Below are 144,179 nucleotides of genomic sequence, written 5' to 3'. Positions count from 1 at the left end.
CGGGTAGGCCATCATGGAGGGAGAATCCAAACGCACTCCAAGAAAAGTGGTTGTCTGCGATGGAATCAGACAGCTCTTCTCCAAGTTCACCCGGAGGCCCAACCGGGACACATGAGCGAGCAGGCGACTCGTATCGTGAGAAGCCTGCTCTCGAGACGGGGCGCAAAGAAGCCAATCGTCGAGGTATGGCATAACCTTCATGCCACGGGCCTGCAGAGGAGAGAGGGCTGCCTTCACGCATCGAGTGAACACCCTCGGGGAAAGGGAGAGGCCGAACGGGAGCACACGGAACTGCCAGTGGCGACCCCGATAGGCAAACCTCAGAAAACGACGATGATCTGCCGCAACAGGTACATGAAAGTAGGCGTCCGTAAGGTCGATTGAGGTAAACCAGTCCCCCTTCGTCACGGCGCGAAGAACCTCTGCCGTCGTGAGCATGTGGAACGGCAGGACCTTTAAACACTGATTGAGACCCCTGAGGTCCAAATGGGACGAAATCCACCAGTCTTTTTCGGCACGAGGAAGTAGGTCGAATAGTAGCCTCTGGGTTGCCGCAGAGGATCCACCGCCTCGAGTGCACCCTTGGCCAGGAGGGCGGAAAGCTCCTGGTCCAAGGCCTGAGCTTTCACCGGGTCGGTGATGACGGTCTCCCTGACCCGGCGTGAGATGTGAGGCCGCCGTCGGAACTGTAGCCGGTATCCATGGGTCAGAGTGGCAACCACCCACGGATCCACAGCAAGAGCAGCCCAGTAACTGAGCTGCCGATGAGAAAAACGTCCGACGGCCGGCCCGGTGGAGTCACTTTCTCTCCCCAAGGCCCCTAGGGGCTCTGTGGGTGGGGCGGCCAAAGTCTGCGGCCCGGGAGTGCCTGGCTGGTTGACGGACCGGCCCACGAAAATCCCTCCTGGACCTCTGCTGCACCGCATGAGGCCGAAATCCACCAGGCCGATCACACCCCTGAGGCGGCGGCCGAATGCTGGGGCCAGCCGACGGGCGCCTCGGACCATGAGGAGGAGGGGGCATCCCCCTGCTGAGGCCTGAAAGCTGCTGCCTAGTCTGCCGCGCCTGAACAGAACGTTGCAGTGCATCCAAGGCAGCAGAACCGAATAACTCCCCTGGCACCACAGGAACATCACGGAGGGTCCTACGGCATGGTTCAGTCAACGTGGACTGAGCCAGCCAGACCTGTCGACGAGCCTGGACTAGAAAAGACATCACACGCCCAAGCTCCCTGGTCATCAACGCAAAGGCCTGAAGCGCTGCATCGCTAAAGCCAACAGCTGCATCAGCCCCACTGGCATCCTGAAGGGACCCAGAAAGGGCAAACATGAGGTGCGCCAAGGAATTGCCAAGGCGGCCAGCACGCGCTCCGGCATTATATGCTTTACAGAGGAAGCCATCCGTAATACGACATTGAGCCCGCGGGCACCGAACATCATCACGCAGGGCCTCGTCAGGGGACACGATGAGCGAGGCAACAGCAGGTTCGACTGCCGGCATGCGATCCAAGCCTGCCGTAACCGACTCGTGCATAGCTGCCAACACCCGACCATCGGCGGAGAGACGTGAAAAGGCCCTAGGGTCCCGCCAACAAGCATGCAACTCCCTGAGGTACTCCTCCGATGGAGGGACAGAAAAGGGGGTAGGGGCACGTCCGCGCCTGAAAAAAGCACTGCCAGGAGCGGACTCCGTCATCTGCGGGACATCCAGCTGCAACTGCCCCAAGGCCATACGCATGACGTCCTGCATGGAACTGCCACCAGAGCCACTAGCCGCACTCTGAGACGAAGAGCGTGAGCCGGTCTCCGAAGCGCGGGATGACTGTGCTTCTTCCTCCTCATGCCGAAAGTGAGAGGCAGAGGCAGCCAAAGACAGTACATCCTCCTCCACGGCCAACTCCGGCATAGGCGGGGAAGAGAACCCATCCATGGAAACATCCACCTTCTGAGGTGCCTGAAGAAGGGACTTCATCTCTGCCAATTCCGCAGACAAACGCTCAACCATCGTGGAAAGACCCTGGTCAGACTTAGCTCGCCTCTTCTTAGGAGGAGCTACGGAGGCTGCAGCCTCGGTCCTGCGCTTAGAGCGCCTAGCCGTGGCAACCTGCCCAGAAGGTGGAAGGTCACCGTCACGCTCTGGGCGTAACTGGGCCAGACGAGCAACCCTCACAGCATGGGGCATGTAGCTGCAGTTCATGCAGGGATCGCCCGACAGGGCCTCAGCCAGGTGATCATGCCCGAGGCAGGCAGGGCACCGGTCGTGCCCATCATCCGCCTGAAGCACAGCCCCGCAATCCGCACAACAGTGGGAGCTATCCATAGCGCCGCTGTCCCACCACAGGCAGACAGAAACCGACCACGATTGGGAGAGGGGGCGGAGAACGCAACCGTCACCAATCACAAGAAAAGCAACAAAGGAGCTGACACCGTCAGCTATGCCCAGAACAAAGGGCAAGGAAAAATCAAATCGGGAGAGGGGGCGAAAACGCAGCCGTCACCAACCAAACCCGGAGGGGCAACACGCAGCCCAATCCAGAACAGGAGGCTTGCTAAGATCGGGAGAGGGGGCGAAAACGCAGCCGTCACCAATCAAAGCAGCAAACGAAGTCAGGTGAATCCCACACAAAACTACAAACACAAGATCGGCTGAAACTGGGAGAGGGAGCGAGACGCTACCGTCACCAGTCACAGAGAGATGTTTTAATAACACAGACCAAGAATGGGCGAGGGGGCGTGAACGCCGCCGCGGACCAAATCCAAAAACTCGGAGAGGGGGCAAAAAAGGGCACCCGTCACCAATCAAAGCAAAAAACAAACCGGCCGAAAGGTTCGGCTAAAATTGGGAGAGGGGCGAGACGCAACCGTCACCAATTAAAGCCAAACGGCAAACTGAGAAAAGGCTAACACCGTTAGCGTAGCTCCAACAAACAGTAAAATCGAAGATCCGTCGCAGCCCTAGGAGGGCGACACACCGCTACTCCGGCCAACAGGCAATCGGGCTTCCAACGACGGCAAAAAGATCCAAAAGGCCGATGCCATGCAAAGCGAACCGCACGCGAGAAGAAAAGAGGAACAGAGCATCGGATGACGTCATGCTATATAGCCTCTGATTGATCATCCGATATGTCACAGGTGTGACTCTTTTGGCATTATTACGAACGGCGCATGCGCGAAGGGAACATTCAGTGCTTTCAGCACCGCCCTCTGGCGGTCAGTAGGGATGAAATAGAACTCTTTTCCAACATTTGACACGCGCTCAGTGTTGAACCGAAGAAGCTGTTCTGAATGTGAGCAGCCGGGTATAAATCTGACTCTGTGCCTCGCCTTGCACCGGACGGCAGCTTGCGTCATCACTGCCTTAAGAGTTTAACGAGGAGGTGAGGTTCAGGTGGGCCGACCAGCAGAAGATGTGTCCACGGCGGTGGATGGTTGTAATCCCCGTTAGCCCGTCTGAACTCAGAGGGCGTGACGGCGGCTGCATCCTGAACGCTGACTCAGGAGCATACATGTTTTCTGGCTGCGTGGAGCGGCTCCTCCTTGGCTCTGTTCTCCTAATTATTGTTTCCTGTTGAGTCAACACCCACACAACCACACACACACAAGTGCACACAGACACACACACACACAGACAGAGCTCTGTTTCTTATTAGACGGCTGTTAGCATCATGTCCCTGTGGCAGCTTTAATAACGTCAGGGGGTTTTCTACACCCAAAGTTTTCTTTGAAATGAAGAAAAAAGAAACTATTAAGTTCACTTGTTTCTCTCTTATTTCTCTCTCTGTATATTTCTCCTTCCTAATTTTATGTTCTAGATTTTTTATTCCAGTTTTGCACTTTTCAGATTGCGGGATCCTGAGTCTCGATTTGTTCCTCGATTCTCTTCTTCTCTCCTCAGGCCAGTTGATTTCAGACCGCGTCGACGAGATTAAAATCGCTTCAACAACGACTACATCACGCCGTACGGAAACACACTTTCCACCAAATCAGCCGGTGCCCAGTATGACGACAGCTACCTCGGTATTCACACACACTCACACACCCCTGATTAAGACGCTCCATGCTGCCAAAGGTTTTCGCTCACCCGTCCGAATGATCAAATTCAGGTGTTCCAATCACTGCTCTGGCCGCAGGTGTTTAAAATCAAGCAGGTATTTCACAGAGGAGTTGAGATTGGCTCAAAGACGGCTGCATATAGAGTGAGTTTCCATGGCGATGCGGTTGAATCCAAGTCTTGCATCACCACGTGCAACGCAAGGTTCCGGATGCAGTGCTCTAAAGCAAGCCATTAGGTCTGAAATCGGACTCATTGCAATGAATCAATGATTTGGTTAATCGTCAGCTAATTTAGTGATCAATTAACCGTTTCAACCATTTGCTGAGAGCAGTAATTAAGCCAAAACTGTACAAATATATATCTACATTTTACCTTAATAAAAAAAAATCCGTAAATGATTTTTGTTTTCAGGTTTTTAGCTTCCGGTTCAAATTCTGTAAAATCAATCTCCTATTTGGCACCTTTGTTGTTCATAGCTCTTAATCGTTTAGTCTAAAAAATAATGAACAGATCAGTTCTGCATTGTACTGATGTTAAATCTAGGTAAGTCAAGATTTTCACATGCTGATGTTGGAAGTGATTTTTGTAGCCAAAGGTCCGCTACAAAAGATGAAACTTAAGCTAAAGGAATGTTGTGTTATTGCATTTTAGGTAGTAAAATGTTTAACTTCTTATCTAAAACCCAAATTATTTGTTTATTTAATGCATTATTTAATGCATTTCTAATATTGCGTAAAAGAAAGACTCAAATGGTTTTATGAAAAATCTGCTGAACCTGTCGAGTTTTTCCATCCGATTAATTGATTAATCATCGCAATAATCGATCAATCCAGCAGACATGTCAGGGTTTGATCGTTTGCAGGGTAACAACACTTGCTTTCCGTGTCTATGAAGTGTATAGTTTGGTAGAAGGTCTCAGGATTCAGCTTCTTGGTTCCAGTGGAAGGAACTACTAAATGTACAGCACTTTATGAACCATTTCCTGCCTCCATCTTTGTGGGAGCAGTTTGGGACTCAGCCGCTTCCTGTTTCAACATGAACGCTTGTACCAGAACAAAGACAAGATCCTTAAATATGTGCATTAGCAAGCTTGATGTAGGGAAGCTTGACTTCTCCCAAGTCCAAAAAAATGGTGGCTGAATCCTTTGAGGTATTTACCGAAGGTTTTTGAAGTGATTTCTTTTGTCATTTCTGCCACATTGACATAAACGTTGCGACTTGAAGCCTAGAAGATCACAGGATCTGAATCTTTCCTGAGTGATTTCACGTCTCTGTCCAACAGGATACTCTGTGACAGTCGGGGATTTCAACGAGGATGGGAAGGAAGGTATGTCCACTGATTCCAACACTACCAACGCTTTTTTTGAGGATGCATCTGTTTATTTAGGTTTCTCCTCCCCCCCCTCATAAAACTCAATGACCTGAGGACTGTTTTTGAATGTTTACAAAAAGACATGAAGAGCTGAAACTGGGATAAGTTTGCCAATTGTTTGAAATGGAAGTCAATTCGATCTAGAATGTCGGTTCAGGGTCTCTTTGTGATGCTCAGGGTAAAATCAGTTTGTGGTTTTACTGGACTTTGCTTAAGATGTAAAATTCAAAGCAAAAATGTACAAAGGGACAGGAAAGCAACAACTTCATCTCACTGCTGCATATTTATGGAAACATTTTGATATATAAACAGAGAAAAACAATTGACAACACTGCCAAAACATTTTTACTAGCACCATATGTTATATTCTGAATTTATCCTCACTGCAGTGTCAGTGGGTGAAATGTTAATATCACAACAGACTAGAATGTGATATGAGTTTTGTTTGATGTGTCTGAAGTTGCTCACCAGCAAGATATCAGCCTTTGGATGGATACTCACTGCAGTAGATCCCCAAATGCTGCCCACATACAAATAACCGTGTCACACAAAGCACAGGAGTGATGAAAATGTAGATTTATCACAATTATTGTTGTCATAAAGACATTTACATGTGGTAATATTGTATTAAAAAAACACACATATATGTCTGTCACAAGAATATATTTTGCTGGACAATAAATTGTCCCAGAAATTATTGCGATAATTGATATTGTCATTTTGAGACTATTTTTAACTGATTTTACAATAAAGGCTTAATAATGCGAGTTTTTTTTTTTTTTTTTTAAAGATTACAAAAAACAAACTTCAATTTCTTGAGCCAGAAAACATTTTAAGCACCCAAAATAAGCAAACAAAATAACAAATACTTAAAATAGTATAGAGAGTCTATGCAAAAAATGGAAATAATAATAGTTCTCATTATCAGTGACTGGAGTACCGAGGGGGGACAAGGCACTGGGTTATGTAAGTGTCACAGGCCAAACTTGTTGCACTTAAGCTTCTGTCGCTCGTCTGTGATGTGAGACGTTTTTTTTCCTACATTCTAGATAAATTGCATATTGATTTAGTTGTTTTTATGCTACATTGCGCTCAGTCCACAAATGCCTCTAAATTCTTTTTTTTGCACATCTGACATGTGTTATGTTTTATAGTAATACATCTCATGCTATGCAGTGCCTAATTCATATAAGAATGTAAAACATATTCTTAAATGAATTATTATTAGTGTCTGTGCCTTTTTTTAAGTCTTAAATTTCTGCATCTAAAATGAAGGCCTTGAAATGTCTTAAATTCATTTAAAAAATATTTTTACTCACGGGTCTTAAATTTGTCTTGGCAGAACTAATTAAAGTCGGTTATTTTTCTGTCAGGCAAACGTTTTGAGTCCTATGCATTCTGTGACGGTGAGAGAGAGCAGTCGGTAATGCACAACTTTGCAGGGTTTCACAATTTTTTTTCAATCAAAGATGAAATGTTTGGAAAGCTGACATTTGAAACTGACTTCAGATTCTTTTGGTGATTCTATGTTAATCTAGTTGTGCTAACTGCACAGTCTGTGCCGATTTCTCTGTGCACCTCTGCTAATCAATGTGTCACATTCGCATATTATGGAAATAACAGCTGACTGTGGGTCTCATCAGTCTTTTAAGGAACTTGACTGAACCATTTCCCAGTTTCTGTCTCTATTTCCGCTTGTAGAATGTGTCTCGTCTTCTTGAAATAAACGAGAAGTTGGTTGTTGTTGTTTTTTTTATCATGCTCTTAAATTGCTCTTAAAGCTGCAGTTGCCTCAGATGTCGGCGGCTGAACAGTTTTCCTTAAAGTTGTTTCTCTGCTTTTAGCACATTTGGCGACGAGTACATGAGGATGATTAATAGTGCTAAGACCAACCTCCTGACTCTGATTGGTTGTTTTTGGTGCACTTCTTCAGGGAAGAGATGGAGGAGATTGATCTTTTCACAGATTATCTATCTCATAACAAATGTGTAAAAAAAACAAACATGTTTTAACAAAAGCCAAAAACTGCAGCTTTAGACCCACTTAACTATATGTTACATTATATGTAACTGTCATTTTAAAAAGGTTCAATCAGCAGACTAATTGATCAGATTTCGATTCAGCCAGTGTGATTCTCATCATGTTCTGCGTTGCTGCTTCAGGTGAACATCTTCAATGGGGCCAACATGGAGTCCATGATTAACTTCACCGGCTCGCAGGTAAGCTTCGTTCAATGACGCAAAGCACAGGCGGCGAGTTCTGACTGCGTTGATGTGTCATTTCCTATAATGCAGCTCTGCTCGGCGCCATCTAGAACGAGTGCGAACAACCGTCTCCTCTCACTGAGGCGCCGCTGTGCAAACCAGCAGGACTGAACCTAAATGCGGCGCAACGGAAACAGCCGCTTCGATTTGCCGCGTAATTGTTCGACTGAATGAATGAAATTACATGTTTAATGGCGTTAAAATCAGCTGCACTGCAAATGAGTTATGGCCGCACAGGCAAGAGGCAAGAAAGGGTCTCGAATTAAAATAGTTCTGTGGTATCTAGATCAGCTTTCAACCTGTATTCAGCTTGTGGTAAACCGTCAGCAAAAGCAGCCATGTAGTGACGTGGCTGCTGAGGAGGAGAAGCTCTGCTGCTCCACTGACTGACTGAATCTTCTCCTTTTCACAATCAGGCAGCTGATTTTATAACCTGTCGCAGAAATAAATTTTATACGGTGATAAATTGTTCCAGACGTTGTCGCAAACAAGCGATATTGTTGTTTTGAGACCATCTTCAAGTGATTTGATAGCACTGCCAAGAATCAATAAACTTTCAGTTGTAATGGACTTTTAACGCTGGAACTGGAAAACATTTTAAATTTGAAAAAACAAAAACAACCAATGCAGTGAATTGTGGAGTCAAAAGAAGGTTGAGACCAAAGCACCACTGAAGAGTTTTTTTCCGGTTTTTAGTAGAAAAAGAGACGGAAAAGAAAAATGATAAATCATGGCGGTTTTAATTTATCATGCGATTAACTGATTTATGGCTTATTTCTACATTTCTAATATTCTCCTGTTACAGCCTGATACTTCATGCACCTCCGTCGCCTATAATGTGGGGAAACCCAATTTGCTTAAAACCCCTCAGGTCGTTTTGGGTCGTGTTGACGCTGATTGAACTCTTGATGCTGGCGGCGGAGGGCAGCGGGTTGAAAGGACGGGAAGAGGAGGTTGTCATCAGCAGGGCTAATGACAGACTTCCTTTTTTTGCTCCTGTCCGTCCTAAATAACCCAACAACCTTTATGGTGTTGCCTCTCTCTGAACATCTTGTTTACGTCTGTGGCTCGATGACTTCTGTCCTTCATCACCACCCACGCTCCCGTAGAAAGCTCGCTGACCTTCTTCCCGGTTTCAAGGTCAGCTTTCCTACCTCTTCTTCTCTCTCTCTCTCTCTTGTGCAGATGGCTGCCTACTTTGGATATTCAGTGGCTGCCTCTGATGTTAACAGCGACGGGTAAGTGTGGTTTTCCTGCCTCGTCCTCTAACAACTGACATTTCCTGGCTGCGGCGTCAAAAACCACTCGAAGGCTTAATGTTGCACGCGTGTAAACCCCACGCCACCTCCTGCCTTGGCGGCGTTTAAGTGGAACCATTTGCTCCACTTAAACGCAGAGGTCACATTAAATGCACATCATTAAACGCAGAGGTCACATTAAATGCACATCATTAAACGCAGAGGTCACATTAAATGCACATCATTAAACGCAGAGGTCACATTAAATGCACATCATTAAACGCAGAGGTCACATTTGAAGTGTTTATGGCTCTGCTTATTTAGAGCCTGTGAAAAGAATCGATTAATTCACTCAGAAACGTGTTGCGTCGCATCTCAACAAGGGCAACATTTATTGACACCTGTGCCAAACACTTCAACACCAATGTCTTCCTGTTTCCTTTGGATATGCATATGATCAGGCACGTCTTTTAGATGCTCTTCAAGATTGGAGCATCGTGTGAAAATGCCGTTATGTAAAGCAGACATCTGCACTCACCTAAACCTGCTAATGAAATGCTGTGACATGTCGCGGGTGACCTTTGCTCCGCATGTAAAAACAACTGGGGGATTTAGGTTTTCTGAAAACTATAAAAACCTGACATGGGCTGCATTCCCGTTACAAATCTTTGTCTATAGTCGAATGTCAAAAACACAATTTCACAATTGTGAGGCTTTTGTCAGATGTGAAATAAAATTAAAATCGCACGTGAATAAGCTTGTTCACGTGGTAAGTCGTTTCTATCGTAGTGACATTCGGTTGTCAATCACATCACTCATGATGCGAAAGAAATCTTTCTGTTCCAGTTTTGCCAGATGCTTCTATTCCTACACGGCTAAAAAAACAAAAACCCACCTCATCTAAGTAAAAAAAGCTTTGTGAGTCTCTTCTAAATGGCTGTTTCTGTTAAGCAAATATATATTTTGTCATTTCAATTTGCTCAATTCTGCAGTTAATGGAAACGTAACTTGTGTCCGATGGAGTCTCTTGATTCTCTCCTAATCTGTAACAAACAAAGCTGGGAGAGGACATGTTTATCTTGCCTGCCATTGGTGATTTGCAACCCTTACTGCTAGCTAAAGAGCGCTAATAAACCGTTAACGTGCTGTTCACGCAGGAAACTCATTCTGTGAGTGTCGGGTTCTGAGGGTGTCTTATTTCAGTGAGTTTTACTGTGAAGTGAGCAGTGAGGACCAGACGAGACGGTTGGTTCTTATTTCCGTGGTGTCTGGGTTTCAGGTTTGTGGACGTGCTGATCGGAGCTCCCCTCTTCATGGACCGAGGCTCGGATGGGAAACTGAGGGAGGTGGGACAGGTAGGAAACACACCCATCAACACCCCCCGCCCCCATGCAAACACACACACACACACACACAATCACATCATTCACTGAATGTGCACACGTAGCAAAGCAGCTGGAGAAGATCAAGCTAAATCACTGTCAACACAGTAAATGTTTTATCCACACCAGTGAAAAAAAATGAAAAGATTTTTAAACAACCCCACCCTGAATACTTGTGCTGTCATGACGACACAGATGTTTAAAAGCATTTCACATGTGACGGTTCACCTCTACAGAGATCCTTCTCTGAATATGTCCAGATTGTATTTTGTTCATATTCTGCATCAAATGCTCTCAAACTATCACCAGATGAACCCAATGTTACAGCATGTTATCTTTTGAAATACATCTGTAATAATAAAATGGCAATGAGAGTGATCCATCATTTAAATACATTTTATTTGGAAGCTATTAAATGATATTGTAGATTTTGTTTAAAGTTTTTGTCAAAATACTGTGAAATATAAGAGCGGAAATGAGTAGTCGGTGTAGGATTGATCCAGCAGACAGAACGTGTAATTGGTTGCTGCGTGTCCCCCAGGTGTCCGTTTACCTGAGCCGAGGCGGCTTCTCCTTCCAGCCGCCGCAGCTGCTGACCGGAGCGGAGGTTTACGCCAGATACGGCTCGGCCATCGCAGCGGGGGAACCTGGACAGGGACGGGTACAAAGGTTAGACCAGATTTACTATGAAGCACGGCACACAGCCGTCAGGCGCATGGAGAAAATTCAGATGGGAAAAATAGAGCTGGAGCTTTCAGAATTCAAAAGATCAGAAAAAGGTTGATGGGGATTCTGTGACTACATGGATGAAATCACACAAAAACACTATTTTTTATTACATGCCATCCCACAGCCGCTGTAGAATAACTCCGTTAACTCAATCAAACTTGGACATGTAGATATTGTTAATTTCGTGCTGTGCTCCACAGCAAAGGAGAAAACCGTTAAAGTACAACTGAAAACTACTTCTTTCTCGCTCTCTGGATCAGCACATGTGCAAGCAGTGCTGACCGCACGTCACTGTGCACCACACTACAAGGAGAAGACCACTACCAGGTGGAATAATTGCTGCCAGTATGTAAGGAAGCTATTTCAAGATTATGAGATGGAGAGGAACTTATTATAGAAACAGGGAGGAAATCACAAGCAATATGAACACTAAAAATGACGTATTGAACAATTATTCCGAATAAAATTTGAACTAATGACATAGAATTTCATGTGTAAAAATTTTAATTAGATTTATTTATTTTTTTTGTAACACAAAGGTTCTGGTTTCTGGTACTTCTGCTAGCGACAGCCACAAACAACGATAGACGACGAAGCCGTTACTCTCGCCCCACTGCCGCGTTGCTGCTCCTTTAAAAAAAACAATCTGATTAGATGCTGGAAAAGAGTACTGCTGTGCTAAAGGAGCTAGCCTGGCAGCGAAGGTTTTTAAGACTAAATTAGCTTCTCAATGCTAAACATATAAGAACCAGCACAAATGACCCCAATTCTCCTTTTTGAAGCAACTTTTCAAAGTAGTTCTATGAATGAACCAGGGCTCCTGAAACACAGGAACAGCTAAATGAGTCTAACCAGACTTGGTACCAATTTGAATAATCTGAATAACATATTAAAAATAACTAATATCTTTGTTGTTTAGTTCATGTGAATATTTATTCAGTAATTTAGCAGAAAAAACTGTTTTTGAATTGGACATATGTCGATATATATCACTTTCGATTGAAATTAATGAATTACTTGCAGACTCTGCATCGCTTCTAATGAGGTAATTATTTTGATACTTTCTTGAAATTGCTCAAGGAAAATTTCAAAAAAAAACTAGAAACTGATTTTAATTTAGACCCTGAAACCAAGATTTGCACGTCAAACAGCTGAACCAGTGCTGCAGTCGTCAGTTTCCCTGACGCTTCGTCTTGAGCAGACTCTGATCCCAATGTCTCCCTCCTCAGACGTGGCCATCTCTGCTCCCTACGGAGGTCCGGACCACAACGGCCTGGTCTACATCCACAACGGCCAGGCCTCGGGGATCGACTCCACAGCCTCTCAGGTAAACCTTCAACCGTTGTCTTCAGACGCGAGCTCATTTCACAGCATGAGACGAGGGTCAAAGTTGACCCGCCCTCGTCACACTTACTCCGTCCTATCCTGTGAAACTGAGTTTGATCAGCGTTTCTGTTGTAGTAGCACCAAATTAGCTACAGACCTTCACAATAAGAGGCTTAACAATGAATTATTGGATTTTTTTTTTCCCGCAATAGGATTATGACTCTCAGAATCAGCTTCTGCTGTCATTGTTGTCACATTTATTTTAAATGGACAAAATAAAAACAATTAAAAAAAAATAAAACAAATGTATAAAAATTCCAGATTCAAAATCTCTTCATTTTTTCCGACTTCCCTGCCCTCAGGTCCTGCAGGGTAAATGGGCGTCCAGCTACATGCCTGCTAGCTTTGGCTATTCCATGACAGGAAGTACAGACATAGACCAGAACGGATATCCAGGTAAACTTTACTCACACCAACACTTTTCTAAACAGATCCATTTAAGGCTTTTTATCACTCTGCTGGGAATAAAACCGAACCGTGGTTGCGTCCAACAGATTTGGTAGTTGGAGCGTTTGGAGCGGACAAGGCTGTTTTATACAGGTAATCCCATCTAACTCTCGTCTGTGTGTGTGTGTGTGTGTGTGTGTGTGTGTGTGTGTGTGTGTGTGTGTGCGTGGTGTGTGTGTGTGTGGGGATGGGGGTGGGTGAGTGCGTGTGTGTGTGTGTGTGTGTGTGTGTGATCCCCTGCTGATGCCTCTGCCTGAAAGGGAGAAGTTTAATGATCGAGGCCACCTCTGATATCAAAGAATACTGTTTTTCATTCACTTCACTCCTACTTGCTTTACAGAAGCTACAAATACAGAGGAGCATTCACATGATGCTTTGTACATCCTCCTTCATGTTAAAACACATTAACCCTTCTTAATCTGTGCAAAACACTTTCAGAGCACAAACTATGTTCCTCTATTCAATCACTTCAAGTCTTAGTCATACGTAGTGGACGTCCTATAACAGACTGAAGTAAGCGTGGGCGATTTGGACTTTCAGTTTTATCGTGATATTTTGTGACGATATTGTGATGGCGATACAAGTGACGATTTATTAAAGTTTCAGGTAATTGCATTGTTGTGTGTCACAGCAATTGTAAATGCAATCACAAATGCTGCCCTTGAAAAAGATTCCCATTTGTCAAATATTTCTTTAGGATAAAAGTCGCATAAAAAGTGTGATTTGTACCACTAAACACAAATTCATATTTCTTTATGCTTTTATTGGACAGACAGTGGGGGAAAATAGTAAAACTAACAGCGCTGACAGTCTTAAACATAATTAATGGTAAATTATCGTGACCAGGATAAATCTAGATTATCGTGCCAATAAATGTATTACAATAAACGATGCGATAAACGCCAGTCTGTGTTTGTGTGCATCAGAGCTCGTCCAGTGATCAGTGTGAACGCTACGTTAGACATAAGCCCCCAGATCATCAACCCAGAGGAGAAGAGCTGCACCATTCCTCAAACCAACACGCAGGTGTCGTGGTGAGTGCTCAGATCTCGGATGAATTGTCCGTTTTCATCCTGACATTGCACATTTTCTACTATTATGTCTGTTAGCTAAATTCTTCTGAAAGTTTAGGGGTTTTAAGCAAACCCTTAGCTTTACTGAAAGTTGACTCCAGTCGTGTCAGCGTGGCTGATTTTCACTGAGTTTAGTTTGTTTTGCTTCACAGTTTTAAAGTGAAGTACTGTCTGGCAGCCGGCGGGTTTGGAGCTCCGTCCTCTCTGAGTGAGTGAACCGGCTGCAACCGTTTATGGTTACAGTCAATAACCTAAGACTGTGGATCAACTATTTCACAAATTCAGTTCCAAAAGTGAAAGTTCTTCTTGTTATTATGCAGTGGGTGATTATTGCTTACAGCTAGTGAAAGCATAAAATTCAGTTTCGACTGCATCTTTACATCTGACCAAAAACACTTTAAACATTCTTTAACACAGAATGTTCTGGCCAAGTGTAGATCTACTAAATTCGCTTTCCAAATTTCCAGGTCACGTTTCCATCTGTGTTCTTTTTTTAAAGTATGTTTTCAAGTACAGCGTAGGAAAATGTTAATGAAAGAAAGTTTAAGGTAGCTTTTTATTTTCCTGTGTTCGTTGAGTTTCTGACAGCTGGTAGCAACAAGTGGGGGAGGGGAGCTCTACACTACTTTCCACAGTCATTGTCACTTGTTTTATTCATATCGAAGGAGTACTGCGATAGAAAGTGTTCCCTTCTCCTGACCATGTTCCTACTTCCTGCCGCAGGTTTTCGTGTGGACCTCACGCTGGACCGCCTGAAGCAGAAGGAGGCGACCAAACGCGCCCTCTTCCTCCACAGTGCCACCTATCAGTATTCTAAGAACATGACGGTGAACAGCAACAGACGGCTGGCCTGCGAGGAGCAGGAAGTCTATTTAAGGGTGAGGAAGTCATAGACCCAGGGTCACCAACCGATTACTTCACGGGTACAGAGTAACACGAAGGGCTACTTGTTTGATACGGACATACATTTTCTTGGCTCAGCCTTTATAACAATAATATATATACATACATACAAGTGACTCAGAGTTTGGATTGTTGCAGCAGAAGCTGTACAGCTGTGATTTTCCTTTAGATAAAAAAAGAAAAGTTATTGTATTTTTTTATTATCCAGTCCTCTTTACTATTAACAAAATTGTGGAGAGAAGAAAAAGATGTTTTGTGCTAAAACATTTTGTACGTAGCGCACATCAGTGTGAGTCTGTAGGGGTCGAAGGGCACGCCAAAGCCTAAATCTTACTTACTTTTTCTGTGAGGTAAAAATGATGAGCGGAGTTTGAACCTCCTGTTGTTCTGACATCCCGCTTTTTACAGTGTGCAAGAGCGCACCTCTCCAACACTCATCATGTGGGCGTCGCACCTTTTTTTTTCTTTTTACACAAACGATGCTAAATAATAGACATGGAAGCGAAGCGACCCTGTGAACCACGGAAAGAGGAGGATATGGATTCCCAGGTTTTGTGGTGTCAGACGTCCAAAGGAGGAGAAGGTGAAGCAACAATGTTTGCTTTATTTTCACTCTTTTGGGGAACGTTTCGACTAGATTAAATTATTTAACCCACCTTGGAAATGGTCTCACAACAACATTCAGCTCATCGCGACAATCCTGGAACAATTTATTTTCCAGCAAAATTTGTTACAGTGACGGGCCCACATGCAAAGTTGAGAACTTTCAGTTCTTCATGATGGGCGGGTCCAGCTTTCTACCGTCAGTCGGCTTCTTGCCATCACAGCCTCCCTTTCCCTTTTACGTTCTGTTCCTTCAGAAGTGGATTTGTTACTGCAACTCTTCGAAGGCCTGTGTGATGCCTTATTTGCACACATGGTGAGTGAGAGATTGCGCTATCATTACGGATTACATCAATGTTCAGCTATGTAAAAGGGCCTTGAATTATTACTCATACCCCTTTGGTTTTATGGGACAGAGAATGGAATGAAAACTAATTTTTATTTATTTATTTTTAAATAAAAACATGAATAGTTCCCATTTGTTTTTAACTCTCTTTTCATGTTCTTGTTCATAAAATCCAGTGCAGCCCAGTGTTTGTGGAGGCCACCTACTTCCACCTGTATTTCATTTAATGTCTGTATAAATCCAGATGTTCTGGGAAGCAGGAGAACAAGAAACACGTCAGATACATTCAGAGAGCAAAGTGTGAGGAGATTGATGCAGGATTAGGTGTGGGGAGGGAACTGTTTTAATCCAAGGAGGAAAAAGTCTTCAATTTGACTTTGTGAAACCTGCATCTGCAGGTTTAAATGCTCATAATTATTCTGCACATATTAGTCATCCACCTGTGTGACCTCATCTGAAAGTGTAAAGAGAGGCTGGGAAAGGCAAGAGTTTAAAAAACGGACAAAAAGTACCGAATATTTTCGTAAAATGAAGCTGAAAAAAGTCGACCTGAAGCTGCACATCTGATTCCCTTCTCCTTATCACCCAGGACGACCGCGAGTTTCGGGATAAGATCACTCCCATCTCCGTGGCGATGGAGTACAGTCTGGACTACCAGCTGGCTGCAGATCAGACCGGACTGCTGCCCATCGTCAACATCTGGGCACCAACTAACGTCACCAAGCAGGTACTCACTGCAGTTGGGGTTGGGGTCTTTTCCTCTGTGTCAGGGGTGTCCAGAGTTTTTTTTTTGTTTGTTTGTTTGTTGTGTGGCCCCCTGTTGCAGATCAACAATGATTCAGATGTGTCTCGACCAAAAACTAAGTTGCAAAATCACAACTTTATTATCATAATACAACAACTTTATTCTCGTAAGTTTATGATTTTATTCACATTCAATTCAGTTCAAAAATACTTTATTGATCCCAAAGAGAAATTTACAGTTTAGATGCTGTTTTTATAATATTATAAACTTTACCCTCATGGTTTCATCTTATTTTCTTTGTGTGCCTCCAGTACTCCATTGTGCTTTTAATACAGAAAACCTAAGAAAATAAAGTATTTTTGCAGGAAAATGCTCTTCCTTCAAAAATATTTTTTTTTCTATTAAAAAAGACCTAAAATTAGATTACATTTTTTTTGTCTTCTTTTTCTTCTTCTTTTTTTTAAATTTGATCGACCTGCGAGACTTTTGACTCCACCATCTTGGCTCACGTGTCAAAAGTGCCACTGTTGCTATGATAACTTAAACAGAGAAGTTAAATCGGCACCATGTTAGCACAGAGCTAAACTCTGAATGAAGCCCATAGTGTTGTCTGGACTGTGAATAAGACACTATAGAAAAAGTAAATCTCCCTCTAGTGGCTGTTCTTGGTCCTGAAGCACTCAGGCTGGTCACTCTGACAGTCGGTCTGATTTTCTGTTCTCTCCTCTTCTCCGTTTTGTGCAAGGCTCACATTCTGCTGGACTGTGGCGAAGACAACATCTGCAAACCCGACCTCAAGCTGTCGGTGAAGAGGTCGGTGCAGCGAAGTCCATTTAAATGAAACCAATCATGGAGAGATAACGGCGTTAGAGAGTTATTGGAGGTTGTAACTGTCCATGTCCTCTGATTGGCCGCAGCGACCGGGAGAAGATCTACATCGGCGACGACAACGCCCTCACCCTGATGGTCACGGCTGAGAACAAGGGCGAGGGCGCCTACGAGGCCGAGCTGCACGTCTACCCGCCTCAACAGGCCGACTTCACCGGGGTGGTCCGCAGTCAGGTAGACCTGGTTTTCCATCCACAGCGAACGCCAAAAAAGACGCATAAAACACAAAGGATTATCTTTGAGGTCTCCAAGTAATCCTTGTCTTCAAGCACATGGATTAACGACGGAACCTGCAGAACTCATGATCTGATAAAGAACTCTTTAGTTCTGTTTGATTTCCTCTGCTTGGGAGCCAAAATATTAATATGCTGGTAACGACTCACCTGACAGAGGAAGTCGTCAGAAAACTACAAAGCTCGCTGTGGATCAGTGTTTCCCTGTTAGTGTCTTTAAATCTGTCATCTACATTCCAACCCTATGAACTAAACAAACTCTTTTTTTTTATTTCCAACGAAGTACTGACCAGGAAGGTATTACTAGTAATTGAATTTTTGTTTGGGTTTGGAAGATTATGTAATCTTCTTCAACGAGTGTGTTTTTAAAGTTTCTTTCTGTTTGGATTTTGAATTCAGAAATACATTTTTAAAAATCCAACAGGAGGAACGTTGTGAAGGCTTGCTTTGATGTAAGTTTTAACAGCTATTACTTAATAGAAAAAATTAATTTTTTAACACATCATCAAAATGTCAGTAGCAGGACTTCGAGACGATCGTTCAAACAGCCGTGTGCGTTTGCTCGCGTCAGATCCTAGTAACTCATCTGCTTTTCTCGTTAAAACAACTTTTTTTTCTCTTAATTTTAAGACTTTTTTTCTTCTTAAAATTGCATCTTGTGCGCCAGCGTTGCGACGATGCTCTCAAACATCAGCAAAAACGTCCCCAGCCTGGCCCTGATGCGCCCAGAAGGCCGGGATGATTTAAATAAACGCCACCTTCTGATGATTTCTTTCTGTCATTTTTGTTTTAGCAAAGAAAACGAGCATAAAAAAATAAATAAATACTCCATTCAAATCAGAAATTGGATCTGGCCAAAAAAAAAAAAAGACAGAACTTCTGTTTGTTTATTATCTAAGATCTGATCCATTATCACTGGTCATATGTGTGCGATGATGATGTTGTGACGTTCCTTCCTGCCTGTTCTTCCACAGACTCTCTCTCGGCTCTCCTGTGCTTACAAGAAGGAGAACGAGACCAAGATGGTGGTGTGTGACCTGGGAAACCCCATGAAGAAAGACACTACGGTCAGTCGGAGGCAACGCAGCGAAGCCAACACTCGGCATCTTTAAAAACATTGCAGAGTAAATTACTTATAGCCTTCTCGGAAAATACTCGTCATCTTGAACCTTGTCATATTTTGTCCCAATAAATTCCATTTAAATCTGTTGTTGTAAAGTGACAAAAAGCTGCAATACTTTTGGGAGACTTTCTCATTGTTTTAAAATATTTTAGAAAGTATCCTGAGATGTTTTGTGTGTGTGTTTTTTCTCTCCCCGGTCTCTCATTGGTCCTCGGCTCCTGTTCTGTTGCCTCATTGGCCAGATCCTGGCGGAGTTGGGATTCAGCGTACACCAGCTGTCTGAGGAGGACACCTCCATCAAATTCGACCTCCAGATTGTCAGGTACCTCCCCTCATCCCCAGTTTTAACTGGAACGAGAGCAGCTCCACCTGCTGGCTGAGCGAGGAAATAGTTTGGTTACATAGGGAACAGTGAACACGAATCTGGATGTTTGCTTCCTTAAAGAAGCCAACAAGTAATTCGGTAGGAGGCTGATTTTGTTAGTCAGGACTCGTCTAAATACCAGAAAGGATGAAAGTGAGAGAATGCATCGCCCCCCCGGCGCTCGCCTGAGTGTTTGTGTTTCTGTGGGAGAGAAAGCGGAGGGAGGAGGGGGGGAACTGAACTATGTTAATGAGAGGTTTGAGCTGGATTTGGTTTCACTCCTCCTCGCCTCTCTGCTTCACTTCCTCGACTTTAAAAGTGTGAGCTTAAAGCAACTTCCATCTGGAGCTGCCGCACAGCTGTGTTGCTTTACAATAAGGCAACGTCGACGTGCCGCATTTTCCAGACTGACAAAATGCCACATGAAGATGGGGAACAAGAAAACGTTGCTTATATAAAGACGTTAGTCATTGTAAATCCCCAGATATGATTCGATGAAACTTTGCTTTTCAGACAGTTATGTTCAAACCTCGGTTTATTTCTGTCAGAATAAATTAATATTCAGTGCATCAGTCAAAAAAATGTCATAAAAAGGGAGAAAATAAAAAGTTCCAGGACCAACCAAACTATGGAGAAACTTAAATGTTTCCTCTTTTTTTAAAGTTATTACAAACATCATTGTTTTATTAGCCAATTTAAAAATAAGAAAAAAAAAAACACGTATAATTAGTGAAGTGTTGATTTGATTTTTAAAACGCCTGAAATAAAAAATTGCAGCCTGCCTTTTGTTTAGTTCCACTTTTATTTTGGCGATTCATCTCATCACCTCCAGTCTGGAAAAACATGTTGTTCACATTAAAGTGAATCTTCCAGAGCTGCATATCATCCATCTGTTCCTATATTTATACCATTGTGAGTTTTTTTTGTTGTTGTTTTTTTCTCTCATTTCTAATTCGCGGAGGTGACTGAAGTTGTCGTTGTGTTTCAGCTCTAACCAGTTTCAGAACAGGAGTCCCCGAGTGTCCAGCGTCACGCAGCTGGACATCCTGGCTAAAGCCTCCATCAGAGGGTAACGCACAGATTCAGCTTCCTTTCCACACCCTGATTTATTCTTCTCAAATAAACAATTTGATCTTTTTTCTTGTTTCTTCGTCGGAAGTAGAGCGGGAACAAACCGGGCAGTCAGACTTGCCCCGAGTTGTTCCCACTGTCTGCTCTTGCATGTGGGGACGTAACCGTGGAAACCGTGTGTGTTGCTCCCCCAGGTCGTCGTCTCCCTCTCAGGTTCTGCTGCCCATCGCCAACTGGAAGCCCAAAAACCCCCCGGTGCTCGGAGACGACATTGGGCCGCAGATTCTTCACGTTTACGAGGTACAAAAACGCAAATAAATAGTTAAATGAAGTTAAATGCGTTTCTGTTCCTTAGCTCTTTTTTTTCTTTCTTTCTTTTTTTACTTTAAATGTTCAGCAACACACATTTAATTGTGGGAAAATGGCAGCTGGAGTGGAGCTTTTTAGTTCATTTTCTTGTATTTGCTGCTTCTGTTTCTGTTTGCCGTCAGCATTTAAAGTAGCACAGTGGACTGTCCAGAACCTTTTGCTCTTTTAATTATGTTACTTTGTGCATTTAAGGTCACAAAGTGCACGTTTTATGCTGCATCGCTGTTGGTTTTGCAGGAATTCTTGAATTTTTGAATATGAAATCTAGGGATGCACGGATCGCAGTTTTCTGGCTGATCATCGATCTCTCAGAAACCTGCTGGAGGATTTTGAACAGTTTGATGAAAAATCACTAAATATGATGACGAAAAAGTCCACTGTGGCCGCTGCAGTGGCTCTGACCTCACGCTGACAGAGTGATGCTCTTTCAGCTGCTGAACAACGGGCCCAGCACGTTCAGCAAGGCGTCGCTGGAGGTGGAATGGCCGTATCACTTCAGGAACGGCTCTCTGCTCTACATCACCAGCTTTGAGACCGAGGGGCCCATCAACTGCACCACGGACGTGGAGATCAACCCGCTCAACGTCTCCGTAAGACGCCGGAAACGGTTTCCTTCTTTGTTCCTGCTCTTTTCTACCCATAAGGAGAATTAAAGTGTCTTTACAGCTTTCTCCCTTGGAAGGAGGAAACTGTGAAAAGCTCTGTTTCATAGTCTTGTTGAAAAGTTTTCAGTGATTAAGCTTGAAAAGTAAAACTCGTTTATTCATTACACAGCGTTGATCTGTGTCCGTGAATCTCGTTGATTTGCAACATTTGCAGCAAAAAGCTGCATTTTTTTCGGAAACGTGTCTGTAGGTGAAGGATGTTTGATGCTAGACGGTGAGGATGAAGAGTGCTGCCATGACAATTATCTAGCAGAATGCTGGCGAACCACAGAAGACGCTGGTCCTTCAGAACGCTGTAAAAAACACGATGATGGAAAGTCATCAGGTGTTCACACATCTCTGAAAAATCTTAAATTCATGCATCTAAATTAAAGTAAAATGTCAAATTCATTTTAAAAAATATAGGTTGGCCTTAAACATGTCAATCTCAGGTCTTACATTTTGACGCAGCAGGACTATTTAATCTCGTGTGCTATGCAGTTTTTTTTGTTATTATGATACGTTTCTGTCAGGTGAATGTTTGAGCCTAAAGCAACATTTTAGTTGCGTTCTGCGACTCGAGGCTGTTGAAGCTACGGCCAACTAGCTACTGATAATCCCTTGCTAGCCAGCTAGCCTTTTTGCGCAAGTGTAAATTTATTGGCAGTTTGCTGGACGACGTTTGCCTTCGCCTCAGTTGCCAACCTGTACGATTACACCTTCCTTCTGTGGAAAAAAGTCTAGCGCTACAATATAATACCTTTTTTTTTTTACCTTTCTGTCGCGATACAGATCTTGAATTTCAATCATGCTGGTCTTAAAAAGTCTTAGATTTAAGTTGGTGAAACCTGTGTAAACCCTGCATCGGTTTAGTATCCACAGCAACTGCTGACGTACTGCTTTTTGATTCGTCTCACTCGGCGTTCAGTTGGGGTCACAGGTCGTGCCACTAAATTCCCAGTAAATGTGGTTTCTGTGCCGTTCAGAACCCGCTGGGGACCCAGAAGAACACCAGCGTCGTCAGGGACCGAGAGATGGAGGGAGGAAACCCGAGACGTGTGAGGAAGAGAGACCTGGAGGCCAGAGAGACGCAAAACGACTTGCAGATACTGGTACACACACGCACACGCACACACACACACGCACACACACACACGCACACACACACACAGCACAGACTATTTTTATTCCTCACAATCTTCTTATTTTCTCTTTCATTCCGAGTTTCCTGAATTTTTACCTACTGTTTTCATTTGACTGCGCCTGCTTGTTTAGAACTGCAACACAGCCGAGTGTCTGAAGCTGAGGTGTCAGGTCGGCCGTCTGGAGAGGAACAAGAACGCCATCCTGTTCATCTACTCCAGACTGGATGTCAACAACTTCCTCAGGGTACAGCAACACAGCAGCTCTTATAACTGCTGCCTAAGACTCACACTGCATTCACGTTTTCCTTCTTTTTTTCTGTTTTGCGACATGTCAAAAGCTTAATCAAAAGTCAGATGACAAAGACGGTTAAAGTCACTTACATGTATGTTTTTGGGGGGATTTTCCCCCACAGGGTTTTACGGAGCTCGGTTTTCAAAGGTCGACTGTTGCTTTTGGTGATGCGTTACCTGGTCTGCTTCATCTTGTTTCCTCCCTCAGACTGAGAATCAGAATCGCTCCTACGTGGTTCGATCGACGGCGTCGTTTGAAGTCATTGAGATGCCGTACAAGAACCTGCGGACCGAGCTGCCGGCGAACTCCACCACCGTGAGTCCCAGTGAAACACTCAGTCATCAGCATACGGTTTAACAGCGCCAGGGTTTTCCATGGACAGGAAGCAATGTTATTAGCTAATCAAAATATATTCTCTAAAAAGCACAAATACAAATTTTGCACTTTGAAAAGTGTGAAATGTGTTAGAATGTTGGTTTCATTTCATCGCTGAAAATCAAAGCTTTTTCATCCCCTCTCCCCCGATGCTTTCTGCAACTGCTGATGTGGTTTGCACACGAAATGTCTAGATCTTTCTTTCTAACCTTAGATTTTGAAGAGAGATGTTAAAATCTAGTGGAAGATCCTAAAAGCCCAGGCAAACTCCTGAAGGGGAAGCTGAGCTTTGCTCCCTGCTCTTGTTTCCAGGTCAGCGTGTCGGTGACGTGGGTGGCGGACTCGGCCCAGCCGGTACCGGGCTGGGTGGTCGCTCTGGCGGTACTCGCAGGGCTCCTGCTGCTGGCTTTGCTCATCTTCATTATGTACAAGGTGAGGCTGCTTGTACACAAGGTCGGCCTTCTGTCACCTGAAGGATTAGAGAACAAATGTCTCAGTTTGATTGATTAACACTCAGTTTAACTTGCTTTGCCGCACCTTATGCGTCTTGTTTTGTAGGAAAGTTTCCAAATGATCTTTCTTTTCTTTTCTTTCCCCCCTTCTCTTCTTTGTCAGCTGGGTTTCTTTAAGAGAGTGCGCCCCCCGCAGGTGGACTGCACCGAGAAGGAGCAGCTGCAGCCAGAGGAGAACGGGAACACTGACGCTTAGAGGCCGAGAGTTTTAAGACGCAAAGGGAGAGAGAAAGTTAAGGAGAGAAGAAATCAGGGTAAACCAGCTTCAGAGAGAATCACTGTAATGACTGTTTGGGGGAGGGACGGCTAACTGTATTTGTTTAGCTTTTTTTTTTATGTTTTTTTTTTTCTTTTTTAAATCATGTTGCATTTGTGCCAAAACAGAAGCTGGAAAAACACTGGTCACAGATAAAAAAAAAAAAAAGAAAACAACCCTCGACGCTTTACACCGCGCGTTTTTAAAAGTTTAAGGATCGTGCCGTCTCTTTGTGCGGCTTCACGACGCTGAAGCACTTCCTTAGCGGCTTCCGTGAACCCGGCGCTCCGTCTCTCTCTGGTTCTCTAACACTAAAAGCAACACGTTCGAAACGCTCCCAGCATGCACAGGGAGCAGCAGCTGTCCCGTCGGGTTTGGCCTCGCAACAGATTTGCACATTTCTTCTGTCCTTTTCCGTCTTTTGTTTGTTTCTGCTTCGTCGCGACATTAAACGGCCGACGAGCCGATTGGTCTCGTCGGCCTTGAAGTCCAGAACTGCTGATGCGTGAAGAAAAGCGTAGTGATTGATGGAGGACGGGTAACAGCAGGACCAGTATTCATAACTGTAAGTACCAGAGTCAGCTGATTGGATTAGGACCAACAGCAGCAATGAAACAGCAACATTGAGATTGAGAAAACTAGGTTCTGGAATAGTTTTGGATAAAGATGGACTATTTGCTCTGAGATGATCAGAGTGTCGCAGTGATGCATCTTTTTCTTCTGTTTTCTCTCCTGCTTTGTGTGGTGTTTGGTAACGGACTGAAACTGTAGTATGTTGAGTTGTGCTTTTGGGGGGTTCGGGGAAGGGGTCTGCAGGGTTTTCTTATGTGTTTTTAAATGCATTTTGTACAAAACAGTAACGGTGATTTGCAGTAGCGGGTCCAGCTCTATTTAACACAATCAAGAAACGGTTTTCTTTCACCTCCGATCACTTGGTCAAACCCCGGACCCAAGGAAAACGGTTTTAGAATACATCCTGACCCCTGGAGGCCGATATGTGTTACTACACATATCTACAGCCTTTATGTCAGGGGTCCCCAAAGAGGGTCCTTGAGGGCCCGGCATCCTGCATGTGTTAGTTCTCTCCTTGGTGGTAGTGACAACCTTTTCAGCAGGTCAATGTTGTTCTTAGGCCTCAAACGAGCCATCATTTGATCCAGGTGCCTTAAATCAGGGAGAGAACCAAAGCATGCAGCATGCCGGGCCCTCGAGGGCCCACTTTGGGGACCCCTGCTGTCTGTAGCCAAAAAAAAATACACAACACACAATACTAAGTAATTATGTTATTTGATGCTATGCAAATGAGTTTGCATTAAATACATTGGAATGCTAATGCTACCGTTGTTAGCATTTGGATGTATTTAGCGGTCCTGCTACTGCTAAGGATAAGTAGTTTAGTTTAACCCTCTCAGGCTCAAATTACTTGCAAAGACTGGCTAAGTTGTTGCAAATCTGCAACACCTGCCTGGAGAGGGTCAACTTCATTAAAATGAAGTAGCATTGTTAAAAAATTGATTCTCTGTGGAAGGAAAAAAATCATAATGGTCTAAATTTCTTGTCGCATGAAGTCCGAGAGTCAAATGAACTAAAAGTGCGTTTTTATCTGGTCGAGCTGAGCTGCTAAACGGCACAGAATAAAAACCTTCAATTTATGGATGGAATGTATTGATCCTCTGAGAGGGAAAATAGTCAATAATACACAAAACAATGATCCACACTTGCTGTTACATTCCTCTGCAGCTTTTTAGCTACCGGAGCAGCCATAGCAACTGTAGCTAAGGGGCGGGGTTTAATCCGTGGTCACTTGTTACTTTCCTGCCATTTCCTGCACTGAAGCCTCTTTTTTCTTTTTTTTTTCTTTTTTGTTTATTTCCTTGTAGTTTGTCCTCAGATTTCAAACTGGTGACTGGCAGCTTCGCTAGAAACTTAAAAAGAAAAAAAAATCAGCTGGTTGCTTTTTTTTTCTTCTTCTAATGACTCTGATCTGACTTGTGTTATGTGTGTTTATGTATTTAAAAGAAAAGGAACAAAAACAACTTTTTTTTTTTTTTTTTTGCTATTTGCCCATATTGGGTTTGCATATTTTGACGATTTCACTGCAACAGCAGAAAGCGGGCGAGAGCGCAAAACGCCTTCACAACAATGAAAGTTGCGTCGTTGCTTTTCCACACTGGTTGGATTTCTGTTAAAGACGAAAACCTGAACGTACGTCACGTTTACCATGTGCAGGTCACAGTCATGGACCTCTACATGGTGTAAATAGGGTCACTCATTCTAAACAGGCCATAATATTTCTCTCATCTTAGTTTCTTAATTCTTAGCAAGCCTAGCCAGCTACGTAGCACATGAGGCTACGTTTGCTGACCTGGGCTTCCTGTTTGAGTCCTTTGGAAAACCTTTAAAACTTTGAACAGATTTAAATCAACAAATCAACACTGAGCAGTTTGGACAACTTTACCTTTAAAATTAGAGTTGTGTTTCTTTAATAGGCTAAATGTAGATTTTCTGCTTTCAGGATGGACTAATAATAAATCAAGTAACTTCAGTGATTTCTAAAGACACGAGTTTGAATTCACTCTAGATCTGCTCCACACAGTGTCACTAATATTTGCTCAAAGTTTTCTTCATATGTTGCAACTCGTCTCACCCTTTTTGACCGAGGGTGAAGAAAACGAAAACTGAACTGTTGGCGTTAATCGATGTCGGATGGCTTCCTGGCACAGATCACCTCTTTGAACAGAGTCCAGATGTTTTCAGCTGGGTTCAGTTCAGGACCGGCCCACAAACTTTCATCTACTGCAGGTTGAAAAGCAAATTAAATCAATAAATTAATAAATAAAAGATTGCACTGCAAAAACACTAAATCTTACCAAATGTTTTGGGTCTGGTTTATAGTCAAAATAGCATTTGAAATAATTTTATTGACATAAAACATGTTGTTCTTGATCAGTAATCCTTATTGCTGATGGAACAGTACTCGTCCTAATGATACATTATTTCACTTATAACAAGACCATTTTTTCCCAAGTTGTAAGTGAAATGATGCACCAATGGAAGTGGAACTTTCTCATCAATATTAAGGATTATTGACTCAAAACAAGCTCCTATTTCTTTGCAAAAATGCATTTGTCGGTGCCCTTAAATTGAGACGAATCTGCAACATTTCCGCTGGACGTCGGCGGCCTTGAAAAGTTAACTTTAGTTTGAAGTAAGTAAAATGAGAAGAAAGTGAAAATGTTTGTTTGTCTACAAGTTCAACCTTTAAATATGAGCTTTTACTTTCTAAAATGGGGAAATGATAGTATTTGTTTATTTAAATGATGACTTTGAAGGCTTTTCCACCTTATTGATCATTTTGAGTTAAAAATAATCACTTCATTAAAGAAAAAACTAAAAAAAAAAAACTAAAAGCTTTTAGAAGCTTTTAATTCTGGATGTTTAACTGCACTGAAGGTTCCTGGACTGAACTCGGCGTGGATTCCTAAGAAAGCAGTGAAATGTAAATTCATTGAAATGGATGTAGCACTAATCACAAACTGTCCATTTAGGAGATCAGTGCTTCATCTAGATTAAGATTATTTTTATTCCAGATTTTAACTCATTTTAAAGTCCAGACACCAAAAAGAAAATTTTAATTATGCAATAGCCTTTACCACACAGTTGAATTGTAAACCAAAATGACCACTGTTTATGATTTGTTACAATAAACCTGTAATATAACTTTAACACAAGCCTGTGAGGGGATTGCGAACAGCAGAGAATTTTACTTTTTGCAGGTGGAAGAATCACAAATGCAAAGATTTGATTGGTTGACGGGGATCTCGAGGGCTTCCTGATGGCAGCCATCTTGATTTGAGTGGCCAAATCTGCACAAAAACTTGCCTTTGATGCAGCACATTTCAAAACTGGTTTAAATCGACTCGTTTTGTTCACGATAAATGAAAGATTAACATCTGCGGTTGTGTGTGGTTGCTGGAGTGAAATCTGCTCCCACTCAGTCTGAACCACCTGCAGCTCTTTGAGTCGCGGCTCAATTCTCTGGTCTGTAGAATGAACTGAATCTGAACACGGTTAAGATTTCTATTTGAAAAAGAAGGAAATTAAAATGTAGAGAATCTAAAAGCAGAATCAGACTCTGAACTGACTGATGGCGATTTGACTCCAGTCCTTTTTATATATTTAACACCACTCTCTTTTCCTTTCTGCTATGAGCAAATATTTACTTTTTTTTTTTTTTTGATGTATGTATTCTTCCACTTAGAGTTTATATTAACAATAAAAAAAAGAGATGATTTCACTTTTGGGCTGAAATAAACAGATTTGTTCACATTTTTTTTTGTCCTGTGGTTTGTCTCCACGTTATTTTTGACGAGGGGGAGCTTAATAAAAAAATTTTAAAAAACGACATTAATAACTGTTCATATTAAAGACACATTGCTCGTTTGCTTCAGATTTTTATTCCGTGTGGTCTCCATTCCTCTTTGGCGTCTCACTGCGCCTCCGTCAGCAGGAAGCTGAGGTCACTGCCGGGATCCAACTCCACCGAGGGTTTCCCACTGAAACACCCAAACGGGACAATCAGAGGACGGGTCCAGGTTACAGAGTGTAAGAGACAGTCACAGGAAAACAAACCAGCCTCTCGTTGGACAACAAGATGAGGCCCAAACATAAAATAAGAATGGATGCGGATGCGGCGCCACTCGGGGAAAACAAATGTGGTTGTGACTGAACATGTGTGAGACAGAGCGGTCGCCGTTTGTCTTTGGTGTCCTACATTAGCAGTTAGCGTGATTAGCGCTGCTAGCATTACAGCAGTCTCTACTTGTATCCGTAGAGAACAGATCCAAACCGTAACTCAGAAGTTGAAAGGTCCAGAGGGCAAACCAACAAACGCTGTCGCGTGTTCAGCCGTCCTGTTACCTGCTAACGTCCTGCTCTCTCTCACTCTTTCACAGCCTGAATGTATGCAGATTGTCTGAACATGCCATAAAAACATGTTACTTACGATACACTTTTTTATTCTCAATATCTGAATATATCTGACTTCCTTGTAAACTCCTCTGACATTAAAAATGTCAACCTTTGAGTATTCTGCACTCAGTAAGAACTTTGCATACAAGTCTTCCAAATAATCACCGCAACTTTTCTCAAATCTGAAACGAAAATGCAATTGGACGCTGAAGTTTAGATTCCCATATTGCTCATGTAATGGTCGGGGAATGGACTAAATTTGAACTAATCTGATTTGATCAGGTTACATCAGTGGAGGGAAACGTTCAATTCCAGTTGTATATTGATTAGAATGTGATTAAGGTTTACGAGGATTGTGGGAGTTGACTTGTGTGTAAATATTTCAGTTTTTCAGCTGCGCGATAAACCTGCATAAATAAACGTAATGACTCTTAAAGTGACAGCACCTGCTGAAGAGTCGAGCCTTTGTTGTTCCCAACAGCGTGGCTTTGTCTCCTTCTACCAGCAGCAGGGAGCCTTCCTCAGTCCCTAACATATATAAATAAACCAATGAATGAAAACGGAAACAAACCAGGACAGTCCTATAACAGCCGGTTCTGACTCACCAGAACACTGGGAGTGTTGGGTTCTTCATGGTACTGGGTTATCCTCTGCTCCCTGGTCTCCTGCACAATGACAACGTGACACGGGATGAAACTTTGTAAAAAGAAGAGGAAAAACCGTCTGCACTCCAACAAACAAGATGGCCAACGAAACCAGAGTCCCGCCCATACTTACTGGATTTCTTACTTTAATGAAAAATGTAAGTGTGACAATGCGAACGCTAAGCCACAGTAAATCATATTCATATGGCTCATAATTTCTTATTCTGAAGAAGTAAAACATTATAAAGAATCTTTCAAAACCAAAATAAAATTACATTTTAGCAAACGGAGAATAAAACCACAAAAGATTTGAAAAGCCACAGAACTTACAGAGATTTAGATAGTTTTGAAACTATGTATAAAATCCTGGATAAACACTATAATATGCAAGAATATACCCAAATTTGTCAGAAAAATTCTATATTTCTCCACCAATATTTGCAGGGGAACAAAGCATAAAAGAAAGTCTGTCTAAAACTAAACTAAGACCAAACCACGACATCAGCACGGCGTCCTGCAGAGTGTCGTTCGCTTCAGGGTAAATTCCGTTTTGTTCATCGACTCCAGAGGTCAGCAGCAGCAGAATCGTATGGAAGAAAGAGCAACATTTCGCAACGGCCGACACGGATTCTGCTGACGTGCGTCAAATCTGACGCCGCTCTCTGCTTCTGCGGTTTCCTGTGCCGGAGAAATTCAAACCGCTGCAAGTTTTCAGCATGCGGACGGGTCATTTCGTTTCTTTTTTTTCTCCTTTCAACACAACTACGTTTGAACTGCGACACGTTTGTGTTTCAGACGAGCGCAGGCCGATGTGAAGAACAGGCTGGATCCACCGGAACACGGTGGAGGCGTCGGGTTTTTACTTCTAGCACGTGAAGCTGAAACCGTCTCAATCTGTCTGGACGTCATACAAAGATATGTATGAGATATGTAATTAAGTACAAAGAGCTTAAAACAAAGGTCAAATCCAGGTTGTTTAGTACTGAGCGTTTCTTTGACTGCGATAAGCAGCACAAAGCTGATAACGCTTATCAGCTAAGCGCAGAATATGGTGGAACTGATCAGATGAAGATGGACAAGATGAGATTTGCTAAAGTATTCACACCAGAAAACCAGCTCAGCCTGGTTGTTGTGTTAAAAAATGTTAAAAGAATTAACGTTGAAAATAAAACAACAAAGAAAATACTAAATAAAACTAGTATTTATTGTTTCTAAATAGATAACCGTCTGCTAAAGATTACTGATGTTTTATTATATTCATAAACCCGGCTCAGCCAATTAAGAAAATAACCAACGCCAGAAAGTCACAAACTTTGGGCCGTCTCGTAACGCGGTTGAATAAAACCTTGGTTCTTCTCTTTGTACCGACCTACAGTGGTTTAAAATTTCACTTTGCTTTAATGTTGAGCAAATAAAACAAAGTAAAAATTATTTAAGTTTTTTGAACCCAGCAATTTAGTCTCTCAGGGCAGAAAGTCTGGAGACCACCACTGTCGGGTCTCTTTAGTTGTTTCTCGACTCACCCCCATGTGGCGGCTGTTGGGGTCGGGGTCCAGGTAGTGCGGGTTGATGTTGAAGGGCACCAGGCCGATGGCACTGAAGGTCGGCGGGAAAACGATGGGCATGTCGTTGGTGGTGCTGATGCTGATGGTCGCCACGTTGGTTCCGGCGCTGGAGCCCATGTACGGGACGCCGTCCTGCGACGAGGCACAGAGAACGGGAAGACGTTGCCGGACCTCGCGATGCGTCCGTCTACTGCTACATGTAAGAGTCTGCGTGTTGCCATCAAGGCTGTTGGGCTCTGAGGAACCCGGCTGTGTGTGTGTGTGTGTGTGTGTGTGTGTGTGTGTGTGTGTGTGTGTGTGTGCTGCACCTCCAGGACTCTCTTCCTGATCTCCGTCACCACGTTGTTGTCGTAAAGGCTCTTCAGCAGCCGGAATGTGTTGCCCCCTCCTGCAAGCAGATGCGTCCGTTAGCGTCTCCGTGGATACGAGGTCAGTGTGGTGGTGGGGGGAAAGGTTACGGCAGTGAAGTGTTTAGAAACGCTAGCAAAAACACCAAACCCACTACTATAAGAGTTCTGAACTTCTGAGCCAATCTTCCCCCATTAGTTCTTGACCTTAAAAACGTAATTGGTTGTTGTTTGCATATTCGCTCCCTCTGTAGGAGCTGATCAAGTATTTACTTGATTTACTTGATTGTTCACAATCAAGTAAATGTTAACTTCAGTTTGAAAACTGCTGTGTATCAAATGTGACTGAAAATAAATTGAAGTTGGTGATTTCAATTTGGGCCTCTGTCTCTTTAAGAAGCTCCTGCTCTTTCAGAAACTCCGCCTTCAGGAAGTCATCACAACAAGGCTCCTCTATTAACCCTTTAACGAGGTTTTTATCATGCAATGAGGAGTAGCTCCTATGATGAGCTCAGCTGATGCTCAGTTGACATGACGCTAACTCCGCCCCCATGAGGAAGTAGAGCAGGACACTGTATATCACCCGAGACATTTTTTGAGTCATTTTTGTCTTATAGATCAACACCGAGGCAAAGATCCCTTCACATCAGGAGGAAGAAGCAGAAAGACAGAGTTAAAAAGGTTGACAAAATTAAAAAATATATAAAAAAACAGCACGCTGTGCTGTAGGGAGGAGAGCGTCGCCTTCGGCTCTCACCAATAAAAATGCCCTCAGCCTTTCGGACGGCTTCGACGGGGTCAGCAGCCTCGTGGATGCCGTCGACCTCATAACCTGCCGGGGTCACAAACACACGAGTCAAAACGAGCGTTTTCAGAACATCGTGGCACAGCTGGGGTCCGTTTCCACTCTCAAAGAACGCAACGGACCGCTGAAGGCTGTGATAGTTTAGAGCAGGAGTTCCCAAAGTGTGGGAACCTACCTAAGGATCTGAACTTGTTCCTGGCAGTCGTTGTGTAGGCATCTCTGTCATGGAGGGCATAGGGAACAAACAGCACTCTCTTCACATTCCTGAAGGATGAATCAACACTTAAAGTCAAATAAAGCTGTCAACACGGAGTCGTCCTTGCATTGATGACACCCTGGGCAAACCACCGTCACCGGCAACTAAACAAACACTCTGTCAACACATAAAAAGGGTTAGCATGTGGTTTGTTAGCAGCATTAAAAACTGAAAGACGTTGATGTGATGATATTTGAGAAAGACGACAAGCTGTGAATCAGGCGCCAACTTCAGCCTTTTGGCGTTCGGCGTGTTGAACCCCTTCCCCGCAAACAGTGAGGCGTTCTCGTTCTCCACGTTAGTCGGGTTCTCCAATCTTCTCCGGCGCCAAGGAAAATAAATGGCGCTCCAGGATGGCCGGTTTGAGCATCAAGAAGAGCAGGATGTTTTACTTTGTGCGTTTCTTCCTGAACTGAATTTTCCGCTGACTAGATTAGACATGGACCGCGAAACCTCCCTGCCCTCACAAATACGCAAAAAGCTCCTGGTTTTTAACCACCATAACATATAGAACACATTCTTCCGTTTTAAGATTGACATGAAGTTATTACCAGCGCTGAACTCGAGACAACTCAAATGCAGCATTCGCCACAGAAAAGGCTTGGGTTTTTTTTCTCAGTTTCCATTGTTGCGTTTCTTCTTGGCGCCCCTTTGTCCCATGCCGCCCAGACCACAGCGCCAAATGATCCAGAACAAACCCCCCACTATAAATTTGACGTTCGGCGCTCGTTTCCTCACTGACAGTGTCTCTTTGCGGGGTAACGTTGCGTCTCCTCGGCCTGTTTCTGCTCAGACTCACTTTCCAAAAAAGCTGCAGATGTGCTGCTGACAGTGGTCCAGGTAGCCGCCGCCGTGCAGAGTGGAGTTGGACACCAGCAGGAGTTTCCTCTTCATGTCTCACCGACACACGAGCTCACCTGGACTGCACTCCGACCAGTCCGGACTGCAGGGAGGGAACAAAAAAAAAAAATGCTGTCTGCTGTCTACTTTGACCTCGCGTCCCAAGACGTTCCGCAGCTGCTGCTTTAAGGACCTCGGAGTGTTTTCCCCTGACACGCACTTCCGGTTAATTCTCTGTTCCGTCCTCGGGTTCATTTATGGCTCTTTAATACGGGTTTTTAAATAACTGCTTGTTTTATTTCCCACGCGCGATAACATTTCGGCGTATTTGTGTCAAAATAAAAGTTTCGTGGTCCGGTCCATTACTTTCACAATAAAAGCCAGCATTTATTTTATTTATTTATTTATTTTTCGACAATCTCTACCCATATGAAAACATTATTGGTGCTGTTGATGTTGTTCACAATAAATATAACAAAAATGAAAAAAAGAAAAGAAGAAAACGAAAGCGGTTTTTCTTGATCTTGGAGTCCCATCAAAATAAAAGCCCCACCAGTACCGCAGAAATAATAATAATAATAATAATAATAATAATAATAATAATAATAAATCAGGAAAGCCGGTAGAGACCTACCAAAAAATACATGCAGTTCTAACTCTAGCAAAGAAAAAGAAAGAAAGAAAACTTCAAATGCTCACTCCTTCTTTTGAGTTTTATTGGCAGAACAAACTTATACGTTGAAGGGAAAAAAGCTACAATACATCTCTAAACATGTTTGTAGCTAGCTAGAAACGATCTTTGAAGGGTTGTGACGCTTCCTAGTTCTGTAAAAAAAATTAATAGAGTGGTGCATCCTGTTCACACACGGTCTTCGGAGGAGCGAGTCCTCCTCCTCTCAGCTGACTCCGAAGTAACGAACCAGAACCCGCAGCTGCTGCTGTCATCAAAGCCTTTAACCGGCCGGCGTTACAGTCCGCTCGAAAAAGTAGAACCGAATCATATCGACCGTTTTTTTTTTTTTTACAGAATGCTACCTTGTTCGGATTCACCTCGCGAGCGATGAATATAACGCGCACCGAGGGGACCGGACGGAGACCGTCGGCGGTTGTGTTTCCTCCGTGCTTCTCAGTACCGCTTCTCGGGCTCGCCAGAGGATGGAGCGCTGGTTAAGAGGGAGTGGAAAGCCGTCCGTGTCCCGGGTTCTCCTCGGTCCTGTCCTCGTCCTCTCGCTCCTAGCGGTACAAGCGAGCCGTCACAGAACCTGCACACACACAGTCCCCTCCGGCCGCGAGGTGAGCCTCGGCTGTACCTGCGACGTTCACTGGACAGTTTGTAGCGCCGAGTCTGTTAGCCTGCTAGCTTCCTGAGCTAATTAACGTTGATTTTATTAGCTATAAATTCTGTTAGAGGATGTTTAAACCCAAGTCAAACTGTCACCAGATATGATGTCTGAGAACCGTACTCCACACTCACACTGTCGTAAAGTTTTGTTTCAGTTCACTGTAATTTGGAATTTAGCAGTTAGTTAAAAAGCTAAGCGGCTAACCAGAAGCTAGTCTGTTCGCCCGGCTTCATGTACAGCATAATCTGTGTATGTACCCAATTATAGCGATTGTTCAGAAATTTACAATCATTTTATTCAATCTAACTGTTCAATTTAAGCCTCACTTCTCCTAGCAACAGCAAAAATAGTACGTCCGGGTGGGCATTTTCAGAATAAAAGCTCAATGAAAATGTAACTGAACCAGATATCTGCAGCTTTTCAGCCCAAAGAGCCGTTTTTATCCAAAGTCCAGCAAATTAAAACTCGCAGAACAAAAAATGTTGCATGGCCTTTTGAAAAAAAATAAAGTTTTAGTTTCTGATAAGAATTTGTCGTTTTAAAGAACCTATTTTAACAGTTGAATTAATGAACAACTTCATAAAAATAACTTGGCTACATTTCAATGAGATGAAGAAATATTTGTGAAAAAAGGATTTACAAAGCTAATGACAAGAAAACATAATCTGAATATTACTGGTACTTTTACAAAGTGAATGCAAAATCACATAAGACTGGAAACCAGTTAAAACCTGCCATTGGCATAATTTATTAGAAATATATATTTTTATTGTACAGTTTGACATTTTGTGTTGTCAGAATTGTTTGCTGTTTTTTATTCTACTGTTGATTGCGCCTCAATAAATTATAAAACATAATTAAATGATTCATTTTGTGTTTGTGTAGCCTTACCTGCAGTGCTTTTCTGTTACCTAAAAGATTTAAACTAGTTATCCTTTTTTATTGTCACTTTTCTAAGTATTTCAATGACTTCCAAATATCTTCCAAAAAGTTTAATGCCAAACTGCCCACCCGAAATACACATACATGTAAAAGTATCAGTTTGTAATTTCAGCCAAATTTATTTAGAACCTTAGTGGAGGGTCTATGCTAAGATTTTCTAAATATTATAAATAGTATTGAAATAGTGCAAATAAGAGCACCATGTTGGGTAGCTTAACGCCAAGTAGAAAACTTAAAGAGCTGTTGGGTAGCTAACTCATTGATTTCCAAGCCCCTCCAAACACACAATGAAACAAAAAAAAACAATAGCATCACATTAAAGTTCCTGTTTACTTCTTTTAGGTTGTCCATCAAGTGTACTTGAAGCCTGAGCGCTTAGCGAAGAGAAGTTCTTCTGACGACCTGCAGCTAAAGATAAAAGTCGTCTACGACAGCAGCGTTGACCAGTAAGTTCAGCAGTTGGCCAATGCTGATCTATTCTCTGAGCTACAGGAAAGCAGTGTGGGGACTTGAAAACTGGGTTTATGTTCTCCGTCTTCCTAGTTTTAGTGAGAACGTGAGCAGCAGCGTACTGGATCAGCTGCAGCTGGAGGATTGACTATTTACGCCAGGGTGTTGGTTCTACTTAGCACTGAGAGAAAGCACAGGAGCTTGTTTTGTTTTTTAAACTTATTATCTGTTTATCAGATTATCTGACATACCATACTGTCATAATATGAGTTTCAACAAATATGTAAAAAAATACATATTTTTTATAATGTTTTCACACAGCATCTTTAACATTCAATTTTTCTTTTCTTCTGACAACCACAGAATTCTGGGTTATTTCATTGAGATTTTACATGAAATAACAAAACACTGTTTCTTACGGTCTTTGCCTGGTGAACACTTTGCAGAAGCCTGTGGCTGTTTCTCTCAGAATTATCTCTACCAGATTTAACGACAGGACGGGGGTAAAGAAACACGTGCCTGTAATGTGATAAATGTGTGACGGTTTAATAGACATGAATATTTTGCTAAGGCACCATATATAATTTTTCTGTCGGTGGTTAATGAGCTCACTCTTTGTCTTCACAGACTTCCTGCTGACAAACGGAGACTGGTGAAGGTGAGAGGACCCTCACCCTATAGTGTTTAAAAAAAAAATGGATGCAAAGATAAAAGTGGCTGTTGCTAGATGAGGATATAAACCGTCTGTAATCTTTCTAACAAACAGCAGCATTATTGCCTCCTGTGACATGGTGATAATGTGACCAGGGCTCAGCCTGAGGCCTCCATGAGTTTTAGACAATTATAACCATTCATTATGGTGCTCTGAGAATATAGTATTACTGCCTTAGACTTAATTATATTACCAAAAATGCTTATGATAGGGGACCTATTATGCTAAATTTATATTTTGCACATAATTGTACTTCTATTTGGGTTTCCACTGCTTCTAAAAACAGCTCATGTCTGTTAGGTGGCTTTTGGGAATAAATTCATGTTTTTTTTGCCTGGAAAATGATCCTTTTCAAAATCTTGCCTATTGTCAAGTCACAAATCAGCAGGCACTGCCCCTAAAGCAGCAACCTCAGCGACCCAGCCGGTTACCTAGCAACCCTAGCTGAGCTCCAGCATGTTTGGTCAGCTGTTTGCTGCTGGAAAAGACAAGTGTTTTGTTGTCAACTTAACGTCCAGAAACCACTTGCTGCAGTCTTGTTTGTTGAGCAGGAGGTTCTACTTCTGCCCTTCAAAGATGTAAAGTTGTATAATTGCGCGTCTGTTTGCAGCCATTTTCAAATACAAGTGTAAACGTTGACTGGGGGAGGAGGCTGGCCAGCAGCGGCTTATTTGTGTTTAAAGTGACAGAGACCTAAAACTGGTCATTCTGACAGGAGCTCAAAATAGGCAGAACTGAGCAAACTGAAACATCACTACCTAAGAATGATTTGAAAAATTGTGATGAAAATGTGTTGTGTACCCCCTAGACCTTTCTTAACATGTTCAAGGAAACATAATAGATCACCCTTGAAACATTTTGAATGTTCACTGTGGATTGTGTGTATAAATATATGCATGGCTTTAAATCGGCACATCATTAAAATAAATGCCCTTTAAAGGGCTGAAAATCAACCATTGAATTTTGAACCTTTACTGAAATCTTCCTCCAAATTTATCGACTTTTGAAACGAAAAGTATCGGTGTGGACCAGAATCAGAGTCGAAGGCTGGGCTTTTTAGAGATTGGCGATTGACTGCAGTTTTCAGCTCTCTCTGTACGTCTTTATTCAGGACAAGTTGTTTCCTCAGGCCATCAACTACCTTCAGAAGGCCTTCAGTTTGAGGCGCAGGGTGGGACCTGTGCTGCTCAGCAGGTACCTCACCATTCCCATCACCCGGTTTACAATCTGGGGAACAATTGGCGGATTTAGTAACTTGTGTTTTTTTTTAGTTGTTTTCTTTAATCGGTGGAAACAAATGTCTTCCTTTACGGTTTTAGTTGTCAAATGTGGAAAGACATCAGAAACCAGATTAACCTGAGCAAAGTTTAATATCTCTTTTCAGACAATGCGCAACCAACCAATACATGAGGAAGAGAGGTGACCCTCACCGATACTGCCAGGATGCCTGTGCAGACGTCACCCGGTGCGGCCCCGTCGTTGTACCACAGCACCACCTGCAGGTCGGAAACAGCTGTGCAACATATAAGCCCTTCTTTAAGATAAATTTCATTCTAATTTAAAGATAAGGAGTGCTGGAAAGTGGCAGAGAACGGAGTTTTAAAGCTCCCATCAAAGAGGGTTTTGGACATTTCTGTTTGTTTTCAGCAATGTAAGGTTTGCAGCGAGTCTGGGAAGTCGTGTGGCCCAACGGGGCCCCCGGACGGCCCCGGGGTGGAGGGCTCAGACTTTGTGCTGTACGTCAGCGGCATCACCACTGAGAGATGCGGACAGGAGAACATAGTGGCCTACGCTGCCTACTGCCAGCTGGAAGCAGAGCTGGACCGGTCAGCTTAATTATCCTTTAATCTTAATGAAGTCCAGGAATAAAGACAAGTCTGTACCTTTTAACTCTCTCTATATATGTGTGTGTGTGATTTTTCAGGCCCATTGCAGGTTATGCCAACCTGTGTCCAGCCATGATCTCCTCTCAGCCTCAGGAGTTTGAAGGAATGCTCTCCACTGTCAAACACGAGATCATCCATGCTCTGGTAATACGCTTTCTCTCCTCTCTGACACACACATCACCAGACCTGTCACAACAACACATTCGGCTAGATGATGAATTGTTCCAGAAGTCATCACGATAAACGATAATATTGTTGTTTTGAGACCATTAACGGTAATGGCATCATAATGCCAAAACACATTCTCAAAAATCAATAAATGTTCAATTCTAATGAACATTTTAACATTGGAACTGGAAGACATTTTAAATATCCAGATAAACAAAACAACAGAAACAACAAATACAATGAATTATGAAGTCTTTGTAAACAAAATCAACTAAACAAAACAGGTTCAGTTGAGATCCAAAGCAGCCAACAGAAGACTTTAGTCATCCAGTTCATACTATAAAGAAAGAGAAAAAAATGATGAATTGGGTAAATGGAAATTTTGAGCTTCTTCTAATTTATCATGTCATTAATTGATCTATTACTTATTGCAACAGGCCAACCTATTAAGCTTAATTAGTTTGTTTTTCTTGATCTGGAATACACTCCCTGTTTTTTTTCTGAGTAATGGTCATACAAAACACTTTGTGTCATTCTTGTTACGTTAGCTTTGCTGTTGCCAAGGCAAAAGATTTCTATCCATAAAAATCAACGATATCCCCTCCATCAACATCTCTCTGCCTCATGTCCTCCTTCAGAGACTGAGATTTTTGTGTGTGCTCACCAGGGGTTTTCGGCCGGTCTGTTCGCCTTCTACCACGACGACGAGGGCAAACCTCTGACTCCGCGCTTCGCCAGCGGCCTTCCTGCGTTCAACGAGAGTAAGCAGACGGCCGATCTCGCTCCGCCGATTTCATTTCTTATCCGCCTGACACTGGCCCTGCTTTCATCCAATCAGCTTCATTTGTGTTGTGACTCTGTGTTCAGTCACATTCCCCTCCTCTAAGCTCTTAACCTTTGACCTGTTGCTCAGCCTGGGCGTGTACCAGTGGAGCGAGGCGGTGATCAGGAGGGTCAGCCGACTGTGGGACATCAGAGGAGGAGAGATGGTGCGGCACCACGTTCACGTCCTGGTCACTCCTCGAGTCGTGGTAAAGAGCAGTTTCTCTGCTTCACAGATTCACTGCATCCATCATGTTCTAAAGTTATTCCCTCTTCAAAAACATACCTGGGATGTTGCCTTGATTCTTTCATGAATGTTTGAGAAATTCTGGTGGACTTAACTCCGCCTTTGAGGACGAAGCTCCGCCTCTGAGTTGCATTTTCCAAACTCCTGGGCTTCTGCCTCCCAGAGCAACTGTGATGAATTGATTATTCACATAATTGACTTATGGTCAATTTGAGTATGCACTGTAAAAAAAGTCAGTTTGCTCAAAAGACAACACAGCCATTGTTGAATCTGATTAATCCCAAACCGTGAGCAAATGAAAAATATACAAAATCTGGAAAAACCACAAAAAAATCACAACTTCCTGGATGATCAGTGTAAAAATAATTTAATTTTGATAAACACTTATTGAATGCTGAAACAAACAGCTATTTATTGATATTTGAACAATTTAATTGGTTTTATTAATACATTCCGGCCTTTTAAGAACATTCAGATTCTGGATTTGGCCCAAAATGAAAATGAGTTTGACACTCCTGCTTTGCATACCCACTGTGTCCAAAATGTTCTTTGTGTCCATTTTCGTTCTTTTCTGTCCGTTTTCCTAACAGCATTTCAGCTGAACTCTGTTAACTTGGCAGAAAACCCAGTGAGCGTCCGATGTGCTCAGTGATACTTCAGTTTGGTCTGGATGTTGGTTTAGCGGATGTGACGGAGTCACAGGGTTGTCTGTGTCGCTCCTGCAGGAAGAGGCCAGGAGGCACTTCAGTTGCCCCATCCTTGAGGGGATGGAGCTGGAGAACCAGGGCGGGACGGGAACCGAGCTCAACCACTGGGAGAAGCGGCTGCTGGAGGTCCGTACCTTCTCACCCACCCTCTGCGTTTTACTAAACACCAAATACTTGTTCTCTCCTCCTCGTGATCCCGTACCACTCTCTCCAGAACGAGGCCATGACGGGCTCCCACACCCAGAACCGGGTGTTTTCCCGCCTCACGCTGGCTATCATGGAAGACAGCGGCTGGTACCGGGCCAACTACAGCATGGCACAGAGGCTGGACTGGGGCCGCGGCCTCGGCTGCGACTTTGTGATGAAGAGCTGCAAGTTTTGGATGGACAAACAGAAGCAGAGGTGCTGTTTTAATAATAATGATAACAATTCCAGATGTCAGCTTTTGGTATTTTTAGTGCCAACTCTCAGAGTTGTTTTTATTTAATAGTTTGGTTGTCAAATTTTCCCTACCAAGCAGTCCGTCATAAAAAATATCAGGATAAGTAATCTGAGTTTGTTCTGTTATGCAAAATTGACTTTTTTGAGCTTTACACAATGTTATAATATTATTCCCTCATCAAAAACACACCCGAAGTTTTGCCTTGATTCTTGCATGCACGTTTAAGAAATCCTTTAATCTCTATGGCAACCATTCAGCTGTGAAAAATGCCTGGATGGAAGTACAAGGACGAAGCTCTTCCTTAAAGCTGCAGATTCCAAGGTTTCACATCTCTGCTCTGACTCCCCCACTCAGCTCCTTCAGACTAGCCAGCAGCAATTAGCAAACACCTGGTGGACCTGAGCAGCTGCTGAGCTCAATATAGGAGCTACATCTCAGTGAAACGCTGGTAAAAATGTTGCTAAAGGGTTAATAGAGGAGCCATGTTGTGATGACTTTGTGAGAGCGGTGTTTCAGAAAGAGGAGGAGCTTTTAGAGACAGAGGCCCAATTTAAAGCCATTAAACTATTATGTAAAATTTCTTTCAAGTCATTTTATATATACCTACTTTATTATGCTATAAAATGTCACTACGTGGCTAGAATACACAAAATAGTACCCCTTTAATTTTTTCTTTCTGATATTTTCTGATCATGCTTCACTTTCTCAGTTTATCCCTTCACTGTTGTCGGCAGGCGGCACCCTGTGACCCCATTCTGTGACACGGTGCGGGCCTCTCCTCTGCAGCTGACCTGCAGACACGACCAGCTGGCAGTGGCTGTCTGCAACTTACAGAAATACCCCCAGCAGTTGCCCCTGGAATACCAAGTAAGTCAAAAACTTTTTCCCAGCAGCCATTTCTTGGTTACTTTGTGTCTAAAGTTGACTTTGTAGATCATCACTACATTTTCTAAATAACTGGCTATAGACTTTTAGGAAAATGTACAGATTGGATATTTTTTCAATAGAATTAACCAATAAATGAAAACCCAAAAAATGGATACTCCCAAACAATAAACAATAAAAAAGACATTCATTCCCAAGTGCCTCGTTGTTTTGTCAGTATTTCGATCGGATCCCGAACGTTGCTGCAGATCAGCTGACGTCCTTCGGGGGTGCTGTGGAGATCGCCGATTTCTGCCCCTTCAGCCAGGAGTTCAGCTGGCACCTCAGCGGAGAATATCAACGAAACTCGTACTGCAGAGTGTCGGAGAACCAGCCAGGTCCTGCTCACATCGCAAAGATGATAACGACTAGAATCTAGTGCTCTGAACATCAGCTGATATCTGTATGTGTTTGTAGACTCATGGAGGAATTATGGAGCAGAGCAGTACGGCCCACACTCTGTGTCTGTACCAGAAGTCGGCCTTCGTCATGGAGCAGTGCACCAGGAAGATGACGTATCCAGACTGGGGCTCCGGATGCTACCAGGTGCTTTCAGTTTGTCCTCATGTAGCGAAGAACCACCCGGAGTCTGCTGAGACGTCTGTCACGTCTGCTTTAAAAGAAAATATATACATCTGTAATTACTTACAAAGTTGCATAAAAAGTTTTAAGTCGTGACTTAAAGTATGCTGCCAACAAGGTTAACAAAAACATATATATATATATTTTTTTTTTTTTTTTTTTTGAGGTGCGAAGAATGCATAACGATTTTAGTTTAAGCAATAAGAGGTTGGGTCAGCAACCTTTTTTATATTTTGATTCCAGCTGCCACAGGTTGGCGCCAGTGCTTCATAAAAGGCAGACAGTTTCCTAACATTGAGAGTAATTTCAGTTTATTTGGTCTAGAAAATATTTTTATTCTATTCCACCAACAAAGAGAATTAATGTGTTCTTGTCTTTTTTTGGGTAAAACGTTGCTAGATGTTGACAGCTCTACTTACTATGAATGTAAAATCACAAACACGACTATTAAAGGAAAAACGTTTTGTGTCCGACAGTTTCCTTTGAAGAAGAAAAAATTTACGATTGAAATTCTCATGCTAAAAAAAAAAAAAAGACAAAACGTGTCCACCAGAGGGCCAAATTTGTAACGTTCTTGAACCGCGGTCAGAGTTCACACAGAGCTGACCGCTGTTGCTGCCCCGCCTGCAGGTTTCGTGCTTGCCTCAGGGCCTGACGGTGTACGTTCAGGACCGCTCCTTCCTGTGCGTGAGGAAAGGTCAGCAGCTGAGCGTCAGCGTCTGGCTCAACGACTGGGTTTACAACGGGGTCCTGCTGCCCCGCCTGCACCGACTTCTGTGACAACTGCCCCCTGCCCACCAGCTCCTGCCCGTCAACAACTCCAGGAACAAGCCCATCGGTCAGTTTCACTCGTTTGCTAACACAAAAAGTTATCGATTAATGACTTAATCTGCAGGTAACTGACTGATTAGACTCACTGATGATAAATAAGAACAAACCAAAAACCTGAGTTCTCACTTGTATCAAAAGGTCCGACCATCTTCCTAGAAGATGAAAGGCTCCATTTTAATATGCTGAATTTAAAAAAATAATAAAATTATTATTTTGTGTCAGCTGTATTAAAAACTGACAGAATAAACATTAAAATGTGACTCTGACAATGCTAAACGTATTTATAAAACAGTAACTTCTTAGGTTGCTAAATAGAAATGTAAAATGTGAAAAGAATGATTAATTTAAATGTAATGATTTAATTTCCCTTTGGGATAAATGCAGTACTTTTTAAAAATATGTTTAACACTCATCTCCCCGTCAACATATACATGTTCATATAGACTGGTTGCTCTTGAAGGAAGGTTAAAACTTTGCTACATTAAGTTCATTTTCTCAGGACAGTCCTCAAAATCAACCGTGTTTTTTTATCGTCTTTTTTTGACGTGTTACAGTTTCCACCCCCTGCGTTTCTGTGGCCACATCCTGACCTTCGTAGCACAAAAGCCATTTTTCATCCCACACTGGACAATGTTCGAATCGCTTGTCTTTCTCGTTCTGACATGGCTCTGCCTTTAATTCCTGTGTCTGCTGTCTCGTCTTAAGAATGACCAGTGGCGCCCTCTTCTGTGCAGTAGGCCAAACTACAACACTAAAAGAAGTCCTAAGCAGACATTAGAACTTAATCGACATTTAAATGTCATTCAATTAATAGTTTTCATCCCTGTTAAGAACCCAACGTTAATTATCTGTGTTTGTTTGCTTTCAGATCCCTGCTCCAGTTCTCCAGGTCTGGGCATCACTCTCTGGCTCCTTCTGCTCAACCTGCTCCCTTTAGTGGCTGGACTGCTGATCTGTCACTGGAGCTGATGACACACACACACACACACACACACACACACTCACAATAAGGTAGCTAAAACTCTACTGTACTGTAGCCCTCAGAAGACTTGATGACACCTTGTTTTTCTTCTGCATTTGGTTTTCTTTCCTTTAACCTGAAGCTGGGAAAAAACAACCTTTTGACTCTGTCTCTCTTTCTCTCTCTCTCTCCGCTCCTCTTTTATCGTTTCCTCCTTGGACTCAATGTTTTTCCTCTCAGGATCTTTGCTCTTCCATTCCTTCTGTCTGGGTTTTTCCAATGACAAAACTGTGTCTGCTTCTCTCGAAACCATCTGCCACAAAAGGATGTGTTTACATGCACTTCAAAAACAAGGTTGCACTCTTTTTGCGTGTGTGTGTGTGTGTGTGTGTGTGTAATTGAGAACCACGGTCACTGTAATCTGAATGTAAACAGTGCACATCTACTTGTTTCGAAAGGTTACCGCTGGCTAGGGGAGGTACGGTTGTTTAAATGTGGCAGCTTATCTGGTTACTTGCAGGTGAACTGTTCGTATTAAATGTGCATGTTATGAACCAATACTTCTCTCTTTTCAAGGCTGTGGTGCGTTTATATTGATGTAAATATGTAGAATTATTTAAATTAGTCATTTTTACTGCGACCCACAATGCAATCTCTAATCCACTGATCGATCAAATCAGATCTGCCTGTCAGGATGTGCTAATGCTACCAAACTCTCCTAAGAACTTAAGATTGCTCAGATAATTGCTAGATTTGTTGTGTTGCCCTTCAAATTTCAGGCAAGTCATTCCCAAATCTTGGATTTGTGAATGATGCCACAGTTGAGATCTTTTCAGCTGCAATTCAGAAAGCCACTGAGATTTATTGTCATTGTGGCTAGTTAGCATGCTAACCTTGTTTAGCAGCACAAGATGCTTCGTTTTTGTTTTTTTTTGCTTCTAGATACCAAAGAAGACCTGGCAGAAATAAATGCAGAACAGTAGTACTTGGTATTTAATGGCATACCAGCGGACAGGCACAATAACAAATGGTTTATCCTCCTGTTGCTATCAGCATTTTAAATGGCCGGTGGCCATTTTGAATTCAATCTGAGTAGCCCAGGGAACTCTGATGCTTCAAGGCAGATTTCTAACTTCGAGAAGTGTTCTAGTTATTTTTCCTGACTCAGAATATTAATTAGTTTGACTTGTAAGTACAAGAGGAAGTCAGCGTTAGTTCCCTCGTGTTTTTTGCAGTGCATGTAAACATGTTTTTATAACTCTTAAATTGCAGGGAACAGAACACTCATTTGATTCAAATGAAATCTAATTTTATTTCAATGGAGCCCTCCCACGGTCTTATGAGACGGGGTCATTTGGACCCCGCAAGTTTTTTACCGTGTGCGCAGTCTGACGTGGTCGCATTGACCCCGTGTGCATTTTTAAGATTTTTATGTTGGTTTTTTTTGTCTACAATATGGTTTGGAGAACTGACTGTCTGACTGGACAACTTCCGACCGTGACATCTGTCGCACTCCTCCCGAGCGCCGCACTGAGTAAAACGCAGCGAGGTGTTCGACTTTCTCCCGGTGAAGGAGGAACACGATGCATGGAATCTCTCCAGCTTGAACCCATTGTAACATTTTTTTCAACTTCTCAAAGCTCAGGTTTTATATTTATTTTCCTCCTTTCATGTTGCACTAGACGTAGAATCGACAATATCAACACTGCAGCTGGATTTCAAATCTCCTCTTGGACATTTTGTTTTGTTTTTGTTCATTCATCTCAGATGGGAACAAAGAGGAACGTTTGTTTTTGTTTTTGGGACGTTTGTTTTTGTTTTTGGATTTTTACACCAGAACACCCTCCTGAGGCAAGTCTGGAATCTGTGCTGTTTGCTGACCCTGCTGGCAGCTGTGGGGAACAGTTTAAAGCTTTAGAACGTGAGGCAATCCATCATATGGAAACGTTTTAAATGATACGTGTGTGAGGTGGAGTACCTGGTGTTTAAATGAATTACCTCTCTTGTGGTGAGCAGGCCTGGTTTTCATGAATGAAGTCATTGGATGAATCTGTAGCTCTTGTTGGATAAGCTGTTCACATGAAGGTACTGCAGCGTGTTGAGAACTCGTGTCTTTTTTTCGAAGCATGCTGAATTTCTGCTGAGCCGCTTTTACATTCAAAGTCAGAACCTGGATCTCGTCACAGTCAAGTTATCGGTGTCTTGGTTTTATTCACCTGAGAAAAAAAAAAATTTCTTTGTAGTCCAATTGGCTGGTTAAAAACTATAATCACTGAAGCACTTTCTTTGACCTCCCATGAAAATCTATTTAAATAGGAAAAGCGGTACGCTTCACAGTTTGGACTGTGAATTCTGACTTTTGAGAAAGGAAAAAAAAAAAAAAAAAACGGGCAGCAAAATTCCTACTTGAACGTGTACAATCTAACACAAAACTGTGCCAGACCTTTGGTGCTTGGGACGTCCCAGTGCCGTGTCAATGTCCGATTGAAGTTGCCACAGCGTTGCATTCGGTTTGAACGGTTTCCTGACACTTCTAGGCAGATCTAAACCCACCTTTTGTTTTCCCACCAGTTGCGAAAGTCTTTCGATTTGCTGTAAGCTACAAGGAAAGCTGCTGCTTTTTGCAGAACAAACGACGGTTGGTGATGCCCACAGGTATCTTATGGTGAAACTATACTGTTAAACTCTGGATCAGTATTCTCATGTGCTAAGAAGGGATTTAGACCCTCCAATGTTTTCCAATACCTGTCTCTACTTTGGGTTAAACATCAGGCAGATGTCAGAGTCACTGACGGACAAACCGGCAGGAACGCAGCGGTGCTTCTGACTTTAACATGGACCCCAAAAGAAACTGAAGGACTGTTTTAATCAGCTCAATTGTGATGTTGGACAAATCTAATGCAAAGATGTTTTGCAGTTTTGTACATGATTGTTTTTTGTTTTTTTAAAATGCAACCCAGTGAGCTAAAGACCACTTTGTCTGAACTGGTCCTCGGTTCAGCGGCTAAAGTCTTTAAGTTGACAAACCGGAGAGGAAGCTACAGCCAAACTTCTGTGTGATGTGACATGTTAATTTCACTGCAGAACAAATGACCCGGTTTTTGTGACGGGAGACTGAGAAATGCTTGTATGCTGTAAAGGTACACATAAAATGTTTTTTCTTTGTTTTTTTGGAAGGGTTGACATCGGTTGCGCTTTTCATCGTTGTCAGTAGTGTCAAAAACAGATTCAGTGTTTGTATGCTAAACTTTCAAATCTTCTCTGTGACTGTGAGATCCTGTGGTTTTGTTGTCAGGTGGGGTTATGTTGGCCCTTTTCCACTTGCACCTGCTCACAGCAGCTTGACTTGTCTCCATAAGTCCTGATGTCCCACCAACTCCGGCATGAAGGGGACAGTCCCCACCAATGCTCTCTGCACCTTTCTTGTAACTCGACATAGATGCATTACTATCTGTTTTTCTACATTTTTCCCCTGGACAAATCACATCATTTGATCAAAGATCGTGGCGATTTTCTGAGCAATCATCAATAGGATGAAATATTTCGTGAAGCATATAGTTTGTTGAATTTTAAATTATGGCTCCTATTAAGTAAAATTAAATTATGGGGCATTATAAAGAGAAATTCACTTTGTTCGCTCTTGTTTCTAGAACTGACAGACGCCAAACTATAGATTTATTAGCAGAGAAATATTTTTACATATCCAAACATCAGCATCTCAGCTTAAGCCACATTTTATAGAATCCCTTAACATCGATGGTCACTCTACTCACCAACCAGACCCAAAAAAGGTTTTGTCTTTACTATTTGCTATATTAAAGACACATCATATCTTAATTTATTGAATAAGACCATCTGGCATTCACATGTAAGTTTTGGCTTTATTCTTAGCACTAGAAAAGAAAAGGCCTTGCAGTGACTGTGGGGACAGCAGCACCCGAACCCCGCTACCGTTCCCCTGCTCCTCTTCATCCCTACCGACTTGCAACACAAAGTCACACCCTTGCTTGGCTCTATGTGGTTCTCAGGGATATCCACCTATGTGGAATCAGACACTTTTCTAGAACATTCTTCTCTGGGGGTCGTAGTGTGCCTCGTTGGGCTGAAAAAAATGATGTCAGAAAAGTGTCGGTAGGGGCTTTAGAGCACGCGACTCGTCGATGGAGGCTACAGAATGGACTCGGTTGACTGGAGTTTAACTACCGGTATCTTTGCCACATGTCTTTCCTCACTTCTCTATGACCGTTTCTGCTCTGGCAGCTGAAACAAAAAACAGATTTTTGGTAACTAATTGGCTAGGCTAGTGGACAGAGGTTGCAACAAAAAACGACTACCCCCCTTTTTTAATAAAGACTTTTGGGTGGTGCACTAGTGGGCTTTATTGAACAATAAGTAGACAGAAAAAAAAGCCACACACACAGGTAGAATAGAGAAGTGGAAAAGGACCTGACACCAGAGGTTAAATTCAGGTCAACCGCGCTGCTCTGTGTATGATGCACACATTCTAGCAACTGAACCAGCCGGCTCGCTTTACGATAATCCGACCCGCCATTTTTAAAGACAACAGCGACTGAGTGTATCTGTAACAATGGTAGACCTGGCAGTGTTTAGCGTAGCTTCCATGTCCTCCATTGTTGTGAGTGTCTCACTACTTCCACTGGCAGGAATGATAACTCCACCCACTAGAGTCTTTACTCAATTTATGGAAAACCAGTCGAACTGTGTGAGCTGCGTTGCTATTGGAAAAGAGCCAAACGTGTAATAGAACTTTTTTTTTTTTTCCAAACAAGCCAGAAAGTTCATGTCTCTCAAATTAAACCATTAAGGATTTTCATGAATGTTTTGATTCCTCCTGGGGTCTGTTGTCTTGGTAACTCTGGACTTGCCTTTTCCTTCAGCAGGAAGTGCTGAAGCTGCTGCCACCAACATGGCTCCTGATCTACTGCTTACTATGGGGAACAAACTGAACAGCCCTCTTTTGTCTTTAGTTACCTAATTTATGAAAATGAAGAATAAAAGACTGAATAACCAAATAGAGCAAAATAACTATTAATAAAATCAAAGATCTTGACAAACTACCCTTACATGGTCTTTATTGTTTTGAAGAAAATCCCGTTCCCATGCTGACTCGTATTTACCTGCATCTCAATAAAGCACTCGAAGAATCAACTTTGTTTTCTGAAGATTGCACTAAACCAGAAGAGCTGGCCTTGATAATGACGACTTTAAAACCGAGTCACTGAAGGATGCATTTGGGTTCACCTCTTCATTTATTGACCTGTTTTCTCACAGCTTGTCTGGTTTCGTGTTCTGATCAACGTTCTGGCAGCAGCACGTTTCCTTCCACCAGAAGGAAACTTTGTCACATGGTCAGAGTCAAAGCTGTCGGTCTCGTCACTGTTAGCATTGTTCAGGTGATCTGACCTCTGACCTCGGCCCATTTCTCTTCATGTATTTGAACTCATGCTTCTGTACTTACGTGGCGTTTGTGTTTTTATTTAGTACTGAGGTGAAAAGCAGTGAAATAGTAAAAACATTTAATTTTCTTTTTTTTTTTCTTTTCTTTCTTAAAAAAAGGGCTGCCTTTATCATAAATGAAGGCTTTTCCCCTTCAATAAATGCTTTCCTTACCCCAGAACAACGAGTTTTGTCTCATTTAAATAATATCTCATGAAATTGTAAGTAAACTTGCTCATAGCTCATAACATTTACTCTTTAAGTCAGATTTATTTACACAGAATATATCAGCAACTGGGCTGTTCAAAGTGCTGCACGTCACATAAACATGATGCAGGAACCATGTAAGGAAGGACAAATAAGCCACACATTTTGTCAAATGGCATTTTCAAAATCATCACACAAATATATTTATCAACGCTCCAGTTACAGTGAATCACAGGAAGCCAATTTTTCTGCATCGTTGCAGTTTTCTAGAAGTTTATTCCAGATTCTGTGGTCCGTTAAAAACTGAATGTTTTATAAGCTGTAATAAAATGACCACTGAGCAGAAAAGATTGGAAAAGAATCTCTCTGTTCTAGTACCTGCTGCAGTGTTTTGTCTTGACTCGGGCAATTTATATCTATAAGCTCTGTGTTGTTTTGCTTTTATAAGTAACAATGGGAACATTCAGCCACGTTTCACTCATCTGTCCACAGCTGGAGTCACAGTCACAGCTCTGGTAGTTTATTCCAGCTGTTTTGTCCTTTGAAGGTGTTCTGCAGTATGTAATCTACTGGATTATAGTTCTTCCTCACAGTTTCCCAAAGAATCACTCAGATTTGCTTTGCCGGCATCTGGAACCCGACCCGTCGGGTTTGACTGAATGAAGTTCTCGGCGGTCGAGTTTTGGTTTATCTCCTCGTCTTAAGGTCCGCCCCGTTGATCCGTCTGGCCGCCCGGAGCGCTGGCCGCTTCTCCACTCTCCTTGATCCACAGGAAACCCACTTGGGTGCCGAAGTTGACGCCGTCTCTGACGTGGGAGAAGAAGTCGTCGGGGTTGCAGGAGGTGCAGGGCGTCACGGGGGCCGGGTGGTCTCCGTGTTGTCGTGGATGTGTTCTGGAAGGACGCCGCGGCGCTGGAGGAGAACTCTGGGAGCGGTGACCGGTCAGCGACTAACGTACCGAACATACGCCGTTTAAGATGTTTATCTGCGTCATATTGTTTTTTCCGTACCTGTTGGCGAGGAGGATGTCCACGTGTGGCCTGGCCGACTCCGGATCAGGAACGCAGTCTGGATGGATGGAGATGAAGTCTGCTGCCTGCTCTCTGTCCAGCGTGAAGCAGCACACCCCCACCGACGCCCCACCGCCACCACGATGTCGCCGTACCGACAGCCAAAATTCGTCACCATGGCGTCCACCGTTGCCGTGGCCACGCCCATCAAGGTCCCTCTCCAACCTGGGAAAAGAGAGAAATTAGTCAGAGAAGGAGACGTCTGGATGTGAAGTATTAAAAAGCAGCTAAGTCTACAGTGGCTATATAGTTGTGCGGTTTGACATTTCAAAAATAAATCTGTAATGGAAGCATAACAATTTTTTGGTATAAAGTTATGTTTTTGCTGCATGAAAATTGGTTCATTTCACAAAACCATAATGAAAATCCTTTTTCTTTTTTGCATTAGTCGGGTCACGCGATCGACAACAGGATGTTGCCACTGGCAGAAACTAAGATGAGGACGACAGGAAGTGGTCAGAACAGCAAGTTTCTTAATGGTGAAAAAACCCGAGGATTTTTGTGTAGTCAAACTACATGACCAGTACCGCAGACATATTGTGCATTTCTAACTTTGCTGCGACGAATCCGGAGCGTCAGAGTATTCGTTCACCTGCATGTGCGGCCCCGATGACCTTCTTCACAGGATCGGCAAACAAGATGGGCAAGCAGTCGGCGCCCTGACCCGCCAGAACGATCCCCGTCTGATCGGTCACCATGGAGTCGTAGCTCTCCGGCTCAGGTTTCCCCAAAACCCACACGTCGCTGGCGTGGTTCACCTGCAGGACGCAGGTTTGAACAGGACAGTCATGGCGGGGGAGCACACCGCAGTCAGGGTTTATGGTCAACAGGCGGATCACGTGCACCGTAGAGGCTTTTTTGTTCGTTTGTTTTACAACAACGTACCTTGACCAGACGCAGGGGAAGGGGATGGAAGCCGGCGTGAACGGCCAGCCGGCGCCTGTTTTCTTCCACCACGGCGGGGGGGTCCCTCCTCCTGCTGCTGCTGAACAGGTTCAAGGAGGACAGAGTGGGGATGTAGGAGACGCCGCCTGAACGGGTGCTGAAGCCGTGACCGAAGCATTCTGAGAGAGACGGAGGAGACGGACAATGTCCAGCTTTACTGACAAATAGTCTCTGTAGCTTTGTTTCTTACAGTACAGACGTTTGTAATTAGTCATTAGTCATACCTTTCATTTGGAAAAAAACTCAGCTATTATTATGGGCCACCATAATAACACCCCCCGCCTTCCCCCCCCCCCCCCCCCCACCCCATTTGTGCTGATTTCACTTTTTATTTATTGACAAACACAATAAACTTTTTTAAAAAGTCAAAGTTTTGTTATGCTGCTCTATTAAAAGCTCTGTCATGGTGGCAGCATTGGACACCCTGCTGTCCACTGAGGTGGGGTTTGTTGTAAAAACATTTTTATAATGGTCGACCTTAGAAAACTATCAATCTGGTATTTATCTGGATAATTTGTAGTCACATTGGATGTTTTGATGTATTTATCTTCTGTGCTGACATGCAGCTCAGTTTATACACAAATCACACAGTTATTCACTGGGTTAGACTTTAGAAACGGTTTATGAGGAAGTAGCCCAGGGCTCTGATTTTTTGGGGGGTGGCGTCCAAAAAATATATTTTTTTTTTTTAAGTCCGTTTTGTAAACATTCGACTTTATAAAGATGTTATAGGCTGACAGTCAGTGAGTTGTGTTAATATTTTGAGTATAAACATTCAAATATTGGGAAATGATGACGTTATCGTCAATTTCTTTTGGATCAACATTGACTTATTGGACTCGGGACTTATTAACCCTGCTGTGCATAGATTGGCCCCTGCCAGTTATTTTACTAATTTTCATTAGTTAAACCGTTTTCACTTGGTGTTCATAGGGCACCAAAAGTTGCTCCAGCCCAAGGCCCCACATCCTTGTGAATCCGGCCCTGATGATTAAGATCCAAAATGAGGAAACTTACAATATCTTTGTGATCTTTGATGCTGTTTTGGTTGAGAAAAGGCTCATCAAATAAATCAGGTGATTTTGTTTTTGTCTAATCGTAGAACAATCTTAAAACCACTTTTAAAAATCAATCAATCAATAAATAAAAACCTCTGCTGAAGCCCACCTGGGATCAAAGTGGACCTCAAGGTTCTGACGTCTCCCTTCAAAGGGGGCAGCTGCTGCAGAAAGGCAGACACCTGGTCCTCCGCCTCGCCCTCAGGTGAGTCCGTGTGGGCGGAGCCACGGCAGTCCGAACAAGTCAGCCGGTCCGGCTGCGTCACGTTGTAATCGAAGGTATAAACGGCGGTAAAGAGCATCTCCTGGTACCGGGCCAGCACCTCCCTGCCCCGCGCCGTGGTCAGCACCCTGACCGCACTCAGGTCCAGATCATCCAGGGTCCGCTTCAGTCGGTACAGACGCTCCGCCGTGGAGCCGGAGTCCAGGACGTGAAGGCTCCTGCTGGAGCCCGGAGACGGGTCCGAGAGGCCGGTCTGACGCCGGCGGCTCTCCGCGCCGTACAGCAGGAAGACGTGCGAGTCCGCGGCCTGCAGCGGAGAGGTGGGGGGGTCGCAGCGGCAGCAGCGGGTTAGATCCAGCAGGACGGCCATCCTGTCCCCGGCCGCGTGCAGCTATGACTCTGTGGCCGCGGCAGGGAGCGAGTCTGACACCCCATCGGCCTGCAGAGGAACTGGAAACCAGCCCAGACTGGAAACCCCGCCCACACTGGAAACCCCGCCCACACTGGAAACTCCGCTCAGCCGCTGGAAATTCTCATCTGGGTTGGTTTCCTTCTCCTGCTGCTGCTGAGTGTTGCACCAACATTTGCTGCAGGGCACTCAAAAGTTCGCAAAGCACCAAAAACATGTTGCAAAGTGAGGCACCAACATGTAGAAACTCCGGGGGTTTTTTTCTTGAGGAAAAACTGATCAATAGAGACTAATGGGGCTTATTTAGGATGGAGGCGCCTCGTTTTCCTTGATCTGTGAGATTAAAGGTTGTTTTAAGCAACTGTAAGGAATGTTGACGCGTTAATACCTGCACTGTACGGGAAGTAGAATGTATGATGAAACTATAAAAGCCACATGTATTTATTCAGCTGATAGAAATCACGTCTTTGACTGCTGGCTTTCTGCTAGCAGATGCTCAGTTTCACTGGGTGTTTGCTAATTGCTCCTGGCTAGTCTTAAGGAGCACCTTTAAAGGTGGCTCTAGGAGTGAGAATGCATTGCCCCGTTTCTACTAGCACATCTGAAGGATGTTTAGACTTGACTCAACTCTCCGTGGTTTGGGGTCCGTTCTTTTTGGATTTACTTTATCTTCTCATCCACTGTATTCAATCTGCAATGAAACAGCTGAAAATCACTAACTCCTTGATCTAAGGAATGTTTCCAAGACCTTTTGGACTCTATATTGGGAAGAACAAAAAAGTTCTGAAGGTAAAAGAAGCTCCAACTTGTTACTTTCAGCTATAACAACTAAGTGCTAACACGGTTTTTATCAAACATGGCTGTCATTAATCTGCAGCTCATGGGTGTAACTTCAGGCAACGACATTAGGACTGCTCTGTATTAGATCATCATTCTCACAAAATGACTCAATGACGACTTCAGTTGAGACAAATCTTCCTCACTCCTGGCTTTCTCCTGCCTCCAGCTCTCTCTCTCTCTGACCTTGAACATCTGGTGCACTTTCATTTGTGTCAACTCGACTCGACGACGTTTTGCGAAGACAATGCGCTCATGATGAATTGTGCAGCACTAAGTAAATATTATCTGAAGATGCTAAAATATCAAATTTCTGTCTTACTATTTTTATCTCTGTCACCAGAGTTCTGTTTGCGGTGAGCTGTGCTGAATGAAACCCACACCGTGCTGCTGCTTTTGCTTTAGGGAAGAACACAACTTCCCAAAATAATGAATGCAGTGATCATTAAATGCATCATGCAAGAACAGGCGCAAGAACAGGCGCGTGAACAGGCGTGTGAACTCCTCAGCCGTCTGCTTCGCTCAGATTGAGGAAATCTGGTGTGAGGTAAGCAGAGCTCACATGTGAACTCGGCCGTCTTACCTGCCCGCCAGGAGGATGTGGGAACTTCCCGGGGTTGTTTGGTCTCTGCAACATCAACAGTGTAATTAAAGACGCAGAGAGAATAAAAGTTGCAAAAGAAAAAAAAAAAAAGAAGAAAGAATTCGCTGAGGCTGCAAATCGGCATTTGAAAGAAACGCGAGGGAGACGTTTGGCTGGTTTATTTGCTGGAAAGACCAGCGCTGGACATGTGGTGACAGGCAGAAAGTTTCTTTAGTGACTTTGCACAAACGGCTTGCAGTGGAGCAGATGGCTGACACTTCCCATCGGTTTGGAAGGCCCAAAAAATTCTCAAGTTCCATGTTTTACTAAAATGGACACGTGTTTTGATTTCAGCTGGTTCTCTAAAGTTGTCTCTTCTTCTTTAAAGGGGCAGTAATCAGCGTTTTCCAGGAAGAAAGTGGCATTTTATAGCATAATCAAGTATGTTACCTTCAATTGACATATAAAACCTCTCTCTATATAGACATTTATATATATATAGGTCAAATACATAAGTTTGACTTTGTAATTTCGCACCTTGAAATTGGGCCTCTGTCTCTTTAAGAAGCTCCTGCTCTTTGTAAAACTCCGCCTTCAGAAAGTCATCACAACATGGCTCCTCTATTAACCCTTTAACAACATTTTTACCTGCGTTCCACTGAGAAGAAGCTCCTATAATGAGCTCAGCGGACCCACCAGGTGTTTGCTAACTGCTGCTGGCTAGTCTGAAGGAGCCGAGTGGGGGCGGGGCTGCTCTGTGAGGCGGGAGCTCCGAATCCATGAATCCTGAGCAGCAAATTAGTTTGGGTCCATTGTCCACTGAGATCTCTGTTCACCAGGAAGCCAAACAATTACTGGCATTTTACAAACCCTAAAATAACGTGAATCAGCAGCATCACTAACCAGAGGGCTTTGTAATCGAAATATATAAAAAAGAAAAAAAAAACCCAGAATTACAACTGGAAACCTCATGAAGTCATTTAGCCTTTTTCATCTAACCACTGAATTATTATTATTTTTTGTCATCCTTACAGCAAATATGCTTTGACAGCTACATGCTAATGCCACATATTTGAATTCTTGCCAAATTATGATCTTTGACTAGGACATGACCTTTTGGAGATTTTTCACTATTGACAACTGTTTTAATGTTTCTCATATGAACTATATGCATCACTGAATAGAAACCAAGGAGGAATTTCAACTTCTCAGTTTCAAATCTGATCAGAGGTTTTCCTTCAAAATTATATGGCATTCAGCACAATCCACATAATTCCACTATGGGTACGATCACCCATGTGATGACGCTGCTACTGTCACGCCTCCATGTGGAAACCGTTTCCTCATTATAGTCTGGTATTTGCCTCGATCGACAGGTTCCCAAGTTCAGTCTCTGAGATCAATGGCCAAAATACATCATATACACATCATATCACATACATCATATCCGAATATTCTTTGGTAAACTCTAAGCATGGTTTTGTTTTGAGAAACATAAAAAAAAAAACTGTCCTTAAAGGTGGTGTATGATGTAAAACAATAAGCCCCCAAAGTGTAACGAAACCCAGCTTTGATCAAAGTGGAACCAGAACCAAAGCAAGGCCAGAACCTAAGACCTGTCTGTATGACCAGTCCGATATGTTTGTGTGATGTTCTGATTAAAGTGGGAACATTGGACTCTGGTTTATCTGGCCACTCTCAGCTAACCTGAAAGAGTAATAACCCACCGCAGGACATTCACTCACTCATCAGCCGTAGGATTCAAGGGCCGTTTGGACCTATCCAAGTTTCTCCGCTCTGCATATCATTTTTTTGGGTCATCCACTTTTTTCACATAGGAGAATGGATTACAGATCATCTTAAATGTACTTCAACACTTTATTTCTTTCATTTGGTCTCTGATCTGTTCTCGCCTACAAACGTCTCTGGAAGACTTGAGTGAAACTGAAACTAGAAGCTGGTAGAGCAGATGAACATCTAGGAAGGACACGTGGCTTTACAGATGATCAGTTTCTACTTCTAGAGCTTCAGTGTTGCGTTCAAGCCGCAGGAAACCAGGTTGAGTCAACAGGAAGTTGTACTTTCTCCAAACAACCAGCAGAGGGCACCAAACGCCCGTTTCAGATTAGAAAATCTCCAGGTTGGTCGTGTGCTTTTAAACTTTGACGCTCTTCATTCAAAGCAACTTTTTGCTCCAATATGACACACAATCTGGGTCAAAGCTACCCATTATCTGGATGCTGTGCTCCGTGCATCACTCATCAGGTTTCAGTCCCAGAGGAAGTTTGTGGTGCCGCAGCAGGACGTCCTGCTGGTGACCCGCAGCTCCCTCTGGGACGGAAACTTCCTCCCATCTTTCCCGTGAAGGTCACAACGCTCTGCTGACCAGGAATGAAGCGCCATCTTCATCCCTCTCTGCCGTCGAGCTGATCAGCTCCATCAGCACCTGCTATCAGCAACAGAAGGAGAATGTGTTCATCTGACTTGTTCTGTCTGAACCTCCTGCAGAACCGAAACAAGGCTTCCTAATGTCAGTTTCCTGTCGAGCTTCGTGTGCTCAGAGTTTTAGTTTCCTAGTTGCTCTTAGCAACAGGAGCAAACCAGGGTCAATCTGAGGTCATTCTTAAAATATAATATAATTACCATGAAAGACACTTCAGTTGAAGGTCATGTCATGACAGCTCAAAGTAAAATCCCGACTGTGATTCCTCCTAAACTTTCGATGACATGAAGACTTTTCTTTTTTGATGATTAGCTATTTAATCGTTGCCTGTTAAGCCGATTAACAGGTGACATCGAATCGCCACGCCGACCGTGACAGAGGACCTGGGCTCTTCAGCTTGTCCAACGCAAGTTCACCTTTCAAACGACCATCAATTGGGCGTCAGCCGCACAACGAGAGGCCTCGTCCATGCAGTCCGATTTCTTCAGAAGCAACCTTTGCACTTTGTGAATGGTGAAAGTCAGGATCGAGTAATAAAACCGGAAGAGATCTGAGGAGATCAGGACGTTTGAACAGCAGCTGCGCAGAAGAAGAAACCAACAGAGGAGAAATGAAAGCTGGGAACATAAAGACAAGAAGTGTAATTAATGACATTTGAGTAAAAGTAGTATTTGGATCGCTCCTGCATGGATGAAAACAGCTCTGGGTCCATTTTTTTTTGTTTGTCTGTTTTTTAGAAAAAAAAAATTCTGAGTGGCCGAAGCCTCGACCAGAATCTTGTAAATCAAACCCGACCCCACTGGAATGAGCTTTCACTGTTTGACATCCATTTTGGACCAGAGGGTTCAATTTTGGTTTCATTAGACCAGAGCACCTAGTGCACGACAAGGCTTGTAGCAAACTGCACCACACTTTAAAAAAAAACCTTAAGATGACTGACTGATTTCATTAGAGCCCCAGCTGACGATTATTTTCAGTATCGATTTATTCTGACAATTAATTGAGTAATTGGAATTTTAAAGGGGTGATGCGAATTTCTTTCTTTTAACCACTTAATCTTATTTTGCACAGTATTAAAATTACGTTTAAAAAAATGAAAATAAACAATTCAATATTTATTTTTGGCAGTAAGCAAATAAACCTTTTATTCTCGAAAAGGCCAATGGCCTGGTAAAGGATGCATTCTCAGCTAAATAATATATAAATGAGTTTTTTTCTTCTTCTTCAGTTTGTATTAACCCAGAGCAGGACTAATCGATTACTTCAATTGGCCAGTTAAAACCTTGACAGCAAAAGGTTCTGGGTCCAACACGTTTACACACAGATGCTTTTGATCTATAATGCAACATGTATACATTTGGTGTACAGTTGGTACGCTCCAATTAGTGATTAATCGATTGGTAAATTAGCTGAGGAGTATTTGAATAATCAGTTAATCGCGATTAATCATTGATTATTTCAGCTCCATAGATTTTAACCAGTCAACACATTTACATTCAAATCACGGGGAGAAAAAAAAAACCCCACGAGTTTCCCTCTACGTCATCATCATGTAGTTATGTTTGTCGGTTTTCTCGTCCGACGTGGTTTTTTAAAAACCTTGAATAATTTAAGGCGCGTGCGCTTCTGCCTCCGGTCCAATTAGTCGCGGGCTGCGTTGTGTCGTCATGTAACCCGGCTGACAGTCGCTCCCGGTTTCCACGGGTCGGCACCGGAACCGGCTCGCTGACAACCGGACCCCCCGGACCGACCGCCGTGCACGCCTGTCGGGGACGCGCCTTCGCGGTTCCCGGTCCTGCACCGGAGGCGGCGGCAGCATCCTCCTCCTCCTCCTCATCACCAGCACCAGCAGCAGCAGCGGCTGCGGCGGCGGCTCGGTGTCTCCCTCACTTATAACAACGTCTGGGAAGAAGGACGGAGGGACCAGAGGATCTGCGTCCGGCTCCAGCAGCACCGATCACGGATTAAACCGCGTTGACGCGCCGCTGGATCCGCAGCGATAAGGAGCTGAGTGTCTCTCTATGCTGTGATTTCATCTGCTTATGTGAGTTTTATTATTATTATTATTATATTATTATTATTATTATTATTATTATTATTATTATTATTATTATTATTATTCACGCTGCTGTGTCTGGAGAGCAGATCTCAGTTCTGCACCAAGAAAACCTAAAGTGAGGATGAATCGAAGCTTCTTCTTCTTTCTTTCTTTCTTTCTTTCTTTCTTTCTTTTGTTTCCAGTTACACATTTTGAAAGCTTATTTCTCCTTTAACGTCACGCACACGCGGAAGCGGCGCGTTTCTCCCGCGCAGCAGGGGGGCCAAACGACGACCGGCTCACACCGCTGAGGAATGGCAAACTGGTTTCTGCTCCAAAGTGCAAACTCGACATGTTTAAGACGCGAAAACGCTACGAACATACAAAGAAAAACACACAAACAAAAAAAGTGACCAAACAGTAGAGAACGAGCATTTTTTCCAAAAAATATTGACTATATAAAATAATCATTTTGATTGCAATTAAAAGACGTGGATGAGTTGATCATCAGCTGCTCCACTTTGCACCTGCAGGGCTGCAGGTCTCAAAGCTTCTTTTGTCAAATTCCTGCTGCTGTAGGAGCTGGAAAGCAAGCAGGGATGGAGGTGTTTGGTGTGTGTGTGTGTGTGTGTGTGTGTGTGTGTGTGTGTGTGTGTGTGTGTGTGTGTGTGTGTGTGTGTGTGTGTGTGTGTGTGTGTGTGTGTGTGTGTAAGAGAGAGAGAGATCAGCTGTGGATGCCCTTGCTGTGGAGTCACCTTGACGACCCCTCAGCAGCACAGAGAGCTGCCTTTGTCATGCTTCTGCTCGCATTATTCACCTGCCGTCACACGCGGCTCATTCACGCCTGCAGATGCAGGAGTGTTTTTTAAAAAATTGGAAAGTTTTGCATGGAGCAGTAAAGAAAAACGAGTCTCTTTTAACAGTCGATGGTCACGTTTTTTGAGTGAAATGCTTAAATGTGGTGGTTGGTGAAGCAAGCACATCAACACGGTGCAATGAAAGTGCAGCGTTTCGTAGAGGCGATGCATAAAAGAGTCAAATTGGCCGTGTAAAGCATAAGCACGGCTTTAAACTTCACTGCAGAACGTTTAAGGTCTCAGCAGCTCAGCATCTCGCCCTGGTAACCCGTCGCCAGGGCGACGTCCTCAGCACCACGGAGAGGAGCGGAGCGGCAGCAGCGGCTTTAGGGAGTGTGAACAACAAACTGGCTTTAATCTGACAGGAACCGGAACGGGGGGGGGGGACGGGTCTCACAGCCCGGAGTGTGACACGGTTGGACGTGGGAAGCCATTTTCTTCACGGCAGAGCCGAAGAGGGTTGATTGTTTTTCTGAGAACAGAAACACGTTTAAGTAAAAACCTGCCTCACCGCCACCGGTCCGTAAAGTCTGACCAGCCCAGGTCTCTTTCTGCTCTGAAACCGAGTAAAGGTCAAAAGAATCGGCATCAGACAGCGGCAGGAGAGATGACCTTTAACACGGTGAGGGACTGTTAGGGCTGCGCTTCCTTCAGGCTGGTTTAAGAGACGGTTAGCAATGTCCAGTGCAACGACCCAACTGTAAGCTGTGTTATGTGAAGGTTTGGATAACATATCCTTGTTTTTTTTCTTTAATAGCGGTGCACCAATTGCAGTCGATCGCTGACTGCGGATCTTTTAAAAGTCTAACCTGCCGATTCGCATTTCGTTCCACGCTGATTTTGTTGTTATTGTCTGAAATGTTCTTCAATATAGATCAAGAATGTCACAGAGTGGGCCGCAGTGGGGGGACCATTGTTAACTGCAAACATGCAGACGTGACCTGGTGGGCCTGTCCCTCAATCAATCATCTATGGAAAAGATCGGCTTTACATTGAAGTATCAACCGATCATCCAAAGTCAAGGAAGTCAGGGCAGATTGATCAATGCACCCTTCATTTTTAAACGTAGCTTTTTTGGTATGGATATGGTGAAGATGGCTGTTGACACCAGGAAGGTCCAACCAGAACCAGAGTTTGGATGGTCCACTCATGAATGTGTGAATTAACCAGCTAACATCCAGCCAGCTGGACTCCCAGTGATGCTTTTGTTTGGAAAGACAGGAAGAATATTTCATGCAATGAGCATATTGAGTTAAAACCTTCCATTAAATTCAATAGGTTTTCTTCCATGATCCCTTTAGACGTACAACACTGAGTCCATGTGCTCAAACTTTCTTTACAGAGATTTTAGATGACTCTAGATTTATCTCACCACTTGGTACTAAAGTGGAGTTTAAGTCTTGATTTTATTGTATTTTTGACAATTTTTAGGTGATTAAAAAGTGACAATCTCATGTTTGCATCATAAATACGTGAAATGAACCTAAGTATTAGACATGTTGAGTTTATTGGCATAAACCCACTATACCATATAGTCATTTTTTCTTTGCCATAAAACGACCCTCAGCAGAAAAGAATGTGAAAGTTTTCTTAATGAACAGTTGGAAAAAAAGTATTTTCTGTTTACTGCCAAAGGAACAAACTTGAAATTAAGAGTGTGAAGTTGGAGCGTTGCAGAAAGCAGCGGCAGGAAGGTGCAATAAGCTTCAAGAAGAATCGAACTGAAGCTGATTTAGCTAAAGGTTCTGCTCTCTGAAAGGACTCTGGTGGACATTTGGGCTTTCACCACGACTTTCTTGTCTTTGACGTTCTGGGGACCGGTTCTTCTGAACTCTTTCGGTGTCCGGGCCGAGACTCTTAACTGTCCCCCGACGTTGAAGCGATAATTCCCTGGAGCCGCCGGCGACACAGACACCACTCATCGTCATCGTCAACAAACAGCGTCTCTGTTGTCCGCGGGCAGACGGCCGGTGTCGCATCGTGAGCTGACATGACGGCCCAGTACCACCGCTGGAGTCGGTGCAGCAGAATTTGACACCGCTCCAGAGGTTAGCTTCGTTTAGCCTGAGCGCGGTGTCGGCTGTGGACTGTGAGGACGGAGGGGCCTTTGGGTGGTTGTGGAGGACCCACTTGTTCCTCCGCTACTGAGCGACAGAGACACAGAAACTCCCTCTTGGGTCTCAAGCCGGAGTGAAAATGGCCTCATCCTTCTCCCCCGTCCCCATTATATGTCCCACGTGTCACTGCGCCGCGCAGCGAATAGCGGCCTGTGATGCGATTAGCCGTCCTCTTCATGTCTTCGGCGGATTCCGCCGCGCCACCTCACGAACGTTAATCGACCCCACGCCGCACAGCTCAACGGGGACGTCTGTCGCTAATTGCGGTGGCATTTTCAGATGCGGTGGGAGCATTGGAAGGATTGCCCACCAGAGAGATGCCTCCAACAGCATTTTCTGTGTGTGTGTGTGTTGGGGAGCATTTGTGTCTCTCTCTTCCTGTTTGTGTGTCCCTGGTTCACAGAAAAGTCCCGGCAGCCGCCTGACACTGTGGAAACAACAACAGCAACAACAAAAAAAACTATATAAAGGCCTGCATTCATCTGGCTATTTCACCTTTACTAGAGAGTTCATTCACAATTCTGATGTGTTTACCTGCAGTTGTGTGGTTTCATGGTTAAACACCAGTAGACGCTTTTCTATCCCCATCCTGGGAGAAGACATTTAAGGATGTGTTTTCATTAGCTTGTGTGCAGCTATGCAGTTATAAATGGGATCTGTTTAGGTTTTTCTTTTTATGGCTTGTTGCTATGGTGAGCGGCTAAGGGTGGGGTCTAGTTAGTAGCTGATCTTGCAGTCAGATGATGAACGTCGATATTTAAACAGAGATTGTTAGTTTATGTCATTCAGAAGATCTGCTACTGCACTGTTGTGGATTTTTGAGGATCACTGACCTTTTAGGCGCTCTCAGACTTGTAGCGTTAGCGCAGCTAGCATGCCGCTTCCTTCAGGACTTATTTCCTGTCTGCTTGCTCCATAAATGTTTTAGTTGGCCTTCTTGGCTAAAAAAATTGCACATATATTTTTCTGGATGCATCGGCTGAGCGTCATCAATTTTATGCACAAAAGGTATCTGGATATTTTTCTCTTTTATGTTTTTAGCATCCATAAAGTGCATGGCTTTATTAGAGACGGTCAAGCGTTGCACTGTTTAAGGAAACATCGGCACCTTCCTGTTAGCTCCAAGCTAATATTCAAAATTAGGATATCATCAAAAGAGGAAAAAACAAGATATTTGTTTTTTGTTCTTTCTCATACTCTGTAGAGAATACAGTATAAATATATATTTTGTGGTAGCTGGGATTGCCTCAGCAAGATAATTTTGGATGCCACCCTTCTCAAAGGTCGTCCTCCCCTGATTGAGGTCAACACAAGGATCTTTGTTAGAGACGCGGAGAGAGAGAAACAGAGAGAGGAGACACCAGCTGGGTATTGATCTAAAGACGCAGCATTCAGACTGACTTCTGGCTCTGAACCAATTTTTTCCCCTCCATCTCTCCTCACAGCTGGTTCTTATTGGCTGTCACTGAAATCTGACTCAGAGAATCACAACCAGCCCAGTGTGAGCAGCAGGACAGTGTCTGGGCTGAACACACACACACCCACACAGACACGCACACACACGCTTACAGAAGAGTCGCCAGTGCGTTTGCTTCTTTTGATTGCAGATAGATATTTTCAAGCTGCACCGCTGAGATCTTCTAAACCAGATGCTCTTAAAGCTGGAGTTTTACTCGGGGAAACATTCCTGGCCTTCAGAATAAAACGTTTTGACATGCGAGATCGAAAAAAAAAAAATCTGATTTTACTCGACGAGACATTAGTTATTGAATATGTCTAACACAAGGAGACTAATGGCTGGGAGGTTTCTAATTTTATGTCTTCTTCCACTTGTTCTGTTTCGTCTTGACGGTGCCATCGCTTCCTCTGCCATGCGTGTCTTTGTGCCGACATCTCTGTCCGCACAGACGCTGTTCAGGTGACTACATTCCTCAACATGCATTATTAATGCATTAATGGAAATAATAAAACTGAACAATTACGTCATCTGTTTGTAGATCGATACAAACGGTTAGGGTTATTGTAGTTTCCAAGAAATGCTCTCTGTTGATTCATCGACATTTAAAAACCACAGATAGATTTTTAATAGTGAGGCCTTTTTCTTCACCCAGGGCTTACATTTTAATTTACACATGAAATAGACCTGGCACAAGTTTCCCTCAACTGCGAGGAAGTCAAATTGTCTTTCAAAAGGCCTTTTTCTAAAGATATTTTTGGCACTAGAGGCCTTCCTTCAGTTGAGCAGTAAGTAGACGGAAGAGTCAAATCGTCCGAGACTTGGAATCGAACCCAGAAAAATGGCGTCAAAGACCATAGCCTCAGTGTTGTTCTACCAAAATGGTCCTTTTCAGAGCAGCGGCTGACCCGACTCCCCGGGAGGTTTTCCTCCAATGCGACATTGTTCTGCTTGCTAGCTTCTCCAAACAAGACTTTTGAGCACCCCTCACAGTTCCCACCTCAGCAAAACAAAGTGTCCCTTTAATGGTCTCTAAACAAACAGATCTGCAGCAGGACATTGTGTGTCTCTCCTCAGCAGAGGTGATGAAACTGTTAAAGTAAGGAGGGCAGCTTCTCCTTGGTAGAAGTGTGTGTGGTTGTAGGAGAGGTGGATGTGTTTCCAGCATTAGCCTCAGTGAACCCCCAACCTCCACTTCCCTCCTCCCTCATGTTAATGGAGACAAAGTCATTACTGTCACTCAAACCACAAAGCCGTCTTAGCTTTTAGACTCGCACTGCGGCTCTCCACGTATCGGTGTGGATTCGGGCTTTCACAATCCATTTGTACGTCAGTGTTGTGTCTTTTTTCTTTTTCTCTCCTCGACTCAAAGATCTGTGCTAATGTTCCTGTTAGTTCTGACTCAAATAGCAGAATTTTAAATACACTTTTGTTCAAGGAAGACAAGACGGACGTCGAATGTCTTCTAATGTTTCGCTGTCTTAAAACTGGCTGAATGTCAGAGCACTGCATTGCAAATCCGGTGTGTCTGTTCCACGATGTGTCCCACATTTCACCCACCGGCCACTGGAACGAGGCACCAACCTTTCTGCTGCCCTGCAAGAGCGAGCAGGAATGGGCGAGACATGATTGGATGTTTTTATTGTGTAAGAACAGAGTCACCTTGATTAAAATGTGTTGCAATATTGTCTTTCCGTGCCTCTGATGCTACATGCTAATGATGTGTAGCATCATATTGGATTTTTGATCGATATCCGATATGCCGATAAACTAAAACTCATTTGGCCGAGAACCGATGCCGATATTTTTCCAATAAGAATATGGCTTTCTCTATTCAAATACTGCATCATCTTAGTCAATGTGACCTGCTGTTCTGGTTTACAAGAAATGCTGGTTCATTAACATTCAATGAATCAACCTTTGGACAGATGAGTAACATATACAAGGAGGCTAAGAAATGATGTCACACTTTCAACTTGCACTATGCTTAATGTCAATTTTATTCATGACGTTTGCTCTCTCTGAGACAATAATGACATTCAAACAGCACAAATTTGACGTTGTGCTGAGCTGCAGGCATCATAGCCACTGGTTTAGCATATAGAAGCAACACCATTCGTATCGGTGAGCTATTTTGACGGAATGGCCGATGTCCAGTATTAAATTTCACAGCTTTCATACATTTACGTCCTACGCCTGCAAACAGAGCATGCAGAGGATTCAGATAAATCGCTAGGCTAACATTAGCACGTTTTTTTCTGTTTGGATACAACTAACCAGGAAATGCACGTGTCTGCCTTTTTTTTCTACATTTTTTACTTTTAGCATCATTGTAAAGGGTGAAAAGCACTTCGATATGCTACGGAACACACATTTGTAATTATCAGCTGCATTACCTGTTTGTCCCGTAATAAATACAGTTTCGCAAGTCGCGATTTGTTGATATTTGTTGATTTGTTTTGACCAGGAAAACCACAGCCGCACATCTCAGACAGCAGAGCGGCGACGCTGAACTAAAATCACAAGCTGGACGTCCCAGCTTGTGATTTTATTTCCTTTTTTTTTTTAAAGCAACCCTGGTTTAGTTTCTGCAGCAACCAGTTGACGAGATGATTAATCAAGTGAGCTGGAGTTTGTTTTGAAGGGGGAAACGTGCACATTTATTGGCAGCTCTGTCTCATTTGGAGTTTTGTCTGGTTTTGCTGGTTTATTTGTTAATAGCGTGTGTGATTTCAGCATCACACGAACGCACGCGCGCACACACAAATACACACACACACACACACACACACACACACACACACAGCTCTTTGAGCGGATGCACATCAAAGGCTGCTCGACCAACAGCGAGATGGAGGAAGCAGCCGGAGGGGAGCGGAGGGGCTGCAGCGACAGAAGTGCTGTCTGATTCACACAATGGCGCATGCGTGCGTATTGTTTTGTGTGTGTTTTTTCTAAGTGTATGCGCGTGTGTGTGTGTGTGTGGTCTTTTTTTTTTCTGGCTACACTTCAAGTAAATCTGATTTGTGCTGAAAGCTGCAGAGGAGTGCAGCAGGAAAGAGGATTTAACTTCCTGTCTGTCTGAGGCAGAGGCTGATAACGGGGCGGCGACACACACACACACACACACACACACACACACACACACACACTTCATATTAATGACTCCGTGTGGGTCGGAGGAGTCCAACTTTTAGCTCTCACTCGTATTAAAAGTTTCAAATGAAAACAATTCATCACCATTAATTATTCACATTTAGCAAAATGTCAGACTGACATGTGCGAATGTTATTGCTGACGTCATACCGCGCAGCGCAACAAGCACAGATCCTCCACCACGAGTAACAGCGAGCACAAATATCTATTTTCTATCTTCATGCTTGTTTGAGAAATCCTTTAATCTCTATGGCAACCAAACACTTGCACACTCCGAGGGACGCCTTTTCTACTGAGCTCCTCCTCTGAGCTGCAGTTTCCAAGCCAAACTTCTTCCTCACAGAGCAAACCTTCTCCACTCAGCTCCTTCAGACTAGCCAGCAGCAATTAGCAAACACCTGGTGGAGCTGAGCTCAATATAGGAGCTACTTCTCAGAGCAACAATGTTGAACACGATGTTAAAGGTTTAGTAGAGGAGCCATGATGTGACGACTTCCTGACGGCGGAGCTTCAGAAAGAGCAGGAGCTTCTTAAAGAGACAGAGGTCCAATTTCAAGGCGTTACATTACAAAGTCATATTTCTTTTAAGTCATGTTTGATTCATGCTGCATTTTAACTGCATTTTTTTCTTTACATGAAATGGCAGCAGGTGACTGGAAAATACAGCACTGCCCCTTTAATAGGGCAAATATCCTGGACCTGTTTATGTTTTTTATCTGCAGAGTTTAGAGATTTTTCTTTTATCTATAAATATTGCATGTTAAATTGTTGGAAACATTTGAATATTTTTTTCTGTTTTAAATTGGATTCAAATATTAGAATTTCAACCACTGCTGGGCACCGTCGCGGCCCGCAGCTAATCCATCCCTGGCTGCAGCCGCTCCCGGCCGTTTGAGACGGCGGCAGGGTGCCGGTCTGCTCGGGATGCCCGAAGCGGGCCGAGCGTTTATTCTTCCTGGGCTTTTTCTGTTTGCTGCAGATGAAATGCATCACCCGCTCTCCTTCCTCTCCTCTCCCTGCAGCTGAATGCTTTTAAATCTAAAAGGCCGGAGTCAAGTAGTGCGCGCGGCCCGGAGCCGAAGGCGCTAACGCTTTCGTCTTTATGGCAGCGTTTGGGTCTGGTGCTCCGATTGTTGTTGCAGGAGAGAACTCATCCCAGGTCCAGGGATTAAATCTATAATAATCACATTTTGTCAGACTTTGCTCTGTTCTGTTTACCCATGCAGAGAGGCAGAGGCAGCCAGAGAGAGAGAGATGCAGAGTTTAATGCAGTACCGGACACTGCAGACTGTGTCTGTTAGGGATATTTATTGATTTATCAACGTAACGTTCACGTAACTCTACATAAAGGTGGTCAGAGATGGCAGCGCAGCATCCTGCAAATCATCACCGCTCATTAAAAGTCATAAAAGAAGAACAAACCAAGTGGAATTCCCTTTCATCTCCACAGATGAGACGATAAAGCTAAACTTTGAGACAGGCGGTCTCATTTCTTTCAGTAAACGCTCTGAGAAAAAGTCCGTTCTATTTCACAGCCTCGCTGCAGTGGAAACAGTAAAAGCCTTCATGTGCAGGTCTGTTCAAAGCGAGCCAACTTAAATGCTTTAAAGGGACGGGTTTATGCAAAATTGACTTTTTTTCAGCCTTACATTATGCCATAAAGTTATTCTCTCGTCAAAAACGTACTTGGAGTCTTGCCTTGATTCTTTCGTGAATGGATGTCTAAGAAATCCTCTAATCTCCATGGCAACCTCTCAGAGCAGCCCCCCCTCCTTTAGTCGGCTCCTTCAGACTAGTCAGCAGCAATTAGCAAACACCTGGTGGAGCTGATCATCAGCTGAGCTCATTATAGGAGCTACTTCTCAATGAAACACTGGTAAGAAATGTTGAGGGGTTAATAGAGGAGTGAGGTGAGGACTTCCTGTAGGCGGAGTTTCAGAAAGAGCAGCAGATTCTTAAAGAGACAGAGGCCCAATTTTAAGTTGTTAAATTGCAAAGTCAGCTTTCTTTTAAGTCATGTTTGATATTCAATATTTACAATACATCCAATATTTATGATAGATTCTTAACAACTAATGGTAATATAGATACTTGATTCTAAACGGCTTTATGGGCCTGAAAAACAAATGAACACTGCCCCTTTAATAAGTAAACATCCAATCACGGCGATTAGTGGCTATAATGGTATTTAGTTTCTAATTAATGATAAATGTGAGGGAGCCATGTTTTCTGATGTGAGGCAACTTAAGATAAATATTCTGCGTTGTTCACAGTATCATAGTATCTATACCAAATTTATAGTATTAAACAATTATTCCTGCTGATGCTAACATATTATCATCAGTTATAATATTTCAGGAAAAATATTCTGTCGCCTCATGACACAAATTGTGGATGTTTCCTCTGTTTAACTTCAGGGTCAAATAAATCATTCTTTGGGTTGTTTGTGTTAAGCAGTCGCTCTCGCTCTTCACATTAAGCCGACTTTACACCAATAACATGACTGCACCCTTCACTCTGCAGTCTCACATTTAGCTGCATGCTTGGACTATTCCACTTTGTATTTCTATTTGCAGCCAAGAGCATTTCTGTCTCGGTGAGAAGCTCCTCCAGGCGGCGACACCAGATTTCCTGAGTGTTGCGGTAAAAATTTTCACAAGTTTCCTCTGTGTGTGCTGACGGCTGGACGTCACCTGTTCACACACACACACTCAGACACACACGGAAATCAGAAGTACTAGTGTTTTATTTTGGGTAATTTAAACATTCTCTAGGCAGTTCCAATGGGCAGAGATCTTTACTAAATTAAAGTTTATTGGTCTTTGATGGGAAAAATTTATATCATTTTGTCATTTTCAATGCAGTATTTTAAAATGGCCTCAAAATGACAATATTATCGTTTTCGCACCAACTTCTGGGATAATTTATCATCCAGAAAGATTTTTTTATCGTCTAGACAGTGAAAATGTTTTTTGAAAGAAATTTTTAAAAAAGCAAAAAAAGCAGTAAATTCATTTTGTTGATAAGCTGCATCAACAAAACACAGCCAAAGGTTTGCAGTTTAAAATTGCTGCTGGTCGAAAAAAAAAAAAAAAGAAGCGATTTGTTTGCAAAACAAGATATTTCTTCGTTTTTCCTCCCACTGAATTTCCACCAGTACGTTGACCAGGCGGAGGAAATACGAAGCTGTTGTTTGAAGAGTCAAACAGCTAAAAAATTTATTTAGAATGAAAAAAAAAAAAAAAAAAAACAACACTGTTGGTGCTCTCTTGTGCCTTGTTCTCCGATCCTGATGGCGCCTCGTGTTGCTGCGGGCGGGACGCACCGAGACAGAGTACAAGCAAACCCAGCCAGAAGGCACGTTTTCAATTAGCTGCTTTTAATCAGAAATCACATCAGACAAAGTCATGATTCCTGTAATTGGAGGAAACGGCGAGAGTTAGTTCTGAAACGCGGCCATGCGGATAATTGGTTGACCCCCCGTCGTTTCTGTGGCACTTCTACTCCGTCAAAACGCATTTGGCATCGTGGAATCTGAACGCAGATCGCAGTGATGCAATAAAACCAGTGTAGCTGAGCTCTGCTGCTTGTGTATGCTTCTGTGTGTGCGCGTGCGTATGACGCGGCACGCCCTGCGAAAGCCTCAGTTTGAGATCCGCGGACAGTGAGGAATGAGGCTTCATTACCGAGCCGACCGCTGTGGACAAAGAAGACGGATAATTACACCGTCCGGCGGCGGGAACAAAAGAGGGAACAAGCCGCTCGCGGCATCATCCACCTCCCTGCAGTATCTCTGCTGCTCAGGCCTAATGAGCGACACGCTCTCCACCGGTTGCTCTGCTCATGTGGCTGAGTCTGTGCCAGCGTGGAGACGAGTCGAGACAGCTGAGACCGAGGTGTTCCCTCCAGATGTGATGGCTCCTTTAAAGGTGCAGTGTTGTGTGAGATTTTTTACAGCTTTACCTCGTGTCATCACGTTATTCCCTCATCAAAAACATACCTGGAGGGTGTTTGAGAAATCCTTTAATCTCCATGACAACCGTTTAGCTGTGCAAAACGCCTGGATGGACTTAGCCCCGCCTTCGAGTCGAAGCTCCTCCTTACAATTTCCAACCTTTTGAGCTTAATGTCAGTTTAGGTGTCTTTTCATTCTGCTTATGTAAACATGAGACATTTTTCCTTTTCCTCCCATTGGAAACGGACTCTCAGTATTTTCCCTCAGCAGTACGGTTTCTCCTGACCGCCGCCCGACTCTGTTGGACTCCGTTGACATCAGAACGCCGTGTTTGTGCCTTCGTTTCTCGTGGCGACTTTTATTTCCACTGCTGACATAAAGTCAGGTTGGGATGGACTTCTCAATCTTTCCCACTCAGCGAGAGCCAGCAGGTCTATCGTCACGGTGACATGTCCGTAGCGGCTCGCCCTCCTGCTCAGGTAGAGTTAGACCTTCTGCCCTTTGAGATGCGATGACGTTAAGATGGCATGTTTACATCTGAGCTGTCCCGACGTGGAGCACAGGAAGTCCGCTGGGACGTCAGAGTTCATCTCTCAAACTTTCCGACTGAGGAGGGAAGCAGCCGCAGGGCAGAGAGGTGCGGGAGGTTAAGCGGCCTCATCTCTGCTCCTCCTGTGTTTGGTGGCGTCCATCCTGTCCGTGGCGTGTAGAGCACGGCCGCCTCGCTTGCTCTACACTCAGTTTATAGCCGCCGACTGTGTGGCGCTGCGGCTTTGTGTCGTCTTCTGTGACTCCAGCCTGTCAGACGGAGAGGAAGACATAGAAAAAACAGGACAGCTGCAGGTTTTCCTAAGTCATATTTACTCCATCTTTTAAATATATGCGAGTTAACAGGTTGCTAAGCAACAGCAAGCAAGCAAGCAACAGAGCGGTAGTGTTATTTGTGTTGTGAACTCGTTTGCTTTCTCAACTTTTATTTGTTTGATCAGTTACTCGGTAGCACAATCGTTCATATAGAGACTTTTTGTTGGTTGGTTGAAAGAGGCACTTCAGAGAGCAGACATGGTATTTTTTTGTTACATAGATATTTTATGGATAGATATACTTTACTGCAAACTAGTAACATAAAAGAACTAACAGTAACACATAAAAGAAAAAGTATACATAAAAATAAATCCAACCTTTTCCGGATGCAGCTTCCAAAGTGCAGATTTATGACACAATATTCAGCTTCAGTCAGTAACAGGACGACTCCATAATCAGACTTATTTAGACACATAAAGTTTCTTAAAACATCCAGCAAAGAGCTGAGACCAGCAGGGTTCACACGATCCCCCTAAAAAGGTTTTTGAACCTGAATTTTGTTTGGTAGAAAATAGCTCTGCGAGGATTAGCTGTTAGCCTTAGCATCTTAGCTGCAGCAGCTGAGATGGCAACTGGTAAGAAAACCTGGGTCAAAAAATCTGAACTATCCCTGTAAGACGGTGTCTTTATATTTAATAACAATGTCTTATTACTTCTAATAATTGATGCAACTCCTGGACATATTAATGAATTTGTCCAACTGTCGCTGTTCACCAAAACTGCTCCACCCGGGGTTCTTAACGAGTCTTAAAGGGCCAGTGTTATTAAAACTAGGTGCTCACAAGTAGAGCTCGTCGCTCCATCTCCTGAATAAGACGCCGTCGTCTCTGACGGCTAACAGGTAATTGATAGCGCCAAGACGAAATTATGGCGCTAGCAATGCAGCGACGGATTTACTTGATTTTTTTTTTACTGCATGAACAAACTTTTTCACGTGATTTTAATTTGACTTCTTATTTAATGGAAACACCACAATTACAAAACTGTGGGGTTTTTTTTTTTGTTTGTTTTAGAGTGATATATACAAAGATTTAGGCACATTTGTGATGGAAACAATGTGATAACAAAATAAGACTCTTCTTCCCTCAGTAACACCTTCAACACGAAAGACAGTTTAGCATCTTTATTTTCACACATAAAATGAAACCGTTACTGCGAATTAAATCAGAGCAGTTATTTTTTTATAGAATTGGTTTTGATTTCAAATTAAACTATGGTCTCTACGTCTGTTTGATCTGTTTGCTCTCTGATGACCTGACAAAATAAAAGCAGAGTCATTTGTTGTGCGCATTAGCATGCAGCACAGGCCCCCCTTGTGTTAAGGTCGCGCTTCTGCATAAATGTGTATTTCCATCATCGGCTGCCGGCTTGGATGGGGGTGAAGAAGAAAAAAAGTAGCATTCCTCCCTCCCCCTTCAGGATTGTCTCCGTGTTTCTTTGTGAGAAATCTTTAACCAACCACTGAGCCTGCGGGGCCTCTGAGGATGAAAACACATTTTTTCTCACACTTTCTCTTATCTTTCTCTCTAATTTTCTCAAACGCACACGCATCGGTATGCACACACGCTCCCAACGCGGCGGGGTTATTTTTCCAAGCGAAGGCTGTAATGTGTGCAGTGATATCCAGCCGAAAAGAGGGAGGGGGAGCATGGGGGATGGTTTAAGTTTTAATGAGTTATGCAGGAGGAAGGCCTCGTCTCGTTATTTTATTGGAAACACTCGGGTGCACAGGGCAAAATCTATAATCCTCTTTATTGAAGGGAGTCTTTGTGGATGTCCTATGGGACTGCCATGCAGTGTGTGTGTGTGTGTGTGTGTGTGTGTGGTGGGAGTGATGGAGCTGCCGTGAAATCTCTTTGTTCTCATTCAGGAATATTTCCATTTAAGCTCTCTGGGATAATCAGCTGTGGCTCATTGGAAAGCAGCAGTATAAGTGAATGATGACTTATTCCACAGTTCAATTTGAGCGTCAAAGGCAGACATTTATTCTCTACTCGTCCGAACCGTTCACGTGCGTGAGACCGCGCCGTAATGAGACGTGATTGAAGTCCGAGCCTTCGTGAGGAAACGGCAACTGTAACGCCGCAGTGTCAGGGCGAGGTTAAGACCGAGGCTCTTTAGTCTTGGTCTGCGTTTGAATCCGTCGTCCGTTTTCGTGATTCTACTAACACTGAAGGCTGTAAATACAGCCGGAGTCATAAAACCGGAATAATAGTTTAAAAAATAAAAAATTCCAGCAGCAGCAGATGGTCTGACCCCCACAGAGCCCTGAACTCAACATCATGCTGAGCATCCCAATTCCCTTAACTGCATCCCAGTTTCCTTCACTTGCATCCGCCCCTTGCATCCAAGTCCGTCCCAATGAAGACGTGAGGCGCGTGTCAAAAAGGAGGAGGAGAAAACCTCACGTACACACCCAGACTTTAGCTTTCTGAGGCTCCTAATGGGAATAAATGCATTAGTATAGTGAAAATAATTTATATATATATATATATATATATATATATATATATATATATATATATATATATATATATATAAATAAGAGGCTAAGAGGAGTTCCATTCAGAATGGTTTCTTAAACTCCCAGATGTGGTCCTTAAGTATTCATGATGGCACTTTGCTAAGCCAGGTCACCTGTGAGTCAGCGTGACATCCATACGGTAGCCTACCTTGTCGATCGCCTATCAGGCCCGGTTTAAAGCAGCCCGGCAGCTTTAAACAGAGCTAAAGTGAGTGCAGCAGAGTGTTTGGATTGCCACTTACAGAGCAAACCAGCCCTTCTGTGCACATCACATCAAATAATAGACTCTGCCGGTCCTCATTGTTCTTGGAGAAAATCTCGATCACAGCCATTTCCTTGCAGGAAAAACTTAAAACCGGCATTCGGCCATTACTGACAGCAGGTTTCAGTTTCAGACCGGGGGAACGAGGGGAGCCGTGATCTGGATGCTGATGGTAGGCCTCTCTGCTGCGTCATTATGAGAAAAACAAAGACAATATTGATATTTTCAGCTCTCGTCAGAACCATAGGTTCTTGATCTGCGTTTGCATCCAGTTTCTTTAACAGATGTTTGGAACAAATCGTGTGAGAAGGTCCAAAGAGCATAGCGTTCTAATTGGTGGTTCAAGAATCTATAGGGATTCCTTTCAGTTTTTATTGCAGGTTAGCTGAGGACGGCCAAAGCTTCTGCGCTGACTGGGGAATTGTTATGACATTAGGTCTTCTAGTTGGGCTCAGAGTTGATATTCCAGGAGAAGCTGGATATGTTTGTGGGAAATGCGGAAAGGTCTGGGTTATTTCTGCTGCGGTGTGTGTGGAATACAGCAGGAGGCTTAATCAATGTGATGGCTCTCCTGTGTAAAACACCAAGAGCTGCTGGCCCTCGTTTCCACTTGGTGACATTTAATGGTATAAAACACAGAAGTTTACATCAGTGGAAGAAATTCAGTCAAACTCACATGAACCTGCCCACATTTACAGTCAGATTGCAAACAAAATGAGAGAACAATCAATCAATCAATACCATTGGTTATGATGAGGTTGGTCAGCTGCCTTCCCAAACAGGAGACTTTTCATAGACACAAAATAAATATAAATGTAACATGTTCAAAAATGGCGAACATTAAGAAAAGAAATATTAAAATGAAATGATCTAAAAATTATGCTCATTCGAATTCTGGAAACAATCAAAAAAACTAGCTATACCATATACTATTAGCGACTGGTGTTTGTCATTTTAGAAAATGTGGATCTGAAACGAAAAGCTGCCATGATGCCCATGAGAATAGAATAGAATAGCATTTATTGTCATTGAACAGGATTCAACGAAATTTCTATTGCAACTCCCGTGCAAAAAGTCAAATACAATATTAAATAAACAAACACACAATAATAATATATACAACTAAAATTAACTAAAGGCACTCAACCACACCAAAGAAGAAGCAGCAGGTCCAATTATGGTTGAGCTGGTTGAGCATTCAGAAATTTAAATAAAATGAAACAATACTGCAACGATGCTAAATTGAATTTTGGAGACTTACTGTATCTTTTTTTTAAAAAACCAGCACTAGCATCTTTAGTTAGTGTTTAGCACCGTCACAAAAATTTCAGTTTCCTGTATCATTTTAGAAAAAGTGGATCTGAAACGACGTCAAAAAGCCGCCAAAATATTAATGAGCAACTTTCAGAAATTTAAATAAAACAAAACAATATTAAAAGTATACTAAAACAAATTTTGGAAACTTCTGGGGTTTTTTTTAGCTAGCTTTAGCATCTTCTGTTAGCAATTGGTAAGGTCTCAAAAACAAGTTTTCCCAAGTCCCATGTTTGATCTCAAGAGGTTAAACAAGTTAATTAACTTTGGCGGATACTGTTAGGCCTTCACGTTATCAACTCAACGTTTTCCTCTCTCACATTCTTACTGGACCGCAAACATTTCTAGTTACAACATCGCCTCTTTGTCTGACAGAGACTCCATGTATCAATAAATACTCACATGCGATGCCATGAGCCCCTTCTGATGTTTTTGTCTCACTGTTGTTTCCTCTTAAGCCAGTAGCATCTTCCGGCTGAATATTTAGCGGCGCTCCTCTTCCTCCTGCTCCTCTTTCCTCATCCTGGCGTCATTAGCAGTGATTGATCGGAGGGCCCGCTGGAACACTGACGGTGCCAATAGGTGTGACGCGGGGAACATCGTCCGCCGGCCGCCCTCCTCACTTACTCGGCTTCGCATTGTGATTGATCAACGCAACACACAGGGGTATAAAGAGGAAATACAGACAAATTAAAGGTGGGGGTGTTTTGTTTCGGGGGACAAACGCTATTGTACCAGCAGGTCCGTGATGAATAGGGAGGCTGCTCCGCGGAGACCCGGACGTTTGTCTTGGATTTCTCGCTCTGCGCTCGGTATTTGGCTGTAAACATGTACTGAGCCATTTATTTTCAATCAGATAAACACGCCCGACTCAATTATGGTTTCCTCCCGTCGGAGGAGGGAAAAAAACCCCAAAAGGCAATGTGTGATATTTATTAAAAACGATTCTGTATTCGAAGCTCGCCGCTTCCCTCGTTTGTCTGCTGCAGTTTAAATCCAGTAATTATGAAGGAGTTGGATCATCGCTTTGGTCGGATTTAAAATCCATTCTGTTCCGAGACACTTCATAAGATGGCTGAAAATAGAATAAGCGGATAGCACCAGCATATTATATTGGCTGCCGTTTAATAATTAGAATGTACTTTTAAATTCATAGGTTACTCAATGGTTCTGTTTTGTTTTGGCAATGCAATTCTAAGCGCTAATAGATACCTCAGCACCCATTCCACAATTTCCCAGCAGATGCTAACTGGTAGCATGTTAAAGAACTTTGGTTGGTTTGAACTCCAAGACAAACATCAACCATAATCAAACAAAGATACATAATTGCATCAAAACGCAAAGACAAGTTCAGATTCAGTCCAATTTCATCCAAATTATGAGAGTGCAGTCACTATTTCTTTAAATGATGTAGTAAAAATTCATAGCGTTTGAGAAAAATGAACAAAACAATGAATTGCCTTAACAGATTTTAGTACGCCAAACTACTGGAAGGCAAAATTTAGGCAAATATGTTCCACAAACTCCAGCCGCTTCCTGCAGCAGCCGCTCAAACTTCGCTGAGCTGAAATGTCGAGTGGTAGCAGATTCCACTGTTTTTGTTTGCTAAATCTTGTCGATGTTGTTGCTGTTCTGGTTGACTCAAAAAATTCTGCGACCAACTTTTCCCAAATCGTCATTGTTTTGTGGCTCCATTGTGCCGGCAGCGCTCTCTTTCTCGATCCTTCTAAAGACCGTCCACATGGGAGTGCACCAGGGATGTGTGTTCTCCCCACTTGGGCGTCTCAAGCAAAATTTTTACAAACTCTGCGTTTTTTAAATAAACAGATCTCTCAACATGACTCCAAAACCAACAAAACTACGCAAATAAGAACAAGTTAAGAATCTCGGCCCTGAAGAACCCAATACGATGACCCAAAGAACCGTCTGAAAGTTCTCTACATTTCTGCCTCACAGCTGCATCAAAATGGCTGCCTTTCAATCTAAATTTTTATTTAGAAACAAAGACATCGCCGAATCAAGGCAAAGCCTTGACTGCCTGTTAGTGAGTGCTGTAGGTTTAACGAGTGGGTGTGCATTAACGAGTCATTAATTATTTTCACGGAAGAGAAACCGCCAGGAGGAAGAGTGAAGGATTTAACATGTTGCTCCTGTGGAGGTTTTTGCTCTCATTTAAGGTTTTCTAAAAAGTTTGGATTAAATTAGAATTAAGAGTTCTGAATCTAGTTCATTCTAAATCCATCTCCAGTTGGACTTCAGTGCGGATCAGAGAAGAATCAGTGGTCCGTCCAGTCCCGGGCTGTGACAGCATACTGGTGCGGCCCTCATGTTGGGAGGAGCTGCTGGGGGAACTGGACCGGTCCGTTCCGGTCTGGACCGCCTCGGCTGGCGGCCGCCTGGGCCATATGGCCCGCACGCTTCACTTGGCCGAACATTAAACGGCACTCAGTGGCTTTCTGCTCAGAGGTTGCAGTTCGGTTGTCATCTGCTCGTCTTATTGTTATTTATGACCTCACTTACGCCGAGTCATTTTTAATTTTACACAATCTGCTGTGGAAGCGGCTACAGACAAACTGACTGGGCTATTTGTGCATGGATCACATTGAATTATATCACAGGAATCGACGCGAGTAATGCGTCTTTTCTATTCGGTCCGCTTCCACTGGCCATATGAGTACATAGTTTGACATTGAAAAAAATAGACTGCCGTAAAGAAAACGGCAATTTAAAAAAACAAAAACAAACTGTTATTCGATAAGATTTGGAGCTCGGATGAGGTGATATGTTTTTTTGGTCTTATCAAGACTGGTTAAATTCATAAAACTGCGAAGGAAATTTCTTTTAATCTCATGAGTCACGTGATCAACAACAGGCTGTTACCACTGGCGAAAACTGCGAAGAAGAAGACAGGAAATGGCTGGTCGACGGAGACTTAATAATTTATCGCATGAACAAACTTATTCATGTGTGATTTTGGTTGCGTTTGTTTGAGTGAGATGATTTCATACTCATGCGCCAGGCTGTGATGAAGGCGTACCACGCTGCATCGCTGCAACCAATAGGAAAATTCAACCACTGGAGGGCAGCACTGAGGCGGTTTCATAAAAAAAATAGGGTAGAACTAAACATATTTAACCAATTTAGGCAGTTTATCAATAAAAAACGTTGTTTTGGGGCTTAGTTCATAAAGATGTAGTGATCCAATTGGAATATCAGTTTTGATACCGATGTTGAAAAAAATTCTAGATTGGATATTGATGATAATCTACCCGATCTATAAGAGCAGCTCTTTTGATATTTGAATTTCTTTTGTATTTTATTTCATTTTCTCTTACACTGTTATGTATTTTAATAGATTTTGTATTCTTTTTTGTGTCATTTATGATGTTTTAGTAGATATTTTTATTAATGCGTAACACTTTCTAGCATTTGATTTAAAAACACAAAGTGTTATTATTGTATGCTTTGTTCTCTGAACAAAGCATACAAAATTAAATTAGGAATTCAAAATCAATGATAAACAATTATCATTGATTTTGAATTCCTAATTTAATTTTCTGAACCAAGATGATTTGTGGCAAATAATTTTTTTACGTTTTACCAAAATGTTTTCGTCAATTTCAGTTTCTTTAATATTTATTTTGCGTTATTTCTTGTAATTGTTACATATTATGACAAGAAGTTATGGGTTTTCATCCGTGATGGATTGTGATTTTTCAGGCTGTTTGTCCCCATAAATAGTTTATTAGACTAAATGATTCTTCTGCTCCACAGCAGCATTCACTGTCCACTTACAGTTTCACTTGTTGCGCTTTACAAGCTGAAAAACCTCAATGTCTGCACGTCACTGCTGATGTAGGTTCTCAAGGCGATCTTTAAGATGAGGCGTGTTATTTTTCTCTTCCCTCCAGCTGTTCCTCCCTGCTTCCACTTCCATGCGGGTTTCTGTTGCTCCCCTCTGTATTTAGAAAGGTCGCCGCTGCCCAGCTGGTGCTCGGCCCGGCGCATCTGTGCCCGGCGCTCACCCTCCCCCCGTCAGGATGCAATAAAACGCTGCTGCCGTTTGATTAGCCACTCGCCTCCTCCTGTCAGCCTGGAGTCCTGTGACGTGCAACGTTGGCGTCCGCAGAGCCAGCAGCGTGCTGCTGCAGTTACTGGGAGGGATGGGGATGATGTCATGGCCGAAGGCTGAACTGGTCTCACGGTGCACATTGACTTCATCGGGATGCTGTGGAAGCTTCCAGCTTCTTCTTAAAGGGACAGTTTTATGTAAAATTGACTTGTGTTTAGCTTTACATCTTGTTAAAATGTTATTCCCTCATCAAAAACACACCTGGAGCAATGCCTTGGTTCTTCCATGCATCTTTCAGAACTACTTTAGTCTCCCATTCAGCTCCGTAAAACACCTGGTTTGACCTAGCTCCGCCTCCAGGAACAAAGCTCCTCCTCTGAGCTGCATTTTCCAAGCTTCTGCCTCACAGAGCAGCCATCACTCCACCGCTAAGCTCCTTCAGACTAGCCATCAGCAATTAGCAAAAACTGAAGTTCCGCAACCTCTATCATGAGGCTGAAACAACATGGCTCATGATAGAGGAGCCTTGTTGTGACGACTTCCTGAAGAGTCGTCCCATTTGACTCTTAAAGAGTCAAATGTCTTTTAAATAATATATATATATATATATATATATATATATATATATATATATATATATATATATATATATATATAGTTACCTCATGTTTCATAACATGAGGTAACTATCTAACTGAAGTTAACATAGCAACCTCATTATGTTATAAAATGGCACCATATGCCTGGAAAATACATAACACTGCCACTTTAAAACCTTTTTCAGAGGTTTATACAGACCAGGAACCCTGAAAATATTACAGCAAAGCTCATCTGTGCCGTGGAACATAGTGGATTTGGAAAATGTTGAGCGTTTCTGGAAGGAAACTGAAAAGGTTGGACCCAAGTTTAAAGCACACTTGTCACTCGTACTGCCCCAGTGTATGTAAAATTTGGAATTTGAAGAAGGTTAGGTTATAAAAAATCTCAACGTTTTCCGTTCTGATGTGTGCTGATCACTCACGTCAGATGCCAACAGCTCAAAATGTCACCTGAACAGAAGCCGTTTTCCGATGCGTACAGACACCGAAACCCTTTTCTACAGACAGTGCTCTCGTCTCACACTGCGATGTCTCTGGTCCTCATTTAATCGCTAGCAGCTGGAAGCTTTCAGTGAAATATGTTGATTGCGAGTAATGATATTTTTTCAAAGAGAAACTGGCTAAAAGCAGCGCTGGTGTGAAAGCTTTACGAAAAAAAAGAAAGAAAGAAAAGCTAGTGTCAGAAATCATCATCCACACAGTAATTGTTTCAACACTCCACATTGGCCTTTGGAGTCTTGAGTGTGTTGAGGGTTTTTAGAAAATGTACTTCCTGTATTTTGGGGAAAATAAACAACTCAAAAACAAATGACGAACCAAACCACGTTGTTTTGTATTTGCTTTTCCGACTGTCCAGAACGCTGTGTGTGAGCCGGAGTGTTTTTGGCTTCACTGGAGCAGATGGGGCAGAGAGAACCGAGTCGTCTCTGGTGATGGTGCCGACGCTCGATTGTAGCAATCCGGCCATCAACGCTGGTCCGTCTGTCTGGAATCTGAGGCATTTATGAGGATTGTTCCGTGATCGAAATCATCTGTTTTATCAGGAATGTCCGAGAGTTTCAATTTTCAAACCTGCTTATATTTTTTTTCTTCTTAGCCTGCTGACTCGTCAGCTCTAGAGCGATCATTAAAAAAAAAAAAGAGAGAAAACTTTCTTGCCTTTTTAAAAACACACTTTGAGGAATGGCGAAAACTCTTAAACTCAATGCATATTTCATTAAGCTTTCAGTGAGTTTTTTTGCAGGAGGAAATGCTCTCTGGCTTTATGAATTCAGCACCAGGGCTGTCTAAGGTTGCTTCTGTGGGAGTTGATTTTAGCTGTCTTGATTTGAGCAACAACAAGTACAGACAATTCAGGCTCCATATTGAAAAATTAATCATTCTCAGTTTTGCTTTCTTGTGCAGTAAAATAGACAAATTACCCTAACCCTTAGCTAGTTAGCTATCTAGCTAGACAAATAGCCTAGTTATCTACCTGGCCAGCTAGCTAAATGCTGATAGCTGTCTATCTAGCTTGATAGCTACGTAGCTGTCTAGCTAGGCACATTTGGCTAGCTGTCTATTTAGCTACATAGCTCTAATCTGTTAAGTTTGAACATGCAGAATGAGACTTACTGAAGTAAACTTTTCTTCTCTCCTGACATATTTCACTTCTTCTCTTCATTCTGGAACACAATCTTACATTTTTCTCATTTTGTTGCCTTTGCTTCTTTGATTTTTCCTGTTCTTTGTTATTTCAGTGTTTTCTCTGTCTTCTCCACCCTTATCCTGCTCTTTGAAGAGACTCTTCTCATTTGTCACCATTTTTTACATCTCTCCTTCCTCATTTGCCCTTCAGTTCTCATAATCTCGTCTCTCCCCCCCTCCAGCCTTCCTTCGTCTCCTTCCTCCTCTCCTCTCCTCTCCTCTGGCCGGGCCCAGAAGGACGAGGAGCAGCAGCAGTAGCAGCAGCGGAGCCAGAATTTACATCTTGATGTATCACTTTGCAGCAGCAGCGAAGGCGGTGATGGATGGCATGTTGCCAGTAGCGCGGCGCTACCATGAGTTACCGTGGTGATTACCGGCAGAGACGGCTACTCACTGGCCACTTCATCACGGTGACTGGTAGGGAGGAAGGCGAAAAAAGAAGGAGAAAAAGGAGAGAGAGAGAAGCTTGGAAACAAGAAGGGAGAAAAACACGTTTGGAGGCGAGGCAGGAACAGGCTGTGTAGTATTGTGGATCAAATGAGACACAACCGGGCTCCATTCTGAGCAGATACCGGGTTCTACGGAACAATGTGGCTGTGATATCGACAATGTTTCACTCAGAGGTCCGGGTCGCATTTCTCCATTGATCGTCACTCAAAGCCGACTAAATTGGGCTGAATGGTTCAGACTTGTACACAAACTTTTCCCAAAGTAATCTGAATCTTAAAAAAACAAAGCTGCTCCGTACAATGCGAGGAGAGTAACATGCGCCAACACTTAAACCAAATGTGTTGTTTTCAGAACATTTTCTGTGTTATCGGCTATACGTATCTTTTGTGCTGTTTTCTACAGTGTTTTATTTAAACAGCTGGACTCAGAAGATGTGGGAAACCATTGACCAAACTGTCAACTAGATCGACCACCATTGTTGTTTTATGTCTCTTTTGTTGTTTATTAGGATATTTAATGCAAAGAGATGCATTAGCGGCAGATTTAGCTGGAGCTAGTTTTCGAAACTGAAACATGCCTACAACATTTTCCAAATACTGCACTATGGCCCACCGCTCCGTGTTGCTCTTTCACATTCATTTCCAGTGAAATATATTCATGTTTGTGGTTGTAACGTGACAAAAAGCTCAAGCGGTCTGATTATTTTAGCAAGGCCACACATCTGAATTTACCTCATGCTTGATGTCAGAGGAGGGGCCAGGTTAGGTTAGCACTTTTTACCCGTCTCTTGTCTTTCTCCCAGTGATACCTACAAATATCTAATCAGAGACAAACGTTTTAGTGCTGTCAATCACAATCTCATGTTGCTGCTCATCCCTATGCAGCAGCTAGCGCAGCCTGTTTGCGAATGCTCAGTCCAGTTAGCATAGCTACTAATGTCAGCAAATAAAATTTTTTCCTGCAATGATATGCTGTTTCTCCACCATTAGCACATTTAGCAGTGAGTGAATGAGGTTGATTGACAGCGCTAAGACCCTGCTCCTGCTTCTGATTGGGTGTTTTGGTCAGAATGTTGCATTAGTTTAGCTTGCAATAGTAAGCTAAACTGATCGTTTTCACAGATTATCCGTCTCATGACAAACTGTTACAACATGGTGACAGCTTTAACAAATATGGAGAAAATATATTTTTTATTAAAATTATATACTGCAGCTTGAATAAAATGTCTGGATTGCTTTATGTATATTTTGCATGTTGCCTGTGACTGTTGCTGCTGGGGAGAAACATTTCAGTAATCGAAAACTAACAGAAAGTAATGTAAGCAACCTACTTGCATACTGTATGTGGACTATGTGTGCTCATGAATTTTACTGCTCATGTAAAATTCATGAGCAGTAAATATTGTGCTTGTTATCAGTATTGGACCAAAGAAAGCAAAGCTGTTGCATGCTTTTAAAATATGACGCTTTTGATGAGTCGGATGGACTCAAAAGATTGTAACAGCAGCTGTGCCACGGGGGGCCCAATTCAATTTATTGTCATGGGGCCCAAGATTTGTGGCAGCGCCCCTGAATACACATGCAGTGTTTTTTCTTTTGGTGTTTTTTTTTTTGTTTTTTTTTTTACAGGGATCAATAGTGTCCCTAAAGCATTGATGTGTCTCTGCTCTCGTACTTGAACAACCTGGTGCTGCAGGCAACATTCACCTCCACCCTGCCTCCGCCTGTGGTTGGTGATTTCATGTCTAGACTGGCCGCTGCCTGCCATCCGACTGGAGGAAAATCTGACATGCCCTCTACTATAAATCCTGAAGAGAAGCAGATCAATGCTGGCCGGCTCGCTCGTTTATTTTGTCTTCTTTTGTGGGCTTTGCGAAACGGAAAGTTCCAGGTCGGGTCTGTGCCGGCGATGCCGCAGCAGCTCTGGAGGAGGAGTTCCTCTCTGTAAGGACGTCAGGGGTTTGGTCAGTCATGCGGGGAGAGTGATTCTGTTGACACACGGATGTTTCTTTTTCTGTTTTATGTGTTGTGTTGTTTGTGTTTTGCGGTACGTTGTTGTGCCTTGAAGCTTTTCTCAAACCCTTTCGGCCTCCTTTTCCTGTTCCACCTGATTTGAGTCTTCTGTTGGTTAAACGTCCAGCGGTCTGAATTGTGTTTCCTGCAGTGTCGGGGAGGGAGAGGCGGCATCTGTGTGTGTTTGTGAATAATTTACAGTGGTTTGGTTCAACCTTGAGGTGACCTGAACAAGCACTGATGTCTCTGCTGCCACCTCAGATAACACTTGTCTGAGAGCGTGCTTGAGTTTTGTGTCTCTGTGGTCTGTGTGGGAGACATGGGGTTTGAGTTTGTCCTCCACTCCGGCTCGATGCGTTACGGCCGCCGGCGGAAACGGCACTGTCAGATCCATGAATGTGGTCATGCAAAAAAGAACAAAAACTGTGCTTACAAATTGGAAGAGGGCTTCACTGTGAACTAGAAACACCTCCTGGATGAAATACTAAAGGATTTCAGCCACTTTTAGCTTCGCTAGTTGTGTTTTCCGTTGACGGTAATATTGCGAGTAACAGATCTAGTTATCTTTCATCCACACCTTGATCTCCTACAAGAAGCGGTGATGAGCGGTGGTGAGTCTTCGGCATGGCAAAGGAAAGAACCATAACGACTGATGACCTGACCCAGAGGAAAGAGGTAAAGGATGAAGAAGATAGAACCGAGGACTCACCCCTGAGGAACTCCACAGGGGTGAGTGGTGAATTCTGTCTGGTCTGTGTTGTGACTGGCGTCCATTTTACACTGACTGCAGTTGTTGATTGACAGAAATTGTTGCCAGAGAATCCGGAGTCCCCGTCCTTAAGACTGAGAGGACTGGACAATTTTGCTTTGCTTTGAACCAATGGATGTTGCACGTTAATCGTACCCAAGAGGGAACCACACTTGTGTAGGTCCACAACTATTTTCCTGATATCTTTTTGGATTTCTTTTGTTTTTCCCAGGGTGTCGCATAAAGAAATAGTGTGTTGCCCTGAAATATGGTAAATCCACAAAAGCGCCTCAGAATTCCTCAAATATCCCGTGGAAAAGTACAAAGTCGTGACATCATCATCACATTGTTTTGCCTGGCAAGCCGACCGTTGAAACATTGAGTATATATAAAGGAAGCTTGATGAATCATTAAATATTTGGGGGCATTTTCTTGAGGAAGAGAGGAATATTTTCACCATCGTGGTGCAACCACCAGAGGAATCACTCGCTGTGTTTCCATTGACCGAATAATTGCACAACTTTTTATTGACAACAAATTCGCAATTCAGAAAAAAACGCGTTTTGGTGGTAGGATGAGGTACTTTTAATTTTTTTTACTTTCTTGAAATTAGTGTATTACAATGGAAATGCCTTTTCCAACATCACACAATCGACAACCGGATGTTGCTGCTGGTGCAAACCACAAAGAAAAAGACCACAGGAAGTAGACAGATGATGCCACGTTTAAGAGAAACACAAAAATAACTTTGTATTTATTTATTTTTTTTTACGCAAACAGATATTAATAGCAATACCATACCATGCAGAAATTCTTTCAAATTCAACACATGCAATACTCCACCTCCATAAATATCAGTTTATCTTTCACAAAAGAAGCTTGTCTGCAGGGTTTTGATGACATGATGTATTTTTTTCTATCCTGCCGTCTCTTTGATTGGGTTACAATAAAAAGTCTCAAACCGGCTGACAAATTACCAGATTAGCAACACAATGCAGCCACAGATCAGCGCCTTCATGCTTCATGAAGAGCCTTTCTGCGTGAGGGTGGGAGGCTTTGTGTGCACGAGGGGAAACCTTATCGCCTCCTGACCTGATGCTCCCTCTGATCTCTCCTCCTCTCCACCATCTTGAATACATTCTTAAATATGAGAAGTTGCTTCCTGCTCTCTGATTAAACAGCGCTTCTGTTGTTAGTCGATGTTTCTCAGATGAACTGGAGATTTCACTTAAGTGGAAGTCTTGATTTTTGGGGGGTTTTTTTTTCCATTGTCAGTTGTGCGTCTGTGTTTCTCCGTATCGATGCTTACCGGGCGAATGCTGAGTAAAGGAATAAGCGAGCGCGTTAAACACGCAGCCAGGTAAAGTCGCTTCCGGCCAGGAGACTTTCAGCTGTTTGTGTGACTCTTCGCGGCAACGTGGAGCGAGCCCAGCTGAATAAACTTTATTGGGTTTTAGTGTTTTCTGATGGCAAAATTGCTCGGCGCCCACATCAGAGACTACAAAGCATGCCTTCGGTAGGAAGAAGAAGAAGAAATAAAAGTCCCCCACTGGGAAGCCCTTCACTCTCTGGCTGTTCCTCGAGCAATAATAAAAGCCTCATTTGGACGAAGCCGTAATCTGTTTTTTCTTCCTCCCAGTTCCACGTTTTTCACTCCCTCCTCGTTTTCAGAGCCGCGGGTCGCCTGCAGCATCAGCAAACTGTGAGAGGAAACGGGAACCTGAAGGTGAACCGAAGGTCTGCCGTTGCTCTCGTTGACGGAGTGATCAGAGATTCCTGTTTGCTAGAAGAGTCTGTGATACGCTTTGTTTACAGCTAATAGAGGCGATGTATCGTTTATGGAAGAGGATTAAGGTCACTGAAAAAAAAAGATGCTCCTCATTTTCCTCTGTGCTGATTGGCTGGAGATATGTAGGACATTGGATATTAGCTTCGGTGGTATTGCCAAGACCGTTTCCTCAGTGTGTATTAACGCATATTAAGGTGTATTTGGTGTCTGAAATATTACAATAGGCAGCTGGAAGTGCTTTTAGAGGGTATTTTCTGTATTTGTTGACTTTAGTTATTCACCAGTGGTTTTGGTCCTTCGCATCTACGAACTGTCGGGGGTCCGCCGGGTTCCCCTCTACTGTGATTGATCGTGGCTCACCCTTATGCCAGCCGTAATGATAGTTTGAAGTGAATTGAAATATTTTAAAACATTAAAATTGACCTTATCTTGAAGAGCGCCCACTGCACTGGTTACTGTGCGCTGCGCTGCTGTCAGGAGTGAAGCAAAACTGGAGACTGCAGTTCGAAGTAGCGGGAGAGAAAAATAATGGAAGGTTACGTTGAATGCATTTTTAGTTCAGGTCCGAGAAAACGACCCTACTGTGAACGTATGTTGTATCTGAATGGTAGGTATGTAGCTTATGTTTCTTTATGTTTTGAAGGCTCTTTGGTATTTAATCAGCAGCATTGTCTAAACCATGGTTTAAAGGGGAAGCATTGTGTAAAATCTACTTTTTGAGCTTTACATAATGTTGTAATGTTATTCCCTCCTCAAAAACACACCTGGAGTGTCGCCTTGATTCTTTTATGCATGTTTCAGAAATCCTTTGATCTCCCGTGGCAGCCAGTGCAAAACGACTGGTTGGACTAGCTCCGCCTTCAGGGTCGAAGCTCCTCCTCAGCGCTTTAGCTTCTGAGTTTCTGAGCTTCTGCCTCACAGAGCAGCCCTCCCCCACTCAGCTCCTTCAGACTAGCCAGCAGCAATTAGCAAACACCTGATGCAACTGCAGCTCTACTGAGCTCATTATAGGAGCTATTTCTCAGTGAAATGCTGGTAAAAATGTGGGTTAATGGAAGAGCCATGTTGGGATGACTTTCTGAAGGCAGAGTTTCAGAAAGAGCAGGCGCTTAAAGAGACAAGGTATGAAATCACGGTATGAAAGGTATGAAGGTATGAAATCACAAAGTCAAATTTCTTTTAAATGATACTTAACACATAGAGCATTTTTATAGCAACTTAGTTACCTATGTCTTATCCATAAAATGGGACTAATTGCCTGGAAACACATAATACTTGCCCTTTTAGAAAAAAATCCTAGAATAAACCCTGTCCTCTGTTGTGTACTCAGTATAAAAACATATAAAACAACCCTACGTAGTTTATTCTTAACATTTTACACACAGTGGCGTTAACCTGCACTGAGTCCTGCCATGAAGAACCAAAGCGGAGCTAGCTAGTCCGTCCCTGCCGCAGACATTTCTGGAAGCAGCAAATTCACTTAGGATAGATCTTTCTATTTAACCGATGTGAAATGATCAGTGGTACGGCGGATCTCTGAGTGTGTATGTGGGTGATATTTATCGCTGTGCTCCTAAGAGGCCAGACTCGCGTTTTGACCAAAGAGCGATCAGTCTGCAGTCTGAGCCGCAGACTGATCGCTCCACCCAGTCACAAGCCGGCAGCACTTAGGGAGAAGTCCGAGCCAGACCTCAACAGAAACTCTCGTATGATTATTGACCCGAGGGGAGAGAGGGCTAACTGGAGACCGATAAATGACTCAGACTGACGGAACAGGACTTTGCTCCTTCTCTTTCTCCAAGTTTAATAAACAGGAAATATGTGCATGGGGGGGGAGCTGTCCTTGGACTGATGTGAGATCTAAACCCAGGGAAAGTGAGAACATCTGGACGGCTCCAAAACCGCCCGTCTCAGAGCAACGACCCTCGGGGCCGAGTTTTGGCTTTGGGTCTCCCGAACAAAATCCGATTAAGGCAGGGAGAACGGGTGGGAATGGAAGGAAGAGTGTGTGCTGAAGGTAGAACAGCTCTTATACAGTTGAACTGACCTCAGCTTTGGCTGAGAAATTGGGGTTAATGCTCATTTAATTCATTCCACGCCCTCCCTTAAGTCTCTGACACCAACTCACACTCGCACAAGCTCCAGCGCTAAAACATCTGGACTTCTCATCAGATTTCTGGAAGCCTCTGCAGAGTGAAAGGCTTTTCATTTTGATTTCTCCTGCCTTTTCGTCCAGTTGGCTGTGTACTTTTATCTTTAAGAGTCAGTCTCAACCTGAGCTTTTGCACTCTGTTGCACGTCGGTTATTAGGTGCATCCAGATGGCAGTGTGTCTTATAAGAAAAGAAAAGTGGGTATAAGAGACTTCTTTGGTAATCAAAGTGCAAGTTAGTCAGAGGAAGACATTGCACCCCGACACTCTGGACCAGCTGCATCACAAATGTCCGCAAGTCTTTGTCGATATTCTGCTAATGTGGAAAAAAACACAAGTTTGCACTTTAGTGTTTCCATTAAATAGGTAGTGAACAATTAATTTGTTTGCCAGATAATTCATTAAAAATCATGACAGCGATGGACGTGAACAGTTATGAGAAATGCTCATAATTCAGTCGTGGTTCTAGCGCTCATCATCTGATCAGCCAATCACAGGAGACGTCATCGTAGTCAGGCGTTGGCGCGTTGAGCCCCTTACACTTGGGAGCGGCTACATACGAAACGTCTTGGGAAAATAGTCTGCCATTTAGAAAGAGCTGTGGATCCAACACGTTGGAATGATACGAAACATTTTGTGAACTTTGTGATGCCGTGAGAGCTCTGGTGGAGCCAGCTGCATGCTGTCCAAAGAAAGCAAACCCGGACCTTCATCCACCCACCACTTCCTGTCGTCTTCTTCCTCATTGTCTTATTGTTCCCAGTGATTTGTATAGCATGATGGAGTGACGATTCCAGCCCACTGGCAGTGGAGTTTATATGAGGGTCCACCAAACCAAGCTTTTATTTTGATATTCCATTTCCACATTTAGTGTGGACCAAAATATTTAGCTCCTACTTGAGGTCCAAATACTAGCTAAATATTCAGGTTTAAGCTAGCAAAATATTAGCTAACTAAAAATATAGGTCCAAGCTAGTGCAGTATTTAGCTAGCTAAACGTGAAAGGCTAAATAAGCCCAATTATGACTGTTAATTTTTTATTTTGTAACTTTATATATGGCATCCCATTGAAGTCTGGTTGTCCCATTAAATCTGTGTTTGTGTAATTTACTAGCTCTGTACAGTAACAAACCAGCTGCAGATTGCTGAATCCCCCAGTTGCTTAGCATATAAGCTCCAGCATTTTTGAGGAGGTTGTGCTGCCTCGATGTTCAACGGCGCAACACGGAGACGAGTTGTGCCACTTTTAGTTTTCCTTGATTGTAATTAGAGGGGATGGGAACAGACGGCGCCGCCTCACCCCGCTGCTTCTGTCAATCAGCCCGTTTAGCAAGACTACAGTACAAGGCTGTGATCACACATCCTCAGACGCTCACGCGCCGAATTCTGTCTCCATTAGTTTTGGAATCCTGTCATTCTCACTTAGCCTGCGCTGTTTGATTTATTTATTTATCTCCACCTCGTCTCCTCTCCCACAACGCTGGCAGCCACGTGGAAACCGACAGCGGCCACTGCGTCACCGTAGCCATGGTACGGCTTGGACATCAGAATGCCGATTGAAATATCACAGCGTATACCATTTCTGAGTTAATGATGAGGAGAATGATATATTGTTAGCAGCTTGTGTTTAATGTATAAAGTCATTAAAATTGATTTTGTAGTGGTTGAGAAAAGCACAAGTTCATGTGAGAGAATTACTGATGAAATGTGTTAAATCAACTGGAAAAACTGGTTGCTTTACATAATTAATGTAACTTATCACTTAATTATTTAACGTGAATGTAAACAGCATAATATAAACAAATCTTACTTACTTGACTTTTGTACTTAGTTTGATCATATCCTAATTCCAGGATGTGAACTGGGACATCTAATGGAGACCTTGCTCTAAACATATTTGTATAATTTTACATATGTAAGAATGTGGATATTGAATAAATGTAGTCGGACAACATGACACAGATGGTTCAGTTTGTTTCTCTGCCTATTTACGGTTCCATTTGCGAATTGTTCTATGGAGTGTAACTCATTAATTCATAAAAAACGCACCTGTCTTCGTACTTTCCTGTTGAACATATCTAAAATGTTCAAAGGAACATTGCAGCTTTGGAAGATGAAATATCTATGTACTGATTGGCTGGGCAGTTATAATAGTGACCATGGATGTCAGCTTCTGCGATAGCGCTAAGATGGTTTCCGCTGAGCGTATTAATGCACTTTAATGTATATTTGGTGTTTGAACTATTAAAGTTTAAGCAGTTATGAGCGTTGTTCAAGGGGGTCTCAAGTATTTGTGAATGTTTGCTCGTCACAGATGGTTGGTCCCTCATACCGGCGAAAACAACAAAGCCACCAAGTCAACACGCAAAACACACATACCGTCCATATTTTTGTTCTAAAATATCACTTTCATGGCAAAAAAAAAAACATTGGGCGTTTTTTTACTACATTGACCATTTGACACTGTTTACCTCCTAAAACGTATCGATTTGTACTTTTGAGACAGACATTCAGAGGGTGGAGGTCCTCTCTCTGTCAGCCTGTCCTCAGCTTGGAGGTTCACCGAGTTGAGTTTGGATATAAATCTCATGTGTTGCTTTGCTTTCACATCATGGATGATCTTTTGCAGCCCAAATCAGGACTGCTGTTTGCTTTCGTCCACCAGAAAAACGTAAATATTCACAGGCAGGATTTATTTGCTCATCCTGTGTGTGTGTGGGTGAGTGTGTGTGTGTGCGCCAGTGAGTGAGCGATGCTAATTGGTCCGTCCTGCAGAGCCCGGCCTATCAGCGACAGAAGGGAAGGTGTTTAAAATGCAGAGAGCAGTCACGGCTGGAGGAATTCTAGCTACAACCCTCCACCTTCCCCCCGAACACCTCCTCCTTCTCTCAGTCTTTTTCTGCTCCATCATTCCCCTCCTCCCTCTTTCTCTCTGAAGGATTTACCACGTCTTCTCTTTCTTCTCTCCCCCTGTTTGTCATTTCGGTTTCCCTCTCGCTTCTTCCTCCAACACCATCTGGTCATTTTCTGTGACTCAGCGCTGTGGCCTGCAGGAGGCTCTGCCACCCACACACACACACACGCACGCACACACACACACGCACACTCAGACCTGTGACATTTAAAATCCACTGCCCTAGAGATGTGTGTGTCAGTGTGTGATACTGGGCATGTTGTGAAGACATTCTAAACACTTCTGAAATCAAGCCTGTCATCTTTCCACAGCCACCGCAGCAGGTCGCTCCAGGGCCCTCTAGTGGTCGGAAGTAATTGTGACGTTAGCCTTGAACAGTGAGCACACCAAATATTTTATTAACTTCCAGATAAAACATGGAAACATTTCACAAAGTCATAAAACCCAGTCATTTACTTCACTTGAGCTACCAAACATAAAAATCCTGGGCTATCTTTTTGGCTACGTTTCTGAGGAAATCGGTGTAACAAACTAAATGTATTAGCTATACTGACTTCTTAAGCGCTAGCGCCTGACTTCTTAACTCTTGCATGGTTTAGCAGCTTTTTCACTGGCAGCCAAGCCTGGACATTGGTTCATTATTTTCCCCACATCATAGTTGAGGGAGTAGTTCTGATTTTTATACGTGAGCCTTTTTAAGGAGAAATGGAAGCCTAAGCTTATCCTGACTAGCTTACTCGTTAGGCTGACGAGTAAGCTAGCTATGCTTACTATTCAGTTAGTAGCTAGCCACTAAGACAGTAAATAGCTTAGAAGCCAGTTGTTAGGCTAATTAGCAAGTAAGCTAGTCAGCATACGAGCTAAGCTAACTAGCTTACTAGATTGCCAAACTAGTGATCTAGAGAGGCCAACTAGCTGGCTACTAAGTCAGTATCTACTGTAGATTTATCAGCTTTTTAGGTTTTAAATAGTTGATTTAAGCTTTGGCTTTAATTGCCATATACTTTCACCTCAGGAACTGCACCACACAAACATTGGTTGAAGTCATTAAAATCTATTCAGTTCTAATAATTGTCACTTTGTTACCATAATTTTTTTTAATCAACAATGTTCACATTTTTTTAGTGTTCTAAAAGTTTAAAATGTTAGTAACAGTGCTTTTACCTATGCAAATACCACCAAAGAGACAATTGCATTTTATCATGCCTTAAAATATGGCGAAATGCAAACGTAAAGCAGAAGAAAAATCTCCGTCCGTATTTGTTACTAGCCTCCCTTTTAGTCAGTCTTATGCCGTCATTAGCCTCAGTCTGGTCAGTTTCACAAGTTTTCTCCTTTTGCAGAGCTGGCACTTATTCTGACCCCCCACATCCCCTCCTCCTCTCGCTGCGTCTCTGGCCCTAAGTGGATTAAATGGATTCGAAACACGAGCCAACAGAAGCTGCAGCCACACTAAGAGCATTGCCTGAATTATAAGCATACACGGCGGATTGATTTCGCAGAGTAAAAAGCCGGAGCGCTGAAACTGAGACGCATGGAGCGCTCTCGGTAATGTGGCTTTGTCACGTTGACCCAAAAAGGTCCATTATCAGTCTGCTGAGAGGTTCATCTAATATGCAGCACAGTTTTTGAAAGCTAATGGTGATACCTTTGGAAGAGAGTGACTGGTTGTAAACTGGTCTTGCTGTGGGGGGATTCTCACCTAACTGGTTGATTTGAGCTATGATTGGGCCAGCAAAGTGAAGCTGACACTGTATCGTTTGCTTTAGAAACTGTTCTTCGCCTGAAAGCATCCCTAGCTGAGCCATTTCCTCTGGTACGATGAAGCTCTTCTTATCTCAGAGGAAAAAACAAGTTTATTACATACTTTTTTAAGAACTAACTTTTTGTTGTGAAAAAAAGGCTTGAAGCAGTGTCTTTCACTTAAACTTCATGCTCATTTTCAGGGATGCACCGGTCCACTTTTTTCACTACCGATACCGATATCTGAGACTTAGCATTGGCCGATACTGATCTGATACCGAAAAACAGAGACAAATTGATTGAGAATGTTTCTTTTTTTTTAATAAAACACAGACATACTGGATTACAAATTGATTTGATAACTCTTCACCGGTACAGCACACTTAAATATACTAATAGCTTCTCAAGTTTGCTCAAACATGGAAAAAAAACTTTCATTTATTCAGTCGCTGCTCCGAGAACTACTGAAGGAAAGTACAAAACCTCAGAAGAAGACAGCGAGCACAACGGTCTTCTTCTGAAAATGTAAACAGCAACGGAGTGGCGTCATATTTCAGCGGTTGTTGGATTTCTCTTTTGTTGTTGATGAACCAACAAGGCCATTTCTCCTGCTAGCGCTAGACTAGACCACACTTGCTGTGATTGCATTTACCCAGAATGCCCTGCGCTTTAGTCTGCTTCCTGCTTTTAGAGCGGCCTGCGGTCCACTTGGTTCACTTCAACCGAACTGAAACGTTGGGTTTCAGGTTTGCTTCTTTGATACGCATTGCAGTTCGGTTACGGGTTCACACCTGGCCAAACGGACCGGACTTTCTAGGCAAACGGACTGGAGTTTTATCAAAGCGGACTAACAAAGGGTGTGAATGTGCCCACAGAGTTTGACTGCAAATTAAAACATTGGCACAAATGCAATGCAGTTGCAGTAGTGAAAGAGTTTTGTTATCTGTTCTCTATGAACTTTAGCCAGTGATTTATGTGACTGAAAATAAGTATTTTGTTCCAACATGTCCTCTGCTTCCATATTGCATGAGCTGGAAACTGCTAATTTCAGACAAACCATAATCATACGTCTGATTGCAGGATGTAACTGTGCAGGACAGAGATGATAAAGATGTATTGCGTTTAATTTCCACTGCAGACTCCAGTTTCTGAGATTACAGCCATCAATATCACAGCTACTGTTTTAACAGATGCGTTTCCTGACTTGTTCTTCAGGCCGTTTGCTGAAACCATCTACGTTCTGTTTATAGAAGGAAAACTGCCGCCGCCGTCTTTCCTTTTCACCGGCGCCCATTAGCATGTTAAATGCAAAATGCTCCCCTTCTTTTCTGCGATCATTGCAGGGCCGGAGCCTGGCCTGTTTCCCTGCTCGGTGATTTGATTGGACCTGATTGGATTTGCTGCCTTGGCCGCAGCCCCGTCTCCCTGCCGCTTTCTCTCCGTCTCTGTAGTTAATGGAGCCTTTCTAAAGGCTTTATTAGAAGTAATTTGCTGCAGCGACTGCTGACTGATATCTGGGCCGTGACCCTGTCTCTCGGCTGAAGGGTAAAGAGGGAGTCCCAGTCGCAGAGGAGATGGCAGGCCCTGCACTCTGCCCATAGATTAGAGTTTCTGTCCTCCATGCAGAATGCATTGAAGAGCTCTCAGGAACAGACGGCGATGGACCGGGAGATGACAGTGATTACTAACAGAGATGTATTCGGATGGGATTAACTCATCAAGTGAAATTCTCATACAGACAAGAATGACTAAAACGATTATTCCTTTAAGATAGACATCTCTTTGGTGAATGTTTGGGACTAAGTCAGCTAAGTGTGTTTTAATAATACAAGTATCATGTAAAATCCGCTTTTTATTTTTGAGCTTTACATCTTGTTAAAATGTTATTATCTCATCAAAAACATACCTGGATGAGAAATCATTTAATCTCCCATGGCAACTATTCAGCTGTGCAAAACGCCAGGGGGGGCCCAAAGATCCACTTTCGAAAGCTGCTGCATTTTCCAAGCCTTCAGGCTTCCCCTGCAATTTCCCCACTCAGCTCCTTCAGACTAGCCAGCGGCAATTAGCAAACACCTTTTGGAACTGTTCATCTTCTGATATCATTATAGGAGCTACTTCTCAGTGAAACGCTGGTAAAAAATATCATTAAAGGGTTAATACAGGAGCCATGTTGCAGTGACTTCCTGTAGGTGGAGTTTCAGAAAGAGCAGGAATTTCTTAAAGAGACAGAGGCCCAATTTCAAGCCGTTATGTCAAAGTCATAGTTGATATATATAAAAAGGATTTCTATAACTGAAGCTAACATAGTTACTTGAAAACAAGTCGTACTGTCCCTTTAAGCAAATCCAATGCACACATAGGCCCGTCACAATGCATTTTTGCAGACAGCAAATTGTCCCAAAAGTTATTGCGATGAGCAATATTATTGTTGTTTTCAAACAATACATTGATAATCACATAATAATAATAATAATAATACACATTCCCCCACTCAAAGACCAATACACTTTCATTTTTTAAAGAGCATTTAACGCTGGAATTTTCCGATATTTTAAACATCCAAAGTAAAACACAACCAAAACAATAAATAAAACAGACATAAAAGCCACACACAACAGAAACCATAAATTACATGTTTAATGAAGACAATGTAAACAACAAAATATTAATCATCAGAATGCAAATTATTGAGCAATTACTTGATTAATAATTGCTTGACAATGCGATTGATTATTTGCTTATTGCGACAGCCTTACACACAAAGCATTTTTTTACCTGAAATGAAACATGAAACCAAACTCTTTAATGATGGCCTCATCAATTATAGATGGGAATTATACTCTTTACACACTGCGGCAGTAAAAATAGAAACTGATTGACGTTCCTAAAATTGACTTTATTTTGAATGTAGCTGAGCATATTGAGAACGTACCTCCATTTCATTCTATAGATCTCCTGTCTGTGCTTTTTGGAAATAGGCGGGAGACTTTCTTTTAGCTCATAAAATGTTTATGAGGCTTGATCAGATTATTGCTGCGTCAACTTGAACGCTGTGCGGATGTTGTGCAGGGGAATGTTTTTGTGTTGCTATCTATTCATCTATCAGTAATCTGTTGAGCGGGGGAACGGTCCTGGAAACAGACAGGGTGTTTAGGAATCTTGAGCGGGAACGGCTGAAACATTTCTGATTCAGATGGAATTTGTGGAACATATTTTTAAAACCTGGAACAACATGTGTCTAAAAGAGGCAGAGAAGCATGACATTTTAGTCAAATTTATGGCTCAGTTTGTGAAAGATGGACATCCTGAGACTGATCAGGAGCACATGTGTCAGAAAGCACAGAGCTACTGCAAAACACTCAGCTGCCTATAAGACCTTTCCTGATGGAAAACAGTCCCCAGATTAATATTAAAGCTGCATTTATCGCCACTAAGTTCATTCTGCAAAGGCGGAAGCAGAACATAAAATATGGAATGTTTTCGCAGATTATAAGTGAAATTATTCACCTGTGAACTAGCTAGCCTGTGCAATCGCTAGCCAGTTCCAGTGGAAGACCTTTTTAAATTGGAAAAGGTGAAATAAGTTGCCAGTGGAACTAGCCTGTAAGCAGCTAATGATAACTAGCTACTTCCACAGGAAGATTATTTCACTAAGAACAATACCTTTTTCTGTTATAATTAAAACAAGTTGCTAGGGTAACTAGCAAGGAAGCAACCTAACCAGCTAGTTAGCTCGACTGGCAAATTATTTGACCTGTAACATTTTTTCCACGTTTCAAGTGAAAAGAGTTGTGGAACCAGATTAGCTAACTAGCTAGCTAGCAGCCCATGCTAACTAGCTAGTTCCACTGGCATATTATTTGATTAAAAACATGATCTTCTCCCCATATTATAATTAAAATAAGTTGCTAGTGGAACTAGCTAGCTAGCAGTAGCTTGCTAGCTAGTTCCACGAGTACATTATCTCGCTTATAACTAGATATGTTTGATATTTCCCATGTTATAAGTGAAATAACCTAACTAGCAGTGGAACTAGCTCGTTAGAAACACGCGCTTGCTAACTGTGCGCCATCAACTTGCTCAGCAACATTTGAAGCTCTGCTTAATAGCCAGAATAAATGTGCTAAGTGGACGTGATGTTGACGTCAACATTATGTACTCTGTTCTTAATAAATATTTGAGATCCTCGAATAGCAGAAACCATGATGAGAATTTTAAAACCTACCTCCTCCAGATTTCCTACCTTGGTCGACTTGAGCGATCCGAAACTGTCTGTTTTTATGCCACGTGCGCCCCGCTGAGAATAAGTACGTATGCAAATATGATTGTGCATCCCTGACTGTGTGTCTCAGTATTATTTTGACAGAGCACCTCCTGCTGTTGATTTGTGTGAATGATTCAGAGATCAACTGAGCTCATAAATAATGTAGAGGACATGCGTTCGCCGGTGAATATTTCATAGTGTGTGAAAGTGAGCAGAAACGCTCGGATTGTCGTTTGGCATCGGCCAGTCTGCTCTCAGAGAGAAAAAAGAAAACGAGAGAGAGAGAAGTGTCGACAGGGGAACATTACAGCAACCGCTTCCTTTTTGTTTTTGTCATTTTAGTTCGAGAACAACCTGTGGCACTTTTATTTCTTGCGCTACAGCAGCTTTCACAAACCCACAACACTTTATACCAAAAGCTTCTTTACTGGAAAACACAATTATCACAAGTGTGGCTAAAACTGACAAAATGTTGGACAAAAACTTTCAGATTTTGTCCAGGCACCATGTTGGTTCCCTGACAAATGGACCACATCAATACGAGTCAAGTTAATATTTATTCAGTTTCCTTTAGAGGTTGGTGTCTGGGTTTTTTGATCAGGATAATAAACGTTAGTGGTTTGATCTGGGAACCAAAGTTAAGGATCTTTCCAATAGTAGGAAAACATTATCTATTGGTTGCTGCATTGCAATTCTAAATAATCGACGTTTTAAGTATTACATCAAATCAGTTTTTTCTGTATTGTAAATCTCAATGTCTTGTGCTAAAGTGTCCAAGTCGGTTGCTTATATCTCTAAATACTTTATGTTTTATTGCAGATAGAAGCTAAAAGTCCAAAACAATGGAATAAAACAACCTTACATCGTCCAGTTAGCCTTCCTGTTGTTGCCTGAAGCTCGTAGACACTCCTCTGGGTGGAGATTTGCCATCAGTTATTATTGCAGAAGTTATTAAATTGGGGTAAATTTGTTCATAATATTAACAAAGGATGCATTCCCACCATCCTTGTATAGATCAAAAAACCAAATTCTGGTTCAAACGGAGATGTGGATGCAAGTGAACCAGATACCGCTCCAAAAGCAGGACATTCTGGGTAAATACAACCAAAACAAACGCATGTGACTAGCGCCAGCGGGAGAGGCGACTCGTGTTCTTTCACCAGACAAAAGTGAGATCCTACAACTGCTAAAATCTGACGCTGCTCCACTATTGGTTACATTTAGTGAAGAAGGAAGTTGAGTTCAGTGTCTTCTTCTGAGGTTATAGTGTCACTTCTTTCAGTGGTTCTCGGGGCAGCGCCTCCATAGGTGAGGAGGGGAACGGCTTTTTCAAATGGATTGCGCAATATGAACAGAAATTGCATCAGCTGAAAATGGAACAAATGTCGCTGTTTTGGTCTCAAATCAAAATCGCAACCAACCAAGTCTACCAAACGATCTGGCGAGAAAACACCCTAAATGATGTCAGATCAGGTTCGATGAATCCCAGCCCCACAAAAGATAGTTGTTTTATTTGACTTATTTAACAACGACAGTGTTCGTTTCTAGATTCCTATTAGTACACAAGGCAGTCGTCAACTCTGCTATGGTACATTACCTCCTCAGAGACACACACACACACCTTTTCCCCTGGAGAGAAAATCAGGCAGATTTGACAGGACGGGCTGATATGAACAAGTGAGCAGCAGGATAAAGAAGCAGTTCCTGCAGACAGAACATCGCTGCAGGTGTTTGAGTCTGTGTAGGTTTTAAGTAAGTGCCTGCTGCAGCCCATTAAACATGCGATCCGAACCTGGATTAGGTGTTTGCGTTTGCGCGTGTTTGTCAAATTGATGTGAAGCTCACAGTGAGGAGAGGGAGCGATGTGAGCAGCTCTGCTGTTTGTCAGGCTTACATAAGCCCTGCCTCCTTTAGTGGGAGTTTTCTCTCTCAGGCTTTGGGTTGATGGAAAATCACATTGAATCTCATCTGTCTTCCCCGATCAGCCAGTCAACTCGTCACGTTGAGTTTTGTTGCGTGGGACCTTGCTCGACTTTTTTCCACTTTGTGCCCTTTTATTTATTTATATTTTGTCACGCTAAACGTGCCCTTGATGTTAAAGTGGCTGACATTTGCATTTTGGCTCGAGTAAAACGTGACAATTCGTAAGAGAATTTCCCTTTTTAAACAATAGGCATTGTTTTTCCTGGCAAGATTGTTATTGTTAATAATAATACCAGTTGTAGCAATAATGATAACACCAATAGTGGTAATACTAGTAAAATAGTGGTTGTATTTTTGAATTAAGAATACATATTTGAGTAAGATTGTTAAAACGTTCATTGCTCCTATGAATAAAAAAATGACCCATCATGACGGCTACTTTGGTTTTTCTTTCACGAGATTATTACAAGTAAACGATTTATTAAAATGATCATACACTCTGTCAAAACTTAAATTCACAAAAGAAAGCAGATGCATTTGAGCAACAAACACACACAAAAACACCAGTCATTCCATCTCATATAATCACAAAATGACAATAAATGACAAACTACATACCAGCCTCGGTTATGCGCAGGCAAGTCAGAAAGCAGGTTATATTTCCATTGTTGTGGCTCACGGATGCACTGCTGTACCTCTTCTTCTGTCCTGACAACAGTACTAACGATCTCCTCATCGCTTCCTTCTACAGTCTCTGAGTTTTTATACATTTAAAAAACAGATTTGACATTGACTCCTGGCCTTGCTCGTGAACGTACATCTTCCTGAACTTCCACGGCAATTCACGTGTCCACATACTGACGAAAAGCCCACTTTTCATCCGGTGAAAGCGTTTAATAAGTGTCAGAATCATGTTCTGCTGCCAAAACAGCAAAATCTAACGCAAAGAGTTGCAGAGCGGTGAAACCAGTCCCTTAAGGCTCTTATTGTGACTGTCTGAAGAAAGTTGGCAACCAACTTCTCTGTCTTCTTTTGTCTACTTGCTGGTTGCTGAAGCCGGTAACCAGGTAAACAAACTAAATCATTTAGAAAAGTCGATACGTACAGCTGAGAGTTCACCTTATCATCAGCCGACCGCAAAGTTATTTGTTCCCAGAGGATGAAACCAAACGCATCCTACAAAAAAAAATTTTCCACATCATAAAGGCCAAAATATTAGGACCATTGTAGATTGAAAAAAAGTTGTGGCACACAAATACCATCTCTACTATCTAGAATCAGAAATTTTCCAGGAAAAACTTGGAAATTTTGCTTCCGTCTAAATTTGATGGACAGGTCAATCATCATATTTTCATACTGTAATAGTTTGTTTACAAAGCACACAGCTGCAGTGCGTAGAATACACCCTGCAGTCAATACTACGATCCGTCAGACTTGCACATCGTCAGTAAGTTCTCATCCGGAACAAGAGTCGGTATCTGATTGGCTGACTCTTCACTACTGATGAACATCACCAGGGATCTCTTACCCCTACAGCTGCACCAGACAGTTTGGTTCCGTTTCACATTTTTGCCCCTCAGTAATCAGATTCATAATCGAGAGCGAAGACTACGTCAAGGTCGGCCTCCGAGCGAGTCCGACTGCGAGCGTCCCTGAACTACACATTACGGCGTGTAGTCGTTAATAAAAACTCGTCGATATGATTGTGTCTCAATTAAAACGGGATGTGGCGTGAGGCTCGGCTGGTTTCCAGTTGTCAGAAGTGAAAAATTAATATTGGTGCACAGTGTGGCCTGACCGACTGTAACACTGACAGAGAGAGACAGATGTTAGGGAGAGAGAGAGGAAGGAAGGGAGACGCACGCCGCATACCAAACACCCGCCGCTTCATTGTTGCACTGGGACACGTCAAAGTTTCGCTGTTCTCCTAATTAAAACCCTGATTAACCCAGCCCAGCGTGGCGTTATGGTTACCATGCTTCAGCCCTCTAGAACTGCCAACTCTCTATGACAAGGCCTCCAGATCCCAGAGATGGTATGATGCTCTTGGTTTGAAGTGTTGGATCATCAACTTCTTTTTGCCAAATGTGACACAGACCTTTGTGATCTGTTGGGTTTCCACTTTGAAACTCTTCAATGGCCTCCACTGATTTTTGGCAGGTCGACCACTTCTTGGAAGGTTCTACTGAGGTATTGAGTTTTCTCTGCTCTTATTGTAATTTACTGGAGTCCCAAATCTTTAGAAATGGCTTTATGACCCTTTCCACTCTGACATGGCCTACTTCATGTTGTCAGACAGGTTCTACGTGGCGAGGTGATTTCGTGATTCTCCAGTTTCAGCCGGCCTGGGTGTGGCCAATCAAACTGATCTTCATGAATGTGGTTAATCACAAGTAATCCATGAGTTATCTTTTTGGGTAGATTTAGGTGCGACTGGAAAGCAGAAACAAAAGAAATCTGTAAAGGGCTGCATTTGTTTTCGCCTCACTGAACACAGGAGCTGTAAATTTTTGTATATCTCAAATGTATCTCCACATTTTCTTTTGTGAGAAAGTTCAGCACCTTACAACATGTGAAAAGCACTGATGCTCGTCTTAACATCAATGCAACGCAGGACTAATCTGTTGGTAAATTATTTGAATTAAGTGATTAATAATTGGTGCTTAATTGATTTTTTTTTTTTTACAGAATTTGAAGTAGGTAAAGCTAAAACTATGGGTCTCACAGAGTCCTGGGGTAGAACGTATTTACAGACAAAGGGTCTATTTTTTATCTTTAATGCAACATATATTTGTGCATTTGTGGCTCAATTACAGCTGAGTGTTGCTTTTTTTCAGGAAATGACCCTTTTTGAAGCCACAAATAGGCCTTGATCGCTTAGTAAACGATTAATCGATTAGCCAAATGTATTTGATTAATGATACTTAGTTAATTACTGAATCATCACTAAATGACTAATAACTCAGTAAACAATTAATCTAGTGATTATAAGGGACTAATAAATTACTAAAGAGTTAGTTGATTAACGGCTTAAAAGATTAATTGATTCATTGTTTAGTATCTTTTTAATCAATTATTTGACGGTTGTTTGAATTATCTATTAATCTGATTGATCGTTCCAGCTCAGATAGGATGCATCCTGCATGGCGTCTGTCGGCGTTCGGGATGTAGCGGTTGCCCTTCTGGCTCAGCTATTGAAGTTGTTTCATGTTTTCCATGGGGCCCCCTGCGGTTCACCCGGCGGTTCGCCCGGTGGAGCGCTCTCAGGCAGCCCACAAACGGCCCACATAAAACACCCTGCGTTTGTTTGCGTGTGCACAGCAAATAGTGCCGGTAACATTTAAGGACGAGAAGATTAAAAACCGATGTTTGGCAGTTGTCGGTGCGAATGGATCAGAAGATGGGTGTGTGTGTGTGTGTGTGTGTGGGTGCGTGTGGCTTTTATTGCTGGAAACACAGCTGGGATTGTAACTGTGTCTGAAAAAAGTCCACTAATGTAGATTCCTGTGGAGTTTTTTCTTTTCATTTGATGACTTTGTCTTTATTTTTCCTTGTTTTCTGACTTGCACAGGTAAACGGTGCAGGCGGCTCAGACCAAACCAGCCGACACGCCCGCTGACCCCTGGCTCTGTCTGTTTGAGAGGCAATCTGATGACAGGACGTCAGACGACGGTGACAAAGGACGACCTGCTATGGCCAGTGGTGAGTAATGAAAACCTAAAATTACCTGACAAGACTTTGAGCAAATCCAGGTTGGTGATTTTCGGGATGAAAGATCCTCTGTTTCTGACAAATTTATTCCAGCAGCTGATGGTCCAGGTAACCTCGGAGCTGAGCAGAACCCTCTGAGCGTCCCCGTTGCTGATCATGGAGCCTGGGCCACAGCCATGAACAACCTGGGCATCATGCCTGTGGGCATCAGCGGGCAGCAGCTGGTTGCAGGTACTGCCTTCTCGCCACGTAAAGCCTTTCCTTTCATTGTGTCGAGGATTAAGTCTTTATCGCTGGCTACATGTGAAGATGCCTTTTTCACGTCTCCTTTTCTCTGAGACAATCAAATCAAACACTTTAAATCTGAACACATTTAATTATAAAAATGTACATCCTACACTCAGTGGCGCGGTTCTAACGTGGGCTTGTTGTCAAGATTTACACGCAAAGTAATGCTATAGGCCAACAAAAACAAAGGGTGAATAAATGGAAGGTAGAAGAAATACTATGTTCTTAGAAATGAAAATGTGAAAAGTGCAGAGATGCTCATGGTTTTCTGGGCAGCATTTGGTAAAATCGACTTTGTTCAGCTTTATGTTATAATGTTGTTCACCCAGAAACATCCCTGAAGTGTTGCCTTGACTTGTTCATGCATGTCGGAGAAATCTTTTAATCTCCGTGGCAACCATTCAAAACGCCTGGTTGGACTTAGCCCCGCCTTCGAGGCGCAGCTCCTCCTCAGAGCAGTTAGAAGCTTCCTTCTGACAGAGCAACTCTTCCCAGTGAATCCACCACTCAGCTCCTTCAGACTAGCCAGCAGCAGTTAGCAAACACCTGGAACTGTGGATTTTCTGAGCACATTATAGAAAGTAGTCCTCTGTGAAATGCCAGTAAAAACATTGTTAAAGGGTTAATAGAGGAGCCTGTTTGTCTGTTTGTCCTCAACACAGTCATCCAGACTTTGACTCCCAATATCAAGAACTTTTTGTCTGTTTGCTGTCTGACAAGACGACCAGTGCAAAAAGAAACAAAAAAGCAAAAACAAAACATAAGAATTTGTGAAATAATGATGCAGCACTTCTTTTCTTTCAACTGATTTTAAATTGCACACCAGAGATGCAAAGAAGTGGAGGGACTCTGAAGCGAGAGAATTTGCATTTGTGTGAATTTATCTGCAGCACCAGATGTTTCCAAGCCTTGTCCCTCTAATAAGCTTTACCGAGCAGAACTCGCTCCACAAACGTCCGGCGCTGCTCCTCTGTTGCAACGCTGCTTTCCGTCTTTTGAGATCTGCTTCCAGACATCCAGCTGTGACACTTTTTCTTCGGAATGCAGAAAAAAAAACGGAGATGTGTGCATCTGGAGTTATTCGATCCTTCAGTTTCTGTCCTTCTGCGACGCCCAAATGTTCTGTGATCCTAACAATGAATGTGTGAAAACTGTCCAAGAAACAGAAGGATTTATCTGTCCTGGGTCTCTCTGGGTACTGGCGTTTTAAAACATGACTGAACTCCAACAGCACAATATTTGTTCTCTACACAAATTTATTTTAAAATTTCTGTATAATTATGTGTTTGTTGCCAGAGTGTTTTAACATGTGGACCCGAATATGTTCTGTGATAAAGAAACATGCATGATGTCATCGTAGTGATGACATGATGCTCAGCTACCTTCACCTCTGGAAACAGCTGCAGACCTCCTCTTTTGCTACATGTGGGAACGTTTGGGAGAAATGTTCCCACATGTGGCTAAGCTACAGCTAGTTCCCCAACACTGCCATCAATGCTTATTCTAGTCAGCATAGCCACCGGTGGCGGGGGACAAACAGTTTTAATGTAACGATAAGTTGTTTCTCCGCCATTAGCACATTTAGCATTTGACCAAGCCCGCGACGCTATTGCTGCATTCAAGTGTGCTGTGCTGGTGCAGTTATCACATAGATTGGTAATTCAGTACATTTATGTCTGTGTTTGAAATACAAAAAAAAAAAAAACATTTCAAGTCAATTCAGTACCGTTTGTATCGGATCGGTACCAGCCGATATTAAACATCAGATATCGGTATCGGAGGTGAAAAGAGTGGATCGCGCGTCCCCAGTCTTAAGCTAACAAATTCTCTCACGGGAGGTTTGGCGTCTCTGCCGGCTTCAGGTTCTGGATATTGTTTTTATGAACCATACATAAAATCAGACAGAAAATTGTTCTGAGAATTAGTCGTACAAATTGCAGATTTGGGTTTTGGTGGAATCCTACAGGAGCGTCGACTGTTTCTCACACGATTAACAGGACCAAAGTCGTGTCCAGGTCACGTTCGGATGTTTGTTTCAATTAAAGATTAGTCTCAGAATAACGTTAAACCTCACGTCTCTGCGGCGCCCTGAACGCAGCCATATGTCTCGCCGCCAGGCTGCCGCCGCAGCTCACGTCTTTTGGCGGTTCCGCTTTAAGCCTTTTTTAAAATAATCACATTTACCGGGCTTAAACACTTATTTTTCTCCCTTCAAATCGTGGTTTTGTTTTATTGGGTTTTTTTTTTTTTGCATTTCTTTGCCCCGGATTTTGGCTGTGGCTGCCTCTGTGTGTGTGTGTTTGTTTTGCCTCTTTCTCTATCTCTTCCTGTGTTTGGCAGAGGCAGAGCCAGAGCTCGGAGCCAGACAAACGAACCTGGCTCGGCTTGATTTTTGGCTCTGAGAAAAGAGCCGAGAGCAAAAAGCGACCCCCGTGTGATTACGATGAATGCGTGACACAGAGATGTGCAATTTACCTGTCAGGGGGTTACAGCAGAAGGCACTTCAATGAGTTTTCATCGGACCTGAAGAAGCTCTTAATGCAGCAGCGGCTCTGATTTATGCTTGATTATCTCGCCGCATGTTTTTATTTCTCCTTTTGATAAGCCTGAAGATCTCCCAACATTATGCGTCTCCAATATAATTTTCCAAACGTGAAAGCACCGAGTGTCTGCAGCATTGACACTGCTTGGATGCTTAAGGGAAAAAAAATGTAGATATGTTAGGAATTACTGCGGTCGTCCCGAACAGCTGCTCACAAAACAAGACTCTCTAAAAAAAGTCACGGTTTTCAAAGCGGCAAGATAATTCACTAGAAACATAAACAAATAATTGTATAAGTGTTTAAAGGAGTATGATTGTAGCACAGCACATATGTGAGAATGACAATGCCAGACGGGCCAGTATATAGTGCCTGTTTGGAGTGTTGGTGAGGTAAAACAAACTGCCTGGCCTGACAAAGTGTTTCCACCTGGATTTTAATCAAACCAAAACGATACGAGCCTCTTGCTGGTTGTATTCTGCCTGGTTCCAACTGCCAACAGCCCCAATGAGGGGTGGCTGAAACCCATGTAGACAGACACGTCCTATGGTGGTGAAAACAGGTGTTAAACATGTTTGGTCCTCTTTAATTAAACGCTTGGATAGTCCGGTTTGTGCGGGGAGGTGTGAATGTGCAATCGAACTTTGATCCGGATCAAAACCTCAAACTCTGGTCCGCCTAAAAACTAATTTCCCGGAACTCCAGAGCAAATGTGTAATGTTAACGCCAAATGGAGAGGAGACTGCTCCAAAAGTAGGAACGAACAGCAGCGCTGGGCATTCTGGGCCGTCAAGAAATGTCCAATATATTAAAACTGGAACTATGAGTTTCTATTAAACTCCCTCAAGGTGTTTTGCACAGCTGAATGGTTGTCATGGAGATTAAAGGATTTCTCGAACATGCACTAAGAAATCAATAAACACTCCAGTATGTTTTTGATGAGGGAATAAAATGACAACATGAGGTAAAGGTAAAAAAAAAAAACATTGCTTTTACATAACATTGCTCCTTTAAAATCGATGTTCTCCGTCCAATCTGACCAGTTTGCACAAGTGAAACAGTATTTTGTCTTGATTTATATCAAATTAGCATAAGTGCTAAATTTCTCTCCTCATGTCAACAGGACATTTAGCCTCTGCTTTCCCGACTGCTCAGACCAGCAGCAGCAGTTTGAAAAAAAAAAAAAGAGAGCGAGAGAGAGAAGGAAAGGCTTTCACTGTGAATCAGGGCTGCATTTTATCAGTTCTCTGCACAGAGAAACAAAAGAAACATTTATTTCTATTAAATTACGACTCGGGAGGCGTTTATCACCTCCTCCTGTGACAGCCCCTCTCTCGTGCCATTTGAATCACAGTATTCGCGGAGGAGCTGCGACTCTGGGGCCGCCGTGCAGGAGGATTTTCTGCTGACGCTCTGTTCCTCCGCTCCCTTGTTATTGCAGTGTGGGAGACGGGGGAGCATGGAGGGGAGGGGGGGGAGGTGAGGAGGGGGGGGGGGGTGCTGCACCACCCCTCCTTCAGCCCCCACCAATGCCACTCCAGACAGGAGAGGCATTGCTGCTGTCGCCTCTGTTTTCTCATTGTTTATCTTCCCCATTCTTCTTCACTTGCTTTGTCCTGGAGAAAAGACACCCTGTTCTTCCCTCCCTCTCCTCCATTTTTTCCCCACAGGCCTATTTCAGATGATGTATTTTCAGTTTTGTGTTTTCTTTTTTCTTTTTGCCACAGATCCGATCTGCAGCTTTCTCGTTTCCCGTCTGTTACCTCCAAGATGATAGCGATGCTTTCTTATCTCTTTTGGTTTTCCTTCCTTTGTTGTCTGACCCACTTTTGAGGCTGGGATCTTTTTATGTTTGTGATAAGTTGGAGAGCAGTTTATTAATGTGCTGTATGGAGCAGTACTTATTAAACAGCACTTATTTGCTAAAAAAAACAACAAAAAAAGAAAAGAAAAATGAAGAAACTGAAGCAAAAGCCAGGAGACGTTGTAAGTGCGATGACAATCCTTTAAGTTGTCATGATGACCTCAGTTCTGCATTTTGTGGCACATGGACTGACTTGATGAAGCTTCGACCTGCCAATCATCTGTCTTACAGCAGGGGTGTCCAAAGTGTGGCCCCGGGGGCCACTCCAGGTAAATCTGAGGTGATTTTGTTCGGCCACAAGTCAAGAGTGGTGAAAAAAAAAAAAAATCTGAACAATAGATGACCCCAGAATTTGGAAATTTCAATAAGCCAACAATCTGGAGCCCTTCTTTAATGACGTGCAGATTAAACATTAGTTTATTGTTGAGAAGGTAAAAAAACCCTAAACAATCAAAACAAAAATCACATTCAGCTCATGTTTCATTTCGTGAATTTTGTGGCCTGCCTGTAGTTAAGTGTCGTAGTTTAGGTGGAGAGCAAAATGTCAAGCACCTGCACTCAAAGTGCACAAGCGTCAAACTTCAAGACGCGCTTAAAGCGTTCGAATCTTGTGCAAACTCTAGGTAAATCTTTAAAAAATCATATCAGATTGAGTGTTAGCACAAATTTAATGGTGTCAAAATGTTTCATCTCAAACGGTCTGTGTTGTTTGGTGTCGTTGTTCTGCTGTCTGTGCTACAGAGTCTCTGTGTATCCCGAGGTTTGACCCCGGACTGGGCCTTCTCGCACCAATCAACCCCATGATGGGAGGCATCGGCCTGGTCCCACCTCCACCCATTCCCCCCGACGTGCCTGTCGTCAAGGAGATCATCCACTGCAAGAGCTGCACTCTCTTCCCTCAGAACCCCAGTAAGAGCCGTCAGCCCATGTTCTGGAGGAGAGTCGTTTCTGAAAGAGGAAATTCAAAGCAGATTAACCACCAGAATATCGATAGACGTATCAAGTGCAGCCTCAATATTGTCTCACAAGTTGCAGATTTGTCCCAGTTTAGAAAACGATTAGTGACGCCTGTGCTGGTGGCTTCAGATCTGCCTCCTCCGTCGACGCGGGAGCGCCCCCCCGGCTGTAAGACGGTGTTTGTGGGAGGCCTGCCTGAGAACGCCACGGAGGACATCATCAGGGAGGTGTTCGACCAGTGTGGGGAGATCATCGCTATCCGGAAGAGCAAGAAGAACTTCTGCCACATCCGTTTCAGCGAGGAGTTCATGATCGACAAGGCTATATATCTGTCAGGTGAGCAACAGGCTCATATTTTATATTTTGACTTTATTAACGGGACGAAATAAACCAAAGCTGTACCGACGTGGGGGGATTTGGGGACAAGTTCAGCGTTACTTATAGCTATTTGTGATATTTTGATGTCAGCTGACTCCAAAGCGTCCACTGTAATATTACTTCTGACTCTGTTGATCATCGGCAGTATCTCTAACCGGCTTAGGGACAAAGTCAGTTTATCAAATGTGGCTGTAGAGTGGTAAAACCTCTGTTTTCTGGCAGAAAACTTAGGGTGAGAGATGATGTCAGACTCCAAGAGCCTACCATGCGGAAGACTCGACCTCTTATGAGAGTTAACCGCGCTTCGCTGTTTCTCGGACAGGGTATCGGATGCGCATCGGCTCCAGCACGGACAAGAAGGACTCCGGGAGGATCCACGTGGACTTCGCTCAGGCCAGGGACGACCTGTACGAGTGGGAGTGCAAGCAGCGCCTGTTGGCCAGAGAGGAAAGGCACTGGCGAAAAATTCACGAAGACCGCCTGCGTCCGCCGTCTCCTCCTCCCATCGTGCACTACTCGGAGCACGAGGCGGCGCAGCTGGCCGAGAAACTGAAAGGTGGGTCACGCAAAGAGGAACGTGGCCCCCGCGACGCCAGATTCACAGCTAAACGTCGTCCTGCTTGGCGCTAAAGGCCCAGGCAGTTCATTTTATTTTCAGGGCGAAGGAAACGTCGTCACTGCTTCAGCAGGGATAAAATCTGGAGGCGTTATGGATGCAGCGACGTTTTAGTTCAGGATCATGTAAAGATGACGCATAGGTTCACGTGTTTGAGTTGTATAATCTGCTGTTCAGACCACCTGCTGGGTGTAATACCAAATGCAGATGAATCTTTTAAGAGGCTGAACGATTATCGATCTTTGTCCCGTTTGTGGAAAGTGTAAGAGCACCGTTATAAACAAGGGTGTTTGTGTAAAGATGAATCAGGTTAATCTGCTTGTTAAATCGTGTGAATTATCATCAAGTCAATGGAAAGTAACTGGATTGTATATATGTGTGTTTTACATGTGGGAGAATGAAAATCTGAACTCATCAGCCTGATTACAGGGTTTCCAAACATCGTTTATTTCACAGGTTCACCATTTTCCAGACTCTTCCAGGTTTGTTTTTCCTTCCCTGCACTTTGTGCGCCGTTCTTGACATTTGAATCCTCAATATTCATCATGAGCTGCTTGGGCTGTGCTCTCATCTGTAGGGCCGACAAATCGCGGAAGAAGCCAGCGCCAAAATGTGTTTCCAATTTTCAGAGTGTGGTATAGGCCCTTTTCTTCATTTCTGCTTTTTTTTCCCCCTCACATCTGGTTTCACTTAGAATAAATTCATCTCAAAGTCTGTAAGGCTTGTACCTGTCAAACGAGGATTGAGGTGTTCAAGGATAAATCGATTACTTAAAGGAACATTTGTAAACCAATTTTGTTTGTGGGGCTTTTAACTGGAAATGACAGAATTTTTTTGGGTGTAAAGCAAAACTTATTTTGCAAGTACGTCAAAATAAGTCAAAACCTTGATGTTGAAGGAAACAAAACCAGATGGATGCGAGACAAAATGACCACCATGTGCGTTTGAATTGGGAGTACAGACAGCTGAAGGGCTCGTTTCCTCGTTCCCCCCTCCGTCCTGCTTCTAAATGTTTCACCTGCTTCCCCCGCACAACGGGAGGCTGCACAAGAAACAGCGTGGGAGTGAGCTGAATGAGGAGTGCAGTGAGAAGCCGAGGATGAGCGATTGTTTGTGGGGGAGTGTGAAGGTCAGCGCTCCTCCTCCGTCACGTATCCTCCGCTCGGCCCTGGGATACATGAACGAGCGCGGCTGCATATCTGCAGGGAGGAGAGCTTCTCCTCCTCTCTGGTTCCTTGAAAACGGGCGAGCTGGAACCGGTTGGGTAATTTAGTGTAATTCAATCTCATTGAAAACCAATCCACTACTTATTGCAGTTATTATACAGTGATCATTAGTTTCTCTTTAAACACGTGGTGAACCCAGCGTTATGTGCCACCCTGCGTTGTTGTGTGACGCGATAATAAATCGAACGACAGCAGGATAATTAACGGACTAACAAACGTTTGGTCTCTATTACATGAGGAACTCTTCTGTCGTGAGCCTCTCTGCATCTACCATATTTCACCATACCCTAGCAAATATTAGCAGTAATGCTAGGAAGTGTATGAACACGTCTGGAGTTCACACCTCAGACTTCAAATGCAAAAATAGTTTCAGATTAAAATGCTAATTTTCTACAGTATCAGAGGGCAGGGTTATGAAAAGTTGACTTCTTTTTTTTTTTTAGCTTTATGACATTATTATTCCCTCGTCAAAACCATTCCTGAAGTGTTGCTTTGATTCTTTAATGCATGCTTGAGAAACCCTTTAATCTCCCACTGCAAGCATTCAGCTGTGCAAAACACCTGGGTGGATCCAGCCCCGCCTTCAGGGACAAAGCTCCTCCTTCGAGTTTCCACATGGCACCCCTCCCACACTCAGCTCCTTCAGACTAGCCAGCAACAATTGGCAAATTGTTGTAGTCATCAAACACAGCAGCAGAGCTCATTACAGGAGCTACTTCTCAGTGCAAGCCTGATTAAAAACGTTGTTAGAGGGTTAATGGACAAGCCCTGTTGTGATGACTTCCTGAAGTCTGTGACAAAGAGTTTTGACTGCCCACATCATTTTGAATTTATAGCATTGCAGTAATTATTAGACAGACAGTAATTTGCAGTTTTACACATTTTCATATCAATATAAAATCACAGAGAATCTGAAAATATTTTTGAATCTCCTGTGTACTGCATACTTTTATACATCAAAAAAATAAATAAAAATAAAAACAGGAAAATACAGTGGAACACGTGCCAAAGTGTACTGGCCCAGACCGGTTAATGCTCATCCTTTCCAGCAGCGTTGCTACGGAGGGAGAACTCGCCAGTCTGCTTGTTTCTTTTCCCATCCCTGCTATATTTAGCCACGTTGTTCTCTCTACAGTCTCCTTTTGTTAAAGCGACAGAGCAAATACAATGGAGACTGTTCTATGGATGAGGTACTGAGTGGTGTAGTCAAAGTAGTTATTTTTTGTGGACTGGTCGTTGGAGCCTGTTGTTCCCAGATGACTGGCACTAACACTCACTAAAGGAATAAACACCAGCCAGTCAGAGGGGAAAAAGAATAACTTCAATCGCAAGAACAAACCAAGGCTGCGACGATTCAACGGAGAAAGAATTCGCCCAGCCGTTCGGTCAGATGACGCTCAAATACATGGTGTCCTTAAAGAGCCGGTGTATAAAGAGCGTCAATAGGGTGTAGATTGCAGCTGAACTGAATAACATTCTCTTGAGTCGAATAATTAATGTCTTTTATTGTCATGAATGAATGAAATGTGACATGCCCCTATCCCCAAAACAGCATTAGCATCTGGCTCGCCACAGACAACGCTACAAAATATGCAAAGAAACATTTACTATTAGAACATCCGTTCTCACATTTATTCTCTATTAAATGACTATTACATTTGTTTAGCATAAACACTGCCATATGCCTTTTTATGTTAGTCGGCCATGTTTTTCTGGTTACCAGTGTTCTCCACCGAAGGCTTCTGGAAAGTTCCTCCAGGCTTTCTCTAGATGAAAACGTTTTCATTTGGCGCTTTTGCTAGCCGTGCTAGTTTGAGGAGCGAAGCGGCCAATCGCAGCCAATCGGATGAGCACGGTGAACAACATTTCAACTTACATTTTATAATGAGTGTGAAACAGATTTAAAAATTTTGCGCTTTGCTAGTTTGAGGGGCTGAGCAGCCTAATAAATCTGACAACCAATAAGAGACATGTGCATGGCAAATAATATTTCAACAAGTTATTTTAACTTAGATTTTATGATAATGATTGAAAAACAAATCTAAATTCACAAACCAATTATTAAAATAAAAATGATATTAAAAAAATGTATGAATAAAAATTTGGGGTACATTTTTTGAACTTTTGATAGCTTTTCATTTTTCCCCACCACCACTTGGAAGACGCTGTGTTAAAGGACGAGGAGTTTAGGTGACACATGGCTAGTGTCCAAAATTTGAAAAAAATCCTAAAATTGAACGCTGAAATTCAGAAGCAATAAATCGAACTGCGAACGACATATAAAATACAAATGCCACCAATCATAACAGTAAAATTAAAGATAAAACTTCCCTTGTTTTCTGCTCCAGGCTGGTGCTTCGGTTTTATTCCTGTCTTCTGAGAAGCAGCAACCCGCCGCTTTGATTTGTTAATAGTTTGCTTCTCCATCATCCGAGCCCGTGTGCATCTCTTTCCCCTCGCCTCCCGTCCTGTAATACCTAAATAAACAAGCATGTTTTCTCTCTGAATAACCCTTTTCAATCATTCTTCCCGTCAGACAGCAGGGGAAATAAATTTTCATTCTCCCCTCTCTCATCGCCCGTTCAGCTGCGTCTCATTGTTGCGCGCTGTAATGTGACTGTAATCTGCTGCTGGGAATGAATGGGCCTTTATCAGAGCCGGTGGAAAGAGTCTTCTTACAGGTTGTGTTGCGCTGGGTATTGAGCTCATTAAGCGCCGTCTAATTCACTCTGTTCTGCGGGCTTCAGCCGCTCTGTGGCATCCTTCAATTATTATTCAAATGTGGAGGAAGAAAGCCGAAGTCGGAGGCCTGTGGAGGCTCGGCTCTCTGCAGCTGAGGCTGATTGTGGGTTAGGAAGTTGAAAAATCGCCAAAATGACTTTTGGTGAGCGGCGGCGGCTCATAGAGCAATGAGCAGTGAGGGGCTGCAGAGAGGGACTTTATCAATCACTTCCTGAGGTTGTGTTTGTTTAGCCAGGCTGAGAGTTAAACCTCAGATGAAGTAGTATTAAGAGAATACTCTGCATTTCATTGTCAAGAGCTGAGTCACAACTGAACAAAGTTAAGGTCAGTCGTGCATCCTGAACGTGACAGAACAATTCTAACGAGCTCCAAGGACGATGTCTCTTAGTATTGTATCGCGTGACTGAACTTCTCCAAGTGTGACTTAGACTTAGACTTGACTTTATTGATCCCTTGGGAAGACTCCCTCAGGAAATTATAGACTTTGATCCTGTTTCTTATTTAATGGAAATGCCACAATTGTGAAATTGTGTTGCTTCAAAATTTGCAGACAATCAACAAAACGCTGCGCACATTTATAACGGGGATGCCACTAATAAGAAAGTCACCAAAGATGGATTCGTTAAAAAAAAAAAAAAAAAAAGAAAATCAGGAATTGCTGGAAAAACAAAAGGGAGCAAAAGAAGTTACAAGTCAATGCAAACCCCACAGTAGTCAACTTTCTAGATCTGGTCAAACTGTTCGTCGCTGTTTCCACAGACGACAACAAGTTCAGTGAGGCCACGGCGGTGCTCTTCACTGGATCGACCGCGGCGAGGTCAACCGCCGGACCGCCAACCACTTCTACTCCATGATCCAATCGGCAAACAGCCACGTTCGCCGGCTGATGGGCGAGAAGGCTCTGCACGAGGAGGAGATGGAGCGAGCCAAGGAGATCTTTAAGAACGCCCTGATGGCCATATTGACACAATGTAAGTGTGCTTTCTAAATGCGATGCAGTCATGGTGAGAGAACGTTTGTAGGCTGACGATTGCATATCGCGAGGTAAAATGCACAAAACGGCGAGCTTTGCAGACATTAAGGTAAGCCAGACTTCCTCTCTTCAACGAGAGCAAGAGACACGATCCAGCAGTGATTCACTTTCATCTGAGTTGTGAGGCGATTAAGATTTGTCAGAACTTTCAACACAGCAGTATTTTGTTATTAAATCCATAGTGAAACTCCTGTCATCTCATCCCCATTCCCTACGAGAGCAGCGGAGTTGCTCTCTGCTGCAGGGCGTGGTGCCGCAACAGATTACAGAGGCGCACACCATAAAGACATTTTCAGCACATCGGCTTTGGAGCCCGTTCTCGATTTGATTCATTTACTCCGCGAGCATCTTGGCCCTGTCTCCATGACAACGCTCTTTCATCCGTCTCCCCATCAGCCGCGGTATCCGGAGCTCACCCTGCTGCGGCGATGACGGTCAGGAGTCTCAGAGGCAGCGGCGTGGCAACATCATGACCTTTCCACACCCAGGCCAGCGAAAAAGTCCAGAACACGGAGCCGCCAGGGACAGGCTGTTTTCTGTTGTCATAGATTAACCCAGCATGGAGCAAAGCCAGTTCAACATGTATTAGTCATCATCAGCTCAATGATTTTACTCTACAGGAGTAAAATCAGTTTGTGACATAAATGCCCTTCAATAATTTCAGTCACATTGATCCAATCAGCATCTTAGTTTCACATATTTTGATATTTTGAGTTTTTACTTCCATCATTTGGGAAAACTCAAAGTTCAGTAACTGAGTGTGTTCTGAGCTTAAAGGAAAAACACACCACTGACAGCTAACTTTGTTAGATTTAGCTATATCTTTATACACAAGGCAGTACTAAACTGTTAAAAGAGACAACCAAGGATTTCCTTCGATGACGATGATGTCGATTTTCTGTAGTCTGTCTGTAGTTGATGGCAGCGGAGGAAGTGAATGAAGCCGTTCGGTCCATGTTGGCCAGGCTTCCTAATATTTAATTGACATTAACAGCCGCCTCGTTCAGCTCGGCTCTTCTCGCTCCGCAGTGGAAACGGTTTACCGCAGGCATTTTCCGGTAAGCTGTATAGCATCGAATTGATCCGTTACATACATCACAAACGAATGTTAGCGATTGGGTAAAATTTAAACCTGCAGCAGTCCACACCTCCAAGAAGCAATCATTTCTCGACAGCAGAGAGCCCACCGTATCCCAGACCCTCTGAACCAAGCAAATCAGGGACAGGGTTTTTACCACACTTTAATCTGGTATATTTTTATGTTAATTTTATAAAATTATAATTATTCCAAGCTTAAAGACAAATGGCAACACTGAAGTCCATCTCGTGGTCCAAAGACGATGAGAAAGTACAGAGGGAGCCAGACAAAGCCACCTGAAACGGGGAAATATCTTCGATTTATCAAATCACATCACGTCAATGTTTGTGCCGCCTTGCCATGACAAACCCACCCACATTGAGCATGCACTGCGTTTTTAATAGAAAACGACAAATATTGTAGAATTGTGAGGCGAATAAACTCTCAAATATACAGATAAACATAACAAACCACAGAGACGAGTTCTTACTGCCAGCCACGAAGGGTCGGGAGATTTATTTACATCTTCTACCATGGATGCATCATTACAAACATTATTTCTCAAATTTCAAAGTCTCAAAATCAAAGTCCCCAAAATCTCTCCGTTCTTTGTCTACAGACATTCTTATAGCTTCCAATGACGTCGGTTTTGCGTCAAGATTCTGAGTGTGTTGGAGTGTGTTGGAGTTTCCACGAATTTCTTACTGACCTCTCATCTCTACATCTGCTCCTTCTCGGAACTGCAAAACAAGTCAATTAATAATAATAGTTGTTCTTATCTATCTAAACAGCTTACTTTCCAACCCGAGTTTTGGTCCAACATTTTGTACTTTCCAGATAAAACCAGGTCAGATCGACCTTTCTGGCCAGAAATCTTTTCCCTTAAAAACAACGCTTTAACGTATTTCTGCTCCGACACAAACCGTTTCTACGTGGATGTGCATCTCTGTGACTCCAGCAGCTTTGAGGGCTGCTCATGTTCAGTCTTTGCTGTCTCGTCTGTATTCTGACTTTAAAATCCTGTTTGGAGTGTCTGCTTTCAGCACATTTGCCCAGATGGAAATGGGCAAATCTGAAGGATGAATGACATGAAATCATATAGTCACGACTTCCCTGAGTCTGGCCCCATCCTCATTAGCATCATGAGCAGCTAGCGGTTAGCCACGTGTAGCATTCTCGCAGTTCTTTCTGTTGTTTTTAACAACATTACCCGAAAATCAAAGGTGATTGAAAAGTGGTGATGGCTTCTTGTTTGGCTGTTGTACCAAAATGTCAGCCAGCTTGACAAATATATCGTGGGTAGCACTTCCTGTGCTACACTCCTCCGAACCGACGTACGCCTTAGACGGTAGGTTCTGTTTTCACTGATTATATCCTAAATCCTGGACAGTAACCAAAGCAGAAAGTGTGTGTCATCAGTTTGCTTTTCATGTTCCTGTGTTTGAATGGTGGGGGAAAAAAGTACAAAGGGTAAGTACAGTGCTGCCAAAGTTTGGTTGTTGATTTTTATGTATATATATATATATATATTTTTTTTTTTATGTATATATATTATATATTTTATGTGTATATATATATATATATATATATATATATATATATATAATATATATATATATATATATATATATATATATATATATTATATATATAATATATATATATATATATATATATATATATATATATATATATATACATATTTTACTTTTAGTAGATACACATAAGAGATAACATTGATTACACTTTTAAATGTTTTGACTATTTTAATATGTTTACACAGAAATGTTCAGTAACAGCAAATGTGAAAGCAAAACTTTAAAGGCAACATTTTTGCACAGAATGGAAGAATACCATTACTTACCTATCTAATGTGAAAGTAACCGGCTTCATTTGACGTATCCGCGTCGTCTGAGAGGAAATGAAGTCAAAACCACCCTTATGGTTGACATGGTAACCATAAGGGTGGTGTCTGGAAGTCTTCTCCACCCAAAAAGCTGGTGGAGAATGAGCTGGAACACAACAAGAGGGGGGAGCGGGGCGAATCATTTTCAGGCCAAAATTTATGACGAGAATCTAAACGTTGGTCTTTCCGTTCTGGGATAAATGTTGCCTTGTCAGTCTTGAAGGAAGTGAGTCTGCTTTTAATGTAAGTACTGATGCACCCACCGGGGGAGAGACCTGTTCATCACACATTTACATTCATTTTATTATTTAATTATTTAAATTTTTTGGGTGGTGTTGTGACGCTAACCATTAGCAGGAAACACAAACTCAGGTCAGGACCCATGTTGGACCACCGTAAAACGTTCACCAGACTCCTGATTTGCTATTGTACAGTTTCGCTTCAAAAACCCAAAAAGGTTGACTGATGCAGCAATATTCGCAGCAAGTGTTGTTCACAGACAAATATCAATCAGAGATGTCTTTTTGTCTAGTTCAGGGCTTTTTTTACATTTCACGCTAAAACCAAAGCCTAAAAATACAACCAGCTACAATGTTGTATTTAGTTTCATACTTTATCTCAATGTATAAAAAATACAGGTGAAACAAAAACCTGTTCTATACTGACTAAAACTGTTTTTAAAACTATGTTTTAATACCCATCTTGTTTGGACTGGAATGTCTGTAATGAAATGAAATCATGATGAAGATAGCTGGCTTTTTTCAAACAGTTATTCTCTTTTTGGAGCCTATTTTTTTCATTCAGCCTCCTCTGGCCTTTGTAATTTGTGAGTCTTCGAAAAGTAAAACCATTCTCTTAATAAAGAAGAGGATTTCCTCTTAAAGTTTTAGCTCAAACATTATTATCCATCCTTTCACAGAGGAGTCGTTTATGTAATAATTTATTCCCTCTGGTTTTGGATTCTGTGCAGCTGGAAGGAATTTTGCTCTTTATCTTACTTTGTACTGTAAAAAAAAAAAGTAAGTAAGTAAAAACACTATTCAGGGTCTTAATAGTTGAAATAACACGAGGGCTGTATTACTCCCAAATCGCAGAGGAATTGAAAAGGAGGCTTAAAGAAATTCAAACCGTGTCTCCCATAGACTGTAATGGGCAAATATCAATTCTTTGACTCCAACATCCGTCCAACCAGCTTCCTAATCAGAGATTTAATGAGCAGGGGGAACAGCAAACCATGATAGTCTCATCCAGGACTATCATGGTTCTGATCTTTCATTTGCACACAATGAAAGATCAGAACGAAATTTCAAAATTCAAAGCAAGAGCATATATTCTGCTGATTATCCCTACTGACATTCTTGTCCCCGACTTATCCATCTGATATCCAGTTTGATTTTTAAAAACATTTTGTTTGGGTTCCAAACACAAATAAAATTCTGAGTCCTCATCTCTTTGAGCCTGAGTGTCTGAATCCAGTGAAACACAGACGTGTTTTTAGTCAGTCATGGTAAGATAAACCAGACTGTTGGGAAATTGGCTTTTATTTTACGTGAATTATTTCTGAGCGGTCAGAAAAGTCACAAACTGCATTACCAATAGCCGTAAAATGACAGACATTCGAATTACAAAATAATTTGCTTAATGGTAACGTGTCAATTTCAGAAAAAAAAAGTGCTACCCAAAATTACAAATGCAAAGTTGTGTTTTTCCGACTAGCGGTAAAATCATCAAAATTTCGAGTACGCTCGTAACAGAAATGCAGCGACAGAGATCACGGTTCAGAATTTGCATAACTTATTGGCCCTCTCTTTTGATCACTCAGACTTCTCCAAACAAGTAGCATACTGACCATTCATAATTACTCAACACAGCCCCACTTTGAAGAGCAGTTGTCATTGTTTCTCTGCTAATTGCCTTGAAACGAACCACAGATTTGTGAGGACGGGCTAAACCCAGCATGGTGAGTGTGTGTTCATGGTCTCTCCTCTGTTTGGGTGCAGGAGCCTCTAGTCAGAGCTGCAGTGCTACATAAATGGCTTATTTTGTCTTGACTCCCTCCTCCTCCTCCTCCCCCGTTCCTCTTCCCTGTTCACCTCGAAGTCGAGCAGATCACCGCCATTTTCACGGCCGCCACCAGGCAAAAGGCATGGGACCATTTCTCAAAAGCGCAGCGCAAGAACATAGACATTTGGCGCAAGCAGTGTGAGGTTGGTACGCCTTCTTTCTGTTCTCTCCTCCCAAAACACCGCAGGCCCGCCGCTTTCTTCTCCGCTGTCACCCGCGAGTCCCCCTGGGAGAGCGCTGACAGACAGGGGCCCCCGTCTGATCTGTCAGAGTCGGCAGCCCCTGTTGTTGTTTTACCGGATGTTTTTCCTCTCGCAGACAGACAGACAGACACACACAGACAGAAAGGTAGCTGCCTGTGATCCCGGGCCTCTCCTCCTACCAGCTGGGGAACCACGAAGCATCTGACGTCTCTTGGAAAGTGTGAGCCGCTGCCATGGCAACAGTGATTTCCAGGATTGGTCTCTGATCAATTATTCATCCAGAATTAATCAAGATAACGAGCGTGAACACAAGGAGTCGGCGTGGAAGAGGGGGGAACGGTTTCAGTGAGAGCTGCCTCCGGGTTCAGACGGATGCCACCGCCTGGACTGGGCACGGTGGTGGCTTCATGCTGCGGTGGTGACGAGGGCTGAAGCTATTAATTGGGATGAGTCGATTATTAAAATGATTGCCAACTAATTTAGTAATCGACTGATTGTTAGCTGGACTGTATGGACTCAAAAAAAGGCCTAAAATTCTGTAAAACAAAATCTCCTGTTAAAGGGACAGTGTTGTAGAAAATCGACCCTTTCTAGCTTTACGTCATGTTATAATGTTATTTTTAATGCATGTTTGAGAAATGCTTTAATCTCCATGGCAACCATTGAGCTGTTCAAAACGCCTGACTGGACCTAGCCCCGCCTTCCGAGGACAAAGCTCCTCCACTGAGCTGCAGTTTCCACTCAGCTCCTTCAGACTAGCCAGCAGCAATTAGCAAACACCTGGGAGCTCATCATAAGAGCTACTTCTTAGTGAAACACCAGTAAAAAAAGGGTTGATACAGCATTGTCTTCCTGCTCTTTCAGAAAGAGCAGGCGTTTCTTAAAGAGACAGAGGCCCAATTTCAAGGCACCAAATTACAAAGTCAAATTTCTTTTAAGTCATATTTGATATGTATACATCAACTAAAGGAAACATAGTTACTTGATTGTGCTATAAAATGGCACTTTATGCCTTGAAAACACATTCAAACACCTTTTGCTGTCTATTTATGAACCAGTTAATCTAGAAAAAAATAATCAACAGATCAATCCTACACTGTATTGACATTAAGTTGTGCAGAAAGTGCAGAGCTTTCTTTGAGCTGCAGAATACTGGAAAGCAAGAATGCTGTAAAACAATAAAAAACTAAAATATAAAGTGAAACAAAGAGAGTTATGTGAAGCACTTTAAGAATTTAGAAACTACAGACGGTTTAATCGACTTGCTGGTGTGAATAACGCCTCATAGTGAACAACTGAAAATGTTTAGTTTGGTGTTTAATTCGTTCAGGCAGGACTCTGATCTGGAAGCAGTTCAGATATGAACAATTCTCTTTCATTGGCTTTGATAAAGTCTGTGTAGGCGTTGAACTTTTTCACATCCGTTTCGCCAAGACTGATGACACTGATGGGTTTTATAACCCCTATCGTCATGGTGAGGACCACAGCAACATCCGTTTTTACATCAACTAAACCAGCTTCTCTGTTGCTGCAAGAAAAATAAAAAACAAATAAATAAACGTCCCGCCCCACAGCATGACGGTGCCATGGCCGTGTTGGTTTTTTAAAAATCCAGACGGTGCGTTCAGAGTGATGTGGAGCTAAAGTTATGCCGAGATTAAATTGAATATCAAACTCCTAACATTTGAAGGCAGCTGGTTGCAATGAATTGTAGTTAAAGATAGAATACTTTTTTTTTTAATGCCACATTTTCAGATTTTATATTTTTTTTAATGCAAAATCACACACTTCTTTTCCGATTTAACGACACGTGAAAAGAGAGAGGTTTCACTCCTCATCTGTAGAAAAGATAGTTTTGTTTCCTGTGAGGAGTCAGGTTAAAACAGGCGACTTTTGAAGAGCTGATAAGTCACCGGCCAGGTGGGGGTCTCATGTTTTCACTTCTCTGCTCTCTACTTGTATCTCACAGGCATGTGCATGACTGATCAAGTCCACAAACTCTTTGTTCCTGGGAATCTGAATTGTAACATTGCCGCAACCAAGTAATTGTTTAGTTTTGTAAAATGCCATGTAAGCCGTGTATATATATATATATGTATATGTGTGTGTGCTGTGATGTTTCAGGAGCTGAGAAATGCTCACAGCGAGGAGATCATGGGCATCAGACGAGAAGAAGAGATGGAGATGTCGGATGACGATTCGGATGATATCCCCAACAAGAGGATGCGCACTGAAGAAAATGGTTTGATGAACCGTTATGTCATTAAGGGGGCAGTGTTATGTGTTTTCCCGCCATATATTGCTATAGCACAATCAAATTACTGTGTTGCCTTAAGTTGTCATAAAATATTCTATATATCAAATTTAATGCTAAAAAAATGTGTCATCTTGAAAGTGGGCCTCTGTCTCTTTAAGAAGCTCCTGCTCTTTCTGAAGCTCCGCCTTCAGGAAGTCACCTCAACATGGCTCCTCTGAGAAACTTTTAACAATGCTTTTATCCTGAGAAGTAGCTCCTGTAACGAGCTCAGCAGATACGTAGTTCCACCAGATGTTTGCTAATTGCTGCTGGCTAGTCCGGAGAAGCATTTTTTTAAAACTACTTTGTGAACTTTTTGTAAGGGAGTGGTGCTCTTTGAGGCAGAAGCTCAGAAGCTTGAAAAACTTGAAACTGAGCCGCTGCCTCAGAGCCAGAGCTCGGTCCACACAGGTGACTTAATCTCCATTAAATCGTTTAATGGAGATTAAAGGATTTCTCAAACATGCTTGAAGAATCGAGGCAACACTCCAGGTATGTTTCTGACGAGGGAAAACACCATAAATCCAACTGCCCCTTTAAAAAAATATTTCCAATTGCAAAATAAATAAATAAATAAGAAACTTCCTAGCTGACGTTGCGTTGCCTCCTGCAGGTGTGTGTGACCAGACCCAGGCCTCCCTGAAGGAGGAGAACGACTCGCTGCGCTGGCAGCTGGACGCCTACCGGAACGAAGTGGAGCTGCTGAAGAAGGAGCAGAGCAGAGTCGGCCGGCCGGACGACGACCACGCTCACACACAGCCACACGCTCACAGCGCCGAGGCGCAGATCCAGCTGCTGCAGCAGAGCATGCACAACATGCAGCAGGTAGGGGCTGCCATCTTGGATTGATCTGATTCGCTCTGGAATCAGCCTTCACATCTGTTGTAGGGTAACACTTCACTTCCATCTGGCCTCCTTCACTCTGAGTGAGAACAAGATTTTCAGTTCAGCAGCTGAAAGTGTAACAAGTGTTGCAGTTTTGATCCCCAGTCGAACCGAGTCATCCTCAATCTGATGTGGTGAAGTTGTTTAAAAAGTTATATAAACAGCCGGCTAAATTTACACACACACACACACACACACAAATTGTGGTTTCTCCCATAATGCCCTACTCCTTTGAATCCACAGCTCAGAAAGCTTTGTTAGTTCACATCACTTGTTTGGCACAAGCCGGCCTGATCCGACCCGACTTCCTGTCCAACTCAATCTGAAGTGACAAGCCTGAAGGGACGACCACCAACACACACACGAACACGCACACACACACCCACACCCACACACACACACACACACACACACACACACACACACACACACACACACACACACACACACACACACACAGTCACCCTGCTGTCACGTCTTGTTGTCACCTGCTGCTGTTTTACTTCCCAGACGGCCGCAGCCAACAAATTAGGAGATTTGTTAAGTACAGTTTTCCGTTCCGTCTCTTTAACGCAGAACCTTGCAGAAGTACTCATATTTCATCGACTTTTCACATTTTTCACGCTTCTATGTGGCAAATTGTGCGTTATTGTGAAGTGGAGGAACACATGCTTTGTATTCTGTAGGTTTTTGCTCTACACCTCCAACAGCTTTGCAGTTTTTGGAAATATTTATTTTCAGACCCTCAATCAGATTTTCACTCCACACCCTCTAGTCAACTTCCCCCGTCGCTGCTGAAGAAAAGCATTCCCGCAGCATGATACCACCACCACCATGTTTCACTAGGTGATGGATTTGTCCATGTTGATGCGCAGAGTTTTGCTCATTAATCTTGATTTTTTTTTTCTTTCTTTCAGGAACTCCTTAGCCTGCAGGAGAAGCTGTCGAGTAAAGAGACGGAGCTGGAGCAGGCGAGAGAGGAGCACCACTACCTGGAGATGGAGGTGCTGTCCCTCAGAGAGAAGGTGAGTGCTCACTGTCGCACTGCGTCTGGATAACAAAGATCACCCTGATAACTTCGGCCTCCAGAGCCGTCTACCTGCCATTTTGTGATCAAAATGAGCTATTTGAATTCAAGAGCGGTAGTGCTGAAGGGATTTCTCATATCAAGTTGAACTACTTGGCTTCACTTGATACTTAGCTTAGCTTGATATGAACTACTTATTGATATGAACTACTTAGCTAAACTACTTAGTTTGATACGAGCAAATTAACTTGGTTTGACACATAGTTCAGCTTGATATAAGTACTTAGCTTTGCTTAATATGAGTTACTTAGTTATTTTGCTTAGCTTGATATGAGATAATTAGCTTGGTTTTTTAGCTTAGCATAACTTGTTAAATATATTGAATATTCTATATATTGTTATATATATATGTATATATATATATATATATAAACTTAAAAAACAATATACATATATATATATAAAATCATTGATGATTATTTTCAGTATAATATTCTAAATCTTGTTTAATTTTAGCTGCAACACAAAATATTGTTGCTGTCTGGGTTTAAGTATAAGCAACTATATGAATTTTAAAAATCTTTGGCGTAAATACGACATTACTCTGAAACCAAAGAAACAACCTTGCAATCATCTGCATAAAGATGACATAGAATAACTTTTTTCACCCAGGTTTAAAATATTTGAGCTGTTCATATTTGCCTCTGCCTTTATTTCTCGTCAATGTGTCGTCTTGGCTTTAACGAGTCCTGGTCCGTTTGAAATGTCAGAAACAGCGTCCAGCCCAACCAACGACGAACGAACAGCAAGAGTCTGATCAAACTTTGTGCCATTGTGGGTGGCGGCTGCAGTTTCCTCAGTCCTCTTATCCTCCTTGTTGTTATTAGTTTCTCAGATGAGACATGGCAACATAAAAACATCCACAGGCAGATTGAGAGGGAGAACGATGGGCTTAAAGTGTTGGAGAGATGAAGGGTGTTGGAAGGGCACGAGTGCTGCCATGGCAACTACAGTCAATTGTAATGAGTGGCTCTTTCTGTATTTTCCTGCTGAAAGGTGATTTCTATCACCTTAGATAAAGGATGAACTAAAGGCTGGTTAGTAAAACTGTTTTGTTTCTCATATTGATTTCTCCAAAATAAAACCAAAGAAACTCTTTTTACAACTGATTACATCGAACTGTCAATTATTTCTCCTGACCTTAGTTGGTTCTGTCTCAGTGCAGATTGATTTTAGTTTTTGCTCGGACAGCGCTACCGTCTCACTTCACTAATGCAGTTGAATAAAACATTAAAGCCGATCATTGTTTTTAAAACTCAAAAAAACAAACGGACACAAAAAACAACTCGCATGTAGAGGAGTCAGCAGCTGGCATAAATAAGGAATTTAAAAAAAAAAAAAAAAAAGTTCCTGAAATGGAGGCCTTTGTCCATAAACTCACTATGAAGACATTTCCTTAACAAGTTGCTTGGAAGAACGTCTTCGTGTTTCTTCTTTGGTTCGGCGTAAATCTGAATGTGAGCAGTGTGGCCAAGCTTTTGCATACAACCTGTCTAATGGGAACATGGTTCCTCTCTGCTGACGGGCAGCTGCCTGGGCAGAGTTGCAGCAGCTGTCAGTTATTTCGTTAGCTTGAGAAAACAGACGGATGACCATAACCGAATAATTATCTATGGGTTTTGGGATTTTTTTCATTTTTTTTCTCCAATTAAATTTCTGTTTTCTGTCTTTCGTGTCTCGGCAGCTGTTGAGTGGAAAAGGTGAATCTGTGGAGGGAGCCAATGGAGAGCTTCATGAAAAGGTAAAACCCCCAAAAATGATCATTCTGATTCAACAGTTCGCCGTGAACGTTTCTACAACAAATACTGCATGAAGAAAATGTGTTAATGTCAATTTGCATCGTAGAAATGACCTTTAATAAAAGCAGCTAATGTAAAACACCTGGTCCTCCATGTTTGAAGCGAGTGCAGGAATATCTTGACGCTTTTCATGGCTTTGCACGAGTTTTCAGAAGGAACCTTCTCCACGTGGTGCCTGTGTGTGTTTCCGCAGAGTGTGAATGGGTGTGTTCCCTCGCTGTACCTCAGCAGAGACAGGAGGAGAGAGTACGTGAGAGGAGGAGTCGCTTCTGAGAAAGAGGCTCTGCTGTTAGGTAAGCCAAATATTCCCTAAAAAGCGCAGGAAGCGCACTGTGGGAGCCGTCTCAGCTTTACCACCAGAGCTAACACGCAAAAGGCTTTCCTTCAGAGGCCAGTTAGCAATTGAGCTAAATATATGGCTGGGGTTGTTCGGGAGAAAAATATGTTAAATGCTTCAGCAGAAAAATCAAATCGAGGCAGAGATGCTTTGAGTCTGTGGGCGTGGTCAAACAGTTTGTGGCTGTAATATGACAAAAAGTAATTAAAGAAAAAGAGAGTTTAATCTGTGCTATTATGTGCTCGTATGGTGTCTTGTGGAATAATTTGAATTTAAACTTAATTTGGTAAAAATAACAAGTCCAGGTCCATTTTTCTTTGGAGAGCAGCAATGTGATCCAGAAGTGACTCTGTTGCTCTGTTTCCATTACAAAACTTCTGTCATAAAAAAAACAACAACACAATTTCGCAAGTGTGATGTTTCCATTAAATTAGAAACACAATTAAAATCACGTGAAGAAGACACTTCCTGTTGTCCTGTTGATCATGTGACCCCCAAAAAAAATGTTTTCATTGCAGTTTTGCAAAATACACTAATTTCAGTGAAAAACTACCTCAGTGTAGCAACAAAGTGTTTCACTGGAGGTTTTTTCGAAATCGGCACGTTTTCGTTTTTCACATCTCTTGTTGTAGTTCCAGTTTGAGCAACTGAATGGTCAGTGGAAAGGCGACCAGCGGCTACAGGCTGAAGGAGGAGCACTTCAAACCTGCGTGTTTGGGTTTAGACAACTTTTTCATTGTGCTGCTGGCTCGACTTTAAAGAACAGACGATGTGTCAGGAGGCCGATTGTTGCTCCAGGTGGATCGTACACCCATACCAGAACGGTAAAGAATGTTGGCTCAGCCGCATCGTATGGAGACATCAGTAATATAACTGAGTTTACGACACAGCAGCACCTAAAACATAAAAGAAGGAAGGTGTCCGAACCGAACCGCCTGAACTCCACCAGCAGCACAGACATGCTATCCGGACCGGATTTGTTTCAGACGCCTCTGTTTTCTTTAGTCATTTAAAAGCCCTCGTGTTCCACAAGCCTTGCGGCTGCTATTAAATGAAACCGATAGGTGTGTGTTTGGATAGCTGCGTCCACAGCAAAAATAAATAAATAAGCGGCGAAGAGAAACAGCACCAGCACATTTATCTCTCTTAGCGGAAGAGAAAAAATAATACAGATATGAGAAAGGAGGAGGCCCGGCTCTCTGTCTTCGTCCAGAGCTGCCCTGCTTGTAAGCAGAGGAGGAGGATGGGAAATACAAAACATAAGCTGCATTTCTTTTAATGTAAAAAAAATAGCAAAACACATTAGTGTTTTTCTATTAACACTATTTAATGTAATGCATTAAATAGCATGTAGCAGTTAGCTAATATTTCTATTAGCTGACTGCGACATGCCACATCTATAGCTTACGGTTTCGCATTAATTTTCCACGTAGCAAAAGCTAGGGCCATTTCCTTTGAGCATGTAATTGCGCAAATTGGAATTATGAAAATAAATTTGTTTAATGGCAATATGCCAACTCACATTTTTTAGTTAAACTTGTTTGTGGGGGTTTTATTTCCCCCAGCTGTATCAAAATTAGCGTATTTTGCAAAATTGTAACGGAAAGACTTTTTTTCTTCGCATCACATGAGTCACATGATGAACCATCAACCAGATGTTGCTTCTGAGGGAAACCGCAAAGAAGACGTCGACAGGAAGTGGGTAGGAGGGTGACATTTCTGACAACTTATCGCGTGAACGAATCTCTAATTAAATGGAAAAACCCCAATTTCAAAATTGTGTTTTTGACATTAGCGGAATATCAACAAATTTCTTAGGAAAGCACAGCTGCTGTCACACACCTTATCTTGGTGATTCATGAAATAGTTTTCTTGGCCAAATTTGAAGGACTAATATATCTGGAACACAACAAACCGGCCATCTGTCCATCCTCCCCTCAGCTAGCAGCTGATCTCTTTCCTGTAACGTCGTAGAAATAAAACTCTGTTTTCAGGAGATGAAACGCCCCACCCCTCCTCCCCGCACCCTTCAGTTCTCTCCAGTGGCCTTGTTCCATGTGAGCTGGTCTGGTGGAAGGAATTGAATTAGGGCCTCTGCCTGTAATTGCCAGAGTCTCGCCACATAAATCAAGGAAATAAATATTGGGCTTGCAGGATCCTCCAGGGATATGCCACTCTATTTCCTAACCCTCCCTCTTCCCTTCCCCCATCCCTCTGCATGACTGCTTTCTTCTGCAGGACGCCTCAGAGGTAATCAACTTGAGAGCTGGTTCTGCTCTGGCCAGCATATTTTTACGGTAGCCACACTGCCATTTGTGTACAGCGCAGCCCTTCATGACGAAGCAGGCTGGCCGGAAACTTTACATCTAATATCCAATCTGGCTCAGCCGTCCTTCTCTGTTGTTCCCCTATTGCTCTTTCCCCTTTTCTCTTTCCTTTCACTGGTTAAGCTAAATACTGATGGTACATTTTGTCTTAATCGCCAGTGCGGGGGCGTCCAAACCTTTTGTCACGTGGGCCAAAATTGTCGACGTGTTTAAGAAACACATGTGGTCCTGGTTGGACAAATAACCCTTTCATGTGTAAAGTTCACTGCAGTGGACAGCCATCTAAAAACTATTGACTTGTGTTTCTTGTGGATTTTTATGTTAGAAATGCACACAGACCACTGATGTGGTCACTAGTGCATCATACAATACACTTCCAACTACTGGCCATCCACTGCAAGTGCAAGAAATGTTTTGTTAAATCCAATATGGCCAACGGACAATAAAGCAGTCCCTCCTTCTACTGCAGAGGACTTTTACAGTCCTCTCTAGTAACAGTGTGACATCAAGTGACCCTGAAAGAACAGTACTAGTGAGAAACTTACAATGGATCACTGAGAAAAAAGGAATAGAACAATATTTTTTTATGCTTTAAGAAAATCAAAAACACTTTGGAAAAAACCCTGACATAAAGGATCATAATTCATGCATGAAAGGGCTCATTTTCAGTCATACGGACAAGATTTGGATCACTGTCTTTCAAACATTCCCTACTGCCCTATTGTTACACACAAGTGCTTTTTTGTTTTCTTCCTTTCTTTCTTCAGGCATCATCTCCACCTTCCTCCATGTCCATCCATTCGGGGCCAACCTTGAGTATCTCTGGTCGTACATTCAGCGACTGGACTCAAAGGTATCGACATTTAAAATATTGATTGTGGAATGATCTATATTTATAGTTTTTGTCAGAAATTGTGTCTTTCGGACTGTCTAAAAAAGACTATTTGGAGTTCTCTGTTTACAATGATATAATTTTAATTTGGATTGAGGTTTGCACATGTTTTGGTTGCATCCAAGATCCTGTGTTATGGGAAAAATGTCAGTTCGGCTACAGCTCAGTTCGGCTACAGCTCAGAGGATGTTTTAACTGTCGTAACAAAACAGCAACAGAAACAAGCAAAAGAATCTTGATTGATTACTCAGCACTGAATGTTAAACAGGTTGTTGCTGTTTCTCAAAAACCAACATGTTCTCTCAACAAGATTTAGATTTGGAAGGGCGGTGAGCGGCTCTGTCCTCACAGGGTGTCCTCTGCTGACCTCTGCCAGGTGTCTGCCGGGGAGCTGGAACGCCTCATGGTGCGTCTGCCCAGCATGTTCCGGCAGGAGCTGAGTGGCGTCGGGGCGACCTTGGAGAAACGGTGGAAGTTCTGCGGCTTCGACAGCCTCAGCTCGGCGTGACGTGGGGGGTGCGCGCACGCCGCAGACACCAGTGATAAGACGCTTGCGCGCGGGTGCGTGCTCACGCCCGGGGAAGTGCGGTGAACGTGGATCAATAGTCGATGGAGCGCCGGAACTCTTGGACTAGACCAACGTTTAAAGCCGAAGGGTAGTCCTTCGGGAAGTTCGAATGAATCTGTGATCCCTCGTAAAGATGCGGTGAACCCTAACGGGACACAACTACCTTTGACGATTAACACAAATCTTGAGGAAGACGTCCTGGCTCTCTTCCCTTTGACAGCCAGGAACCATGAAGCCTGCCAGCAGGAACTCCATCCACAGAAACATGGATAGGAAAACCTGTATACCAAAGTTGATTCTGTTGAGATTTCATACTAGACCTCACTTTGTTGAACTGATGAGTGCAAACCCTTTTGCTCCCATGTTGTAAAGAGACTGAGTACTTTTGCCAAATCTTTTGCTGGGTATCCAGGAGATTGAAGTTGGCGGCACTGTTGAACCAGGACTTGGGAGTCGCCTGGAAATGTGCTTGTTCATCTTTTAAACATTCACAGAAATCTTCGGTGGAGATCCGGTGGCAGGTTCTGATGTTTTCTAAAGTTGTACCCATCTCATTGTCTCCTCTTGAGCCATCGTCAGGCGTTGGGGCGCTTTCTCCTTTTTAATACCGGACAGATTAGAACTGCACTGACCTGTCAGCTTCAGATATTTATTTGTGTGAACTATGAAGACTTTTGTTCTTTCAGGTTGTCCTTTCGACAGTACTTCTCTGTCCAGACTCGGTGCATTTCGCTTCTGTTGCCTTTAATGTTGAACTTGGTGTGTGCCGAAGACGCCATAAATGACATTAAAGACTTTTGAGGTAAAGTTTTTTCAGAATTCTTCATGGGTTTTTTTTTCTGGTTATTTTGCTTTCATCTGGATCCAGTAATAGCTCCAAAGGTCCGTTAGCATAACGGCTGCAGGGGGAACGCTTTAATACTTGCAACATCCTGGTTTGATGTAAAAGTGTCAAAATAGAGAAAGCCAACAGATGACAATAAGATTTGCTTGACTTTCTACAGTTTAGATTTATGGCCCGAGGCCAAGCCAAAATTTGGGTCGGGCTTCTGTGACACACAAACTCAGCGCACAGAAAACTAAACAGGAATGCACGATATGAAGTTGTGCTAATCTGTTTGTTGTACTCTGATTAGAGAATGCACTTTGACCTCCTGAAGAAGTCAATTTAAGAAAAGGGGCACGCTTGTTAGCCTGTAACAAGCGCAGCGCCGTCTCGTTCCGCTCCCATCAATCACACAGATGATTAGCACTTGACTTACCCCAGCGTTTACCACAAACAGCTACATGGAGCTGGAAGATGTCAAACAAAAGCTAAAAAAGGGAGAAGTTACACTGCTCACTCAAATTATAGTAAAAAAATTAAATCAAATAAAGTCTTAATTAATATAATACGCTGGTTTACTTCAGGATACGTTAAGTTAACTGGTCGGCTCTGACATAAAGTCCACAGGGTTGGACTCAAGTCGGAGAGTCCACCCTGCATTTGTGTGTGTTAGACTGAGTTAGCCCTCCAGTCCTCTAGGATACACAGATGGCACCCATTAACATATTAACTAATTGAAAACAAATTTTGCAACTCGCTCTTGACTCTGAGTCAGGTATTATTTAGTGACTCGTTTGGAGCCACAGGGCTGTTGCTTCACTAACTTCAGATTTAAGACAAATTAGGCAACTAAAAAAATTGAAGGTCCAGAAATTCTCTAAAATTTTATATGCTCCTTTAATTACTAGTATTCCAGGTAAACATGAAACGTGCGACTGGTGATGAACTCTGTGCTGACGCTATGATCAGTTTGTATCTTTGTTACCAGAGTCCTGGAAGAAAGTCTCTGTTTAAGCTTCAATCCAAAGTACAGAGCCAGGGGAAGGGTTCATCAGGCATCATGTACTCCTATAAAAAGAGGGAATTGGTTCCTCAATAAAGAGCCATAAATTCAATGATACATTCATTGTCAGGCTATGAATCCACAATATGGATGTTTTTGGATCCAAGTACATCAAATGCGAATACAAACACCGTAACTCTTAGCTGCATTACTTTGGCGCCGCTGAGTTGAAAATGACGTAAAATTCGAGATTACAGTAATATGCGCAGACCTGCGGCGTCGATTCGATCATCAGAATAAGAGCCAGGAATTCACTCTTTCCATCAGTTTAATTTCTCTCCGCCGAGCTCGAGGCTCCAGTCGGAAACATCCCTATTCAAGGGAAAATGGAGCAAAGATGACATGTGATGGTCGCAGAGCGTAAACTCAAAGGTCTAAACGCGGAGCTTGATTTCCTCTGCCAGATATTTTGGGATCAAAAATTTGGGATCAAATGGGGGGAGAGGGGGGAGACGGGGTTTGTAATAATCCGAGCAACTATGTGTGAAAACACTGCAGGCTTCTTCTTTAGTGCCTGCTTCCTGCAGAGAAAACTGTGGACTTTGTAAAAGGATGGATAAAATGCAGAAAAAAACACTTCGGAGAATGCAGCATGAAGGGGATGGAAGGAAAAATGGAGCAAGGTAGAATGTGTTCAGAGAAATCTTTTTTCGAGGAAGCAAGGTGGATACTTAACATTCTTTCTCACTTATTACGTTTTGCTGTATGAAGACGCATTTCACAAGAGAATGCAGGTTTATGTAAGTTCCAAGTTTAAATTACAACTGGCTTTTTCTGACTTTGAAAAAAATGGAAGATTTGGACCGATATTGATATCCAATATTGCTATCGCCGTTATGGCCGATAACCATCATTTACCAATATTGTAAATACTTTATTTATAATTTACTACCCTTTCAAACACATTGAAAATAAATGACCACCCACTGGCTTCAATGCATCACTATCACCAACTATGTTTCTGATAAAAAATAAACGTAGTTCCGCCAGTTGTTGACATTGCGCTAATTTTGAAAATTAAAACGAGGCAATAAAAAACACTTGAGTTAGTTTGTTCACGTGGTAAGTCATTAAAAACATGGTGCGCCATCACCATGCTACTACTTCCTATTGTCGTCTCGTTTGTGGTTTCCGATCGTAGTAACATCTGATTGTTGAGCGCAGGCTGTGAAAAAGGTGCTGTTTCACGAAATAAACTAATTTGATATGGGTGGGGAGGGGAAAAGTCCCACCTCATACTAGAGCCACAGCTTTTTTTCAAAGTTGACATGTTTCTGAATTCATTTTCGAAATGTCAGATTTCGCTTTTCTGTGGTTAATAAAAACACAGGTACTGTCACATGACCAAGGACCACAGGACCAACCTTCACTCCTTCCCCTCCAGAAACAAACAGCAGCAATATGAACAGAAATATTGTTTGTTAATATCAACCAGGTTTTATTTATGGCCAATATTGCTATTGGTATCAGCCAGCAGCAATTAGCAAATACTTGGTGGACCTGAGCATTGGCTGAGCTCATTATAGGAGCTACTTCTGAGTTAAACGCTGGTTAAAACGCTGCTAAAAGGTTAATAGAGGAAGAAAGTTACGATGACTTCCTGTAGAGGAGCTTCAGAAAGAGACAAAGACCCAATTTCAAAGTATTAAATCAGGAAGTAGATTTTCTTTGGTCATTATAATATATTTTCATATTAGATTTTGTAAACATCTGTAGGTAACATAGTTTCTTGATTGTGCCATAAATGTCATTCTGTGCCTGGAAAACGCATAATACTGCCGCTTTAATGAATAAATAAGAATGCTGTGAGGACTTCCTAGAGGCAGAGTTTCGGAAAGAGCAGGAGCTTTTTAAAGAGACAGAGGCCCAATTTCAAGGCGTTAAATTATAAAGTCAAGTGTTATTTCTACTAAACAACACACAGACTGCTGCGACAGAGCAGAAATCTCACCTGAAGCTCCTAATTTAAGCTACATTGAGTGCAATAACTTGAGAATTTAGAAATGTGTTTACCAAGAGGTTATATAAATAAGAAGCCATGCAGCGGGGCAACACACTGATCCTGCCTAATGTTTAACGAATGCAGCCTACAAGATGATTTCAAAGTCTGTTCATGACCACCGAGCCGCTCCTGCTGCTGCTGATGCAACCCAGGCGTAACACACCCTGCTGTGATATGCATGTGGTGTGTGTGTGTGCGTGCAGAGGAACTCTAACATTGCTGCAGAGCTTGTTACAATCTTGGGTAAAAGCGAGTGAATTTCTGAGCAATTTTTCGTCCTCTTTCTCTGCTTCCAAAGCTCCTTCAGTGTGAAGAAAATGAATTCCCCAGAGGATTCCCTGACTCACACACACACACAGACACACACACACACACACACGCACACGCACACACACACATGCACACACACACACACACGCAAGCCGGTTTTCATTGATGTGTGACTTCACTGCGGCGCTGCACTCTCTTCTATTGAACTTCCCCCAGTTGCTCATCGTTTGTTCGCAGAAAAGCTGCAGGACAAATGTTTTAAGACGAGTAATTGGAGAAACTGCTTGTAGAAAAACTGAGGTCAACCCATTTTTGCTTCAGATGCTCTGATTGGTCGCTAATTAACACCGGTGTGTTTACTGTGTTGTCATAACGCAATTTAAGATGAACGAGCAGCAATCGACAGAGACCTGCTACGTCCAGCCCTCTGCTGTGTGTGTGTGTGTGTGTGTGTGCGTGCGTGTGTGTGTCAGCATCGTAATTTTAAAGGTCTCATGGTTCCACAGTGACACACGACTAGTGGATTTGAATTATAAGAAACTGTTTTAGTTTGTCGCCTGGACAACGCTGAGAAAGAACCAAGAGCGGCGCTATATTTTCTTTAAAATTACCCGCATTTCTTGGATTGCTATTTTCAGCTGTTCCTCGGCTATTTTTTTTTTATGTATTATTATTTAATTTTTTGTGCAGGAGTCATCAGGAAAATTAGAAAGTCAAACAGTATAACAGTTTTGGCTTAATTACTACTCTGGCTGTGTTATTTTTCAGCAAATTGCAGTTTTTTTTTTTTTTTTAGAGTTTGTGTACTCCAGTTAATGATTTATCGATTATTAAATTAGCTGTGAACTATTTCAAGAACCAATCAATCACGATTAATCGTTTCAGCATAACCTAAGCTGCTCTAACTACACGTTTTATCAAAGAAGAAAGTTTAAGCTGATTGATGCCCTGTTAGTTTTCATGTGGCTCAGCGTCAACCTAATGATCAAAAAGCTCCCATCACTCCAAGAGTCAAGGCTAATTCTCTTTCCTCAGGGTCTTGGCTAAAAAGGGAAAGCAATTTTATAATTTGGGGCAGAGCTTTGCTATTTATGCACAGCGCCTTAATGGGGAAAAATGCAGAAATCCTGTTGGTGGGAGCAGGAGAAGAAGGGAGCAGAGGAGGAGAATTTTCTGCTCTGGAAGCAGTTTTCTCCTTCTGGGTTCTTTGACTTGTTTTCTTGTGACTGACAAAAAGTCTCACTCTCTGGAGTTCTTCTCCTGTTTCGATAAGTCCACGCTTCTCCGGCCAGGAAGTAAACAAAGACAGATTGGCTCCTAACTGAAGTGTTGCTGTGAAATACGCCCAGCAGAAGCATCCAGGTTTTATATGAACACAAGCAGGTCTTTGGACATTACGTTAGGGCGATCCACTTCTCCTTTAGGCTCTGTGGAAAACATGAAGTCAGGGACAGATGGGCTCCTGGCTGACGTCCTGAGCTTCACACAACCATAAAGAGTTTGAGATTCTGAGCTCATTCTGAGAACTTCAGAATGTGTTTTGGAGTCGCAGCCAAAGATCGATGCTCTTCGTTAGGAATTAGCAGAGGTCCCAGGAGTCATTCTCACTCAAAATATATTGTTTGTGAAAACGTCAAAAGCTTTACATAATGTTATAATGTTATTATCACACCAAAAACATGCCTGGAGTGTTGCTTTCATTCTTTCATGCATGTTTGAGAAATCCTTTTACTCTCATTTGGCTTCAGTTTCTGAGCTTCTGTCTCACAGAGCAGCCCTCCCCCTCTGAGTTCCTTCAGACTAGCCTGCAGCAATTAGCAAACCACCTGATGGAACTGAGCGTCAACTGAGCTCGTCATAAGAGCTACTCCTCAATGAAATGCTGGTAAAAACATTGCTAAGCAGTTGATAGAGGATCCATGTTGTGACGATTCCCTGAAGGCGGAGTTTCATAAAGAGCAGGAGTTTGTTAAAGGGACAGAGCCCAAATTTCAAGTCAAATTTTTTTCAGTCATATTTGATATATATAGCATTTTCATAACAACTGAAGGTAACATAGTTAGTTGATTGTGCTATGATACTATAGTAAGTACATAGTACTGCCCCTTTAAGTATGTTTTGTTGTCCAAAGCTGTCAATATTTTGACCAAAAATCTACAAGCTATTGTCACATAATCCTAATTTGATATTAATTGCTCATTCTTGCACTTCTGAATTTCAACGTCCTATGTTACAATAGGATATCCATATTGTGGTAATTTGCTCTAGAAACTGAAATAAATAAAATAGGGAAGTTACTCAACACAAAAGTTTCTCAGCATTGTACATTGTGAACCCATCTGCTGACTCAGCAGATGGCTTTACAATATGGAAGGGGATCCGAAATTAGTCTAAAATGTTCATTTTAAATGTTTCCTAAATTTCCAAATTGTTCTATGCTTCTTTCATCCGCTTACATGGAACTTGGAGGATTTCGTCCAGAAAAATCTACATGAACAAAATCTACTATATCCAAAGGTGCTGAACTAATATTATTTGCTAATTTCAGTTTATTTTGTTAGATAATCTTGAAGGGAGGTTTCTACAAATCAGAGAGACGCCTCCTGCCTCCAGATTCGGACTCCCTTCCGATCTGCTTTAAGAATCCTCGCTCGACAACAACTTGTTCTTATTTCTCCCTTTCATGTCAACTGTGAGCTGTAAATGTTGAACCAGAAGCAACCGTCCTGCTTCGTAACGAGTGCATGTGTTAAAACATTCACCGCGGCAACAGGATCCCTAATAAATTGGGAGAAAAACATTAATTCTGCGCCAGAATCTTCTTGTTCTGCAGTTCCTGTTTGGCTCGCCCCCCCTCGGTATCTCTGCTCCCTCCATTTATCTCCGCCTGCCTTCTGTTTTCTGCTTGTGTTGTGGCTGGAAAAGCGACATCAAGCCGCAGCGGCAAACAGAGGACGCAGCCATCAGGCCTGGATGATGGTAATTACTTCCAGCTCCCCCTTTCAGGGCAGGATAAACAGAGTATAATGTGCCGAGCTCAGATAAACGCCGGCGAAACAAAACGGCCGAGCGATGGATGTAATTGGTCGAACATTTGCCAAATTACCAGAACGCCCCGAAATGTTTACATTTGTATCAGGGAAGCCCAAACAGCCTTTTATTTATATGACTGTCCTGGAAATTAGAGTGACGAAACAACTTTTTTAAATTCCTGAATGAAGCAGACGGATCATTAGAGGACAGGAAAACAAATGCGGGGCAATTTATTTTGGGATTCATTAGAAATTTTGATGCCTTGATGTTTGTTGCCAGCAGCAAACCCAACGCACTTCTCACAGACGGAGAGCAGCCCGTTTGATTTCTACACCATCTCTCCAACACTAGTGCACCGTTATTATAGAAGAACCTCAAACTATAAGACATAAAGCAAAATTGGTGACAAATGTCTGTGCGGCAATTTTTTTTGTTTGTGCTGCTCTCCTTTTAAAGATATTAGTAAATATTTTTGAGAAGTCATCGAAGGTCAGCCAGACCACCAACTTCTTCAAATTACAAAAACTTGGTGTCAAATGATATTGTTTGTGCTGCAATATTGTTTGACACCTATCATTTAAAAGATATTCATAAAAGTTCACCAGAGGTCAACTGGACCTTTTCCTCCCCAACCACACTTTCAAATATTGTGCATATCTACTTTGCTACCACTACTTTAGATGCACAAAGCAGCACAAACATAACACGATTAATTTAACTACATTTTATGTGATTTTGGTCATTTTGCTAATTCCTCTAGTGACCACTGACATCTACAAAAATTTGTGCTGCACAAATGTGGCAGTGTTCACTGACACCACATTTCATTTGATTGTGTTAACGTGGTGGAGCTGTTGACCTTCGATGACCTCTGGAAGCATTGATTAATGGATTTAAAATTAAAGCAGCACAAATGGAAATTTGTGCTGCACAAACGTTTGAGATAACTGGTTTAATTTGAAGACGGTGGAGCAGGAGGTCACTTCCTCACAGTGTTAGCAAAGTCATGATAGAAATGAAGCTTTTCTTTGAACCACTTTAAAACACACACCTCAGACATGTTCATTTTTAAAACGCTGTAAAGGTTCAAATCCCTCTTTTTATGGAGTTTGCATTGTCTCCGTGAGATTGCCTGGGATCACTCTGGGCGCTCTGGCTTCTTCCTGCAGTTTGAAAACAAGCAGACTTGGTTAAATGACCAGGTCAGTAGTGAATGTGTGCAAGCATGTGTGTCTTCCCACTAATGGACTATCGACCTGTCTAGCCTCTCGCCCACTGGACCCCGGAGAGAGCACCGCTGCGACCGTTTGAGGATTAAGAGGCCACAAACAACAGATGAACGTAGGTTTTCAAAAAAGAAACATAGACGGTGTGAATTCAAAACTGTGTTTTTAAAAGAGTCGAATGTTGAATTATTCCACTCAGCTGTGACCGACCTGGTTTAACATTGAGAGTGAGAGCTGAACAAATCCAGTGCGATTATAGAAACAGTGAAGTGGCTTGTTTTGTTTTGCAGCTGCTGTGCCGCCCCTGCACTATGGCACCCACAGCGGTTAGTCATATTACCATATTCCCTATTATAAGGATTCATTTCTTTGTATTTTTGTCAGAAAGGTGTCAGTAATTTTCCAGGTCTCCAAGTTGAGCTGCAGTTACTCAACCAATGTGTCACATCTGAAAGGGGCCGAGTACACAACCTGGACGCGCCCCCCAGGGCCGATCCCTGTTATTTGCATTCTTCCCTGTTGTCATCTCAGATGCTGGAGTCCACGGTTTTCACATCATCTTGTTTTTAAAAAGCCAGAATGAAAATCAGCCCGGCAGCCAAGTGTCTCCAGGCCAAATGCCTCTAACCGTTGAAGCTGCCGATGTGTGTGTGTGTGTGTGTGTGTGTGTGTGTGTGTGTGTGTTGCTCGCTGCTCTATAAATAATGCGAGCGGCAGCGGTGTGAGGAGGCAGAGGGAGCACGCCTCCGTCTTTAAGAAAGCCTGTTGACGGCTGCTGTAATTAGCCAGCGCTCTTTGTCTCTGCTTTGTCTATAGAGCCGCATTGACGTTTCTTTACACCCGCTGCCGCTGTCACGTCCCGTCGCTAACGCCTGATGTCATCCACCTGGCAACCATTATGTGTGAAATCTCATACATCAGACTCCACATAGGGTAGAAGGAAGCTGCCAGTGACTGCATCTAATTAATGATAATTAAAAGTCAGCCACTGAACAAATGGGGCAAAATCCACAAAAACTTTTGCTGGTTATTGATTCAGAAAAAGATCTGCTCCACGGACCTTTTTTTCCGTAAGTACAAAGCTGTAAAAATGGTTTTGCTGCGAAAAATGTGTTTCAATTTCACTTTTTCACATATTTTAGGTCCCTGAAGCGCTGCCTGACCAGAAGGTTGAGCATTTGTACACTATAGACCACAATATGGCTGTTTACTGCATGTAATTTCTGTCAAATTATTGAGGAATAAATAGCACAGTGCTAAAATAATCTCCTCGTAAAACAAACTTTTATGTCAAAGATAGCCACAAAAAACTGTTTTCACATACGACTTTCATGGCAGTATGTATTTTCCAGGCACATAGTGTCATTTATAGCTCAAGTAACTATAGATTACATTCAATTGTTTTAAAATGCTGTATATGTCAAACATGACTTAAAAGAAACTTGACTAAGCAATTTGACACCTTGAAATTGGGCCCCTGTCTCTTTAAGAAGCTCCTGCTCTTTTCAACGTTCCACCTCCAGCACGTTGTCATGACGTCAAGCCGTTTACAAGCGCTCTTTGGAGCACTGGACAGAGAAATAGTTTGCATAATAAGTACAGGCTCTAGGTCCACTGAGGCTTTTACGCAGCTGAATGGTTGCCATGGGAGATTCAAAGGATTTCTCAAATATGCATATAAGAACAAGTTGGTATGTTTTTGATGAGGGAATATCATAACATGATGTAAAGCTCCAAAAAGGGGATTTTACACAATACTACCCCTTTAAGGTAAATTATAACCACTCCATCCCCAAACCTCATGATGGGTGGTAAATAGAATAAATAGAGAAATGTATATGTTTATATGCTAATTTGTGTATTATAATAAATTAGAATTTGATTTAAATTCATTGGAACGTCGTTCCGTCCATGTTTCAGTCATTGCTTCAGCTTCTAATCATTGTTCACACTGCAATCAGAAGGCGTTAATGGAGAGAATCAGGTCATTTCACGACACCTGTAAGAAGAAAACAACATGGCGGAACGCAGAGCAGCGGTTGCCATAGCAGCATCTTCCTGGTCAGTGTCGCAGGTGGGCAGAGGGCGACCTGTCGTGAGCCACTGCTGACGCCTATTGCGTGTAAAGAATCTGTAAAGTGAGCGTGAAAACATCAGGAATGAGATGAAAGGCCACACTGACACCTAGAGGCCAAAGGCCTCAACTGCAGGCAGAGGAGCCAAGATATTCTGCCACAGAGATTCTTCAGAAAATGATGGAGAAAACCCACTTTAAGCTGAACTCAGGCAGGCCTCTTCTGACACCAGCAGGACTCATGTTCTTCTGTTGTTGTTGTCGTCTAATTTTGGTGTTTACAGGCTCTATCAAAGACTCAGCTTCCACCAGTCTGCTCAGAGATTTGCCTTTCCATCATCTCAAACCACGTCGCCACGGTTCTCCTTTGAGACGACGCCTTTCTCTCGCGAGCTCTCTGCACATTTTCTCCCTTCGAGGTCATGTTTGACATACACAGCATTTTTTCAAACAAGTGACGGTAACATAGTTACTTGATTGTGTTACGAAATGGCACTATGGGGCTGGAAAGTAGATAATACAGGCCCTGATTCAGATACATACGTTTGGATTCCCAGAACTGACTGAAGGAGCCCGTCTCTGTGGCTATGGGACCCTGCGTTTGGTTCAGGCTTTGTGAGTTGACCCCCGTGTGCTTCTCAGGTTAATCCCCTGCTGGACAGATGATGCTCAGGCGATTTAACCGGAGGATTAGTGTCTGCTCACTGTATCATGCAGGACCGACCGTCATCCATCTAAACACACCCGGGTGACGGTCAGCCTAGAGCGGCATAACAGAGGACAGGAAGTGAGATGGGGGGAGGAGAGGAAGGCGTCTGAGTGGATATTTGATCTGATAATGAGAGGGGATGAGCCTAATGTCAGATTTTACCGTTACTATTGTTGACGCTTTTGCTTGACAGGGAAGTAAATCTGAAAAAAACACACGACTGTTGTCATATGTGCACATTGCAGTACTTACTGTAGGAGCAGCATGTGTTTGCCTGTGTGTCGTTCTAATAGGATTCACTCTACTGACCTGCTTTCTGCCAAGTCAGACCTTGTTAAACTCACATAGAGTTTCTGCTGCCTCTTTATGGTATTTCAGAATTTTCCTAGATGCATTTTGTGAAATATTTCTAGAGCGGAGTGACATTCAATCTAAAAGACTTTTTTAAAACGCATATTTACTTCTATTCTAGTTAGTTTTTTTAAGCAAGAGAAAACTGACAGAAGGACAATTTTGTCACAACACTGTATTTTAAGGAGAGCAATTGAGATATAACAAATAGTTTCCTTTTACAGGTGACATCACATCTGATGAGCCAATCAGAAAACCTCCAGCATCTCCCAGGGCTCAGCACATGATCCACTCTAAACCCTGAGTGGAGTTCAAGGAGCCGCAGACCTCCTGTAGCCTGTGCCTCCTTTCAGCTGTCGTTTAACTCCTCACCTTTTGTTTAGGCGTTCTACGATTAAACCCAACCAGAGAGCTGAGAGATAAAGGACAAAGGGCAGGAAGAGGAGTTTTTCTCCTTCACCTTGATAAGATCAAACACACAGAGGGACCAACCGCAGGATTTTATCTCTATAGACACTCAGCGTTTCAGGTGAGCTTACACAAGAACCGATATATAGTTTTTATAAGGTCAATACCACTACAAGATTTTATCAGAATGTTCTTAAATTTCAAATCCCTAAAACAGTTCAAGAGTTGTAGTTTTTTGGGGTTTTTTAATGCCCTTGTCATTAAAACAGATGCTCAAGTTTAGCTTGAGCAAATGCAGGTATGGACTGTAGCATAACCTACAGTTATGTTCTCAGCAAGATATACGAGTTTGTTTAGTTACGTAATTCCTCAATATGGATGAAAAAGCTTTGCTGGCAGATTATTTCCGGGCTTAACCAGACATTTTCCCTATTATAAGTAAAATAACCTGCCAGTGGAACGAGTAGTCACATGTCAGAGCCATGGCCTGTAGCTTACACACTGCTTTTATCCCCGACTACATGGGAGAGAGACTTTCAATAAGATTTGAGTTGTAAACCATGAGACTGTAAGTCTTGAGTGTTTGAAAAAAAAACTACAAAAAAAGGTCAGGATCACAGCTTCAAATTTAGTCTTTGTTCTGACATAAACACCATCACACCTGGTTACTTCAAATATTTTCATTAAGGTTAGTTTTGTCTTATTTCAAGTGTACTAAGATATTTGCACTGGAAACTAGAATAAAAATACTTGATAAGATTTTCTGTTTTTGCAGTGTGGAGGAAAAAACAAGATTGATTAGCTTGTGGCCATCGATGAAAGTGGCTAATTCTTGTTTGCTGCTTTGTTATAACCACACAAATATGTCTCCAAGACTAAACAAAACCCCACTTTGTTTAATTCTTTCATAAATTTAACACAAGTAAGTGTTAATCTCTTTTTAGTCATATTTTTTGAACTTCATTTTTAGACACTACTTCTAGGGTAAATGTCACACTTTGTCACTTTTCTGAAGACGAATACATACTTATTT

At 42.7% G+C, this 144,179-nt stretch overlaps 5 protein-coding genes across 5 annotated transcripts in view; 3 read left to right on the top strand and 2 right to left on the bottom strand.

Annotated features, from left to right (window-relative positions):
- The window catches only part of LOC129379190 (integrin alpha-V-like), a 47,413-nt gene extending 19,268 nt beyond the window's left edge, over window positions 1-28,145 (top strand). Inside the window, 28 exon segments of the mRNA XM_055059839.1 lie at window positions 3,895-3,924; window positions 3,927-4,016; window positions 5,336-5,380; window positions 6,354-6,391; window positions 7,588-7,644; window positions 8,875-8,927; window positions 10,207-10,282; window positions 10,851-10,948; window positions 10,950-10,978; window positions 12,268-12,365; window positions 12,727-12,820; window positions 12,919-12,964; window positions 13,798-13,905; window positions 14,097-14,152; window positions 14,668-14,822; window positions 16,386-16,523; window positions 17,287-17,354; window positions 17,459-17,603; window positions 18,637-18,729; window positions 19,028-19,107; window positions 20,138-20,218; window positions 20,415-20,520; window positions 21,021-21,179; window positions 22,220-22,345; window positions 22,509-22,622; window positions 22,878-22,985; window positions 23,358-23,477; window positions 23,661-28,145. Of these exon segments, the coding sequence (XP_054915814.1) occupies window positions 3,895-3,924; window positions 3,927-4,016; window positions 5,336-5,380; window positions 6,354-6,391; window positions 7,588-7,644; window positions 8,875-8,927; window positions 10,207-10,282; window positions 10,851-10,948; window positions 10,950-10,978; window positions 12,268-12,365; window positions 12,727-12,820; window positions 12,919-12,964; window positions 13,798-13,905; window positions 14,097-14,152; window positions 14,668-14,822; window positions 16,386-16,523; window positions 17,287-17,354; window positions 17,459-17,603; window positions 18,637-18,729; window positions 19,028-19,107; window positions 20,138-20,218; window positions 20,415-20,520; window positions 21,021-21,179; window positions 22,220-22,345; window positions 22,509-22,622; window positions 22,878-22,985; window positions 23,358-23,477; window positions 23,661-23,753 (2,504 nt within the window). The 3' untranslated portion in view covers window positions 23,754-28,145.
- Window positions 28,146-28,251: 106 nt separating this feature from the next.
- On the bottom strand, window positions 28,252-33,307 carry LOC129379201 (alpha-aspartyl dipeptidase-like). Its single transcript, XM_055059855.1, has 8 exons — window positions 33,201-33,307; window positions 32,321-32,409; window positions 32,098-32,172; window positions 31,302-31,381; window positions 30,952-31,125; window positions 29,390-29,449; window positions 29,231-29,304; window positions 28,252-28,369 (listed from the first exon to the last, which is right to left on the bottom strand). The coding sequence occupies exons 1-8, from the start codon at window positions 33,293-33,295 to the stop codon at window positions 28,303-28,305; spliced, it is 714 nt and encodes a 237-aa protein (XP_054915830.1). The 5' UTR covers window positions 33,296-33,307; the 3' UTR covers window positions 28,252-28,302.
- Window positions 33,308-34,260: 953 nt separating this feature from the next.
- Window positions 34,261-44,818, top strand: LOC129379200 (leishmanolysin-like peptidase). The gene is given in 19 exon segments (XM_055059854.1): window positions 34,261-34,534; window positions 35,869-35,972; window positions 36,604-36,634; window positions 37,800-37,882; window positions 38,073-38,190; window positions 38,336-38,514; window positions 38,613-38,718; window positions 39,410-39,507; window positions 39,656-39,773; window positions 40,537-40,644; window positions 40,733-40,920; window positions 41,695-41,827; window positions 42,063-42,222; window positions 42,302-42,344; window positions 42,346-42,430; window positions 43,097-43,218; window positions 43,220-43,257; window positions 43,260-43,304; window positions 44,166-44,818. Coding segments are annotated over 19 exon segments (1,998 nt in total). The 5' UTR covers window positions 34,261-34,396; the 3' UTR covers window positions 44,267-44,818.
- Window positions 44,819-50,097: 5,279 nt separating this feature from the next.
- LOC129379255 (purine nucleoside phosphorylase LACC1-like) lies at window positions 50,098-53,667 on the bottom strand. Its single transcript, XM_055059951.1, is given in 7 exon segments — window positions 50,098-50,777; window positions 50,780-50,847; window positions 50,933-51,059; window positions 51,062-51,157; window positions 51,585-51,750; window positions 51,878-52,056; window positions 53,105-53,667. Coding segments are annotated over 7 exon segments (1,275 nt in total). The 5' UTR covers window positions 53,589-53,667; the 3' UTR covers window positions 50,098-50,622.
- A 5,683-nt stretch (window positions 53,668-59,350) lies between these two features.
- Window positions 59,351-131,996, top strand: LOC129379297 (ecto-NOX disulfide-thiol exchanger 1-like). The gene is given in 16 exon segments (XM_055060000.1): window positions 59,351-59,534; window positions 103,959-104,089; window positions 104,192-104,329; window positions 109,532-109,699; window positions 109,877-110,083; window positions 110,448-110,681; window positions 115,469-115,504; window positions 115,507-115,680; window positions 120,827-120,933; window positions 123,118-123,235; window positions 123,903-124,114; window positions 125,092-125,199; window positions 126,946-127,002; window positions 127,254-127,353; window positions 130,492-130,577; window positions 130,993-131,996. Coding segments are annotated over 15 exon segments (1,887 nt in total). The 5' UTR covers window positions 59,351-59,534; window positions 103,959-104,079; the 3' UTR covers window positions 131,125-131,996.
- Window positions 131,997-144,179: the final 12,183 nt, after the last annotated feature.

Source organism: Poeciliopsis prolifica, unplaced genomic scaffold (assembly GCF_027474105.1).
Source record: "Poeciliopsis prolifica strain line A6 unplaced genomic scaffold, Auburn_PproV2 SCAFFOLD056, whole genome shotgun sequence".
Classification (NCBI taxonomy): domain Eukaryota; kingdom Metazoa; phylum Chordata; class Actinopteri; order Cyprinodontiformes; family Poeciliidae; genus Poeciliopsis; species Poeciliopsis prolifica.
This window is presented reverse-complemented; position numbering and strand designations above follow the sequence as displayed.

Coding starts and splice junctions, on each gene's coding strand:
- LOC129379201 (XM_055059855.1), bottom strand. CDS start 33,295: ATGAAGAGGAAACTCCTGCTGGTGTCCAACTCCACTCTGCACGGCGGC. Junction 31,382..32,097: donor GGCTGAGGGCATTTTTATTG/GTGAGAGCCGAA, acceptor ATCTGCTTGCAG/GAGGGGGCAACACATTCCGG. Junction 28,370..29,230: donor AAGGCTCGACTCTTCAGCAG/GTGCTGTCACTT, acceptor TGGGTGTTTCAG/TGGGAAACCCTCGGTGGAGT.